The following is a 144179-nucleotide window of genomic DNA, read 5'->3' on the forward strand; positions in this document are numbered from 1 at the left end:
AGACTGCTGCTTTTTTGAATATAGCTTCTACATTTATAGCGAAGCATTCACATCGCTTTCATAAATATATGCAGATGGGTAAATTTATACACATCTTTTCCCCTTTTTAAAAGGGAAAGACGAGATGGAGAATTGGAAGCCTTAATGCATCTTTTTCATTATATAGTGGATGGCATGCTTATTGGGCTTTGGAAAGGAAATTTCTAGCAGTTTAGTTTGGCAAGTCTAGAATAAGCATGCACAAAATCTGGAAATATTTTTTAAGGAAGGAAAAGATTTTATGAAAAGTATTCTCAGTAGAGGCAGTTAGAGAAGCATCACTCATTTTAGAATATATTCTTACTTCCTGACTTAAATCTTTTTAAAATTATGTGTTTTATTTAGTTTTTATATGTAAGTATGTGAAATTCTCCAGAGGATGGGATCAAGAGGTCCTGAAGTCAGATAGGTATTATTTAAAAACATTACTATACAATAAAACACAGGCAGAAAAAATCCTATTAAAACAGTATAAAATAGAGGAAGTGGAAAATCAAACATATAGCAAATCACTAAATTAACATTCAGAGCAAGTTCTAGAACGTTACTGGGTATTCTAGTGCTTGTATCTACCCCCTGTCTCTGAAAATAACTATTATCCTATAACAATAATCCCTACCTTGTATTCCTTAACAATGCCGTAACTTGAGTTTATATCCACAGCAGTGCCTTCTTGTTTCCTTTTGAAAATACGATGTTTTTCTTCTCCCGTAATGTGCTGTTTTTCCGCCCTTCTTATAACCAATCTAGTGAAGATCCTTGGTGAATTGGTTTGGGGAATTTCCCACTGTCTACATTTTCTGATTGTGTACTCATGATACAATTCAACACATTCCTTTGTCCTCTGTAGAGTCTAAATCAGCAGTTGAAACTGGAGACCAACAACCTTTGAGTCATTTGGGGAAGGTCTAACAAAGTGGCATGTATGGGCCCAGCGGCGTGGCTTAGCGGCTGAAGTCCTCACTTTGAACGCCCCAGGATCCCATTTGGGTGCTGGTTCTGGTCCCAGCAGCTCCACTTCCCATCCAGCTCCCTGCTTGTGGCCTGGGAAAGCAGTCGAGGACAACCCAAAGCCTTGGGACCCTGCACCCATGTGGGAGACCCGGTTGAGGTTCCTGGCTCCTAGCTTCGGATTGGCACAGCACCGGCCGTTGCTGTCACTTGGGGAGTGAATCATCGGATGGAAGATCTTCCTCTCTGTCTCTCCTCCTCTCTCTGTATAACTGACTTTGTAATAAAATAAAAAAATAAATCTAAAAACCACCACCACCACCACAACAAAGTGGCATGTTCTTTGTTAGCTGATATTATGTCTCTGATGCCTACAGCCTTTGAGGCTTAGGATCTCTATTCCATCTTTTAATTTTTAGCTGAGATAATATATGAGGAGATACATAGCTACTCAGCTGTATCATATTGAGGTCAGGAATATATACATTTAAGTGAGTTTTAAATTCTACTTAGCAACAATCTCTAGACAACATGACAAATCTAGTTGTAATCAATGCCTGAGCGACCGGCTTGAAATCTCCAAATATCATTTCTTACTATATGAAACTAAGGTTCTTAGAGAAAGGGATAATCTCAAGTCTAGGACCTGTGCAGGATGAACCTAAGTCATCTTACCTTACTGAATAGGAACAGATTCCATCAGCAACCACTGAGGTTAAAGGGGCTCAGCGACCAAGGTTAGGAGTCTGGCCATTTGAGAGAATCTCAAACAGCATTTCCCTTGTATGTTCCTCTTTCTCAGAAGTCATCCTTGTCTATTCCTAAATAGCTGATCCTGAAGTCCTCCCTGCTTGTGGCCTGGGAAAGCAGCTGAAGATAACCCAAGGTCTTGAGACCCTGCTTCCGTGTGGGAGACCCAGAAGAAGCTCCTGGTTCCTGGCTTCGAATTGGCTGAGCTCCAGCCATTGCGGTCACTTGGGGAGTGAATTAACAGATGGAAGATCTTCCTTTCTGTCTCTCCTCCTCTCTGTATATTTGACTTTGCAATAAAAATAAATAAACCTTTTTAAAAAAGACTCATGATGGCACACTGGTGATTGGCTAATACAAAGGCATTCACACCTCTTTCTCTCGCCTCTACTACAGAGCCTGGAACAGGTGAAAAACATTGCAAACAAGGGTGGCCCCTGGCATAGCTCTGGCCATGGGATGGAAGACTGGTGTTTCTGGAAAGTGTTGTTATTTTATTATTATTTTTTTAATTGAGAAAAAAATTGACAGAGGTAACATATGGCTAGCTCTACCTCTTTATTCCTGGCTCTTTCTCTGAATGCAAACTTGATGCCTGGTGCAGGGGGTAGTCTCCTCTGATCACTGGGAAAAGGTCAAAAGAATTACAGACATGTTCACCTGACCCAAGACTTCTCATTTGAAAGGCGAAGAAAACCACCATCAAATGCCACTCTGTATACTTAGCACTCTATGACTTAAAAGCACTTGTATTAACAATCAGAAGGTCTCTCGTCTAGTAATCTCTCCTTTGATAGAAATGAGAGCACCATATTTACAACTTTCCTTATTTCATGCAGTATGAGGTGCTTTAAAACATTACCCTAATGCCACCTGCAGTGGAGTAAAGTTCCTTTTTCCCCATATCTTTCCCAGCAAGTGTTGGTGGTGGTTTTCTGTGTGGGGGCCATTCTTACAGCCTGGTGTAGGCTCTACGGAAATCAGTACAGAGAATACTCAGGCAACTGCAAATCCACCTACCATATGACCCAGCAATACCACTTCTAGGAATATAGCCAAAAGACCTGTTACACAAGCAAGCAACATGCACCCCCTATGTTCATAGCAGCACAATCAATAATCACAAAAACATGGAAGCAACCAAAATGCCCATCAACAGAAGACTGGATAAGGAAACTGTGGTTCATCTACTCTATGGAATACTACTCGGCTATTTGAGAAAAAAAAAATGGAATGCATTTCTTGATAGCCAAATGGGCCCAACTGGAAACCATGATGCTAAGGGAAATGAGCCAATCCCAAAAGGTCAGATATCATATGTTTGTCTTAATATAAGATAATATGCCAAATCTAAAAAATTTTGCCTGTAAATTGTAGCTTATCGCACTTCCTAGCTGTCTGTACCACATGCAACAAGATCTTGTGATGTAACCTATTAATTAATCATTCATGAGACACTGACTGCATGTGCTCACTTATCATTACTACCCATGGGTAACGATGATCTAGTCTGTACTGTACTCCCATTTGAACCACACGGATCACACACCAGTATTCATTTCTGCAGGAAGATATTGGACAATCTCTTGCACCACTCTAGCATCACATTGATACCCCTGCTACAAGTTTGACAACAGCATGGAGATGAATACTATTTTATTTTTATTTTTGCCAGACACCTCAATGGCAGTATAATGGAATTCTACGTGTACCTGAAAGACACCTATTGACAGACTGGAGAGGGAAATAACGGGCAGGGGAGGGGAAACCCCAATGCCTATTAAACTGTGTCATAAAATAAAGAATTAAAAAAAACATTATCCTAATCACAAAATAAAAGTGCTTCAGATCAGCTGGGGCCAGAGCGCCACTGTTTTTGTTTTGTCACTGCTGTAGCACTGAGCTCTATATTGAGCCTCACTGGGGGCAGCCTAGCAGCTACTGTATGTGGGATGTCAGCGTCCATGCGATTTCTGTTTACTAAAGCATCAGCAGAAACATACTGAAATCTATACCACCATATAATAGGTCCCAGATGTGCTTCATATTTTTTTAAAGTGAAAAGAAAAAGACATTTGGAAGAAAAGCACCCAAAGAACATTTTCTGTCAATCTGATTGGGTTTGGTGGTAATTCATCAGAGTGAAACAAGCCAAGCTTGGAGTTTGAATGCACCGGGATTAAGAACTGGTTCACTTTGTTTAAGTTCAGCCAATGATTACGGAGACTTCCCAGGGCCTGATCATCTGTGGTATCTCCTCTCAACTCTCTGTGCCTTTGTGGTTGTCATTTTTTAAAAGTCATTAAAGGAAGGTCCAGGAGACAGGAGTCACTCACACCACTGAGACTGAAAGCGGGGTTCCATCCTGGCCCACCGTACTCTCCAGTCCACAGGTCTACTGATCTTAAAGATCTTAAAGATGCCAAAACAGCTGTGAGGTCCATAAACAGCAGAGAAGTAAAACATTATGTTTAAAAAGTACAGGCAGTTCTGTGTAAGGATGAAATCTTACCTGGAAGGTTCCCGCAGGTGGGTCAGCGACATCTGGTCAGTGGCTATCACCAACACAGGGTTTTTTTCCTTTGCCGTCATCACTCAGGAAAATTCTTACGTCCTGTCAGCTGTGTTTTTGAACATGGTAGATGTGTCTCTAGGTGAAAGAAAATTAAAAAAAAAATCTTTACCTATCCTGAAATGAACAAAAGCTAATATCACTGCAGAAATGGACTATTCGCGTATAAAGTGATCATTGTGGTAGTCACTGGTTTCGGGTCACGTTCTCAATGACTGATGTCTGCTTCTACATAGTTAAGCAGAGAAGTGACCAGATACTCTGTGAAGCCAGCCTCCACCCAGATTCATGAGACATAAGAACATGACAAAGTGGTGGCTACAACATGAAGTTGATGACAAGGCCTGCTGTGCTCTTCCACACACAGTTCTGAAGTAGAAACACACATCTTAACCCTTGGACTGTTTCTTCTCTGGAAGATCCTGTAGGACTCTGCATTTGGAGCAACAGTGCTTTGCTCTGTAGAGACTTTCTTTATGAGTCCTATGAAAGGATTTCTTGAGGAGGAGGAGGAAAAATAGTCTAAGATTTCTACCGGGCCCGGCGGCATGGCCTAGCGGCTAAAGTCCTCGCCTTGAAAGCTCCGGGATCCCATATGGGCGCCGGTTCTAATCCCGGCAGCTCCACTTCCCATCCAGCTCCCTGCTTGTGGCCTGGGAAGGCAGTCGAGGACGGCCCAATGCATTGGGACACTGCACCCGCGTGGGAGACCCGGAAGAGGTTCCAGGTTCCCGGCATCGGATCGGCGCACATCGGCCCGTTGCGGCTCACTTGGGGAGTGAATCATTGGACGGAAGATCTTCCTCTCTGTCTCTCCTCCTCTGTGTATATCTGGCTGTAATAAAATGAATAAATCTTTAAAAAAAAAAAAAGATTTCTACCTATATCTAAAGCAAAAAGAGGTTGCTGGTGAACCCTGCAGGTGCCAGAGCGTGGATACTATTTAAAATGTAACTCAAGTCGGGCCCAGCACAGCTTAGTGGCTAAAGTCCTTGCCTTGGTCATGCTGGGATCCCATATGGGACTGGTTAATATCCTAGCTGCTCCATTTCCCATCCAGCTCCCTGCTTGAGGCCTGGGAAAGCAGCAGAGGATGGCCCAAAACCTTGAGACCCTGCACTTGTGTGGGAGACCTGGAGGAGGCTCCTGGCTCCTGGGTCCTGGCTTCAGATCAGCTCAGCTCTGGCTATTGCGACCACCTGGGGAGTGCACCAGCAGATGAAGATCTTTCTCCCTGTCTCTCCCTCACTCTGTAAATCTCTGTAAATTCAATATAAATAAATATTAATAAAATAAAATGTAACCCAAGTGAATACCCTCCTGCTTGCCATGACTGGGCTAGCTCCATCGCATGGAGCAGGAATCCAGGCAGCTAGAACTTTCCTCATTTTTCTCCCTATGAAACATTTAAACTCTGCCACAGTTCACAGGAGGTTTAGAGACTGTATTTAAAGCAGAAGTAGAGGAGAGCTATAAATTATTTTCACCTGGATGGTCATGGGTCCAAATCATACTAAATTTTCACTAACATAAGTGTGGAGGAACATATGAGAAAAGTCCACTCCACAAACCCAGGGTACAGTGGGGACAGGGAAGGCAACTCAAGCCTTATAGATGTCCAATTTGGTGGTTTTATGCCAATATGGATGGAGGCGTCACCTAGCAGAAGAGTAAGGAACAGTTGGGGCAAATTCCCTTTCTCTATTCAGAAGTAATAGAGATGAAACCCAAGACTTTCAGCCTGAAACTATATACTTAGCAGAGTTCAGGCCATCAGAGCAGAATCCAGTCTCCAGTTCTCAGAAGAGGACAGTGAGACAGCCTTGCAGGGCCCTGTAGAGGCTAACTGGGGTGTCTGCAGCCGGGAAGCTTACTTTTGAACGGGGTGTTTTGTTTACTAAATGGCAGTCCTATGATCTGGACCCACGAAAGGACTGCATGGTGAGATGGACTGAGCAGTCTTGATGGAAGATGTGGACTAAAAAAGGACAAGATTCTAGACTGTAGCCAGGGATAGATGCCCACGAATTTTTACTATCTTCCTGGGGACAGGAGGGGCATCAACAGGGGAGGGGTTGTATTACTGTCCAGAATGTCTCAGTGACTTCCCCAGGGCTCCTGGCACTTTATCCACTCCACGAGTCTTTCTGCTGCATTTCTGGGCTTTAGGGACCAGTTACTGTCAGCCTCTGCTTAGACTAATCTTTTCTACAACTTATTATTCCATCACTGGGTCCTGCCTTCTATCGAAGATTCCCTGGGGTTGACTTTCGGCTCACACAGAAAATCTGGGTGTGTCATTCCATTCTCCCAAACCCTACAGCCTATTCTGCCTTCTAAACCCTGGCCAGAGGATGTGAAGGAAGTCTTCACGTGATCAGAAGAGTTCGGCTAATAGCATTATTCCTACTGGTAGCATTGCCACTTTTTCAACCTGAGACGAAGTGGTGTATTAACATTATTTCATATTATCCCATATTCTTTCACATTATCATAACTATGAAATAAGCAAGGATCTTCAGTTTCATCTGCAGATGAGGGGGAAAAAAGGCTCAAGTTAATGTACCGAAAGTGGTGTAGCACAAATGGGAGATCTAGAATTCAAGCTCACCTTTATATCAGAAGCACAACACCCTATTGCCTTCTAACCTGGAAAGCTGGCAGCATCTACAGGAAAGGCTTTGGGAACTAACTGCTCCTATTAGCAGGACACACCAGATATACTGGTGGGGTTAGAGCTGCAGCTAGGGTCACACTCAAATGGTTATGAAAGCTAAGACTTCCCAGAACCTGCAACTCAGCAGAGTCGAGATCTAGAATAGCTGACAACTCAGTTCCTGTCCTGAGAACCATGAGAGCTGATGATGTCAGCCGGAAGACAGGCAGGCAGAGAGTGATGAAATTTTCAGTCAGCTTTTTTGTCCTGTTGAGGCCTTCAGTGAATTAGACAAGGTGCACTGATATTGCTATACTCATCCACCTGCTAGCCTAACCTGGAAACAGCCAGAATAATGATCACACAACTATCGAGGCAGCCCAAGGCCCTTTCAAGTGGACACTTAGATTGAGCAATCCTATCACTCCAGATGAAGAAAATCCTCTTCTGCACCATGGACATGGATTCTCTGTCTCTGCCAATTATTAAAGAATAGCACTCAGGGGAAAGAACTGCCCCGTCCCCATGCTGCCACCCCTTTCTCTTGTAACTCAGAAAGTTGTAGCCATGTGGGACAGTCACGTACTGGCCTGTGCTTCCTAGGTCAAAGGAAATGAGGGAATCTCCACCAAGTGGTGTTTTAGCGTCCAATACAAGCCATTTTGGCAAAGTTAGGCCAGAGTTGGGACAAAATCTTCCCCGACGAAATAAGCTATCTCCCCCATTTCTCTCTCACACACCACCTTGATGCATTTTCCAACTACAGCTGCACGTGGGAAATGAAAGTTTGCCATGTTGAAGAACATGGACTTCCTCTTTCTACACCTCACATGTGCACCTGCAAGTAGAGTGTGACAGGGCCCTGGCATATTTCACAGCCCGTTTGTCCACTCAGCCCCGGCCCCATCCATGCAGGGGGCAACCAAGGAATATTCTCCCACCAGATGGCTCTGACATGGGAGCTGGCTTCCTGTCCCTGGTGATGGTGGCAACTGTCCAACAAACCCTTACCGTCACCCCTCAGGATACATCCTGTAAGATGCTTAAAGGGAGATGAAAACACACTGCTCCTGATCCATCCCTACAGTCTCTCCAGATCTCCCCATCATTTCTGGAAATCCAAAAGGCAGCCTCAAGGCCCATGTAGCTCAAACTGTGAAAATCACTTAGGCCTACAGCATCTGCTTTCCTGCCTGGGAGCTCTATCAGGGACTTATTTTTATATAGCCTTCTAGTCGGCCTCAGGGACTGAGGCTTGAGACCAGCTTAAAAACTGAGAAGGAACAAAGTTACAAGTAGCAGCTGAAATCTTGGAGCAGGTGATCTAACATCCGGAGTGCTTAACCACTCTGGCAAAGAAGTGCTTTTTCATCCTTTTAAAAATCATGTTGTCAGTGGGAAAGAGGAAGAGGAAACCGACAGAGTTTTGATGCTGCTTACAAGTCCATTTCCTGCCTTCGTTCTCAAGAGTTCCTCTGAATGCTTTGGCTGCTAGATTTAGAAACTGCACTATAAATACAAACAATATACTGACGCAGCATTGGGGCTCACTTTGGAGCTCCTCCTCGGCAACGACTGGCAGGTGCTTTCCAAACTGCCTGGTTTGCCTGATCTGTCCTTAGGTCAGCCCAGACATCCAAAAGACCAATCTTTCTTTTCCCCAGTGGCCTGCTTCCCCCATCTAAGGTCAGTGGCTGCAATCTGCACTTCTGGAAGAGAACTGTTCCTGCACAACCTCTTTCAAGTTCTCCCTTCTCTAAGCTCTTTTTGAACTCTCTGCTCCCCTTCACTCTCTTTCTGCCTCCAATCAGCCACACTCTAAGTAGTAGATAACTAGGTGCAGTAGAAATTGCTGGGTGATATAACAGACTGAATATTTATGTTCTGTCTACATTTGTACATTGAAGTCATAGTTTTCCAATGCAATGGATATTAAGGGGTTAGGGTCTCCAGATAGTGGTGACATCAGGAAGGTGTAACCCTCATGGTTGGGATTTGTAAAAGAGACCCCAGAGAGCTCTGGGTCCTCTTTTTGCTATGTGAGGATGCACAGAAAGTCATGCATCTGTAACCTAGATAAGGGGCTTCACAGGAATCTGACCATGCTGGCACCATGGCCAGCCTTGCAGCCTTCAAAACAGAAATAAATTCCTCTTGTCCAGAAGCCAGCAGCTTGGGCTAAGACAGGGTCTTGGGTGAAGTCTGGATAAAATCAAGAGTCCTTGTGACCATCAGGTCTCCATTGTTTGCCTGAACAATAAGCAAGATACCTGTGAGCATCTCTGAGAGGGCACCCACACCTGATGGTGGTCACCTTACAAACAGCCCGTGACTTGCTTTTACGTCATCAACCTGCAAACCTGTTGTCTTCACTCTGTTTCAAAAAACACTTCCCCCTGCCCAAAAAGCACCTATTTGTGCATCACAAAAAGTCAAAGGGGATCATATTTCTAGCCTGCTTTAGGTTGACAATCTGTGCAGCTGTTTGGGTTGGCACAATGATTGTCATTTGGTGGTGGGAGATCAGGTAGGCTGCAGAGTTTAGGGAGCAGCTTCCCATAGTGCATTCAAAGGTGCTTAAGCAAGCGTTTGTTTACCCAAAGAGTGTGACCATGGCCATGGTTTCCCTTCCTAAGGCCTCAATTCTTAGAGGAGTAACTACTCATCTAAGGCACTTCCTGTGATGCTCACACACACACACACACACATGCACAAAAACACAATTTCCTGACAGAGGAATGACAACCAGGGTACAATCAGTCATTCTTCCATTATAAATGGTAACTAATTCCTCAGAAGCAGAGAGTGATGGTCAATAAGGTGAGCATTAGGTTAATTTCTAGATTTCTTCCTCCTGAACACCAGACAGGAATCCATTGTTCTACTCTCTTCAATGTTAGCCATGATCGGATGACTTGTTGGCTGGTTAAATAGGAGTGGCAGTGATGTGCACCAGTCCTAGGCAGAAGCTTTTCTGCTAGCAGGGAAGGGACCATGTTTCTTTCTTGCCTCTGTGGTGATCATGTGACCTCACAGTCTGGGTAGGGCCTATGTGGTTAGGACGAACAGCTATATCCCTGTTGAGATGTGCTGGGTCTATAGATGTCATGTCCTGCCTCGGCAACTGATAACAGAATGTGGGAAAGGTGTCACTGCTGTTTTGTTAAGCCAGTGAGATTGAGGGTTCTTTGTTGCCACTGTATCACTTTCTTTTGTCTGACACCTACAGTCTGATCTGGAGATGACAAGGGAAAGAAAAAACAAGTCCTGCCAATTTCGTTAACAACTAAAAACCAAGAGGTGAAGGGAAATAAGACGAAAGGACTATTAATTTAGTCTAGACAACACTAGAGCACAGCAATCCTCCCCATGGAATGTGAAGGGACTGGGTGGTGGAAGGACACCTGCTGGCCTAAACCTTACAGCTTTACTTGGGCTTGGCCTATCAACCAATCAGAGTGGGGATGTGAGTAATTTGCTGGCGTTTCCATAACAAATATCATTGAGTGTGTAGTTTCAGTTAACAAAACTACCATCCCTCAACATCTCAAGAGACTTGGGTGCTCAGAGAGTTTGGACTATTTCTGACACTGGGGAACTAGGCAGGAAACTAGGGAGGATACATTGAGCTGCAATCATTTTTTCATGATTTCTGCACAGTTCTGCATTGTAACCCCAATCCCTTAAAAATGGTTTCCCATGACCCACCTGTGTCTAATTAAGCAACCAGGGAAGAGCAGATACCACGATGGCCATGTGGAAGCTAAACACCATGTGGAGACATCATGAAACTCCCAGAAAGCTTCACACACATCAAACCTCACTCCTTTTGCTTCTTCAGTTACAGCAATATCCCCTAATCTTGTAAAAGGGACTGATGCAAATGGTAGCACCCTTTTTGCTTTTTGGGGGTTTCTAGACTAGGGTTATATGCTTTTTGGGTCCTTTTTTGATCTCATCTCATTCTCTCTCTTTCTCTCCTTATACACAGTTCTCCAGCCCGTGCCTGACAGCTGCCTCTCCACGTGGTGTTGTCCACACTCACACATGACTGTGCATTCATTTCTTCTCACATAAATCCTACCCTCATTTCTGTGCTCTATTTATTCGTCTACTTCAAAATTCCTCTACTTTGCAATTATGATACTGTTGCTCTTAATAGTTACATGGGGAGGGACATCAAGAATAGGGAAAATGTGTGCCTGCCCACAGTCCATTCCTAGTCATCCCTACTACGACTCTACTACCTACTGCAGGGCTTGCAGCATGGAGGATTTCACTAAGACAGCATCTCACTGATGCGCGACATCTCATACCAGTTTGTTTACACCACCTCACTCTGTAATGCATCCGTCTACGTTCTGTCCACTATCTCAACATTCCTTGTATCTCAACTACTCCCTCTCCCGTGCTAGGCTCACTGAGCCTGCCTGAGGGGCTAGTGGTGTTTCAAACTCTAGGTTTAGTTTTTGCTTCTGAATTTCTCATGCAGCAAGTGGGCCTGAGCAACAAGTATATGCTAGGGCCACTGCTGTGACTCAATAGGCTAATCCTGCACCTTGAAGTGCTGGCACCCCACAGGGGTGCCAGTTCACGCCTCAGTTGCTTCACTTCTGATTTAGCTCTCTGTCTATTGCCTGGAAAAGCAACAGAGGACAGCCCACATCCTTAGGACCCTGCACCCACATGAGAGACCCAGAGGAAGCTCCTGGCCCCTGGCTACAGAAAGGCTTAGCTGCAGCCATTGTGGTTATTTGAGGAGTAAAATAATGGATGGAAGATATTTCTGTCTCTCCTTCTCTCTGTAAATCTTGCCTTTCTAATAAAAATAAGTATTTAAAAAAACCCAATGTGGTAGGACAGAGCCTGGCTCAGAACGAAGTATGAAACCCCTTCAGAGGCAGAGCTGGCAGCTGGCTCCCAGGTGACACCAAGCTGCCACCATGACAGCCAGGAGTCCTGCAGTTACACTGGCTTGGTGTGCCAAGTTCCACTGCCTTCAGGATGGAAAATGGCCACAAGGGAGCCAAGTCAAACATCCCAGCTCTGCCCAAAGGAGCCAAAGGAGCCTTCTGAAAGATTAATGGAGCACTCAGCCTGAGTTTCTTCCTGAGAGGGATAAGAGCTTTCTGGAAAAAAAAAATAGCAGCAGCTTCTGGAAGGGAGAAGACTGGGGTTTAGGCTGGGATCTTGGTGCTTTTCTCAGTCTTGGCTTTATATTCTCCCATAGGCTCTCACCCTCTGGTTCTTCCTGCTTTGTCTGCCCATTCCTTTTTTAAGGGGTGGGCATTTGGGCCTTCCCAAAATGATTTCTGTCTTCCTGGCCCGCCCCCTCACTCTGATGTGTCATTCAAGCTTTTCCCCACTCAGGGACATGAGAAAGACACTGTATATGGCAGTGAGATTGAAATGCAGCCTGGACTCACAGCTCTGCTTTGTGAATGACTAGCAGGGGTGTGGAAAGCATGGGTGGTGTTTGTCCACTTGGTGACGCTAATGGTGATGTCAGTCCTGCGCAGGGGCCCCTGCTCTACCACCACACTCAACACCTGATCAGAGCCTGCAGATTTGCTTGATGCAGTGATGGGTCCAACACCACCATGCAGGGCCAATCAGTGTCCTTTGACGATCACTCTGGTCTCTAAGCTAGAGACCCCAGGACAATCCATGGCTTCTGGGAAAGTCTGCGCCCCCACATGGGGGAGTCTTCCAGAACAAATCACGGCCAGTGGCAGGGCACAGATGGGAACACCTGGACCTAGGAAAAGAAGTCTAAACAACAACTCCACTCCTGGCTTCCCAGTGGGACACTATGGGGTTTTCTATTTTCAGATTGTTGGAGATTTTGTTAATAAATTACAGTTTCATTTACTTGGGCCATACAAAATAATCACTATTTTGTCTTACAAAGCAAATGATTCAGTCAAGCTAATTAATATGTACTGACTCAATATCTTCTGTAATTAGAATGCTTGAAGTATATGGTTACTACATCACAAATGTATAGTCTTCAGTATGCCACAAGCGGATCTTGAGAAAATAAACAAAAATTCAGACTTAGTCCTTCTGAGGCTAAGTGGCCTTGGAATATCCCCATCCTAATCCCTGCCATCTAGTAGCTGTATTTCTACTGTCTTCTATGAGTGAATTGCACCTGTGTTAATGACAACTGACTGCCTACCATTTCAGTGTTCAAGCCCTGCGTTCCTGGTTGCACTTGGTTAGAAAGGCTGCATAGCTATCAAGGACTCTGACTCTGAGATGTTCTTAAACTTTTCAGTGCAACACCTTCAGTGCAACATCAAATGGACTGAGGCCTCAGATTTTGAAAATAACCTACTCTCGATTGCTATCATAAGCTTTCAGGAGAAACCAAAAGCAGCAGAAAGAATTGTGAAAGCCTTTCTGAATGTTAATTATAGTCAGAATGAAAAAAATAAGGAACAGGACATGCAACAGGATGCAGGGATTCCTGTGGACAGGAGTACAGTAGCAGCCAGCATGAAAGTAGGCTACATTGCAATGACCAACTCCCAGATCTCAGTGACTTGCCAACGAACATCTATTTTGCCCACAACAAATCCCATGACTCCTTCCCAAGCAGTACTCAAGGGCCCACTACGGTCCCAACTTGTGATCCAGGCATCTCCACACAGGGCTTCTGGCATCACTGAGTTGAGGAGAACAGCATCCATAGACTTTTAAAGAAGCTTTTCACTACCTTCACCTGGAGAGGATGTTACCTGTCTGTCATCCTTTGGCCAGAAATAGCCATGTGACTTTCCCAACTTGCTAGAAGGTGGGGAGAGCTCCTGTTTACTGAGCAATCGTTCAGTGTCTCTGCCCTGGGCGTGGAACTTAGATTCATTAGTGACATTTAATTCAGTTATTAGGACAATTCTCTAAAATGCACAAGATGCTCATGCTTATTTTTCTGCATGTCTATCCTGGAGACTGTGGCAGGAGAGAAAGAAAGGGAAAATAGTGACTTGCTATTTGATGTGGCCTTAATTTTCTGGGGAGACAACTTATAATTCATACTTGAATCTTACTTTAGAGAACAATGCTTTTTAAAAAAATACTACTCAAGTTTTTTATTTATAGTTTATTTGAAAACAACAAGTAAGAGAGAACAAAGATTTCCTGTCTGCTGGTTCTCTCCCCAAAATACCTGCAGTAGCCAGACCTGGATCAGGCCAAAAGTAGGAGCTCAGAACTCCATCTGGGTCTCCCCTGTTGGTGGCAAGGGCCAAAGTTCTTGGGCCATCACCTGCTGCCTCCCAGGGTGCACATTAGCAGGAATTTAGAATTGGGAGCAGAACTAGGACTCAAAACTTAAGCACTCCACGTGGAATTTAGGTGTTCCAAGTAGCGTCTTGACTGCTATGGCAAATTTTTCTCCTCCCCTTAATACTTACTTTAAAAAGATATCATAGAATAACAATTAATCAACCTATATACAAATTCCAGTTATTTCACCAACTAATCTGTGACCTTGAGTGTCTAACCTCATTTCTCTGATTCTCAGTTTTCTCACTGGTGCTTTGGGGACAGGGTTAATTCATATTCTTCAACTGAGTTATTGTGATGTCTGAAATATTCGACAGTCCTAGTGCTCACGGCAGGTGCCAAAGAAGGAAGCTGCAGGAGTAAATGAACTACTTCCTATTTAATCTGATATCAACAGCTAGTATCTTGATGCTTAACAGAACAGAGAGTCATTTGGTCAATGAAAATGTCATGGTTGATAAGTTCGTTCTTGCATGGAAATTTTTTTTTCAAAGAAAACAATGCTAATTCTATTCCACTGAGGTGTTATGGAACTCAGACATCTATGAAAAGGTTGTATGAAGTGCCACATGAATATAAGATTATGACCAGGACTGGCTTCCTAGTTATGTGACCTGTACAGTTACCTGAGGCCCTATGCTTCCACAAATCCGAGTTGGGTTTAGCATTTGCTATCGCTAACTTGAATTTCTTGATCATTTTCAACCTAGGAGCTTTTTTATTTTACATTGGGGTCTACTAATTATTTAGCTAGTCCTGATTTTGATTCAAAATGTTATTTCTTTTTATAAAAGAAAGGAGTTTTGGGTGCCTTTTCTGGCCCCCTTCAGACCTAAAATTACATGATTCTAAAAATTATTCCAAATGCCATACCAGTTTTACCTATTTACTTTTATAAAACCCTTCTACTTTGACTACTCCTCTATTATGATTCAGATTTTTGTTTTAAGTATCTGTTATTTCTCACAAGCTCTCACTCTTCAGTTTCCACTCCTGTGAAACTCTGGGAAAAGATTCTATTTTCCCCATTAGAATCAGTTTACTTAGCTAAAATCCTTAGAGACATTTCAACTTTGTGTTTTTTATGAGGTCACTTTCAAAGCCTGCCCTGCACACTTAGTGGCCTGGATTCTAGACTGAAAGCTTGTATGGGTATTGAGTCATGGATTTTGTCTTTGCAAAAACAAACAAAACAAACAAACAAACAAAAAAAACAAAAAAAACCCTTATTTTTAAACTAGCTACATTAAAGAGAGAACCTTGGAGATAGCATACTTTGCTTCTGAACTACAGAAAATGTAGACAGTGTGGCATTAATAAACTTAAAGTCTTGCCTCTTCATTTACTATATGTGCAAGTCAAGCAAAACTGCTGAAACTTCTCTGGACCTTTGTTTTTCTTATCTGTAAAATGGGCTGACAGCACTAAACACCACCTAGCTCATAGAGTTTCAAGAGGAAGAAATAAAATTAATATTTTTATTGGAAAGTCCGGTTTACAGAGAGAAGGAGAATTAGAGAGAAAGATCTTCCATTCACTGGCTCACTCCCCAAGTGGCCATTAGGGCCAGAGCTGAGCCAATCAGAAGACAGGAGCCAGGAGCTTCTTCTGGGTCTCCCACACAGGTGCAGGGCCCTAAGCTTTGGGCCATTCTCCACTGATTTCCCAGACCACACGTAGGGAGCCAGTCAGGAAGTAGAGTAGCTGGGACATGAGTCAATGTCCATATGGAATCTCGATGGATGCAAGATGAAGATTTAGCCACTAGGCTATTGTGTTGAACCTGAAATCAGTATTTTTGAAATTGCTTTCAAGGTGTGACACATGTATGAAAGGAATTAAAATGCCAGAAATAGGGGACATCATTGTGGAATAGTAGGTATGGGTGCTTGTGTCCTAGCTACACCACTTCCATTCCAGCTTGCTAATGTGCTTTGGAAAGCAGTCAAAGATGGCCCAAATGCTTGGGCCTTTAAGACCCATGTGGGAGACCTGGAAGAGGCTCCTGACTTCAGCCTGGCTCACTACCAGTCACTGTGGGCATCTGGGCAGTGGATCAGTGAAAGATCTCCACCCCGACCCTGGGTAATTCTGCCTTTCAAATAAACAAATAATTTTTTAACAAAAAATATGATACATAGCTTTCTTCATTCAACCATGTTAAGCTAAAGAACTACAATGGTCCTATATCCCTGAATTATTTCTCATGATGGTTAGTGAGCTGCACAGATTCTGCCGAGTTAGGTAAATAACAGGTTAAGTTGTTGACAGGCATTTATGAACGCATGGCTTTTGAGCCCCTACTATGGCCTGCACACTTCACTAAGCATATGTCAAGAATCCTGATATTGAGTCCCAAAATAATCCAGAATGTCCCCAACTGTAGATGGCTGGGCTTAACAAGTTTTTGATTTCACAATGGTACAAAAAATTATATGTATTAGGGAGAACACACTTCAGAGGTCAGTGTTGTGGTGTAGCAGGTGAAGCTGTTGCTTGTGGCATTGGCAACCCATGTGGATGCTGGCTCAAGTCCCACCTGCTCCACTTATGATTCAGCTTCCTGCTAGTCTGCTGGGGAAGGCAGTGGAGGATGGCCCAAATCCCTAGTCCACTGTCCCCATGTGGGAGATCCAGATGAAGCCCCTGGCATCTGGCTTTGGACTGGTCCAGCTCCAGCTGTTGTAGCCATATGGGAAATGAGCCTGTCGGTGGAAGATAACTGTCTCTTACTCTCTCTGTGGCTCTGCCTTTCAAATTAATGAATACATTTTTTTCAAAAGCATAATTATACATTGGACTTGATCTTTTCCTGGGCTATGCATATGGGGTAGGATGCTGTCTCCAACACTGGGTGGTAGAAGTGGGTGAAGGTCCCAGTAAACACTGGCAGTGCTCCGCCATGGACTATTACTGAGCAGTGATATTCAATAGGTTAGAAAGATTTAATGCATGTTTCACTCTGGATATTTTTAACTCACAGTGGATTTACTAGAATAGAATCTCAAAAGGGGACTATAATTGTTTAAATTTGCTTTAAACTTTAGAAGCAAGAAGACAAGAGAGAAAGAGAGGGAGATCCCATCTATTGATTCACTTCTCAAACATACTCAGTGTCTAGGACTGAGCCAGGGTTAAACTCAGGAACCAGGAACAAGGAACCCAATTCATGTCTCCTATGTGGGTGGCAGCAATACAATTACTAGAGCCATTACTGTTGCCTCCCAGAGCTTTCCCAGAGCTTTTGATTTTTAACCTCTGTCCTCTAGGTGTAATCTGGTAGGTAAATTCCCAGATAACATTGCCAAGAAACCGGGCAGCCTCTTCCTCCTATCCAGCCTCCCTGTATGACTTGAAGAAAACCCCAAGACACCAAAGAGCCTCAGGTAAGAGCATCTGTCTTGCACCTCCAGACAGTTGCCATGAAAACATAAGACTCTCCTTGGGTGCAAACAGCTTGGGCAAAGACAACCATGCTATGGAAGCGGAGGGAGTTATGGAGGCCAAGGTACGTTGTGCTGTGGGCCGACTGTGTAGGGCCACATTCAGATCTGCAAGGGAGCCCGGGCCTGTTCCACTTTCTCTGCAGGCTCCGCTGAATCTACTGCAGGTGCACTGCTCAGAAGCGGGGAGATGTCCTGGTATTCTACAGCAAAGGGTCTCATTTTACTTGACAGTACAGCTTTCCCCACCCCTCACCGCCCCCCGCCAAAAGAAACTTGTAATCTGGATCCTAAACTGCATGTAGTCATGCCGAGCAATTTTTTCTGAGACTGTCAAACTTTAGTAGCTAATTATCAGTTGGGAGTCAGCGTAACAAAAGCTGCCTCTCTAGGCTGGATTTGATTAAAATGCCTCTGATATCAACCAGGGGCTGCAACAAGTGTGAGTGCATGCAATGGGGGTTTCCTTCTCCTCCGAGGAAAGCCCCGCCAAGCTTTATAAACCCAGGCTATTAACTGGAATGACAAAGCCTTACCGAAAGTCAGCACTATCGCTTCCGCTTTTAAGAAACAATGAACTACTTCCTGGCTTTTCTGTTAGGAAGACTTGGGGGGTTGTAAAGGGAAAACATGCCATGTAGAATAGATTGGCTAAGGATGAAGCAAGGTGAAGTGCTGCTGAGCAAGCTCCCCTGAGAGGAGGGCAGCTCAGGAACTCACACTCACCATCAGTGATACCCCACTGCCACAAGTAGGCCACAGCAAATGCTCAGAGCAAGTCAGCAATCTCAACAACTCACTCTGAAGATTCGACTCCAGACTCCAGTGTTCCTTGAATGGGTAAGGCAGGCGAAAAGGCTGCTAGTGCCCTGGGTGTCTGTGGAGCCTTGGCACTTAAAATGGCTGTGAGGGCAGCGTGGGGTCAGAGTGAGAGCCCTGAGTTGACCTCCCCCACTGCAGATCATGTGTTGGGGAAGGGCATGGGAGGGAGGGTGAGAGGGAGAACAGCTGGTGCCCTAGTATGTCCTTATGACTTCTGGGTATAATCAGTAGAAAACTCTAGAAGGTGTGATCAGACTCTCAGATAGAGCATATCTCCCCAGCCCCATCACTCTCGTCCCTTATCTCTCAGCTCCCTGGCCAGCCCTGGTCGTGCAGCCATCCCTTCTTCAGCTTTTTAAATGCCTGGCTTCCCTCATCTTCTTGTCTGAATTGCATCGAAACACTTCAGCTTTTTGCCTTCATAGATCAGCTCAAGTCCCCTCTAACCTAAAGATAAGAGATATCTCCTTTTTTCCCCCATCACTGCGAATTTCCAAACAAATGAACCACCTTTGCACTCCCTGCCCTCTGTTGACTTTCTCTGCAATCTGGATTCTTCTACCAAGTCTTCCCTGAAATTGCCAAAAATCACAATACCTGACACTAGCCATACCCTAAAAAATCTTTTTCATGATGGTTACGATTTGCCTTTCTGGGGCCTATAGCTATTTTCCCCTGGTGTTTCTGACATCCTTTCTTTACTGGCTCACCACAGGGTTCCCTCTTCACTGTTCTCTGATACCAGTGTTTGTTTGCATAAAAGGAAGATAGAGATACAACTGTGGGAAAACGACATTAGACAGTCTCTTCCATGAAGTCAACAATGGACACTCCGAGAAACCCAGAAATCATGACAACTTACCTCAGCCTAGAATTTGACTGAAGACTTCTGTTCCTTGGTTTGGCTAATGGCTCTTGATGGCTTTTGATCCTTGGCACTGGCAACTGCTTCTGGAAGAGCCTTAAGAAGTTAAACATAGAGTTATCATTTGAGCATTTCACTCTTACCCATATTTCCAAGAGAAATAAAAAACATGTTATAAATGTTTAACACAAAAGCCTGCACATAATGCTTGCAGTAACATTATCACAGACCAAAGGCAATGACAACACAAATCCCATCTCCTGACAAATTGGCAAATAAGATACTATATACCCAAACGAGACATCATATACCCATGCAAAGGGACATTATCCAGTCATAGCAGATGAAGTGTGGTACGTGTGATAGCATGAACCAGGTCAGTCATAAAAGAGTATAAAGAGTGTAGTCCTATTTATACAAAATGTGCAAAACTGGACTCCTGCCTCTCACCTGCACCTTCTATTGTCTCTTCCCCTTTCTTACATGTGACAACCGAGCACTTGTCTCCCAGTTTCAATCTCATTGCTTCATTGCTTCACTCAGAGATCTGTCTATATCTTCATATACCATGAAAGGTGTCAGGAGATACTAACTACATAAACAAAATGTCAAGATATAAGACTGATGTATCTTTAATGTGTTCCTGTGGAAGCTATAGGACAAATTGTTCAGGTTGGGGACAGCATTGAGACCGAACACAGAAAAAATAAAAGGGTCTTTAATAATGGAGGAATTGCTTCAAGCTAAGAAAAATACATGAGAAGTAAGACATAGGGATGGATATGACAGGGCAGCCAGTGCACTTGTTTGTGAATTTAGTTCATAACTCACTGATAGTCGTAAGAAAAGAGGGGATGGAATGATATCTAGTTAAGCAGTAGGTTGCTGTAGCCTTCCTCTGAAGTTCACACATCAGCCATATTGGCCACGTCAAGTCTGACCATAAGTAATGACACTGACATTAGGAAATACTAGATCTCACACATCCAAATAGGCGTTGGGACCTAAGTCACCATGGGCAACTGTCAGCTACTCCAACAGTTCTGCCTTTGTTGAGATTCTTGCTGAACTCTCCAGCTTCAGCATTTGCAGCCAGGATATGAGACACCCAATAGTCTGGTCTCATGACTTGCTGGGGACTTTTTAATTTTCCTCTGGATAGCTTTATCCACCAGGAACATCCACATTGCTCTCCAGACACCAGGACCACACCTTCAACTTTGGAAAATACTTTGGGATGTGAGAACAGAAGATCCTCGGCTGAGGCTCATGGTTGGAAAACAGCCTTAGTAGCAGCAGCAGCAGCAAATGTGACACAAAGGGAAGTTAGAAGTAGTCTAGTCCTGCCTGGCTGTTCATTTCCAACTTCCTGAGAGTACACACATCATCAGAACATAACCCGTGCAAGTTCACCAGGTGTGACACTTCATTCCCAGGGCAGAAGAAGAAAATGTGTCTCAGAGGCTTGGGAAGGATATGGGTGATGGCTGTGGGGAGGCTGGGACAGCTTCCTGAAAACGCTCCACTGCTGGTTTCCAACAGAGTGAGCCTGAAAATCTGTTTTCCGGCAGTAACTTCATTTCCATGGCAGGATCCACTTGAACCAGGGAAAGGAAGGCACTTTGGAAATGCACAAGGTCATGGACAGTCCAAATAAGTTCATAGTTAAAACAAAACAAAACAAAGCAAAACACCCCAACATTGTGTGTTATTGGTGATTAGGTTGGTTATATGCAAGTGAAACTATTATCATGACAATGCCAGATAAATAAAATTTGCTTACTTAATATTAAACAAACATGCCGGATGATCATGTGGATTTGTTTTTGCTTTATGTTTTATTTTGTTTTCTTGAGAGGCATTGAGACAAAAAAAAAAAGGTTCATATCCACTGGTTCATTTCCCAAATGCTTTGCAGTAGAGTCAGGGCAAGGGACCAAAGCTGGGAGCCTGGAACTCCACTCCCGCATGTCAGTGGTGAGCGCCCAATTACTTTAGCTGTTATCAGCTGCTTTCCAAGGTGTGCCTAAGCAGGAAGCTAGAATCAGGAGTACAGCTAGTACTCCTGGGACTCAAACCCATGTACTCTAATTGGGACATGAGCACGCTAACCACTAGGCCAAATGCCCAGCCCCATGTTACTCATGGTGTTATAACAGAAAAAGGTTCATATGCTGACCATAGATGCTACTGCTTCCCCCAAACACTGCTTGATACTTTCAAATGATTGTCCTTCATTTATTTCACAGAGGTAGACAAAACACCTATCATGCCCCAGACACTGCATAAGCACCACACAAATACAAGGATTTTTTTTAAATCTGAAAAAAAAATGAAATGAAAAATAAATTTATTGTGATGCAAAAAAGGTTTGAAATCCATGCCTTTTATGTAATGATTACATGTGTCCATTGGAGATCACTTAGTGATAAGCAAACATTAAGGAGCTTTTTGAGAATATTTGTCATGGTTCTCAGTTTTATTGTGGTTGCTTCTTACAAAGTTGAAAGCATCTTAAAATGTTGAAAGCAATTGGATAAAGTAGTGGAGACCTGGAGCTGGCCCTTTGCCACCACTTACACACCTGAGGTTCTTGCCAATTGTGGTAAGATGTGGGATCTGTAGATGGCAGCTCCACCTGTTGGATTGCAAACAGTTGTGGTTTGCACTCAGCCCATAATCTGGATGAGAAATCCTGGTAGCTTTTGTTGTAGAGTTCGTTTTAATACAGTGCTGCATAGTTTGACATTGACCATCGAGATGTTTGAAACAGCTAAGTTTTGGGATCCTTGCGTCAGCTTTCCAGAATGTTCAGCTCTGATTTTGGAAGAGTTCTAGTTCTGGCCATACTGGCTTATTATTCTAAATAAGCTTTTATTTTTAGGATATGGACTTGGAATAAGTTGTCAGATGTAGTTGGTAGTAATCTCTTCCAGTTGTATATTTTTGTACTGCCAGACTGTTGTCTTCTGATTTTTCATTTTTTAAGGTTTTTATAATTAAAAGTTGCTGAAGAAAAAAAAAATCCACGCATGGATGTTTTTCATAAAATGCCTTTTGTGGGCCCGGTGGCATGGTCTAGTGGCTAAAGCCCTGCCTTGAACACGCCAGAATCCCATATGGGCACCAGTTCTAATCCCGGAAGCGCCACTTCCCATCCAGCTCCCTGCTTGTGGCCTGGGAAAGCAGTTCAGGATGGCCCCATGGTTTGGGATCCTGCACCCGTTGGGAGACCCAGAAGAGAAAGTTCCTGGCTCCTGGCTCCAGATTGGCACAGCACTGGCCGTTTGCGCTCACTTGGGGAGTGAACCATCGGATGGAAGATCTTCATCTCTATCTCTACTCCTGTCTGTATATCTGACTTTGCAATAAATAAATAAATAAATAAAATTTTTAAAAAAATACCTTTTGAATGAACTCCCTAAAAGACTAGATTTCAGAATGTATTGCGCCAAAATACATTTATCTTTTAATTATATTTTTCCACAAACTTCTTTGAAATACCCTCATACTAATTTACTTAATACTAGTATCAATCTTATAAACTAGGTACTTTTATTTTTATGTATATTTGACAAATAAATTGAGACAGAGTTGCATAGCTAAGGTCACTCAGCTAAAACATGGTTGAGAATATACTATTTACCACCAATATTATCTGTCTCTTGAGATTTAACTTTGACAGCCTTTCTGTTCCTGCTGTGTGTGTATGTGTAGTGTGCGTGTGTGTGTGTATGTGTGTGTGTGTAAAAGAGAGACAGAGAGAGAGAAAGAATTTTATTTGAGAGAACAGAGGCAAAGACAGTGAGCTCCCTTTCATTGGTTTACTCCTTAAATGCTGCAACAGCTGATGCTAGAACCAGGAGCTGGGATCCCAATCCAAGTCTCCCATATCGGGGGCAAGGACCCATTCCCTTGGGCCATCACTGCTGCCTCTCAGAGTCTGCACTGCTGGGAAGCTGGAGTAATGAACTGAGCCCAGGCACTGAATCCCTGTGTTCTCATATGCAATGCAGGCATCTGAACATCCACTCCTGACCCATGTCTGTTTCACAGTGGATCAAGACCAAACGAAGCCTCTGAAATCCCTAGACTGAAGTCAAAACAGAACAAAGCGAAACAAAAGCATGGTTTCTCAGAGCTGCAAATGCCTTAATCGATGATCACTAGCAAAGACATTGCCAATTTTTAAATTTCTTTGAGTCAACTTGACATTCAGAACAGTTTCAGAGTTAGAGAAAAATTCGAAAGATAGAGATTTCTCACAGAGTTCGCATCCAGTTCCCACTACCTCTCACACCTTCCATCACACCTTCCATTGGTAGAGTGGTCTTGTTATTACTAATGATCCAATGTTCATAAATTATTGTGAACCAAAGTGGGTGGTTTATTTGGACTTCCTTAGTTTCTATTTAATGTCCTGTTGCTGCTTCAGGATTTCATCCAATGTATCATATTACTCTCATAGTCACATTCACTTAGGTTCCTCCCAACTAAGTGTTTCTTGGAATTTGTTTTTGATGACCTTAATAGTTTTGAAGAGCACTGGTCAATTACTTTGTAAGATGCCCTTCAGTAAAGGTAAAGGTGATATGTTTCTTAACGTAGACCAGAGTGTGGTATTTCCTGATGAAGATTTTCATTAGATGAGATCAAGGGCAACCATGATTCACGTGATGGCTCCTTGCTGCTGTTGGCCTTAATCACCTCACTGACAACTCCAAGACCTGTGCTTTACCTGGGTCTGGTTCTGATTGTAGTTTGGCTATTCATACTGCTTTCCCCTGCTCTTGGCGTGTCGTGTGGTTTTTGGGATAATTCCATAGATAATATCAGGTAACAGAAACTAAGGTATGTGGCCACTAGTGTGAGAGCTTGTATGTTAATTTGATTACAAATTGTGCTGTGTTTAACATTTACTATAACTCAAGGTATTAGAACCTCAAATTTCTGTAGAGTCCTTGTTTTGTGTCCCCTCCCTTTTGACTCTGGGCTCCCTTGAACATATTCCAGATGTCAAGATGGTGGCTTCCCTTACAGCCTGATCTCTGTGACTTGCCTAAGGAAAGTCACTGGTGGTTGGTTTGTTCAGCTTTTTTCTTACTCCAAAGATGGAAGTGACGCCTTGCCAGTACTTTCCACACTTGAGCTAATACTAGAATCCTTCTCCAACACTTTGAAGAACAGAAGCCCTTTTTCAGATGGAATCTAATGGAGCTGGGGTGCCTCTCATTTATGTGCAGCCTAATTTAAGTGTTAAGCATTGGAGAATTTCTCTTCTGCATTTTCTGGTCCCACTGAATGTCAAGAGCGTCCTCTCTTTATCCATGCTTCCTTGGGCAATTTGAAAGGGTTTTGGACCATTAAAAAGTAGCATGTCTTCTGATGGATCAGCAGAATCTTCCAGCATTCCAAGAGACTTTTCAGATGGAAAATACAACAGAAATGGTGGGACAGGTGAGTGAATGTGTCGAAAGCACATTCACTTCCACATATTGTGGAAAGCAATGAAAAGTTCACGTGCTTTCTCTCCGTATGAACTGTACTCATTTCTCATCAAGTGGAGCAGGTGGCTTGCAGGCAATGGCTTGGGCCCTCATGGAGCTCCCGGACACTGGGCTCACCAACCTCTGGTCCTGTCTATGTGCTTTTCTCTTCACCCCTCTCTAATGGGCAAAGTTTGCCATTTGACTAAAACAGCAAAGATGTCTTTCTACATAATGTCCCATCCTTGTCCTTCAGCCTTCCCCAGTCCATTTCCCTGTGGATGATGTAGCAAGAAATCTCAGGACTTCCTCTGTCCTCAGCTCACACTGTAGTGTCTCTGCTCCCTATGTTCTATCAAGGACATTTTTTTTTTCCTTTTGAAAAAAACTTAGCATCACAAAGCAAAGTTTTCAGCTTTTTAAACTAATATTTCTGGTGTGATCTTTAACATCCTAAAGTTAAACTAAACATCAGCAATTACTTTTCTTCTGTAGTATTCTCAGTGTGCCAAAAATCATCCTAATGCTTTTGACCAATTAAGGAGATAGTCATGGGTTCCTACTAAGAAGTGTTGATACAAGAAAACAGTGATAGTCACTTAAGATGTTTCTTCCTTATTCTTCTGGATTCCAGTTGTGTGTGTACATGCATGTGTGTATATATGTGTGTGTGTGTGTGTGTGTGTGTGTGTGTGTGTGTGTGTGTGTACCTCTGTCTGCAACATAAACAAGGAGGATATAAGGTCATTGCTCCCCTCCATACAATCCCACCTACACTCCCACAAGTGCCCACCTCAATTTGTATCGCAGAAAATTACTGTTTCTGTGAAACTTCCACACAGAATCTGCATGGCCTAACATAGTCCAACCTGGTTGCTCACTGTGTCCCTGTCAGACCTATAGGCAAATCCAGGGGTTAGCGGGCCTGGCAGACCCTGGGTTGCCTGGCTCAGGTCCTTGGACCCAACAGTAGAGTGAATAGCCTGATCCATGAGCCCCAGGGCAGGAGGCCTAGTGGGGCCCAGATTCCCTGGCCCGCATCCTTGGGCCTGCTTTCACAGTGGGTACTGGGTCCATGAGTCCCCCAGAAATTGGGGTCCAGTGGGGCCCAAGTCACCTGGCCAGGGACCTTGGGCCCACCTGTGAGAACTGGTCCTTCTCAGTGGAAAAGATGGAGTAGTTGACGGCTGGCCCAGATCCACATAGAGCATATGGCAGCCCATCGGGCCCTTCAGAAGACATCTGTTACCACAGCAGAGCAAAGTGGGCGAAACAGATTGGACAACTATCCCAGCCCAATCATGACAGCAAATATCTGGACAAGTGGAGACTCTCTTGGATCGGCAAGATCAACATTTCAGAACTATGAAAACCACCTGAGTAGAACTCTTGAAACATATGCCGCATCAGCACCCCGGGCCAATTCAGGGTAGCCATTCCCCATCTCCAGACACTGGGGTGGTTGCAAGGTTGGGTGTGGCTTCTCCCCTTGTCTCCTCTTGCCCCCCAGATACAGGAAAAGGAAATTGAAAACTTAGAAACAATAATCACACCTACTTTTTCCTGACCCTCGATCCTTCCCATCCTGATCAACCATGTAAGCACCATCTAAATAAAAATTTTTTAAAAAGACCTATAGGCAGTTGTAACATCATCATAAAAGTATCATAGCTGATACTCCTACTCCTATCTTGTTCCTGATGTCATACTTTTGATACTTTCAAAATAAGGCAAAGAAATGGACAGTATTCTCACTGTACCCCCAAATGTCACTCCCTATGAATATTTCTTTAAATCCCACTTTAGATACCCCCCAATGCCTCAAGATCATGTCAGATCATGTTACCATCTCCAATGCCTCCTGAGCACATCAGATAAAGGAGTGGTCCTGTACCTCACTACGTGCAGATCATTCTTAAGCATGACCTCACTTCCTCTGGATTGTACACTTCCACTTAGCTAACCAGAAATCCTGTCCCTATGCTACCTTTTACCTATACCCTTGAATTATTTCTTCCTTGAGAGACAAGAACCTGGATACAACCCTTGCAAAATGTCTGGAAGGGATCAGGATCCGGAGCTTTGCACATTGAGCCTTCTCCAACAAATCCATGGATTCACTGAAACTACTCAGAAAATGGACCAATGCTGAACCCAGAAGTCACTTCTGACTCCTCTTTCCTGCGGTCCACAGCTAGCTACAGCTCACTACTGCGTCTTCCTTGGACAGTTTCCCCTTAAAGGATGCTACTTGCTCAAACTTCCTCCTAGGTTCTCCCCTTCCATCACCAAACGGTAGTATATTCCATAGCTCTGTTCTTGTCCACATACATCATTCCCTGTTAAGCTCCTCCACCACAACCACTTTCAATACCATTTCTGTGCTGATAACCCAGAATGCTTCTCTGAACTGTGGATTCAGAAGAACCATACTTTCCCTAGCTGTTGACCTTGACACGCCCTAAACCAAAATCCTCCCTCAATCCATGCTCTCCTCAACTCATGAATTCCTCATCCCTCTAAATGGCAATTAATTTTTCTAGCTGTCCAGGCCATAAAGCTTGCTTCCTTTTCCACATTTACACTACCAGCCAATCTCATCAGTGTTACTCCATCTCTGAGTATTCCTCTCACAGCTCTCATCCTCGACAGGGTCACCACCAGTTCAGATCTGGCTTTTGTAAGTTTCCTAATTGATCTCCCGAGTTCCTCTTGACAATCTGCATCCTATTTGCTATACTTTGAAATCGAAGTTGGAGCCTGCCATTTCATTTCTCCACACTCTCCAGTGACATGCAGCAGTCCTATGAAGTTTACATACAGGTCGTGTGCCCTGTTCACTCTTAAACTTGTATCCCTTGCTACTCTACAACTGACTCCATGCCAGTCCTGCTGGCCCCAAGCCCCAGACCTTGGATCACTCTCTTCTTTCTGCCCAGACAACACTGCCCCCGTCTCTGCATGGTCCCTTTCTCATTCTTGCACATTCCTTGTTATCTATCACTCCACTACGAGTCTTTCCATGGGCACCCTACTTGGCACATCAGCGCTGTGTCTCTGTGTAAGCAGAGACAAGTGGTTTGTCTCCCTAGCCATTACCATGACTTGACATAAATGTGCATTTCCTGTCAGTCTGCATCATTAGCAAAGAAAGCCAGTGAGAGCAGGCACTTCGCTTTTCTTTACTGCTCTCCTCCTAATGCTTAGAACAAGGCCTGCCACATTGTAGGAGTTTTGTGTACAATGAATGAACAGATCCTGTGAAAAGGTCCATAAAACACTTTCAGGAAACACACAAGCATCAAATGCCATTCTCCCATCTTACAGACCAGAGTTTAAAGCGCAACAAGAGAAACAATTTGATCAAAGTCACTCAAAGATCAGTATCAGGACAGGTAACCCTAGCTCTAACCCAGAGTCTGGATATTCCATTTTCCCAGCAATCCTTTCCCCGACTGTGTCCCAAAGATAGAGGAAGCAATGGATGTCAGTTTCTGCCTATGAGGTGAAGATCATGCTATATCACAAAAGCTGTTTCTCAACAGCTTATCTTAATAAACTGAGGGCAAAGATGACAGCTGGCAGGCTGCAGCCCCCACTGAAGGCTGAGGTGAAAAGCATGATGAGGGCTTACACATCCCTGTTCCCTGCTTAGTGACTAGGGTGGTGTCAACAGGAAAAATAAGTCTGAGAGAGTCTGTGAAGGAAGATGATTGAATAATTGAATGCGGTGATTAAAGAAACAAAAAGCACAAAAGCGAAAGGGACTTCACGGAAAGGGAGCATGTTTGATTGATGTTGGTAGCTTCCATGCACTTCGCACATCACTGCTGATCACAGCAAGGAGAACGGTCAGTAGGGACACACACAGTGCATGGTGCTTCTAAGCAAGCAGATTCTACATAAGGAGGAACAAGAATTTGGAGTCGGACAAACTAGAGTCAAACTTCATTGCCCTTCCCTGTGAGCCATGTCTGGGACAGCAAAAAAATCATTCTCTCTAAATCTCAGTTTCACCATCCCTAAACTTATGTAGTGATTGTTAATACAAGGAGCAAAATACACATCAGTGTGTAGAAGTGCCTATGAACTCAATGCTTGGCAGTATGTGAGACCCTTAATAAATGCTCACTTTGATATCCTGTACCACTGGCTTGTCTTCTCTTGAAATCAGAGTCCTCCCATTCCTGGCTCTGCACTGCTGAGTTCCTGGTTCCTCTTTCCTTCTCTCTCGTCAGGGAGAACAAAAAAGACAGGAGGTTCTTACTGAAGCTCCTTTCCACCTCCTGGCCTTGAATTCACTGGACGCTGTCCTGGCAGGTTTCTCTGAAGGGCTAGGCTCGGGAGATACACAAATCACCTGAGTTCTGCTAAACAGAGTCACCAGAGTGACTCCTGGGAGCCCAGATGTGAATTATGGGACCGAATGAGCCTGTAGTTAGGGCTTCCATGTAGCGACACTTGCCCCATTTCCCTGATTGCGTTCAATTCCATGTGCAAATGTCACCTTGGGTCATGACACTGATTCCAGAGAAGTAACTGTCTGGACCTCATCTCTGAGGAGGTGGGAAGAGTCAGAGTTTCCTTCCATTGGAGAACAGAAGAAAAGCTGGATTCTGGGCCTCTCAGCAGCAGCCCACATTCACCCTTTACGGAATCCTGCACGATTCCCGTCTAAGGTCTGCCAACTCCAGAGGTTGAGTCTCCTAGACGGAAGGAAAGCGGGGGCTGGAAGAATTTTGGAGGGAGTCCAGGACTGCCTGGGCAAGCCAATCCAAATAATTCAAGTGAGAAAAATATGCTGGGATTTGTGTTGGCTGTCTAGACAGTCATGAGTACACACAGGTTTGTGTGCGTGTGTATGTGTGTGTGTGTGTGTGAGAGAAAGAGAGAGAGAGAGAGAGAGAGAGAGAGAGAGAGAGAATCTTGCACTGCAGTTGGCCCATGTTAAACTTGGTTAGAGGCACGAGTCAATGAGTGTATGAATTTAGGTTCCTCCAGAAATTGACCCACAAAGAAGAGTCTCAGTGCAGTTAACTTAATTAGCAGGTGACCCTGGTGGAGAGAGCTGGGAGAGTGAGACTGAGAGGGAGAACAAGGCAGGAAATGATGCATGTTGTCTGTGGGCAACTGGGATTAGGTCCTGTGGGGTGACGATCAAGTTCATGGTAGAAACATCCAGAATCATACTCTCAGAGGGAAGCTGGAGTGCTCATCTCTCAGCTCTCCTATGTCATTGGTTCAGGCACCACACATTCACACCAAGTTTGCATCCACTGAGCAAGCAATTACAGGATGTACACAATAAAGAGCCCTTAGCATGTGAAGAGGCATTTGCAACATCTGTAGCCAGGAAGTTAAAAGAGGGAGGTCCCTCCATCTTAGGTGGTAACTGTGCAGACTTAGGTTGCTCAGTGATAACCAATGAGACACAGAAGTAGCAACCTCATCAGACACTTTCTTTTCCTGCCAGGAGTCCCTTCTCAGTAACAATGACATCTGCTGAGTGCCCACTGTAGGCCAGGCGGTCAATACCATTGGTGTTCCTTATAAAAGCATTAGGTGGTAACAGTTATTAGCATTATCCTTCATGTTGCATGGATGAAGAAATCAAAGTCCAGGACAGCACAATGAATCAGGAATAAACTAAGGTTTGGACCCAGACCATCCAACTCCAAAGTTCACACCCTAACACTCTGTGCCCACTGGTTGATTGATGTTTACCCCCAGAGAGCCAAGGTTAGAATTCCCGGTGGGGAGGGGGAGAGTGTTTTATTTGTTGTCAGAACTGTTTGTTTAGACGTCCAGTGGCCCTCACCAGAAGTGGTTTACTCAGTTGCATCTCGTTTCCAGCTGGTCTTTTGGAGGGAAGAGGGAAAGAACTTGCCCTTGCCCAACTGCTAGTGAGCATCTCCCTACACCTGTTCTGCTATGCTTGTGGCAGCTCCGTGAGTTTGGGATCAGGATCCCTACTTTACACATTCAAAGAAAGTCGGCACCTTGCCCCCACCCCAGTATGAGAGAGTCCTGGAGGGGTATGAAGGGAACATGGGCTGCAGGGTCAACTTCTTGTCAAGCTGCAGATTAAGTATCCCTACTTCTGACTCCCCTTTTCTGCAAAAGTCAATGTCTTGTTCCCGATTCTGATGTTTTACCCAAATACAACATTTTACTGCACATCACTGGTTTACAAACTTGATAGTCTTCTCACAACCTTTGAAGCACTAATTTAAAAAAATGAAATATAGCAAAAATGATAAGTGAATGAATGAATGGAGTGCTACTTAGGTTCAAATATCAGCACTGCAACTTTTCCATAAAGGGCTTTGGACTCAAAGAAACCTGGGTCGCCTGCTCCAGAATGTGCCTTCCTCCCAGTCTAGAGCAGTCTAGAGCCCTGAACGGTGCTAGCAAACCAAGAGGCCCTACTGGGCTCCTGCTGCACCTTCCAATCAGCTCTGGCTCCTCCCTTCCCCGGCCCTTTGCTTCCAATCCTCAAGGTCTAGCAGTAAAGCACTCTGACAAAGTTTCCCTCCCAAAATGCTGACGGCATTGACATTTGAGTGCTTCTGCACAGGAAGTGATATTTTTAATGAGAAACTGCTCTGTATCCCACTTGTAGCTTATCAGAGTAATATGCACAATGCCTAACAATTATTCAGTTACTATATGCCAAGTGCTCTTCTTTGAAGAGTTTACAAGTATGAACCTCACACTCGTTCTGTGGAGTCAGTGTGGGGATGGACCATGAGACTTCTGTTAAACATTTTCATGACAGCCTATCACTGGTGTCTGACAGCTCAGAATCTATGGTACCTTACACAATTTGTTCCCACTACACTACCTAGTGAACAGCAGGTGCTTGGAATGAAGATGCAAATTGAGGTTATTCACTTGGGAGGTGCAGGAAACACTGGAGCGGGTCAGAGACATGTGCAGGGATGGAGACAACCCATAAAAGTTTGTGTCATAACACAGACAGAGCCTATGGACCGCAGACACCCATAGGTACCCTGGGAAATGGGGTGCAAACATGTTTTGGCATTGTCTCATCCCCAAGGGTAAGGTACTGGGCATTAATAAGGAAGTTTTCTTCAGTCACTGGTGAGGCCTGCTCCCAGAGAGCGGCAGCTCCTCTCCACTTCATCTGTCAGTGAGTGTGAGCATGGTAACTTTTGAGAAAGCCCTCAGCCATGGGGCTCGTGTTGTGGTGCCGGTCTGGATTCCAGCACCCCATATGAAAGCGCTGATTCAAATTCCAGCTACTTCACCCCAATCCAGCTCCCTGACAATGCATTTAGAAAGGGGTAAAAGACTGTACAAGAACTTGGGTTCTCCTGTCACCAGTGTGGGAGACTGGAGTTCCTGGCTCCCAGCTCTTGGCTCTTACAGTCATTGGAGGAGTGAACCAAAGGAGGAAGTTTATCTCCTTCTCTCTCTAGCTCTGCATTTCAAAAAAGTAAATAAATATATCCTTTCTTCAGATCCTTAGGTAGACGGATACAGAGGCTCGCAGAGGTTAGCAGAGTGTGTTCAAGACTCAAGGCACTATGGACTGGCACCTACAATAGCTGAAACAGTGTTTTATCAAGGATTCGAGTCAGATTGAATGCAACAGTGCCAATGAGGGGAGGTGCAGACATTGGTTAAGCCTTAGTGATGCCCCATCCTTCAGGCCAACTCTATCGCAGAACCGCCCGGATCTGACGTCTTTTCAGTAGTCAGAGGAAGATGCTGCACATGATCTCAGAAGCCTGACAGAGCTCTAGTTTCAACTTATTCAATTCTCATTCTAGCATTTCTTCCATTCTTCTAAAGCTTCTGTCACAGAATGCCAAGGCCTCTGCAACAGCTACCAAGGAAACATTGAAAAGATGTCACCATCTTTTTAAGTTATCCCACGAGTGAATCCAACCACAGCCTTGACCTTGGCAACTCAGCCCAACATAAACTGTGTGTGGCACCACGCTGGGATGAAATTCTCTGCTGATTGTCTTGATTTATAGGTTAAAATCCAGCAAGGCAATTTCTGTCTTGAACTAAATGTTTAATATTTTGTCAAACTGTAATTTTTGTTATTTTAAACTCATGAAAATGACTTCTCAAAAAGCCCCTTGTCTGGGATTGAAGGGCAATTTTTCTGCTTTTGTTTCCAGATTTCATATTTATGAATTAATCTAGCTCCGGGTTCTAGAAACATGTGATCTTATTGCTCAACATAGGTTTCACATGCTAGCTTTTTCATGTCATAAGGTTTCAGGTCCACAAACAACACACATGGGGTCAAGGTCAAGAAACCACAATGATATCCCGCTCTCAGAAAAACCTACCACCGCCTCCTCTTTCCTCTTTGATGTCCTTTTCTTTCTTTTTTTCCAAGTGGAACCAGCCTGCCTACCTACCTTTCTTCCTTCCCTCCTTTCTTTCTTTCTCTCCCCAACCCTTCTTTCTTTAGGTGACAGATGTCATGTGGCTTGATTTCCAAGTGAGCAATTGCCCTAAAGGAGAAGACATCTATAGCAGCAGACATCTGCAGTTTTGAAGGAGCATGGAAGGTTTTATTAGGTGCTCTGCACATGGAGTTACCCACTAGGGACCAAAAAAAAAAAAAAAAAAAAAAAAAAACAAACAACAGCTCTTTTTACAGGGCCAGTATTGTGGTGCAGGAGTTAATTTGCCACTTCAGCTGTCAGCATCCCATATTGGAGAATAGTTTAAGTCCTAGATACATCACTTTGGATCCAGTTTCTTTCTAATGTGCCTGAGAAAGCAACAGAATATGGCTCAAGTGCTTGCATTACCATAAGGGAGACAAGGATGGAGTTCTTGGCTTCTGGCTTCAGCTTGGCCCATAGCTGGTTGTTGCAGCTACTTGGGAAATGAACCAGCAGATGGAAGATCTCTCTGTCTCTCCATCCCTCTCTGTGAGTCTGTTTTTAAAATCAACATACAATTTAAAAAAATAGCTCCTATAACTATAAACTAACATTGTTTCCAGCCACCTTGAGGTTCCCATGTCAGTAAAACACAAGCAAAGGTGGGAGTTTCCATATTGCAGGAGTGATCGGCCCTTTTAAAGGGATACTGAGTCATTACTACACAGTGCAGGCAGGGAAGAGTATTCTGGAATGCAATCACTGGTACATTTCTCAGCATCACCTTATCGTGTACCTCAATGAAGACAAAAATACTATGGGTTGATCACTCCACAAGTAAAGGAATTTTGATTGGTTGAGGGGCTTCCAGAGGCAAAGGGATATAGAAGAATATAATAGAATATTGAGGATATAATGGAAGGCACATAGAATAAATGCCAGCTCTGAAAATGCAGCCAATTGCAGAAATGCCTGCAGTAATTTTGACTTTTTCTCTTGGTGCATTTGTGGTTGTATCTATAGTGCATGCACACACACCACACACATATGTAAATACATATATTCTTCAAGAAGTTTGGGGACGATATACACACACACATATATAAGCCTGTTTGAATACAAAAAAATTGAAATTCATACATAGTTTTTATAGAATATTCATTTTGTATGAACTTTAAAAATTTTATTTATTTATTATTGGAAAATCAAATTTACAGAGAGCGACAGAAAGATCTTCGGTCCAATCGATTTGTTCCCCAAGTGGCCGCAATGGCCAGAGCTGAACTGACCCAAAGCCAAGAGCCAGGAGTTTCCTCTAGGTCTCCCATGCAAGTTCAGGGTTCCAAGACTTTGGGCCATCCTCAACTGCTTTCCCAGGGCACAATCAGGGAGCTGGTGGGCAGTGGACCAGCTGGGATGTGAACTGGCACCCATATGGCATCGTGGCACATGTAAGTTTAGGACTTTAGATGCTAGGCTACTGCACCAGGCCCAGACTTCTAAAACTCACGTGCACCCTCATTTGTAAAGATTTCCTTTCTCCCTCACCAGAGCCTGTTTCTACTCGTTTACTGTAATATACAAAGCTATAAAAGTTGGAGGAGAAATGCTCTGAGTATTCAGCATATACATGTATCATAGAGACTTAAATCAGCCTCAAAATCGATATCATCAGACTTGTGGGTAGACATACAGGTCAAAGAGCCGCTGATTAGTATTAGTAACTTTCCTGAAACAGAAGCCTATTGTATAGGAATCCCATGGGTTCTTCTGACCTCTTGGTGTTACACATTCTAAGGACAGAGGCTCTGGACAGTGTCTTAGTCACAAGGGTGGCTTCTGGCACAGGTGGGTGGAAAGACAAGGAACAGCAGACACATTCCAAGTAACCAAGAGAGTGTTTGTGATTTGCCTTGCTCAACTCTGTGGTTCTCTGATTGTTAAGCAACAAACAATTTGCCCAACAGGAAGCAGTGGAATTTTCAGGAAAAAAAGGAAGCAGTTTGCGGAGTAGACACTTGCTCTAGAAGCTAAGCCAATTTGCTAGCGATGCCTGCATGCTATATTGCAGGGCTTGTGTTTAAATTCCAGCTTCACTCCTCATTGCAGCTTCCTGTTAATGCAAACCCTGGGAGGCAACAGTGATGGCTCTGATAACTGCCTTTGTGCCACACTGGCTCCTGCCTTCAGCCTGGTCCAATACTGGCATTTGGAGGTGTTTGGGAAATGAATAAGCCAGCAGGAAATCTGTCTCTTCCTTTCTTTCTCTGATTTTCAAATAAAAGACAAACCCAAAGTGGCAGTTTAGAGAAGGTAAAGCTGAACGAGTAGGACTGAGGGCTCTGGACTCTGGGGCATGATGTGTGCAAACACTGTCTTCATAAAGCTGCCACCTGCGTCACTGGCTTGAGGCCAGTGATGGTCCCGTGAGTAACATGTAGAGAGAAGGAAGTGGCTTCACTCAAAGACCAATTGGGCCAGACCTTGAAGGTTACACCCTGGGAGGGGAGAGGGACAGTGTCTCAAAGAGCCATCAAAATGTTCTTAAAGAGAACATAAGCATGCCATGCCTGAGAAGATGGGCCTTCTACTACCAACCTTCTGATGGATACTTTCTGTTCAAGTAAATGGACCCATATAGTGCAAGGGTTAGCACAGCTCATAGATAAACCCTTCCTTTCAGCATCACTGGCTTTCTCTGGATCATCCAGATGCAGATGCTATTCACATGTTCAAGGGACCCAGCCATTGGAAGTCTGACATATGGCAACTGAAAAAAAAAAAAAAAACTAGGAAAGTGGAGCCAAAGGACAATGGGGACCAAGATTCTTCTATACATCTAGATCCCAGCTTGATGGAGTATGAAGAGTCTCATTATCTAGCCTGAATGTTTGGTCCTGGGAAGCTTTCTGGGGAGATTTAATTTTCTTGCTGCCAAACAGTTGTTCATATTGCAATCGCAAGGCCCTCTGTCCAAGTGTATCAGTTGGCCCAAATCAAGATCCCTACATACATACCCTCCCTGTGGAATAGATACCTAGTCAGGTCAATGACTCAGCTTTCTGAGCATCTTCAAATACCCAGAGATTTGCTTCCAACAACACCCTTGGGATCTGTTCATTGTCTGCCGGGAGCATTCACACGTGGATTCATTTCTCTGCCTTCATCTGTCTCTCTTTGTAGATGAGAAAAGGCTCGCAGAGGAGAATCCTATCGGGATCCTGTCTGTTACCCCTCCTGCCACCACCACCCAGCACAAGGCAGCAGGACACCTAATCAGTGCTGCTAATCCACGCACTTAATAATGTGGTGAAAGGCAACATGCCAGAATACAGAAAGCCACGTTCTAGTCTCAGCTCTGCAATTTGCCAGCCAAGGGAACACAGGGAGACCACCCAATCTCACCAGGAGTCAGTCTCTCATCTTCGTTTCAGTGATCCTATGTGTGTCATGTGCACGTGAGAGTGGATGTGCAAATGAGAGAAACAGCGTGACAGTGGCTTCTTGACTCGGCTACCAACAGGCCACCGTGCGATTAGGTCACCACAGTGTGCCAGAGGCAATCGGGGTGAAACCAGACAAGTTTTGCCAGCCCTGACAATCCGACACCCTGGGTCTCCTTGTGTGGCTTCTCACATTTATGTCCTGGAGATAACAGTTAAAGGCCACAGAGCAGAAGCTGAGCCATTGCTATCCAGCACAGCCATAAGCCATGAAACACCAGGGCTGCTGAGCCGCAGCTGTGACAAGATGCCTTATCAGAGGACATGGAGCAGCCAAGCTGGTCCTCTCTCTAGCGTACTCAGCAGGCTCCTTTGCATCTGTCCTCACTGAACACACACTTGTTCACACTCAGCCTGTTTCCTGTCTGCATGCCTGCCACCTTCTGCTGCCTGCTTCCCTTGCTATCTGTTGTCTCCCAATCTGCCACAGTGCCAGATACCAGGATGCCACTTCTCAGTTCGACTTGGACCAACCTCAGGGTTTCTGCTCCAACTGCCCTTCCACTGTGGGAATAGATTTCCCTTAAAGTTACCTTCTCTAGCACACTTTTATTTCTTTCTATCCATTCTTCTCCTGTGTTGCATTTTGCTCTTTCTCCCTAAGTTGCCTTGCTAAAAGCCAAAATCTAAGTGACTTCTTTATGCCTCCATTTTTTATTTCCTCTTTTCCTTTTTGTTGAGTTTAACATAAATCAATGCTCTTGGTCTACAGAAACAACATTTGTTTTTCCCAAAAGCCACACATGAAGTCTCTTACAAAAAATTCATGGAAATACATATTATAAAAATTCATGTATGAATTTCAAAATGTATTGTACTCCAACAGATTTTTAATTACATTTTTTCTACCAGCCTTAGGAAGTGTCCTCTTATATCCGTGATTCCAGCAACAGTCCAATCACTTTGAAGTTTGATGGAAAGCTCTAGAAAATTAACACTAAAAGGAGTTCCCCGATTCCCAGAGAGCTCTGCCAGGGGCTGGTGGGGGGCAGGCATTCAGTAATGTATCCCTAGTGCCAAGTGCTCTGATCTTTGCTTAAAAACTATGCAGGGGTTCTATCCTCAGCTTTTCTCCTTCTAAACCTGAACCAAAATTCCTTTCTTTCTAACCATCTGGTCTCCTCATTTAGCTTGGCCAGGCACAGCTTGACAAGTCTCCCCCACTGGGCTGGCAAACAGAGAAGAAAAGGGAGGCCTGAAATCAGCCCAGTACAGTGTCAGATCAGTTCCACACTCCTGATGATGAAATCAACCAGCCAACTGACCTATTAAGCCACTATGTGCAGCCAAGCCACGTTCATTCAAAACTAAAGGCAGGGAAGAAATGGATTGAGAATAAGTCATTCTAGTGCTTTTGGGAGAAGTGACCGGAAATTCTGTCCTACTGTGATTTACTCCAGCACCAAACAAGGGGCCACAGTGCTTGTGTCATTCTCTGTCATGGTCCACAGCGAAGATGGAAGGACATCAGAGAAGATCAACACCATAATTATTCATATTTGACTCTCTTTCTAAAGCCCTTTTAGATCAGATGTCTCAATTTCTCCCCTCCCGAATTTTGGAAGATGGACAAAGCAGTGGTCTATTTACTCATTCATCTGTGGGGCTCTGATGTGCTGGATGACCATGGAGTGCCTGGCACTGTCCTAAGTCCTGTGGTTACAAAGCAATGGATGTTTCAGAGAAAGTCTGTGATCTCATTGAGCTTCCTTTCCAAGAGCAGCAAAATGACAATAAGCAAATAAAAATATCAGGGTACTTCCAGAAGTTTGCAGAACCAAGAATGAAGAGTCAAGTTTATTTTGGTGCAAATTTTTAAGAGATTTATTTTTTTATTGGAAAGTCAGATACACAGAGTGGAGGAGAAACAGAGAAAGGTCCTCCACCTGCTGACCCACTCCTCAAGTGGCCGCAACAGCTGGAGCTGCGCCAATCGAAAGCCAGGAGCCCAGAGCCTCTTCTGGGTCTCCCACGTGGGTGCAGGGTCCCGAGGCTTTGGGCAGTCCTCGACTGCTTTCCCAGGTCCAAAGCAGGGAGCTAGATGGGAAGCGGGACTGCTGGGACCAGAACTGGCACCCACATAGAATCCAAGTACATGCAAGCCAAGGACTCTAGCCATTGTTTTAGATCAGATGTCTCAATTTCTCCCCATGCCAGGCTCTGGTACAAATTATATATGGAAAAAACTATGCAAGAATTTCAAAATTTTGCACTAAAATAAACATGTGTTTCAGTTATATTTTTTCTCCTCCCACTTTCTACAGCACCCTTGTACAGAATGTGCCAGGTGGACTAAGGCTGGAATTAGGGTAAAAAAACCTTTGCCAGGGAGCTGCGGGAGAGCCTCCCAAGAGCTTCCTATACTGTTTTCTCCAGAGTGGTACCTGAAGAAGTGATGTGGGAGTAGAGACCTAGGGAACAGAGTGGCTGGAAGCACAGTCTGGCGGAAGCAGCTGAGAAGTCCAGGAAGCGAGGCAGAGGGAGGCAGGAAATGAGGTCAAATAGATAACAGGGACAAGACATGCAAGGCCTCGGCTGACATGGTGGACCCTTGGGCTTCGAGACTGAATGGTTGGACTGACCTTCCCCAACTTTAAGAAGAGTAGCATGACTGCATGTACACTAGGCAAGGGTTACTTTGGCACAAGGTACAGGCAGTCCCCAGGATTCATTCTCTCCTTTTTGCATGACAACAGAAACCCCAATGTTTTAGCTACATGTTGGGCAGCCCTGAAAGAAGGTTGCATTTCCAAGCTTTGCTTACAAGTGGGCAGAGCCACATGACCAAGTCTAGTCAATGAACAATAAATGAGTGCAAATCATGCCTGAAAAACAGTAGCTTGCACTTAAAAAAAAGACCCCTTTCTTCTTTATTTTGTCCCCCATTTTCTGGCTACAGTGCAGATGTGATGGCTGGAGCTCTAGCTACTATACTGGAGTTGAGGAAAAAACTACTACTCTGTATGAGACCGGGCTGAGCTGGAAGAAGTTTAGGTCCCTTAGGACTTGGTGTAGGAGACCTAGGCCAACCCATCCAGGCTGACTCCAGATGAGGATTTTGTGTATCTGTTTCTGGCAGTTGAGGGCCTGGATCTAATGGAAGTACAACTACAAGGATACAAGATACAAGGATAACCTCCAGTTCACAAATGAGAACATTAAAGCAGTCAGATGAAGCATGTTAGGATTGTGATTAAATGCACTGATTTAAAATGTCTTTGACAAGCAGAAACACAAAGACTGCTAGATCTTTTATCCACTTCCGAATGTTGGCAAGGCAGGAGCAGGTCTAAGCTAGGGGTCTGTAACTCTGGATCTCCTATGGGTGCGGCAGAGACCCAAGAAGTTAAGCCATCACCTGCTGCCTCCCTGGGTGCACATTAACAGATTGAGCCAGGATTTGAACCCAGGCACTCCCATAAGGGATGTGGGCATCCTAATCATGTCTTAACCAGTGCACCAAAAGCTTGTCCCCATTTTGACTTCAAAGTAAACTTGCCTGCATTTAAATCCTGCCTCCAATACTTTCCAACCCAATGACCTCAGGAATTTCCTTGAACTCTCCATGCCTTGACTTTTCACCTGCAGAATGGAGATGGTAACAATATCTACCTCTGCCTATCACTGTAAGAAATAGATAAACTCTGGGACAACAGGCCTGGCCCAGGGCAGGGACTCCCCATGTGTGGGTAGCCTCTGCCTCCTTGTCATCTTGTCTGTTCCTTAGCTGATCTCCTTGACCTTTCCAGGTGAGTGGAGACCACACTTCGTTAGGTGGAAATACGTATGTTTGGAGGGAAGGGAGAGAATGGGGGAGAGGGGAAAGACAGCAGCCTTGACACATGGCTGTGTATGAGAGATGCTGAAGTTCGCCGAAGCTACGGGTGGCATACATGGGTGGGTCAGGAGCCTGGGTGTACGGAAAGAGCTAAGAGTGAGCATCAGCAGGCCATCCCTCAATGTACATCAGGGAGTGTTCTCAGGGCTCCAGCCCGTCCCCTTGCCCATCTTGTTTCCTCTCCCCTTCTCCCTTCTCCCTTCTCCATGCCCTGTTCTGTTTCCTCTTTCAGAATAGAAATAGAGCTCTTGACAAGCTTGGTAGATCATCCGGCTTTCAAAAGGCTGTTTCCTTGGTGTGAATGAATTCTTCATTGGCCTGGAAGAGTATTTTGAGTCTTATGTAGAGGCTTTGTGTGTGTGTGTGTGTGTGTGTGCGCGCGCGCACGCGTGTGTGCATGTGTGTCCATCCCCACATGGGTGTGTGGATTCGGAGTTGTTTTGTTTCATCTTGTTTTTCCTCTGAGCACTAGGCTTTGGAATGCAAAGCAGCGCTTTCTGCACAGGCTTCCTTTCTGGTAGCACATTCTCTTCCTAATTATGTTTTGCTCAGGCTTATATTAAAATGAATTGGCTTCCTCCGACAACAAGAAGTGTAATAATAACAGGAAGTGGCCCAGATTCACACAATAATAAAAATAGAGCCCGAGGGAAACCCAGACGACTGGAGCATTCTGTTGATGGACTTTCCTGTCCATCATTCACCCATCCTTTGACTCAGAACCATAGCTGACTCCAAAAATAAGTTTTTTGTTTGTTTGTTTTTTACTGTTGAGCTGAACGGAAAGCCTGGAAAAATCCAGTTTTCATTTCTTTTATCAGAAATTCACAAACACCAAATAGTGAAAATTTAAAAAAAAGGTAAACTTTTTTAAAAAAAGGTTTGTTTTTGTATAAAGATTGACCGTTATTTCACCCAGTTTTGTCAGAAGGATTGAGTCAAAATATTGTGATTTATTGATCACATCACACAGAGGGGATCTGGTCAGTCCTGCAGAAAATCCATCTGGCTGTCACTGGCTAAGCCTGGATTTGACCACAGAACTTCTATTTTCGCTTTGTTCATTAGCTATTTATGAACTTCAGAATTAAGATTACAGAATACCTTTCACAGTCTTAGTCCTAAAAGAAATGCTATCTACATACTCTGATTGCCGATTCTTGGCGTTTTGCCTTGATATCATCATTACCTCCATTCTGATAGCTGATAATTCAGCCCCATAAACAGACTAGTCTCTGTACAGCCGTATTTTTCTGAACAATAGCACAGTTCAACCAGAAATGCGAGAGATAAAGTATGTTGGCCTTGGGAGCTGAGAACCATTACCTGCCTGGCTCCTCCCTGGTGGGATGGGCACTTGGGAGCAGGCAACTGGGTATCAATATCCCAAAGCTCTCTCCTCTCTGCCCTCATTGGGCAGGAAGTCTTGGGTCTCATTTGCAACATAGGCTGGAACCTCAGGTTGGCTCCTAGCACACCTCTCCCTGTTGAAAGATAGAGAGAGAGAGAGAGAGAGAGAGAGAGAGAGAGAGAACGAGCCTGGAATAAGACTTCACTTACAACTGGGGAACAAGGCCACCATGAAAACACACCGGGCCTCACTGGGAAGGTGGCTAGGTACAGAGTGTACATCAAAGTGTTACTTGAGATGGAGACGATGATACCCGTGTGTGTGTGTGTGTGCGTGTGTTGGTTTTTGTGTGTGTAGTAAATGAGGTGATGAAAGACAAGGCCCCACATCACAGGTCAGGCGAAATGGGTCCGAGCATGTTAGCTGGGTCAGGTTTGTGCAGGAGACTGGCACACATGGCATGCAACCATCAGTATGTATGGTTTATATCAACTGCCCAAAGGGGTCACACTTAGAATCTTGGCCCAGGAAAGCCAAGAAGGAAGGGGTCAGGCATGGGCACAGGGGCTCTTTTCATTGGGTGAGGCATCTCTGTTGCCAACTAGACCATTCTGAGGCTTAGTCAATCCTACGGATAGCAGAGACAATGATGAGAGAGGCGACAGCCACACCTTGGCGCCAACTGTGAATCAGGGAATGTTCTGGGTGTCTGAGAGCATCTGAAAAAACCCATCCCCAGAGCTCGTCCAGTTGGGGGCTCTCCTCTGTTCCCCAAATGACACACACTGAGATGCCTGGTCATCTAAACAACCAGGCTGCCTGGTGGGATCCAGGGGAATCATTAGGGCAGAGATCAACAGCTCCGAAGTTTTCCACCAGAACTTTTGTGAGTAGCTCTATGTGGTGAACATTTAGATCAGATGTGAAAGGGAAGAGAATCAGATTATGCTTCATGTCACCATCCTGCTCCACCTGTTAGACTCATTTTTCTCTGCGTTTCTGTCTTGTTTCTACAGACAGGAAGTTGTACTGCTTCTGGATTTTTTCTCACTCCAGGAACACTGGTCTCTTTGCAGTTCTCAGATTTAATCCCCACTTACGACTTTCATACTTCATGTTCTCCTTGGGTAGAATGTTCTTTCTCTGAACCTTCCAATGTCTAACATTCTTGTCTTAGGCCACTACCCAAATGACATCTTCTCTAAGAAGCCTGCCTGAGCACTCAAGGTAAAGAATTGCTTCTCGGGCCTGGCACAGTAGCCTAGTGGCTAACATCCTTGCCTTGCATGCACTGGGATCCCATTTGGGTGCTGGCTCTAGTCCCAGCTGTTCCACTTCCCTTCCAGCTTCCTGCCTGTGGCCTGGGAAAGCAGTAGGGGATGGCCCAAAGCGTTAGGACCCTGCATCCACATGAGAGAGCCGGAAGAAGCTCCAGGTTCCCGGCTTCAGACCAGCTTAGCCCTGTTTTATTGTGGCCACTTGGAGAGTGAACCAGCAGACAACAGATATTTCTCTCCGTTTCTCCTAATTCTGACTTTCTAATAAAAATAAATAAATCTTTTTTAAAAAATTGCTTTTCTTTGCCATTCTTCTCTTTTTATTTGCTTTATTTTCTTTCAGTGCACTACCTTACCAGACATTATGGTATATTCTTGCTAGTTTGTTATCAGCTTTTTCCACTGCAATTGAAGCACCAACAAAATCATTTTGCTTTGTTCTCTATAGAATCCACACAATCCAAGAGTGCCAGGTGCTCAAATATTTATTAAAAATGTGTATTCATTTTGTTTTGTAACTTGCTTTCCCCCCAACACCGTTTTAAAAACATATATATTTATTTATTATTCGAAAGTTAGAGTTAGGCCAAGAGAGAGAGGAGGGAGAATGAAAAAATGAAAGAGTGTGCGAGCGAGCAACCATCTATCTGCTGGACCATCCCCCAGATGGCCACACCAATTGCAGCTGGGCCAGTTCAAAGCAAGGAGCCAGGAGCTTCTTCTAGGTCTCCAAGTGGGTAGCAATGGTGTGAACACTTGGACCATCTTTTGCTGCTTTCCCTGGGCCAGTAGCAGGGAGCTGGATCAGAAGTGGAACAGCTGAAACACAAGCCAACACCCAAGCAGGATGCCAGCTCTGCAAGCCAAAGCTTTACCCACCATGCCACAACACCGGCTCCATCCCTTTAATATGCTTACATAGATCCTCTGGGATCACCAAACATACTACAGCAAACTTTTCTTAAAGATGACATCACACTTTCTCACTATAGGAATACTGTAACAAACTCAGTCAATCCTCTAGGGTTGAACAGTTAGCTTGAGGAGATTTCTCATCTTTCTTCCATTTTAAATTATTTGTAGGACATTAAAAGTACTTAAATGATTTATATATACCAGACAAATCTTGAACTTGAAAAGTTATTTGGAGGTTTAACTGGAGAAAACATTCACTAGTAAGCCCATGACTGATAAACCTGAAATTCTTTGACGGCAAATGTGGGGAAGAGGGCATATTCACTGTCCACCTTTGTAATCTATACATAATTAAGGTGACTAGTGTTCTGTAAGCACTGGCTCCATGGCAGTTCCTGGGGATACAAGAACGAGTGAGACCAATGTCTCCCCATCACCATGGGACTTAAAGCTATTGAGGAAAAGGGAGAGAAGAAAGGCAATTACAATACGGTAACTCCTACTGGCAGCAGAATACCTCCTAGGTCCAGAGCTGGCACACCTCTTTCTGGCAAGGATAAGACCTAAAATATTTTCAGCTCTGTGTGTCACACAGTCTCTGTCTTAACATTCAAGTCTGCCACTGTATAGCAAAACAGCCATAGACAAAACACAGCTGTGTTCCAATAAAACTTTAGTTGCAAAACAGATGCAGGCTGGGTTCTACCCAGGGTGTGTAGTTTGCTGACACCTCCTTTAAGTCCTACATTGGAAGACTGTTTGCCCCTGCCCCACTTGTGTTTTTTTAGACTAACAGAACATGTTCACAAAAGGGCCCAGTCAATTGATGTGTATCCATTGCCGTGAGGATAGGTTCTTGGTCTCTAAGCTCATGCAAGGGAGCAAAGGATGCTGCAGGATCTGAGACCCCCTAAATACACAAACCAAGATGCCAAGATGCTATTTCAGATGGCTGTATGACGAACACAAGGGAGGTTCACCTGAGTTAATGGCACAGTCCCTCTCCTATCCTGATCCTTCAGAACATGGAACACCACCCTTTCATACCATCCAAGCCGCAAGGCCTGGCAGGCAGCCGTGCCCAGGACTTGGAGCTGGACTGGTGACTTCTGAGCACTACAGCCCTTGAGGAGAGATTATGCATGCTTTCAGTCCAAGTTTCCAGAGCCTGCACTCTCAACACAGCGCTTCTCAGAAACCATGGTCTGTGGCTTCCAGTGCATGTACCACACCCTGAAAGTAAAGCTCCTGGCCACTTGAAAGCATGGGCGGATGCAAGTTCTAAAAATTTCTATGGAGAATTGATCCACCTGGGTAGAGAAGGGGCACAAAGTCTTCATTTTTTTTTCCATTTCTGGCTCTCTGTAGCTCTCCTACCACAGCTTAGAAGGGAATAATCAAGGCCATGAGTTCCCGGGAGACAGACCCTATTTATGCCTGAAATTCAGAGCATCATTCCACACGGAAAAGCCTGCCAAGGGAAGCAAGGACAGATGTAAAGCACAGAGGACCAAGGTGTCCTTGTGTCTGAGGAGCTTATGCGTGTGTTCAGCAGTCTTCACCTGCTCTAAGGCAGGTAATGTTTTAGGTATTGAGTAGGAGAAAAAGTACTGCGCCTAGAAGATTACAGTCAACATCCAGAGAAGCTTCCTGTGCTGGCTGGGATCTTGCTCTTATGATCCTCCAGGTATGCCGTTCGCATTGCAGACTATCGGAATAGCATCCCTTGAATCATGACCAGCACAGCCTGGGGGATTTCACAGAGTGACTGTAAGAGGTGCCCTTTAAAAGGACTAGAATTTTAGTGGGTCAAGAAGCAAAAGGCAGGTAGTCAAGGGAGAAAGAAATACTATGTGCAAAAGTATCAATAATTGTTTATATAATGCCTTTGTTACACGACTTCCAGCAACTAAAGGGTAAATTCTTTTTTTTTTTTTTCAAAGATTTATTATTATTGGAAAGCCGGATATACAGAGGAGGAGAGACAGAGAGGAAGATCTTCCATCCAATGTTTCACTCCCCAAGTGAGCTGCAACGGGCCGGTGCACACCGATCCAAAGCCGGGAACCAGCAACCTATTCCAGGTCTCCCACATGGGTGCAGCATCCCAAAGCCTTGGGCCGTCCTCGACTGCTTTCCCAGGCCACAAGCAGGGAGCTGGATGGGAAGTGGAGCTGCCGAGATTAGAACTGGCGCCCATATGGGATCCCGGGGCGTTCAAGGCAAGGACTTTAGCCGCTAGGCCACGCCACTGGGCCCTAAGGGGTAAATTCTTATGACTTAGTTGCATGGTGACATGGCATCCCTCCAAGGCCTCAGTTTAAAAAGTCACTATTAAGAACCCACCATGTCCCAGGCTGTGCCATACAACCCAACGATGCAGCAGTGAGCAAGTAAAAAAGGGCCACAAGACTCATAAAATTCACAATCCAGCGGGAAAATCTGAGTAGTTATAAGAATGATGAGTAATTCAGAAATAAGGGATGAAAACTTAGGAGAGCTGAAAGCTGGGAAGTTACGAGATTTTTCTGATGGGTGAAAAATGAGAGAAGGAAAATATGAAAGAGAGGAATGGATCTGGATTATTTAAGAAACTAAATGTCCAGAGAGCAAAAATAAATCAGGAACCCTGTTGAGGCAAGTGGGGAGCTGGGCTGAAGAGATGTCATGGATCATCTGACTGCTGATCCTGGATGTTGAGCTTCTGAGAGGAGGAGAGAGAGAAGCTTCTCCAAGCAATGTCATGGGCATTGGTATGGAGCTGCTAACATTAAGAGAACAGCTTTGGGAAGAGTACGGTCCGTGCCTCACCCCACCTCCAAACACAGCCCACCCTGAGAACATGGCCTTTTTCTCTAGGAAATATGGAGACTCAAGAACCCCACAGACAACTACTGTGAGGAGGGGAAGGGTGGCTCACTAACAAGCTGAGGGGCTGGAGGGAAGATGCGAGGTGCTAGGGCAGATGTCATAGACTGGGCTGGATTTCTGAGGTCAGATGACATCTCCGAAGTTGTTCAACAACTAATCCAGATGCCGGAAGGCACCATGTTTTATTTTTCTGAGCAAATTGATCTCAAAAGTACAGTGCCCCTAAAGAGACTTGGAGAAGGTGTTCTACAACAAACATCTTCTGTGGCTTGGGTAGAACAGGAAAAGCTCTAAACCCAGTTCTGCAGATCCACCTGCATCAGAGCTGAACCAGTCGATCAGTAACTATTGATACTGAGTGGATCCCGGTCACCTGCATTACAAACCCCCAGGTGATGCTGATATTGCTGCACTGCAACTGGATAGCCACTGCTCCTGCATGTAACTGGATTCCTTTCTATATCTGACCCTGAATCAGTTATGTATCTTTACCACACTTTTGCTGCTCATGATGAACTTAAGCATCCCAGAAGTCTGAGAATTCTTTTTACATAACTTTTGTCTTTTTACATAAGACATGCCATAACTGAGGCTTCTCCTATACAGTATCTGTCCCCTCTGTTTCCTTAGCCCTTCATTCCTCACCTTTATCTCATGGAATTCTCCATCTGTTCACTGATCTCCTGTGATTATTTTCTTCTGAAAGGTAGATGTTTTATCATTCAAGCATTCGTACAACAAATCAGTGTGAGGTACCAGTGGACTGGGTATTTCTGGACCCAGTTTGGACAGGGAGGTTTTCACAAGAAAAGAAAACCTTTACATCTTCCAGAACTTTATTTCGTGGGAGAAAGAAGTAAACTGGCAACTCTAAGACAGATGGATAGGCACTAGAAGTTGGTGACACTCAACCTAAGACTGGCAGTTCAGGAAAGATTGTTCAGAAGAGCTAGTTATTTTCTAATATATGAAGGATAGGAGAGAGTCCATGACAAAAAAAATAGAGAGAATGAGGAAATTAAGGGAGAGACCAGGAGAGAGAGAGACAAGATAGGACTGAGAATAAAGAATGAGAGGCAGAGAGCAGGGGAAAGCTTGGGCCAGTTTGTGATGACCCCTACATACTACGTTTAGCAGTTTTGGTCCTATCAGGTGAAGGAAACCACAGAGTATGGTGAGTAGGGGTATTAGAACCAGTAAGTTGGTAACTAATAGACTAAGTGAAAAAAAATGTAGATTATATTCTTAACCATTTTGAAAAGTGCTCCATGGATTTGAACAGAACTGTCACTTCCTCTTCTCCATACATGCTCAGGACAGAATAACAGGTCTTTGCACAAGCTGAGTTATCTATTGTAGAGACTAAAACACACAGACACCACCACTTGAGTTTAGAACATCATTTTAACTTAGCAATGTGGAGGACTAGACTCAGGACTGGGCAAAGGACAAGTAGAAATTCCACAAGCCAAGCCTCAAAGAAATTCATCCAACGTTTCCAGTTGCAATAAAACCCCAAATCTAAAACAGGCAAGCTGTGCCATGCCTATTATGGCTTTATTATGGACGTTTCTGCACAGCTGTGGTCAGGGTCCTCCCAAGGCTGATGAAGTGATGAGTCACAGAAAATGAGTGAGCATACACTATTCCATAAGACTGACCACACAATGTTTAGGACGAGACCCTTAACAGCCTTCGTTGTAAACATACTAAATTTAGACATCTCTGTCTACATATAGAAAAGGTTTTGTGGTGGAATATGGGATAACCACTCCTTGTGTCTGTGTTCAAGGCTTAAAAGAAGGTTGAAATTAGCTCCGTTCCTGCCCTTTTATAATATTTGTTTTGGTTATAAGAGGAATGAAGTGGTAAGAAAGAGAGTTTAACAGATAGTTCCCTTATTGCCTAACAAGGAAAGCGGAAGGTCAAGAGTGCAGGGGAGACCATGAACTGCCTATGGCGAGGCCCATCTTATAGGACCCTTGGCTATTTCTAACATGCCTTCTGACAGTATTCTCTTTTGCACTTTAGAGTCCAACTCTTGGACTGTTCTTTTCACTCCCTTATCCTGCCCCTTCCTGAATGTGACAGAGTCTAAAGTCCCTGTGTTGGTCTTATCATTCAACACCCCCATGCAGTGTGTCCTCAAGAGAATCTACGGCTTCTGCTGTCAGATATGAATTCTCCACTTGGGAACTCTAGCTCTGGATTCCCAATGGCCTATTTGTGGAACAGTGAGTTATCGCTTTGTCTCATTTCAAGAATGATGCACCCTTTCTCTCCTTTAAAGAAGGAAGCATTAAATACTGATCATTTCAACAATGATGTCCTGCTTTGATAGGTGAAGCTCGTTTTCCACCACTGAGACATTGGGCTTTGCTATGTGACTTGTTTTGGCCAGTGGGATACTTTTGGTCACAAAACAAGAAGTTGTCAATGAGTTTCCATGACTTGGCCTAGCCTCTTGTGCTTTCGATATCACTAGGAGAACATCTTCTGGTCCAGGTTGAGACACCTAGAGCCAACCAGTTACTCTTAATCATGGCCGAATGACAGCAGCTTGGCTGCAAATGACCCACAGGCCAATACTTGAGAGAAATATTATGGTTTGAATCTACCATTCTTCAGTAGTCTTTAGGCTGTAAAAGAAAATGAATACTTACTGGTTTTCTCAATCTGAAGCTAACATGTTTACTTCAAATTCAACATCAAATTCATTTCTTTCTAATCCTTCGTCATCTTTATTTCTCCGTATATTTCATTCCTTTCCTACTCTTACTTCATTTGTTAGTATTTATAATGGCTAGTAAGCTACAGGTTTAGGTGAAGGAGAGTTAGAAAAATAACTTTACTATTAGAATCAGTCTCTATTCAAGCCCTCAAATAATACAAAAAACAATCCGGATCTTTTGAAAACCTTCACATGCTTTTATATGTATAATGGGAAAATGCCTATTGTTTTTCTTTTTTATGGAAGTCAGGTTTGGGAAGTTGGAGAATCTAGTTTGTTCATCTCCCCAATACAAATATCTTCCACATATTGAAGATACTAGTAAGAATTTAGTGAGAAAGACTGAAGACTGATGCCAGGCAAGAGGAGCCAAGGTGTGTTGCCTAAAGATAAGGGAAGGGCTGGGTGTCTGGTCCTGCTGTTAGCCTACCAGTTAGGATGCTCATTTGCCACATCAAAGTGAGTACGTTTGAATCTTAGTTCCCATTCCTGACTCTAGCTTCCTGCTAACAAAGTCTGGCTCAAGTTGTTAGGTTCCTGCCACTCATGCAGAAGATCTGAACTGAGACCATATGGTATTTGTCCTTTTGGGATTGACTTATTTCACTGAGTATAAAGGTTTCTAGTTGGGACCATTTAGTCGCAAATGGTAGAATTTCATTATTTTTAACGGTTGAGTAGTATTCCATGTAGTAGATATGCTACCATTTCTTTATCCACTCCTCTTTTGTTGGGCATCTGGATTGTTTCCATGTCTTTGTTATTGTAGATTGTGCTGCTATTAATATAGGATTACAGATCCCTTTCTCATTTGCAGATCTCACTTCCTTTGGATATATTCCCAGCAGTAGGATAGCTGGGTCATACGGCAGGTATATTTTCAGTTCTCTTAGCACTCTCCATACTGGCTTCCATAGTGGTTCTACTAGCCTAACTTCCAACAACAATTAAGGAGGGCACCTTTCCTCCCACATCTACACCAGCAGGTGTTGTTATTAGAGTGCTGAATCTAGGCCAATCTCTCTGGAGTTAGAATCTCAATGTGGTTTTCATTTGTATTTCCCTGAGAGCTAGGCAGTCTGAGCACTTTCTCACATGTTTGAATTTGTTCTTTTGAAAAGTTACCTTTTAAAATATAAAATCATGGTTCTCTCCATTTCTTACCCTTCCAAGAGTATATTCTCCCTTGAAGGAGAACCAAAGGACAGAATCAACATATCAACCCCTCCCTTAGCATGCTCAGAACGGGAGGAGATGGCCACCAGTCCCACCCTTCTGATGTCCTTTGGTTCTGGACAAGTTGCCACATTGCTGCCCATTGCGAATGAGTGTTTGGCTCTTTTTATGCTCTTTGAGTAACTCCCCAGAGATTATGTATAGCAGATACCATTTCCACCAATTCACAGGTTTTTCCTTACATTCCCCCTCCTGTCCCTATAGCAGGAGATCTCTTTCTTTAATTTCTTCAGGTTTTCTCTTCCCTTGGAGTTCTCTTCTGTCACTATGGCAGGAGCCCTCTTTCTCTCTGAAATAAATCTTGCCTTGCACACTAGAACTATCCGCATGGAAATTCTTCTTTCATGTGAGACAAAAGGCTGCTGTCATCTTTTGTGTCAAATTCCCCACAACACTATGAACAGTGCTGCTCCAGATAACCGCCACCATTACTATGCAAAAACATCCCTGCTTAGATAAGGCATTTTCCAAACAGAATTTCCTTCTGTCCTCTCCTTTTTGATCATTGGCCAACAGATTACTACTGCAAATGTTTACAGAAGTTACCATAACCTTGCAATTTCATTCTTTCATGTACCCAACAAGATTTATTAAATACCTGTGCTATGCCAAGCACTCTACTGAACCCTGAGGACACAATGGTGACCAAAAATAGACAAAAGTTCTATTCCCAGCTCAGATGAGATAGATACTGTATTTAACATATGATTGTGAAATCATAATTAAAATCATGATCAGTTATAAAGACTGGAGTTTGCCTCCTTTTATAATATTCATGCTTTTCAAAAGCCCAGCAGTTGAGTCATTTTCAGATGTCTGTACACATTCCTCAGAAATGCAACTCTGCCTGTTGCCGCATCCAGGGTGTTTTGAAAATTAATTCCTGTTGTTAGGAATGTATTTTTTGGTATGAGAGTTGTATCTCCTGCAACTGGGAATTAATATAAGATGTTGGCTGCTCCAGATGGAACAATGGGCCGTATGAAACCACTCTGTGGTCTGATACTTCATTATGAAAAGAGAGAGTCCACATCCCCGGCCCTGTCCGTCCCCCAGTCTCCTGACACTGCAAACAGCAATTAGTTGAAGTAGAGAAGATTACAGCCAGGTGCACTGTTACAAGTGGGTTCTTTTTCCCCCCTTTTAGTTGTAGTGAGGTGGGGAGAGCGGGTGTCAAGGAGGAGAAACCCCTTTTGTTAAGTGTTTTCAGTCCAAGGCCATCTTGGTAATTCAACAGGCATCTGTGGAATCTTGGGGGCATGGGGGACCTTTTGTGTTTAACCATCAAGCTCTAACCTCAAGAGCTTTTGCTATGAGTCGTGGTGGAAAACGGGAGGATTATTCACTGATGTGCAAACTGACATGATCCTCTTAAGGAGTAGAATGAGTTTCATTAGATGAAAGGCAAGGATACCAGTTAAGCTTAATATCTTATAAAAGAATCTAAGATATTGCAGACTAGGAATTGCATTATCTCACTACAAATGCGTAAGATGTGGGAGATGAAGGCCAGATTAGGTATGTTTGCATGGTGGCTCTTTCATGTTCCAGAAGCAGAGGAGAAAACACTTTTCTGGGTTTTAATAGTTCTTTAAAAATCTTGGTGTGAATAGGTATATGCACATGGGCATACACCGTTCTTTTTATAACATGCATTTTCTATGAACTTTTTTCGTACTCCTCCTGTGCATGAATTTCAAGATTTTTTGCACCCAAAGAGGCTTTTAATCCCATTTTCCACAAGCTTCCTGAAGTCCCCATCATATTGACAGTGACATGAGAGAGGTTCCCCAGAATTCTAAAGTTCTGCCTAGCTGCTTTGGACTTCATGGGTCTCCCAATCTCTCCAGGCAGGACCCAACAGCCTCAACTCCTGGATCCTGAGTACTAAATGAGAAGGGACTGGTGGCCTCCGACAGACTCTGTAAAGGATTCACTCTGGAAGCCTCCATTATTTTGGTCATGTGCTAACAGAAAACCTCAGCCATCCTGCCTGGCTCTCAGAGTACCATGAGAATGGAACAAGACAAAGGAAGTGCAACATCTCTCTAAAGCAAAGTTCCCACATCAAGACATTAACAGAACTTGCCCTCTGGCTGAGCCACATAGTACTGGGCCTCTTTGGGCTAAAGGCTTGAGAAACAAATTCCTCCAGGCATCTGTCCAATCATCCATCATGATTATATGAACATTCTTGGATGAAGGAAGAAGGAAGAAGGATCTAAATAAATGTACTGGAAGATATAAAAGTGAACTTTTTTCGATTTCGATTACCTTTAAATTCCATTTCCTACAAACTAATTCTAGGTACCCTGATACACACCAGTATCATTACTCCTACAAAATAGGAGTTCTTTTAGGAAGGAAGAAGAATGGGTATTACTAGGCAACTGGCAATGTCTGCTACAGCACGTGTCCAAAACCAGGCAAGATTAGTGGCTGCTAGTCCTGTTGCTTTTAGAGACAGATTCTTCAAAATAGGTCATCATCATGTATTCCTGCTTATGGTCACACCATCCTGAACACGCCCAATATCATCTAACATGTTTTCAAGTTCTTCTGTCTGACCTGTAAAATAATATAGCTAGTTACATACATTCCCATGTTGCAGTTCATCGGTACCTCTAAATGAAGATTGACCAAAGTTGTTACAAGAGAGTGGAGATGTCAATTGTTCTGATGCTGATTTTTAAAAGTTGTTTCAACTCATCAAAAGTTAGACATCATTCAGTGATTAAGCAAATATCTTACTTTTTTTTTTTTTAATCAAGGCCCTACGTGAAGTAATGGGGATACAGAAACATCCATTCCAATTCTCCAAGAGAACAGAAATCACTGAGAAGTGGGGCTTGTGTAAGAAATCCACAGCAGCCTTAAGGATAACTCTCCTGGGGCTGGTGCAGTACTGGCACCCCACATGCTGCCAGTTCATGACCCAGACGCTCTACTTCCCAATCAGCTGCTATGGCCTGGGAAAGCGCTAAGAGGATGGTCCAAGACCTTGGACCCCTGCGCCCATGTGGGAGACTGCAAGAAGCTCTTGGCAACCGGCTTCTGATCAGCTCAGCTTGGGACACTGCAGCCATGTGGGGATCTCTCTGTCTCTGTGTGTCTCTATTTCTTTCTGTAAATCTGCCTTTCAGATAAACATGAATATATAAATCTCTTAAAAGTAACTTTACCCCAAAAGGTGGAAAAGCTTGCAACAAAGGTGGGCAGGACCATCACTGAAAGACTGTGACCTTCCAAGGTGGCTCTTTGGGAGAGTCAACAGGAGAGGAAGGTGGCCTGTTAAAGTGTCACGTGATGGGACAGTGGTGTATATCTATGGCAGACGGAGCTACAAAGCATTACTCCTGTTCCATTTCCTGGTATGAATTAGAATTCTGGACCCAATATAAAGAAATACTTTTAACTCCTCTTCAAATTTCTATTTTCTTGTGGAAATCTATTATTCTGTTTATTAATTTACATACTCTGACCCTTTAAAAGACGTGTTTATGTGATTATTATATATTAGTGGAAAAGAAAAAAAAATGTAGAATTGTATTCCTTTTAGAAGAGTCTAAGGGTGATCATTTTATCCTTCCTCGTCTCTCATATCTTACAAGCCACTGGTATTTAATGAGTCTTCCCATTCCCCATAAAGTTTTCAGCTGTATTCTCTCGTTTACGCCTCTTCTTTTGACATTTTCAGTGTGTTTATTTTATTTGGATAAGAGACAGACAGAGACGGATTGCACATCTTTGGTTTCACTTCTGTAATGCCAGCAACAGCCAATACTGAATCGAATCAAAGCCAGAAGCCAACAACTCCATCTGGATCTCCCATCTGTGGTACAAACTCAGTTGACCCAGCACATTCTACCTCCTAAGGTGTGCACTGGAGGAAGTGGGAATGGGCAGTGGAGCTGGCACGCAGACGGGCATTCTGGTACGGGACACCACAAGTGCTGTACCACATGCTGGTCCCTTCTGCCACTGTCTAGATCCAGAGCGTTACAGTTCCTCACCTAATGTAGCAATTCACTTTCCATCTGTCTTCCCTGGCTCTCCTCATCCCCTTTCACTAGTTGATCCCAACTCTGCCACCACAGTGATTTTCCTTTGGGATTTCTCCTTTTTCTTAATTTCCCAAAAACATGCTCTAAGGGATCCTCAAGGGACCTCAAATCTCTCAAAGCATCCACAATTCCTTCACATAAAGAGAATCCTAAAACTCTATCTTGCCTGCCTCTACAACCTCATCACACTACCCCATCCTGACATTTGTGGCTCTACTAACAGCAGGAGCTGTAGATGCTGCTCCATCTCCCAATGCCAGGATCAAATCTCCCAGCACATTCTTCCACCTGGCTTCTGGGTCCCCCAGATTCTGCATCTTCAATCAACTGTGGACAAAAAGTATTTGGAAAAGAACAAATCATGTCTGAGCTGAACACAGGTGTACGTTTCCCTTATCATTGTTCCTTAAAGGATGCAGTGTAACCACCTGCTTACATTTTGTTGAGGAAAGTGATCCAGAGATGACTGTCGCACACAGGGGATGCATGTGGGTTGTGTGAAAACACAACACTATTATCCATGAGTCTGGAGCCTTTGGGATACCTGCACCAGTTTTCCACACACCCTGATGGGCGGTAGTACATTCTCACTCCAACTGCTTCTCCCGGTCTCCATTGTTACTGCTCTTGTCCAATGCCATCACTGTAAGCCTGGGAGACTATGGCAGCCTCTGCACCAGTCATTCCGCATCCTCTCTTGCTCCTTACAGTCCAGTGTTCACACACTGGTAAACAATAACATGTCATTTACTGACTTCTCAACCCACTCGTGCTTCAAAATCCTGATGAGGGCACAGTAGGACCCAAAGTGCTCTAGTTCTGGCTATCAGCCCAATCACCCCTGTCCTTGATCAGGGTCAAGAAAGCTTCCTGTCACAACCTTGACATGTGCCATACCCTGCACAGTTTGGGTTCTAGCTGTGTTCCCCTAGCATGTGGAGCAAGATCCGTCACAGTGTGGGCATGCAATCAATATCTGAAGAACTAGTGAATCAGTTTTGTTTGATGCCTTTATCCTAAGAAATATGGTAAGAGTCAAATGCGGTGTGTTCATAAATAATTTTTAAAGACTTATTATTACTATTATTGAAAGTCAGATATACAGAGAGGAGGAAAAACAGAGAAAGATCTTCCATCCGATGATTCACTCCCCAAGTGACTGCAACAGCCAGAGCTGAGCAGATCCAAAACCAGGAGCCAGAAGCTTCCTCAGTGTCTCCCACATAGGTGTAGGGTCCCAAGGCTTTGGGCTGTCCTCAACTACTTTCCCAGGCCACAAACAGGGAGCTGGATGGGAAGTGGGGCCGCTGGGATTAGAATCAGTGCCCATCTCCCCTGCTAGACAACTACTTTCATTGGAAAGCGTGAGTCGGGATGGGGGCAGATCAGAATAGGCAGGGCTGTTACACCTGTGGGCCTCATGTGAGCTAGATAAGGGAAGGGCCACGGTGGGCTGACTGTTCCGACTGGTGCAAGCAAAAACTAGAGTGGGTGAGGGTTGGTTGGGCTAGCCGCAGTACTAGCTGGCAGAGGCTGGCACTTGGAGCTAATTCTGTCAAGTCAAATGCCAGAACTACCTGGAGAGTGCATAATCTGGGAGTGAGTGTAGCCTAGAAGGGAAATAGTGGGCACCTCCCTTCAGGGCTACCACTCTCATTGGACAGCACGAACACCAGGACAGGGGCAGGGGTGGCTGTACAGAAAGGCACCTGCCAGTAGGTGTGTGGGCTGGATAGTAGGTTGGTTGGGTTGAGCTGGGCTTCAATGCCCATCGACACGTGCGAGAGCTAAACAGGATGTGGGACAGTATGGACAAGCCTGTGGTGCATACTGGCATGCATGGGAACCAGGGTAGGGGGCAGAACTGGTGGGGTGTATGGGGAGTCGCCCCAACTAGGCTGCAGCTCCAACCGGTTTGCGTGAGGACCGAGTATGAAGTGGGCAGGATTGAACTGGACTACAACACCCGTTGGTTCACAAGGAAGACAGGGCTGGAAACAGAACCAACCCAGCAATCCCAACGACCAGCATGAGCATAAGCTGATTGGTGTGACGGACGGTGTCGGACTCTGTAATAGCAAACTCGCGCAAGAATCAGGCCTGGGATCATCTCAGATTAAGTTTCTTTGGAGATCCCTCCAACTGAACTGCTGATCTTAGAACCCCAACCATGAAGAGACTGTCAGCCAGTGGATTCTGAATAGGGTTCATTGCGATTGGAACTGAGAGACTGGCAGCAATCCAGAACTGATGAACTATCAAAACTGTATGAGCAGGACCCTCAGAGCGCGCCTCCTGTTGGGGATCTGGGATGGGTGGGAGGTTGGGTGGGGCTTTTCCCTCTGTTTTTTTTTTTTTCCCTGACCCCAGATACAGAGTAAAATGATATTGGTGTGGAAAAAAAAAAAAGGAATCAGTGCCCATATGAGATCCCAGGTGTGCAAGGCAAGGACTTTAGCCACTAGGTTACCATGCTGGGCCCAAGACTTATTTTTACTTCAACGGCAGATTTATAGATAAAAAGAGAGAGAGAGAGAGATCTTCCAGTCACTGCCTCACTCCTTAAATGGCCACAATGGCTGAAGCTGAGCTGATTTGAAGCCAGGAACCAAGAATTTTCTTCACATCTGCCATTTGGGTACGGAGGCCTAAATATTTGGGCCATCCTCTGCTGCCTTCCCAGGCCATTAGCAGGAAGCTGGATTGGAAATGCAGCATCTAGGACTTGAACTGGTGCCCATATGGGATGCCAGTGCCACAGGTGGGAGACTAGCCTGCGATAGCATCATTCATACATAATGGGATAATTCTGAACAAGTTATCTTGGAGCCTCTATTTCTGTATCTGTAGAACTGGCAATCCATAAGACACCTGACATTTTCACTAGGTTGGATAACATGGTCAGTATCCATTTCTTCCTCAAGAGATCCAAACTGACACAAAACCAGCACCATGAGCCTTGAGGGCCACTGCGCAATGACCTCAGCATAGAAATGGGGCTCCTGTTTGGGGTCAGATGGAAAAGTTTTATTGTTAAAGCTATAGAACTTGTTTCAAAACTATATGATTAAGGTTTCTAATTCTTTGTATTCTTTTCCAGGAATATAAAAATTCATCTCAAGTGATTTTGCTCCTCCCATTTCATTCCTACTTTGAAACAGAAACTAAATGATGAGCAAGAACTTGGTAGAATTATGCAGTTTTTAATGCCTATCTAATCTACATCCTGTGTATTTTGGTCCTCCAAGGGGCGGCAGACAATGTTCACAGACCTGGCTCTTCTGTCAAATATGTTTTCTTGAGACTAACGGAGATAAAGAGAAGCAAAGACTCCCTTCCACTGGCTTTCACACCAAAAGCCTGCAATGACTGGAACTGAGCTGGGACTGAAGCCAGGAGCCAGAGGCACAATCTATACCTGCCCCCACATGGCTGGCAGATCATCAGAAACATCACCTGCATCTGTAAACAGCTGGAATCTGGATCAAGAGCTGAGAATCAAGCCTGGGCACTCCAAGGTGGGGCATGGGCATCTTAATCTCTAGGCTAAATGCCCACCCCCATTCATTAGCTGCTGATGCTTGGGTTCTTACCAGTTGCTGCAAGGGGGAGGATCACGACTGGGGAGACCAGCTGTCCCAGATTATTAACTCTTGTCCTATACAGTGCCCCTTTCACTCTCAAGCATGTCCTGGTTTGGGCCATCAAGTATGCTGTCACCCTAATTATAGTCCATGTGTATTCTGATAAGAATAAAATCCCAGGAAGTTTATTTATTTATCTCCTTTAGTTTTCCCTCCATGTTCTCTTGCTTCAATCTGCAGTCTTCAACTGTTCATAATTGCTACTTAAGCACACTTGTACTCATGTATGTGTAATCCCCCCATCCATACACATACACACCTGCTTCCAAATCCTCTCCTCCAAATGGGGAGCTTGTATGAGTCCCTTATTGTGATGTACCTGTAGTAACATGAGATGGATACAGTCCCCAGTGTTTGCAGAGTGGAGGGCTTTCCTCATCTGAGCACACAGCCTGCCTCCATCCCACACTCCAGCATGGTCTTCCTGGGTCACCACTTAACAGTACACAGAGGTTCTTTCATTCTGGCCTTTGAAGAACTGAGAAAAGATGGTACCCTGTCTGGAAGGCATAATGTTGTATATTCGTCTTTCATTTTAATATCTTTTACCCAAGAATAATTTATACAGTCAATTACAGAATGATAGGTATGCCAAGAAGAAGACCTGCTATCGCAAAGAAATGTTGAGAATCTATGAGTCCCACCCTCTTACCTAAAAGAGAGAGGAGCATGGGTACTTCAACCCAAGAAAGGGTGTACTGACAGGAGAAAGGAAAAAAGCAGAGTAAGTGTAGAGTAGGGATGACAAATGATGTCCTACTTGAGTCAATTTCATTTTGCCGGTGTTGGCTTTTTAGAGTGATGTGTTAAGAGGGATATAAGAATAAGTTGGCTCAGAAAAGGGATAGGATTGATTACTTATGTCTGCCTTGTGCATAAGGAGGGAAAGTGGCTGTCTCGAGGTCTATGCACTAGTTAACTTTGCTCTTAGGTGTAGGGTGCAGGAGAGAAACTAGTAACTAACGGATTCTAATTAACGGATTCAATGTTTTGTTTCCTTAATGATACAGATACGACTACAAAAGCAGAAGTAACTGTCCTTAAGTTCTCCAGCTCAGCTTGACCATTAGTAACCAAGATCTCATCCACTGGCTATTGGTACAGTGTAAAGCTAAAGAAAGATTCAGATAACAGCAGCCGGTTGTGTATATACTAAAATTGAGATGTCAAGGAAGTAGTTACAGGATGTGGTTAAGAATTTGTATTGTCTAATATATTGGTCACTCAATACCATGTCAATTAACATAAAAAATAATAAAAACCAGCACAGTGGTGTAACAGGCAAAAAAAAAAGAAAGAAAGAAAGAAAGAAAGAAAAAAAGGTACAGATAGAATGGTGATGGCACCCCGCCTCTACCTCCTGATTTTGCTGCAGGATATCCAAGCAAAAGCAAAACAAAGCTGAACCATGAGCAAACAAGCAAAAGATAAATGAGACTTATTTCCAATGAGACCTACAGATAAGGTCAAAACTTGCACACAACAGTTAGTGCCCTTTCTCTTTACAAGGGAAATTTAATTGAAAATCAGCTGGGTGCTAGCTTTATCACGAATGCAAACATGTTTTCTCCCCCAAGGGATTAACGTCAGAACCACATAGGTCAGGCTGTATCTGGGGCATCTGTCCTTCGCTTGGAATTTTCTGGGAGGGGCTGGAATGAACAATGACAGCTGTGAGTGGCTTCAGAGAGCTCTCTGTTCCGGCTGCTGAACTCAGCGGTAGGACCTGTGTAACTAAATTTATGCTGAAAAACAGTTTGGTGCTAACTCTGCCATTGAAAGCAATTAGCCTCACTCATGAAGTTATTTTTGCTGTGAAGCAACTCAGCTTTGGTACAAACTATGGGGCGAGGGGAGGAAGAGGCATGAATACGCTCACTGTCATCTCAGCCCACCTCCAAGTCTGGCATTCTCCAGATCAAACCATGATCCGCAGAACGCAGCTGAGGAAGGAAAGGCCTCCTGGGACCCCACACTGTATTCGCCACCTGAGTCACAGTAAGGAACTGGACCAACTCAGGACCCATTCGAGGGCCATGCTTATCTGAAAGCTTATCCTCCACCAGACTAAAATACAAGTGCCATGTTTCCTCAGGACACAAGATTCTAGAGCTTTTATGTTTGGACCCTAAAATGCCACTCGTATCCTCAAATCCTCTCGCTAGCTGCCATTTCTCTGAGATTTCCATCCTAGGCCATGACGGTGTTATTCCTCAGGAACAGGCATTCTGCAATAGAAGGTTTTCATCATCAATGAGATTTGTCTGCAAATGCTTATCCTGCCTTCATCTAGGGACTGTTCTTATTTATGAAGACTAGGAAAACTGCCCTCACGTCCAACATTAGGCCACAATCAGAAATGGCTTTCTAAATTGGGTTTCATGGGGGTATAGACCTACAAATATATAGGGCACTGGAAGTTCACCAAAATCTATGACTGGGCAGGGTACTCACACAATGAGGATTAGCGGAGTCAGAGAAACTGAATAGCCTGTGTGCTTTTAAAGTTGTTTAAATTTATGTTTAAGACACTGATGATAAAGCGAAACAGCCCAGGTTGCAGTCTTTTAACTTCATGGATCACTTCATAACTGTCAGAAACTCTGATACTTTTATGATGCTAAGGGGGAGTCAAAAGTCATCACCCCCCTCAAAAAAAAAAAAACCCTAAGACAACCAGTTACCTGTTTTATGGAAAATGAAACTGAGGCACAGAAATGAAATTAATCATATAACCAGCTCTCTGACTCCAGAGCCCATGTGCTAACCAAGAGCAACAACTAAAGGTGGTATCCTCATGTTTTGCTGGGAAATAATTTATAACCCCGATGCTATGACAAGGATGAAGCTCTCAATGAGTGATTATATCACAAAAGAATCTAGGCGAGAAGGCTCCCACCCTTTTCAGAGCAAACCTTAAGACCCTGAATGGCTTTCCTACGTGAAAATGATACAACTGGATGTAATGAGCCTTTGTGGTGTCCCTCGCTTCCCAACATGCTAATATCGAGTGCCTGCCCAGCATCCACCTGTTGAGAACTGATGCCCAGTGCAAGCTCCATCTGCGTACTGGAGGTGCCCTCTCAATTATTCAGACAGCAGATGATGAATCTCCCTCATTAAGCTATTGTCTGAGTGGTACGTTGCCTTGGTGCCGTTGTACCTGGCTCCAGGCATGGTGACAGATGGTGTTTATTGTCTTATCAAAGACACACGGGAGTGATGCAATCCTGCAGGTCACCACCAATGTCAGAGAAGAAGTCAGAGAATTGGTTGTAAGAGCCTCCTGGTGCTGGGCTGGGTTGTCCAGTCCTTTCCTGAACGTTTCCATCCAGGTGCTTCCTGGGCACTGGAAAACCACTGCTGCCAATGCTGGGCTATTCATCTCTTCCTTCATGTCCCAGCCTCTTCTTCATTGCGTACATACTATGCTGGTTAACAGTTCCTCCAACTCACTTGTCTACCTTACACAACTCTCTTGCTTCCAAATCACACATCCAATTGATCACCAGTCTTGTTGGTTTTCCTCCTGAAATATCCCTCAACTTTAACCCTCCTCCTTCCTTGCTCTCACTACCTTTGAGCAAAGCCATACACATATTTTTTTTCTCCTCTGAATGCTGAAGTTGCTGCTTCATTGTTCTAACTTCACTCTCTTTCTCTCCATCATTTATCACTCTAATCTGAGGTCCTTTCCTCACATACAAGCAACCCAAATTTACCTTATTTATACTTCTTGTGTCTGTTTCCTATGATCCAACATGCTTAGCAAGACCTTTCACTGCCAACTGCTACCATCCCTCCTTCATGCTCCCTCACTCCAACCCAACGCCATACTAGAACTTCACATTTCTGCCACCCAGCTATTGCACCATTTCAGGTACTTGCATGTACTTTCCATGTTTTGGATTTCAAGACATGACTCCCCCAGGAAGTTTTCATAGATTCCTTTGGGTCTATTTAGTTACTCGCCCCTTTGGAACCCAAGTTTTATTGTCATGCCTCTGACTTCTTGAAATAAAGAATTTCTAAGTGTGATGTCACCATTCAAAGATGTGATTCTGAGTAGAAAAGGGCAATGCAGAATGTGGAGTCTCATCCCCATAGCACACTACATTTAGTCGGGTAGAATATCTCCATCCACAATTCAGCCAGCATTTATCAAGGAGGATGTTTGGCCCACCAGTCAGGATGCCTCTCGGGACCCTTCTATCCCCCTTGAAGTGCCTGGGTTCACATCCTGGTCCTCCTGTGATTCCAGCTTTCTGCTCATTTTCACCCTGGGAAGCAGCAAGTGATGTCCCAAGTAGCTGAGCTCCTACCACTCACCCAGGAGACTTGGATCAAATTCCTGTTTCCCAAGTTCAGTCTGGCTGAGTCCTGGCTACGCAGGCACTCAAGGAGTGATACAGTGGGTGTGAGATCTCTCTCTCTGTCTCCTATCTCCCTTCCCCCCTCTCTCTTTCTCTGCCTGTCAAGTAAATAAAAGAAAAATATTTTAAATTTAGCAAGCGTTACCTTTAGTTAAGTTTTGGACAAGATACTTAGAACACAGCGATAAGTAAGACTAGGTAAGACCCCGGGCTTATGAATTTCGCAGTCAATTGCAGAAACAGTATTAGTCAAGCCAGCACAAAGATACTTGTACAATTAAAACTGCACTCTACTGCCTTAAGCATTCTGAAGAATCCATGCTATTATAGGAACGAGCCTTGGCCTTCTCTCTAAACAACAGTTACCCTCTCTCAGAGCGTGAGGCTGGAGGTAAGAGGTCAGAGGGCACAGCTAGTTTACATGGTTGTGGCACCATCAGCTCTGCGAGGCGCATGGACATACATCTGGAAAGTCCACTGTGATTGCAGGCACTGAACCTAAGTCCTGGGATCAAACAACTATGGCCTCTACCAATGAGATGCTACACAATGACACTCAACCATTACACAGACAAGATGGTTAAGCCTCTGAATACATAAAACTATCAAAAGAAAAACTCAGACATTCCAATCGGGCAAAACTGAATCATGAAATCAGTGTTTCCTAATGTGCCATCTCCCTGGGCTAGCATGTTAAAATATAGATGTTTGCGCCCAATGCAACCTACAGAGCCAAACACTGTCAGGTGGAAGGCCTGGGAATCAGAGCTTCAAACAATGTTGGGAGACAAGCCAGCAAAATTTGGACCAGCAAATGAAAGATCTTTCCTTATCTTTGTGACTCTATTTCTTTGCCTTAAAAAAATTATTTCTTTTCATTAGGAAGGCAGATTTACAGAGAGAAGGAGAGACAGAGAAAGATCTTCCATCTGCTGGTTCATGCTGCACAGCTGGAGAGGAGCTGATCCGAAGCCAGGAGCCAGGAGCTTCTTTCAGGTCTCCCATGTGAGTGCAGGGTCCCAAGACTTTGGACCACCCTTGACTGTTTTCCCAGGCCACAGCAGGGAGCTGGAAGGGAAGTGGAGCAGCTGGGACATGAACAAGTATCCATATGGGATGCTGATGTTTAGAGGTGGAGGATTAGCCAGTTGAGCCACTGTGATTCACCCCTGCTTTTGGAAATAGATTTTAAAAATGTTCAAAAAGCAAATACAGAAAATAAATTAGTCTCATTAAGGAAGAGCTCATATTTTACATAAGAAAAGACCAAGCTTGACCTAGCTGAGAAATCATTGTGCAATGTACCTATACGCAGCAAGCAAAGGAAGAAAGCCAGCGTAGGGCTGTATGTGGCTAGGCAAGCAGTCCAAAGGAAGGCTCATTTCTAGGAAGTAGGAGAAACTTCACCTTGCCTGAAAACTTCATCTCATGGAGGACAAGCAAAATTCCCAACAACTCCTAGAGCAACACACAAGACCAGAGGCCTCATAAAAAGGCCACACTCAGAGGTTGGAGATTCAGAGAGGCAAGGACTCCAGGAGCCTCACAACTCAACAAGTACAGAGAGAGAGAGGGCGAAAGAGCACCATGAGCCCCAGAGGCACACAGTGCCCCATCCGGGCACTCGCAACGAGGGGGCAGAATCAGCCTAGAAATGGCACGTTGGACTCCCAGGTGCCACACTGCGTCTGTGCCCCAGTTTTAAATCATTGTTGCACTAGGCAGTCCCAATGGAATCCTTTATGTGCGATGCCCAGAGACGTAGACGTGACTCTCTCATCCTGCTCTTCCCCTCAAAAAAACCAAACCTGGTAACTTTGCTGCAGAGGGAACAACTTCATTACAGTCGTCATTTTAAAACTGTCAAACCAGTGAGCCTCTCAAGATAGCAACACGCACCCGCCAGTCTCGGTTCTTGGGCTGGTTTTGTGTGAATAGGCCATGTGCACTTGTATGTTTGCCATGTGTGTGTCCCAGGGCACTGGAGGAGAACGCCATCACATAGCTTTGATCTGCAGCGTCCATGCCGTTTAAAACAGCGCGGAGCCTCCAGAGGGCCTGAGCACTACTGCCTGTGGAGCCCTGACACCCGATCCGGCAGCCACGGCCCCTTGTCTGGGATGTCTGAATGCCTTCTCCATGAGACCACCACACTTGCCCTGCAGGGGAGGTCCCTCATCACTCACCTGCTGCCATAGTTTTGGGGGTTCCAGCATAGTCCAAGAGGCATTAAGTTCAGGCTCACATCGCATCTTTCAACCTTCCAATTAGAGTGTACTAGATGAAAAAGGGGGAAATTCATGTTTCTTAGCCTAGGCCTACAGGGAGGGACTACAAAGACCCAACAGCCCATTAAAAACGTGGAGTGTGGGACGAGATGGCGGAGGGGAGGAAGTACAGGGGAGGAGAGCCACAGAAATATTCCTCTATATCATACTCAACTATTTCATAACGAGTTAAAATCAGGCTCCTTCCAGATCTCAATGGTTTCCTGGCCTCATAATTAAATTGGGAAAATGAAGCTTTCCATGCCTTTCGCTGCCTTTGATCCTTGTTATTCTTGTGACTAATGTGTAACTGGAGCTGCTTCTCCTGGGGCAGCCTGAGCAAGTGCTGGAAGGAGGCGGCCTGGTCTCCTGTGGGCTGCCTGTGAGGGTCTAACGGTGCCCGGGGGCTCCTCCAGGTCAAGCCGGAGCCAGCAAAAGCAGATGGAGAGAGGGGTACCAACTCGTTGTTTTGCACACGCTCTGGCACACTTTGTCACTGGAGAACACTCAGTGGGAACTAATGGGCCATTTTCCTTTAAAGGAATCAGACAGTGGACATTTCAATGGCAGTGCACAACATTCTCTCCTAAACTGTAGGGAAGGTGACTCCCACAGGTTTGTTGTTTAATTTTCTCTTTGGTCCTTCATCAACTTCTCTTCTTCTCTTTCTCTCAACACATACATACATAAACACACACACACACACACACACACACACGATGAGCGGATATGCATGCCCAGCTGGAAGCCCTGTTGGTGCTTCTAGAATAATGAAGCTCAATTAAAAAGTCCAAGTTTTGCATGAAGCGAACCCTCTTCTCCCCATTTCATATGGAATTTGCTTTTGTTGGCTCGCTAGAGCGCCCTCATGTGGCGCTCTGGTGTAATGCCATTTGAGATTGTTGAATTGGGATCACCACCACGCAGAGCCATCCCTTTTTTCTGAGACCCTTTCCATCTAGAGTGAGCCCATGAGGCGAGGCAGCATTGTGTGGGGTCTTGAGAGAACACAGGGCCATCATCACCCCTGAGCTGTGTGCTAGGGCAAAACCCCCCAAGTCCACAGGCAGCTCCTGTGAGTTCCTGAGCAAGTCAGGGAAAGCAGCTAGGAGCGGAACCTCCCTGCCTCATACGACAGAAGGTCTCACCAATGAATTAGCGCCCAAGACTTCGTGTAAACACAGCAGTTCTCAAAATGCTTTTCAGGAAACACTAGCATCAGAACAGCATGCAGGTTCATGGGGACAGCGAGAGCAGCCGCTTGGACCACAGGTAGGACCACCCACCTCTCACATCAGTGCCTGGGGTGCTCTTAACCCCAGCTTCCTGTTAATGCAGACTGTGGGAGACCCACGTGCGGGGGCCCCTGCCTCCCCTGTGAAAGACCTGGATTGAGATCCTGGCTGCCAGCTTCACCCCTACACCAAGTCCCAGCTGGAAGAATGTCAGCTATTTGAACCCCAGCTTGTACCTGCTGAAACAAAATCTATGGTACTAGGCCCCAAGAATCTACATTTTTAGGATGTTGAGTTTCAAGTGCAGTCGCATTGGGGGTCAGCTCCCATCTCCTCTTCACAGCAGCTCGGTTAGAGATCTATATTTTCACAAGACCTTTCAATTGTGAACCAATGAGGTGACTCCAGACACTGCAGTGGGACAGCAAGGAACATATCTTTAAGCTGAGGAGGAAAGGGGGCTTCTAGCACCTCTTGATTTTCCCACAGCAGCAGCTGTACAAGCAAGTCAGCAACAGCCAGGGCACGATGACCTCCTCTGTTCTACCTTTAGGGGTACGGCCCAGAGCTACAGCATGCAATGCTGGGGAGACCAGGGGTCAGGGATTGTTTCTGGGGTAAAAGATACAATATCTGTACAAAAGTTCGCACATCTGTCCAGCTGGGAATGGAGACAGGAACAGTCAGAACCACCTCTAGAGGGCGCCAGCCCAGACCGGAACATGCACTTTCCTGTCTCCTGCCTCAGCCTTTTCTCCACTGGGAAATCTTGTTCAAACTGCGCTTCAGTTACTCGTGGAGATTCATACGTGTGCCTACCTCAATAAACATCTGAGTCTCCATTCCAAAGGGTCCTGAGTTTGGCGTGGAAGACCCTGTTCGCAGAGGAAAGAGTTGTATGCGATTCCTATGGAGGTATACAAAAGTCCCCTGATGGTTGCCTCTGCAGCAAGGCAAGGGGGAATTCTGAGTCCACCCGCGTTCCCATCCCTTCCTCCTCCTCCACCAAGGCTGCAGGTACTCATGAGGAAACTGAGGCTGGTCTAGGATAAGCCCAGGACAGGAAGTTCTTAAGGGGTCTGGCTTCTGCCTTAAGCGCAGAGCATTGCATGTTTATGTTTGTTCCAATGCTTTGCCAGGGGTGGGATGAAGCACTTGTTGGCTGCCCTGGAGCAGAGAAATTAATCAACGATAACATCTATCTCATAATTGTTCTAAGGATTAAGAGAGATAAGGCATGCATGTCAGTACATTATATTGTGTATGGTTTACCTACAGCTCTGTTCACACTTGCTACAATGATATTTGGAAACCACACTCAGTTTATAGCTTATAGTTCTGAGCGGGACCTTCCTCTTATCTTATTTGATACGTTCCTATTTGTTTCCCATGTTCAACGCTATTCCCCTGCCCTCTCCTCCTTTCTTAGAATTCACATAATGCTTAGATTTTTGTGTGTGTGTCTGAAAAATACAGAACTATGTTTTCCATGCAGGCTATTGCATTTAGTACTTCACTGGCAGTGTGCTCTGAGTTGCTTATCACCTTCGGCATTCAACACTGGGATTTGCAAAAGTGTTCACACTACTGTTTCCTGGTGGTTTTCAACTTGATCCTGTAACAGTTCCACTTGGGGAACATTGAAAAACTACTAATACCTAGGCCTCAAGTCCAATGGTTCTGATGTGCTTGTCTAGGGTAGAAGCTAAGCTGCCTGTTATTGGAAAGTACAGCCAGGAATGGGACTCCCTGCAGGCTCTTAATACAGCTCACGGGCTGGGACTCCCCAAGCAAAGAGAAGACCATGACTCAGATTTTTCTGGCCCGAGTTGGACCTTGCAGCAAAACCGGGTGATGATGTTCTCAGAAGCAGAAGGAAGAGGAGAAGTTAACTTGCCACCTGAGGGCTATGTAAGGAAGGACAAGATCAGGCTACCCTTGTTGTAATGTGCCAGCTGTGCACTCAATTGACCCGGTATCTACACAGCAACTGCAGGTGCCAGGCATAGTGAAGGAGTGGAAAGTAACTGCAGTGGTCTCAGCACACAGTAGCTTTCAATCCTATTCAAACACATCATCTCAGCCTCTTCCCAGAGCTCTGACTTGGTCTTGCAGGGGTTGCCTGGGGAATCTGCAACAGGGGATCCTGATACCTGCGATCCTGGATACCCATCAAATAAAGCCGGTCCAGTAAGCCTATGGGAATTAGGTTATGGTAAAGCATGTTTGGTACCCTTCCCTCATTTTCCACCTCTGGGGTTTTCCGAGATAGCAGAGTGAATTCCCATTTACAGGTGTCTTCAGCAACAGTTTCACCCTGGATCCTCCATCGTCCACCTAGACATCCCTGCAGGTGACACTACCCATGATGTATCCATTTGTCATGCACCTTCCTTACACCCTTACTCTGGAGACACTGTGTCTCTGTAATAGGTGGATCTCACCTTTTTACATGAGCAAACTGAGACTGGGGGGAGAGGGTAGTAATTTTTTCGAGATTTACCGCTAGAATTTATCCCCATTTCTTTGCTTCAGAAGCTCAACTGGGAGCCGGAATTTTAGGAAAGCAGTTAAGAAGTCTGCCTTTCTCACTTGAGTACCCAAATACAATGCCTAGAACCAGCTTGTGACTTGTTACCTACCACAGAATATGCTGGAAGGCTTCAGGGTTGGCTCCTGATGGTTGCATGAGACAGGAATTGAATTTCGAGCTTCAAACTCCAGCCCTGGCCACATCCCAGTTGTTGCAACCATATGCAGAGTGAACAGGTGGATAAGATTCTCTTTCTCTCATAAATAATTTTTTAAAACACACGCTGTAGTCTATCACCCTGTGGCATGTAGCTGCTAGGAGTCCAGCAGAGTCTTCATCCTCCACTCATTCTACACACACTTTCACATTCTCTACATAAGTTCAAATTTCAACCATTTCTCCAAGAAACACTGTTATTAGCCCCAGCGTGGTAGTCTAGTGGCTAAAGTCCTTGCCTTGCACACTCTGGGATCCCATATGGGGACCAGTTCATGTCCCCGTGGCCTCGCTTCCCAGTCAGCTCCATGCTTGTGACCGGGGAAAGCAGTCAAGGATGGCCAAAGCTTTGGGACTCTGAATACAAATAAATAAATCTTTAAAAAAGAAAGACTGTTACTGAAAAATGATGCGCACCACATCCAGACCTGGTCCAAAGCAGCCTTATCTGTACTACATTCTGTGGCACGTATGTGTTTGTTACTTCCTCCTGCTGTCTGAAATGGTGGTAACAGGGCCAACAGACAAAAACATTCTGAGTTCCCAAGTCATACCTTAAAGAACAACCTGTTGATCAGAAATATCCGCATTGGATTATTATGTGAGTAAGTAAAATTCTCTGCTACAGGGCACTGGGATATGGGGATTATGTATTACCTAAAACTAGAACACATACATAAATGAATGAGGGCTTGGCAAACTCCTACAATATCATGGGCATAATTTATATTCCTGTTATCACCAATAACAGCCTAGCTTGGCCTGCCACCGCCCCCAGCTCTGGAGCCACTGACAGAGGATACTGCAGTCCCACAGGGTGAACCTGCATATCTCCCACAGGCGCTGCCACCAGGTCCACTTCTCCCATGTGCTAATTAGCGCCATGACCCAGCCTAATGTGACCCATCCCCTGTTCTGACGCTCACCATCAGGCACTGTGGTCCCTCTGCCCCCTTCACCCAGCCCTAGCTTTCATGTGTACTGGTGGGTAGTGGTCAGTGGTGGGCGATGCTAACTAGCCCAGCTCAGGCCTCCCATTTGGGCAGGTACTGTGGTCTGACCCAAAAAAGTCCTCCAGTTTCCCTCCTCAAAACTGCTCGGTCTGTCAGCCTCCTTGCTCACCTGCGAGTTAACAGTGGCCTTGTTGGTGAAAGTCTCCCAGAAGTCATTCCTCCCCTGCAACATATTCTCTCAGTGGTCTCTCTCTCTCATATCCCATACCCCCCTTTGCTAAGCAATCCACTGCCCCAGAGCCTAGGAGCACTTGGTTTTCCCAGCCCAGTCTTCTAACTGGGTGGAGTGCTGGTCTAAAGCTTTGTCTACCCACTCAACACCCAAGTACATGCCCAGCTCCCTAGATCTAGTCCTTTGGCACACATGCCAGCCTAGAACGCTGCCCCTCCATTCACCCAAGACCCAAGCATGTACATAATTCCCCAAGCCTGGTCTACCAGCATACCACACCAGCGTGCCAGCCTAGGGCCCTCCCTCCTCCCCACCTCACCCACCAACCTGCCTGAGAGTATGCACATGTGCAAATCCCCCGCCTACTGCACCAGCCTGGGTGTGAGCCCCGAGGTCCCACATGCCCTTGTTAACAAGACAATTTCTTAAATTTTTAGCTATTCTTCTAAAAAGAGATAATTTGGTTTTTAAGTTTTCCAAAGTGTATAATTATATTTTTTAAAGATCACCTCAGGCACCAGTATGATGGTGTAGTGGGTTAAGCACTGCCTGCTACTCTGGCATCCCATGTGGATGCCAGTTCAAGTACCAGTCATTCCACTTCAAATCCAGAGAAGGAGAAGAATGAACCATTTCCCTCAAACTAGAAAAGAAAACTAATACTCATATGTCTTGATAAGATGTAAATGTGCATATACAATACTTAGTATTTATAATACTTAGCATCTAGGACAATCACCATGAAGCTATACAAAGCTACATACTCAAATCATCATAAACCATTAAATAATCCTCAGGAAGGGGGTGGACATAGAAAAAGAGAAAACAAAAATAAAATTGCAATCAATAACTATAATTAAACACAAATGGTTTAGATGCATACATTTTTAAAGATTTATTTAATAACTTGAAAAGTAGGCTCATAAAGAGATAGTGAGAGATAAATTTTAAAAAGAGATTAAAAGGAGTAAAACCAAGACCTAACCATATACTGTATACAAGAAAGCTACTTCAAATACAATCATATAAATCATTTAAAAATAAATAGAGAGGGGAAGATATACTATGCAAATATTAATCAAAACAAAGCAAGGATGGTGCCATTACTACTGAATAAACCAGACTTTGGAGCAAAGGCAACTGCCAGGAATATAAAGGCATTACTTAATGCTAAAAGGGCCAATCCATCAAGAAGATGGAGCTATCCCAAATGCAAAGAGTTTCAACTAGTTCAGTGGAGAAATGATGGGCTACAACAAAGAATGCTGGAGCAACAGTATATCCACAGACAGCAGTGAATTGTGACTTTGGCCTGGCACCTTTGAGTCACAGATGTAGACATGAAACACAAGATCATAAACCTCTTAAAAGAAAAGCACCAGAAAATATCTTCAGGAATGAGTTTGGTAAAGCGTTCTTATATGTGACACCAAAAGCACTGGCTATTAAAGAAAAAAGTGACCATTTGGATTTTATCAGAATCTAAACTTTTTGCTCTGTGGAAGACCCTAGGAGGATGCTGAACTGGATTATCTTGGATGTGAACTAGTGATGCATCCTAAGGAAACCAGAAAAGCCAGGAAAAATGGCAAGGACCAACGGAGAGGATCCAGACAATCTCGATTCCATGTATCGCTTCAGCTGTGACAACTAGGAAGTCAGTGACTGTTGGGTACAGATTGCTATTAAGAAAGAAAGAACGGAATTACTTTGGAATAGCACCACTGAATATGTTCCCATTTTAGGAAGCCCAAATGAGTGTTAAGGTTTCAGGACCAGGCAAAGGGTAGGGTGGGGAAAGAGGTACAAAATCCCATTTGGCTTCTGAAATAGTCAGACATGCACAGTGCTTCCTGCCCCTAAATCTCTGCCTGGAAAGCAGACTCCTGGGGGGACCTAGGTGCTCAGAGGAGACCTTAGGTGAATCATTGAAAAAGCTCAGAAGTGGGCTTTGTTAATACCAAGTCAGAAGGTTGTGGGGAGAAAGCAAACATACCCTACAGTTAACCTTTCTGTAGTAACTCACTCACTCTCTCCTCCATAAACATCAGTTGCCGTATTTACCATTTGTAATTAAATTACAGTTTCCTCTTAAATTTAGTGTACAGGACCTACGTAACTAGACTGCTTCTTCATCCCAAACAAGTGCTTCACTGATGGCATAAATGGATTCTGGGGGTGTGGAGGGCGGGTGGGTTAGGAAACAGAGAAAGGATTGTGGCAGGTGCTACTGGAGCTCCAGCCACTCCTCCCTCCCTCCCTCCCTCCCTCCTTCCTACCTATCTAACTGAAAAATCAATTATTCAGCATCTAATTTGTGGCCATAAGTAGAGGTATAAAATTTATATTGGCTAACATTTCTTAGCAAAACAAGTGAGACCTTTTCCATTAACCATTACCTATTCTAAACAAAGAAGAAAGTAAACTTACGGCCAAGACTAATACTTATCAGTTGTTTGACTCATGTTCTATGCCAGGCAAAGGCCTAGGCCTTGTCATTCAATTATTCGGTATTATGTGAATGCGATTATTCTTTCCATTAAACACACAAGGAGACAAATCAGGAGGACAAAGTAGCCAACCCAGATTTTTCTCTTTTTTTCTCATTCTGAATACATTATTTAGGGAGTTTAGTACACACCTAATTTCCCAGTAAACTGACAGTGAAAAACTCATTTCAAAGCTGTCCTAAGGTTTAAGCCAACTCTGTTTCCACAAGAAAAATTGGAATTGGAAATTGCCTGAGTACAAAGCCCTTGGGTGGGGTATCTTACCTGGAATTTTCTACATAGCCCATAGCATTTAGCAAGGTATATTCCCTATAACTATAAAGCCTATTATAGTGAAATCTTGCAAATCCCAGGAATGGCTGTGCTTTTGACGTCGGCTCTGACCTGAATGGCAAAGTGTAAAGAACAGAAAATTGCAGGAAGGAATCCCAGTGAGATAAACTGTCCAGTGGCCACCTCCAAGCAAAGCCTCAGGAATCACAGTGGCTCCTCCAGCCCAGCCTGTGTCAGCTCACCCCACCTTCCCAGCAGCCCTTGCAGTGGGTGTGGCTCTTTCCATTTTGTACATAAGGAAACTGAGGTACAGAAACCTCAACACATGTGCTAATGTCCCTGAAAGAGTAAATAACACAGTCTGGACTTAAACAGTCTTTAAGCTTTTGTCCTCCATGTTAACATATATTTCACATTTAACTGTGTACCCAGGACATGGATACAGAGGCAGCAAAGGTGCCTTGGGATGCCCACTCCCCATAACAGAGTAGCTGGGCTTGAGTCACAGCTCCACTCCCAATTCCAACCCCTGATATTAGGGACTCTGAAAAACAACAGTAATGATCCAAGGTGCTGGGTGTCCGCCACCCATGTGAGAGACCTGGATTGGCCACCGTGGAGAATTGGCCACCGTCATGTGGAGGATGAATCAATGGATGGGAGCTCTATCAGTCTGCCTGCCTTCAAAATAAATGGGATTTAAAACAAATACACAAACATCAGTGTACCCAACTACTGAGTATATCTCTTCATAATCATGTTCTTGAATCCTGACCACAACCCTAAAAAAGATGGAACTGTTTCACTCATTAGTCAGCAGAAACCTAAGGTCCCAAGACAGCAAGTGCCAAAATTAAGGTTTGAAGTCAGGGTTTGTCACCAAAACTTGGTCCTTAAAACACTTCAATATCCTACCTTACCATGTGCCACAATCAACCCAGGACTGCAGTATCGCCTAAGTGCTTGAGGCTGAAATCCAAGGTCATGATATTCTTGACATGTTGATTGGGTTGATCCTGGAGTGGGGAGGTATTCCCTGATTCTGCCCAAGCACTTAGGGATAGGACTCTCTTTTGAGCTCAGCTCATCCTATGCTACAGGATCACTCCGGCTGAGTGAGAAATGCACAGAACTTGGCATTGATCACTTAACATTAAGAACAACTTTTCTTGTCCTCACTGCTGCACAGCAAGGTGGATGAGCTCAGTCTGCCAGGGTTCAAATCCCACTCACAACCTACATCCGTGTTGACTGTCTCTCTGTGACTCAGTTTCCTTATCTTGGAAACAAGATGATGATAATCATGTTTCTCATGATGGAGAAAGGGTACCAAAAGTGTGAAAGCAAAGCCCTGGGGTCAGCCCTGGCCCAGGCTAAGTGTTCCCTGCAATTCCACCTGCTGCCTTTGGATGATGCCTGGACAGTGGTGCTGGCTCTGTGGGTATTTCTGAAGTGCAGGAACCCACTTCCTCCTCTGTATAAGGGCGGCTACTTCTACCCACACCCTGCATCTGGCTTTTGCAGATTGCCTCAAAGGACAGAAAAGCACTAAGGACCTTCCCTGGCTCACTGTTGGTGCTCAACAAGTTTTAGTTTGCCCTGATTTGAGCCCTGGCTTGTTTTTCAGTCTTCCTGGTATGTTAACAGGTCAAAATGCTACATAAGCAATACTGTACAAGTGCAAGTTAGCTGGCATTTGTTCCCCTTGCAGCCTGCACTAGCACCACACCCCTACAATCACTCCCTCCCTTTCCGATGGGAAGCTGCCCTATTTCCCTTGGCCTCCTGGCTTCTCCAACCCTATGGTATTTCCCAGCTGCCCAGGACCCTTACTCCCTTCCATAGGTACATCTTCCCAGCCCAAGGAGCCATCCTGCTTCTCTCCCCTTACCCACTGGGCTGCTGGCAGGAAGCCCTTCCCTTCCCCCTTCTCCCTCCCCACCCTGTTCCCACTAGTAACACCCTGTACACATGGGGATTATTTCTCTTGGCAACAGGTGCCCATCTGTCAAGTAGATGGATGGGTATTGGCTAAGATGAGGTGGGAAGGAAGGTAAGGAAATGAGACCCAAATGGAAAAGGCCTTCTGGATGAAGAGCATGTGGATAGAAGCAAATGGCCTGGAAGGAGGCAAGAAAATCAATCCTAAGTCTGTATCTGAGAACAGAAGATACAGAAGAGAAGCCCCTACATCACTCCCAGATAAGTGCAAGCAGGTGGCAAGGTGAGTGCTGGAGAGTAAGGGCAGAAACCAAAGGCAAAAGGTCTTTTCTTTAATCACCTTTGTATCCATTACCTTCAGAGTGTGAATAATGTAGACCTGTAGCCAACATTCAATTAGTTAACACCTTTAGGCACTAGAACAGTGCCTGGTACATTGTAAGCATTAGGCTGGTATGAATTAGCTGCCCTGTTTTAGCTGTGGTCATGACAACAATGCATCGAATGTTTTGAGAACAGAGATCATGGACTTGAGTCAAACCTCATCTCCAATTCAAACTCAGCCACTTCCTGGCTATGAAAATTTGATCCAACGACAACTTTTCTTGAACCTCAGCTCCCTAATCTGTGACAATGCAGGAAAAAAAAATGACCTTCTTCACCTTGCCTGGCCTCGACTGGCATGTCAGAGGTATTTCCTCTCTCCATTAAGTTGGACATAAGGGGTGTCCCCTTTTCCAGTGACATTCCTGCCCATTATCCAGAGTCTGTGAGCATCAGGGGGCAGCTCCCAGGATATCAACTGTCAGGCCACTAGAGATACCAGCTAAGAAAGGGCCGCAGGCATGAAGTGCCACCTCGGTGCCTAGAAGGATTCTTGAAGTCACAGTCTGAACACACAGTTCAACTGTATCTGCCATTGCCAGTTGGGTGACTTAGAACACCTGTCCCAACCTCCTTGAGCACTGGCACTTGAGAATAATCATGTGAGAAAGTAGGCATGAATAGAGAACTACTCAGAGAGAAAAAGGAACTCAGAGCAGGTTAAATAACAGACAGGACCTGTATATAAACTAAAATTGAAATGTCAATGAGCTAATCATAGGATGTGGTTAAGAACTTGCATTTTTTTTAACATACTGGTTACTCAAAACCATGTCAATTCCATAATGTTGTAAATTGCTGTTGATGTTATATTGGGACTCTTAATTGATTGGGATGATATTCTACCAGCTCTAACTTCAGACCAGAAATAGTCTCCCCAAGAAACTGTTCAATCCATCTGGACAATAAGTAGCAGGACTCTATGCTTGGTATATGTTTGCAAAGAAAGAATCTTGATTGAATTTGAACTGTAATGCTGCAACAAGGTGGAGGAATCCACTAGGGGGGAAGGGCGTGGGGAGGGGTGGGGGGATTCCCAGAGTCTATGAAACTGTCACATAATGCAAAATAATTAATAAAAAAAGTAACAGGACCATGCAGGCACAAGCCAGAGAGTTTGAGGCCAGGGTCCAAATCATAGGTCTTTTCCTGTTCCAGTCTTTCCTCTCTTATTTTTCCCGGCCACCCTGGATTCACTCCCTTCTATCTTTTTCCAATTTAGTCCTCAGTTGTTGCTTTCACAGGATTTATGCGGTTTCTTTTCACCTAGCATCTGTTTAATTCTGAAAATGCATGTTTTCACTGCACTCCCCGCCACCCCCCCCCCCACACACACACACACACTGCTGTAACTTGATTCCATGGAAAGGACAAATCATGGAAATAGAAACCCCATCAGCTCCCTTTGGCCAGATTGGTTTTAAGTTTTGGAATCTTAACCATTGGTCACTTTGAAAGTTGATTCTTTCAGGAGGTCAAACTACAAACAGTGGGTGTATATTTTGAGTCCAAATTCCTGAGGATGACTTCCGGTGACTAACATTTAAACACCAGATTCATTTGGAAGTTTCTGTAAGGACAGATCCTGGCTAAGAACTCTGACCTTCCACTTGTGACCCCAGATTCTACCCTGTCAACATGGCCTCAATCTTAGCCTTTTCCATTTTTACTTCCTCTTCCTGGGCCTGATCCACTCCCATTCCCAAACATACCCTCTTAAAGATAAACTATTTCCAACCAGATTCCCCAAAACAAATCGTTACACACTCTCACTCCCTACCCCTCAATGGAAAACATGTATCCCCCCAAGTTCTGGTACAAACATATCCTCCCAAAAGTGTCCCTCTTCTCTGGCCTCATGACACTTTGGATAAACGGATTATACGGTGACCACTGGTTTGTCTACTTTTCTTTTGGATGACAATTCAAGTGCAGAGACCATCACAGTCACCTACTTCCCCCAACACCTAGTCTAGTACCTGGTACAGAACTGGGTCTCCAGGAATGTGTTAAGTTGAGATAGTGGGATGGCTGAGATGTCACTGCATGTAAAAAAAAAAGCCTCACACCTCACTGACAAGCTGCTGGGAGGGCCACTGTAGTTTCCTTGCCTACTGTTCTGTAAGAAAACTCCCTAAAATACAGTAGCTTGGAACAACAATCACTTGTGATCCCTCCCAGTTAGGAATTCAGGACAGTCTTGGCTCAGCAGTTCCGGCTCAGGCTCTTTCTGGGCTGCAGAGTGAGCGTGAGCGGAGCTGGGGCAGTGCCAGTCTATCTTTGCGGAGTCTTGAGGTCGCTCCATGTGTTCTCCCTGCACGGTCTATGTGGTGGTCTCGGGGCAGCAGCACAGCTCATCAGGAGAGTAACAGCTTCAGTGGGAAGCGCTTCAAGTGAGTGAGGCCAAAGCAGAGTCACTATTTATAGTCTAGACTTAGAAGTCAACAAGTGTCCCATCTGCTAACATCTACTGGCTCCAAACACTCGCCAAACCCTGTCAGAAGACCTCTCCCCCCTTGGTAGGAGTGTTCATGAAAATACAAATGCATTTTAAAACCGAAACAGTTAAAGGTAATTTTGACGGCAAAAGTTTGTGAGTGGAAAACCCAAAGGAATTCCATAAAGCCTAGGATATATTTATAGTAGTAGACCAATGCGGATTCCCAGTGTGAGATATTAGAGGAAGCTGGCGACAGGTAGATGGCAACTCTGTATTGTCCCTGCAACTTCTCTGCAAGTGTAAAAACATTCAGAAATAGTTTCAAATAGAAGAAAGACATTCCATGACTCTAATCTTGGGTACTGGTGGAGAGAAAATGGTCTTTCAAAGAAGCTTGTATATGTGGGGAACTACGAACTGGCTCTGGTGACTTTGCTCTTCTGCTCAGGCCAGAATTCTGCCCTTTTTATTCACAATGCACTGCAATGAATCCAAGAGTCCTGCCACCATCCATCTCCAGCCCCTGTCTCTACTGCATGTGATGCTCTTTGAAAAACCTGATCTTCACTCTGCTTTTTATTCCCCATGCCTCAGGCAGTGTTCAAATAACAAAGGAGGTCAAGCTCTGTGAAAATGCCAATTTTGTAGCTAAGAAACAGTGGAACAGTAGTCATGACTCAACAAACAAAACTGAATGGAATGGACTTCTATTAGGCCATGTTTCTGCTCAAAAGGAGTAACAGTGCCCAGCATTTCAAAAAGAAGCACTCATTCAGACAAACATTGGCCCGCACTTCCAGGCAGGAGCTTCACAAAGACTTCGGGGCTCCTTGTCCCCTGGCTGATGGAATAGGTCTCTCTAAGCTCTTGTGTCCAAGAGCCAGTGCCTCTGCTGGACTGAGAAAATTTGCCTTGCTCTAGTAGGCCAAGAGCCAGAGGCTGCAGGGCCTCCAGACGCAGACATGAACATGCAAGGTGGAGTCGGTGATAGTGCAGGGTCCAGGCCCAACTGGAAGGCAGCCATGGGCGCTGCCTGAGCAGCCGACTACAGGAAGCAGAGGAAGGAAGAAGTCCTCTTGGGGGCAAGCTCCACCCCTCTCTCATTTCCCAGGAGGTCAGGCAAATGTCATCAGATAATTTCTCCAGACCATGAATGGGGGCTCTAACTTCTAGCAGGAGACAGACCATTATTGCCACGTTCTGCCTTTCTTCCTTTTAATCTGTTCAGGAACCCCAGCAGAGGCAGAGAGAGAGAGAAGAGGGAGAGAGAGCGCGAGCAAGCCTGTTTATCACTGTCCAAGGCCCCTGTGAAAACCATCTCACCTGCCACCTGCCTTCTCCAGGATTGGATTGAGACATGGCCCTGGGCACATAAGCAAGGAGAAAGCAGGACCGTGGGCTAAGCACGGCCAGAGGAGTTCTGCCAGCATGTTAGGTTCCAACTCATAGCTGAGCCAGACACAAAAATGTGTTGCCTTATTACTGTGTGTGTGAATTATCCTTCCCTAAGCAGAGCAGCTGGGTCATGTTGTTGTCCATTCTTGTTGGATCATGGCTGGGTTTTCCAATTTCGTATTCTCTGTAGTTTAATGCACACACAGCAATAAAACATAGAGCCATTTTCTGTGGAATTTAGTTCATGATGCAGTATCTGGCAGTCTCTCCTCCTTCACCAACCTTGGGAAAAGTTATCACTCAAACCCTCTAGAAGTTGTTTTTAGCTGGCGAGTCCCAAGACAGAGACATTTTCAGGCAATCTGGTTCTTATTTTAACTGAAACGAGTTTATTCACCTCAGAACAAAAGAATGCCAACAATTCATTGGCCCCTTCACACAGCAGCGATGTCAGCAGCCAGGATCTTCCTGAGCCCTGAGAAACAGCATGGTGTAGTTTTTGGTGATTAGTAATAGAGAAAACGTCCTGATGTTGGTTTAAGGCATCTTTTTTCAGTAGGTCTCTTTATGCCATGTGATGCTACGGTCAGGAGTAAGCAGAGCCCCAGTGAACATCCCTTCTGAGACTGGTTGGGGCCAGAGAGCTCAGAGTTGTGAGCATTCAATGAAAGCCTGGACTTAGTCAATACAGGCCCAATAGGGAAGAAGCTTTCTTGCTAAACACCAGAGATGCAATATTAGATCAAGGACCCAAATTGAAAAAAAACGTTCTTGAAGAGCAGTCTGATATAGATGCTCTTCTCAAGAGACCACAGGCGTCAGCTCTAACACTCCCTTTGGGGATACCCCTGGTGACTGTCTAGAAAGAATGGAATGCCCGCTATCCCTGGGATCAGATCCCAATCCAAAACAGTAATGCCCTTTATCATGACATCTATATCTTCTGAAGGTTTGGAAAGCTTCAATTGCAGATGGAAGAATCTTGCTGCCATAAGCCACCAGCTCAGAGAAGATGGGTCCCAGTGAGACTTTAGTTGGCCTCATTCTAACTATGAGCATTTCCCTTCCTGCTTCCCACACTTCTTTACTTTTTTCCCTCATCCAATCAGAAAGAAGGAACACTATACAGCCTAACTCTTCAGGGGAACTAGGGACCCAGCAATGCATCAGTCACAATGTGCTAAGTCATGCAGCAGTGACAGCAGTCCCCAGAACATCATGCCCTAAAACAACAAAGATTTTCTCTCCTCACGTTTCCTCTCTATGGTGGACCTGAGAACTGACAGTCTTTGGTCAGGAATCCAGGCTCATGGACCATCCAAAATCTGCTTTGCTGGTGGCTGCTATGCAGAAGAGGAAAAATTGAGAGTCGTAAGTGGCAGTCACTGACTGCTGAGCTGAAACATCGAGTGTGAGAAGGAGACAGGGTTTGGAAGACCTAGTGGCTAAGAACTCCCAGGGAAGCCAGTGGGGTCAACACCTTGTGTCAACAACAGATTTGGCACATCCAAAGAATTAGAAAAAGGCCAATGTAGCTGGAACATGGTGAGAGGGAGAGAGAGAGGAGAGGAGGGAGGAGAGGAGAGAAAAGAGAATAGGACTGAGTTAGGAAGACCCCAAGAACAGACAGAAACCCCATCCTCCACCCCTGCATAGAAAGCCTTGGTCCCCTCGACAGATCCTAATGAACCCCATGGGCTTTATGCGAAAATACATGCACACAAAGTGTATACACACCTTCATATCTGCAAATACAGAACATAGACCCACTGGTGGATTCCAGAGTTACATATAATGACAACCATAGAATGTTAACTCTGTGCCAGACTCGAGTTTCATCATTTCCCACAAATTATTGTATTTCATCCTGAGAGCAACTTTAAGAGAATCTAGATAACTTGCTGAAGGTCACAGAGAAGTGAAGCATCCATGGTAGAGCCAGGCTTGCAACCTACCTGCTCCAGAGGAAGTACCCACCTGCTCACCTACCACCCCACTGCCTCTCAAGCTCTCGGCCCTGGAGGGAAATGGCAATGCTCTCTCTTGCAGGCAGAGGTGGTTTTGATCAGAAGACTCTGACCCATCCAAGCAGAGCATGAGCCACCTGCTCACCTGACACTGACCAGCCAGGGATCTTCCCCACAGAACCATGAGGGTAAAATATCGTTGAATCCAAAGCCATGGCTTGAAAGCCATAAACCCTTTGAAAAAAATGAGCTCTCTCATTCAATCACCAGCTTCCCCTCCAACAGTCTTTCCGACCCATCTCCTGTAAGAATGTGCAAAAAATTCCTTTCCCACCTCAGTTTCAGCTGTGTGGCTTCCTAAGCTCTCACTCCCACTCCATCTTTGGGTATGCCATCAATCGTTCTCCTCCAAGCCCAGCAGTGAACCAAGGTAATGCAGAGGTGAGGCCAAGACCAGCTGAAGGCTTTGCAAGTAGCAGAGACAGGTAGCACGCCCACAATTAATTAGACACATTTATGGGAGCACTGCTAAGCAAATCAATGTCATCAATGATTTATTCTCTAATTTGCCTTGAGTGTGCACCCCATAAATCAATAAAAGAAAATGGCATTAAAACCCAGGTGTGAACTGTCAGCAAAAGGCAATGTTACCAATTCTCTTAATTAAAAGAATGTGTGTGGTAAATGTGTCTGCGTGTTATATTAGATATGGTATATTTTTAAATTGCTTTTTCACATCAAAAGTAATGCTAAGAGTTGGGAAGTGAACACAAGACTGTAAATTCACAGAGGCCCAGTGTTCCTGGGTAATGTATGGTGATCTTGCATACAGTTTCCTCCAAGAGCATTCTAGGAAAGCAAATAATGTCCTTTGGTCCCAGGCCAGCCTAAAAGAATCCAGAGTAGCTGCCGCTACTGACACTCAGTCCATCAACAATACAGAGAACACAATGACATATCATCATACCCTGTGGTACACAGAGAAAATTGATCCCATCCTTCCCTAGGAAGTGCTGTGTGTGTATAGCATGGAAATTAAGCAGCTAACCAAGATAAAGACAGAATCAGCAATGTTTCTCCTCTCTCAAAGTTCAACAGAGCAATTAATTTGTTAAATGATTGAGGGCCTGGCATGATGGCTCAGTGACTAAATCCTCACCTTGCAAGCGTCAGGATCCTAGACGGGCGCCTGTTCATGCCCTGGCTACTCCACTTCCCATCCAACTCCCTGCTTGTGACCTTGAAAAGCAGTAGAGGATGGCCCAAAACCTTGGGATCCTGCACCCATGTGGGCAATTCAGCAGAAGCTCCTGGCTACAGATCGGCTCAGCTTCATTCACTGCAGCCACTTGGAGAGTGAAGCAGTGGATGAAAGATCTTACCGTCGCTTCTTCTCTGTAAAATCTGCCTTTCCAATAAAAAGCAGTAATCCTTAATAATACTGATTAATTCCTTTCTTGTCTCCTCTAGCTGCTCCTAGGTTTTAGAAATAGGAGATCTTAATGAGTATGTGACACTAGCTGTGGCTCTGTGCTCTACTTACACATGCCCCACAGGGGCATCTGTGTGCTGTGCCGAGTGGGGAGAAGAATGAGAGGGAGTGGGCAACTTTCTGTGAAGTAGCTGTCATTTGCATTTACTCCTTGTTGTAATCTCTCTGCCAAGAATGGTCTCTCATCCTTGCTCTCTCTCTCCTGGTGAAATCCTTGTCATTTTCCTTTCAGGGTCTAAGGGACACAGAACCCTTCTCATGGTGACCTTTGTGTTTCCTTCAGATAGACATAGCACTCATTGCCTTCCAGTTTGTTACAACCTGCCAAGACATCATCCCAATTTGTCTGCCTGCTCTGTGGCAAGCTTGGGGCTTGGTGATGAACAGGGAAGAATGATTAAGAGTTCTAGAGACAATGTGACTTCATCATGCCAGCTTCATCATGATCCACCATCGCTGACTTTGGGCAAGTTCTTCACTCTCTTCTGCCTCTGCTTTCTTGTTGGTAAAATGAAAATGATAGTACTACCAATTTTGACCAGGCCATCCATGCTATGACCATATGCTATGGCATATATCACAAATGTAATTAAGGTACTAGTTAGGTGGTTGATGCTTTAGCAACTGTCTTTACTGCTACAGGGTGAGCTAAATTGAGACAGAGATTACATTTGTTTTGCATTGTAAGTCTTTAGGACTAGGTTAAATGAATTAGCATAAGGATGGATGGATGGATGGACGAACAGATGAATTAATCATGTGCTTGGCACCTTCTATTAGGTAATGATCTTGAAGAAAAAATTCTCATTTTCTTATCAGTCACAACCCCTCAACATGGAATAGGTACTGAACACCAAATAGAACTGAGCTGCAGGCGCAACTGTATGAGGGAACAGGACTGTCCATAAGTTCTCCGGAATCCTTCAGAGGTAGACTAGTTGTCTTCTTGTTTTTTGTTTGTTTGTTTGGTCCTTCTCCACCTTTTAAAGCAGAGTAATTGGCCTGTGACAAGCCAGTACTACCTCACCAGACCTCTGAGTGTGAATCCAGAACCCAGAGCAAACCTAGTCCAGTTCCCATAGCCTCATCAAATGTGTTCATGGGGCAGGTGGACCTCACCCTCGCTTCAGCTGAGTAGTGCAAACACAGGGCAGACAGGGAGCAGTGCTCCCACTGTTCTTACTCATTCAGTGGAGCTATGGTATCAGACGCACCCAGGATTCTAGGAAAGATATTTGTGTCTACTTCCAACAAAGGTTACTGCTTTAAGTAAGCCCAGCAACACTGGGTCAGAGAATCGGTACATGGACCTTTCAATTTGAGGTCTTAAAATTTTGGATCAGTCAGATCCAAGAATTTGGAGTTGAATTGTTATTTACTATTCTCTTTTCTAATAGTATCAAGTACTGACCCCAAAGTGTCAAAAAAAAAAGCCTAAAAAAATCATCCACAAAGGTAGCAATTTATGCTTATAGACAAATTTTAATGAAATACACATTCATCACCTATAAAGTATAAAATATGTGACCATGTGCACCATGGATATGAAGATAATCACAAATGAAACACCAAATCAACTCACCGTAACTTTGCCGATAAATGGAGGAGATGGTATTGGAAAAAAAACTCCTAATTAAAATGTCAGAGTACGATGAATAAAAGACACTCTTTCCACTAATTTCAATAATCTGGAAATGTAGTAGCAAATCTAAAGTCAGGGCAGATGTTTAGATTGGGTGGATTTGTGACTAGTAATATCCTACAGAATCCAGGTGCTTCCCACTTCTGCATGCTGCCTCTTCAGAACAAGGTGACTCCTTCCCCGGGTTAGGAAGTGACTTAAATCTTCTGTGATGATTTCAGACATAGCATTTGCATGCAACAAATCCACAGGCAAAACTGACGCTCTCCTCCTTTCATTTCCTTTCCAGAAGAAAGTGGGCACATCTCCTCTCCCATTCCACTGCTAGACCTGGGTCACATTCTCATCTCCATACCAGTCACTAACCAAATGGTCACAGAGTTGCCCTGATGAGGGTGGTCTCCCAGGGCAACAGACATGGTCAACAATCCTAGAAGCATGAGCAGCAGGCACCAAAGCCCTACTCAAGTCAGCAAACATGCCAGAAGTCAGGAAAAGAAGAGCACAGCCAATGGGAGGGCAAGCAACATCATTTCCTGTAATCTTTCATGCTATCTCAGCACCTGCTGGTATTTAATTCCATCACATATCCATTCTCAACAAAACAAACTCCATGAACTCAGAGATCTTTGTATACTTTATCCTAGAATATAGATAGAAAACGCTTGACGCATGGTAGTTAAGAAACAGAAAGTGCCTGGTGCATGGTAGTCAAAATTTGTTACATGAGTGGAAACTTAACCATATTACTGTACTCTCATTTGATAGATGTTGAAAACAGAAGTTGAGAAGTTGCTACATGAACCACTTAGTCATCCAGCTGTCAAACACTCGAGAAGGATCTGACCTTGTATTCACCAGACTCCAAATGTTTATTTGAGTCACTTTGACCTAGTTGCCTTATTTATTAAAGTAGTACAGATGAAGCTCTCCTGAACTTAGGAACGTATAGGTATTAATTCTTACTAGAAAAGTTGGAATTCATGAAAAAGCATGGATAATTTCTACCTGAAGTTCTAAATGCATACACTTGACAGATAACAGTTAACTTTTTTTTTTCTATAGTTAGGCTCAAGTACAAAATTCTAACTTTCATATAATGATTACAACCACAGAATCTGTATATGAGTAAAATGAAAGAAAATATTTGTTCTTATATTCCTCCTAAAATCTTTGTGTTGATTTTGGCTACTATATTGAATAGTTACCACTGGGTTTTATCAGCTCTATCCCGACATGTCAACATTTGCCTTAAGTTATAATGTGAGATTGGTTTCAGAATCTGAAGGGCTGAGCCTGGACCATTTCATCCGCCAATACAGTCATTCAACAACTATTTACTGAGCATGTCATGGGCCATGACCCATTCTAAACACAGCAGGAACCAACCCTGATTAGCATCTGTCAGGTGGAAGGGATCTGACTACAAGTCAAGCAGTAGATGGGTACCGTGTCTTAGGGCTGGTGAAGTGGGAGGGACAAAGTGAGGCACAAACAGTCTCTTGGTTAAGTTGATAATTGGCAAATTGCCATGAAGTGAGACTGTGAGTCCAGCCAGTCAGTGGGATAAAGAATATGCTGGAATGGGAGAAAAGGAAGTTCAAGACTCTGGGAAAGGGAAATGTTGAATGTGATCGAGAAACGGCAAGGAGATCAATGAGGCCAGAACAGAGGAGTGAGCGGGAAAACAGATGGCAGAAGGTGGGGTCAGCAGTCAGAGGTCCCCAGAACCCATCGAGGAAGATTGTAGGCCTTGCAGGATGGTTTTGTGGCCAGGATGGGAGAAGCGTACATATCCTTATTCAACTCTGCCTCCCTGAATTCTGTGTAGGGGATGAGATGCAGGGGCAAGGGCCATCACAGCATGGCTATATCCATAAATAAAATGGTCCCTAACATGAGAGAGAAGCCATATAACAACAGGGCCAGGAAGCTGGCTGTGAGGGTCAGCCTGGCCTGAGGTAGCAACCAGGCCCCATCATTTTCTTGCTTCATGTACCACTGTATCTGAACGCATATCTCAGATTCAGCGTGTTGGAAATTTAGTCCCTAATGCAGCAGTTTTGAGAGGTGTTTGGCTCAGCAGGGTCTCTCCCTCCTGAATGCTTTGATGCTTATATAGAATGGGCTCATGGGAGTGGGTTCTCTCTCTTCTGCTATGTGAGGACCCAGAACTCACCTTCTTATCACTTCCACCCTCTACCATGTGAGGACACAGGAAAAAAGGCAGAAGCCTTGATCTTGGACACTCCTACCTCCAGAATCATGACAGAAATCATGTCTGTTCTTTTAAATTTCCCAGTCTGCTGGTTTTATTACAGTTAGTTCTTGCAAGAGTGGGTTGTTATAAAAGCAAGGGCATCGCATGCTCTTGGCACCCTCTGCATGCTGCCAGATCCTTTTGTGCTTCTCTATTACGTTGTAACACAGGTGCCATCCTTGCAGCTGCCGGAACTATGAGCTAAGAAGCCTCCTTCTTTCAGAAGAAGCCACTCTCAGGTATTTTTTCATAACAGCAGAAACCTGGTGAATGCACTATTCCATGTTGCGGTGAGTAGTAAGCAAAATTACGCAATCAAAAGTACCTGGCACATAGTAACCGATCAACTACAACTTACCACTGCTACAACCATCAGTACTGCTTTCATTAACCAATAACTTACTCATCATAGCAGACATATTCACCAGGTTAGGTTCTTGTAAGTCAGGCTAGATATTTCACAATGAAAAAAGGCATCATAGATCAGCATCCATCTGCACCTGTAGAAATGAGAATGCCAGGCTCCAGAGCAGCTGGCATTCCTTAGTGTCAAAGAGCAGAGAACAGTCTGCCCAAGGCTGGGATTTTTGGGAAGAAGAACAAAGCATCCTCTTCCACAGCCCTAAGATGAGGTCTGGTTTCCACACCTCATAAGCTCATTTAAGGCACTCCTGGCATCTGAGAGTAGACGACTTTCCCTGCCTGGTCTTCAAGAAGCCAAAAATGACTCATCCAGATAAAACACCTGGGCCAGTGGTTTGGATCATGGTAGAAGGCAAAGGAGGGGAGAGGTGTGGAGAGACCTAGGAGGGACATGGAAAACTTGCTCAGAGCCAAGAGCTCCTGTTTCATATCTAACATGAAAGTATCAAGGACTTCATGGTATGGGAGCAAAAGGACCAGGAACAGCAAGGGGACCTGACGGGAGGGAAAGGAACATGGCAATAAAGATATGCAGGGCTGGGCTCTGAAGGTTGCCTTGTGGCACATGTTGGAGCCATATGGAAGCAGAGTAAGGCCTCTGTTCTATTTTCTGGTCCCAGACCTTTCCTTTCCAGGTGATTAAAATAAAATGAAAGCAAACATTTATACGTATTGCACTGTACAGTCTAAAAACACACTTCTCAGGCAGAAGAAATGTGAATCATTAGAATCTTACTATGCCTGCTCCCCACAAGGAACTCCTACAAGTACTCTCTACCAGGACTACTATTTCCATACATAAAGGCACAGTTCACTGGTACCAAGCCAATCCTGACTTCTAGCAACTTTTGGCAACTTCTTTTTAATCCATATTAACAGATACCTGAGACTTCCTGTGGTAGGTAGGTAGGAGGGGAGCAAGGCTTGGCAGCAATGTTCAAAGGAACAAAAGACAGGAGCCTCTGTCTTCAAGTCTCTCCGTCTAGCTTCATTCCTCAGAGCTATCCTACACTGGTCCCTCTGGAGCTTGCACCTGCCCATTCACTGGCTTCTTCCTAAGCCTCAATTCTATTTGCCAGTTGTGTGATTTAGGGTAGGGATTATATTCTCCTGACAATTATTCTCACCTGCAAAATGGGAATAGTCTCTCTTGCCCCACTTTGAGTTGCCACAGAAAAATGGGAATAGTCTCTCTTGCCCCGCTTTGAGTTGCCACAGAAAATCACAGAACACTTTGCAGAAATTAAACATAATATAAAATCCAGACACAGAAAAGGGCATAACATTTTTGTTGGGTATAAATAGAGATTGTGTGGAGGCTTTAGGCACCAATGGGTGACCCCTCGCAGAAGAGGTCAATTTTAAGGTCATTGTTAAGGTTCTAGAAACCCAAGATCCACCTCAGCTTTGTTGTTAAGTGTTGATTAAACTCTTTAGCCACACTTAAGGGACACAAAGACCATCCACAATCAAAGCAAAAAGTCTCAAACACCCACACAGCTTCCCTCCTGTGTCATTTCAAGTGACTTGTTTTTACTGGAACCCAGTTTCTTTTTCCTGTCTGGAAAACTCTGTTCACAAGAACTAGCTCTTCAAGAACAGCAAAAACTGAACTGCTTTGCACCAACCAGCCTTGGAATCTCACCAGGTTACAATTCTAATATAATTCAAAGAGCCCATGACTCATCATTTGTTCTTGAGGTAGGGGAGGCTCCATTTTCATTTAACTCCCCAGGAAATCAAACCCTGCACATGAGTATCTGTAAGAAATAAGCTGCAGGAATGCTTCCATGGGAAAAAATCTAGGGAACAAGTTATTTGGGAAATTCCATCTTGACAGCACGAGCTTCAACCACCTCAGCTTCTTCTTGGGCCACTGCCCGTCAGCGAACCCACATGCAGACCCAACATTCTTATCCTTCACTCTGCTGATCTAAATTAAGTTTTCTTTTGGTGATTATCCCTTCACTTCAAGTTGGGGCTCACCAGATAAAGGAAAGGGAAATATCAAATGAGTAACACTAATGGCTACCCTACAGGTCCATCTGCATCATTATTACTGATAAAACTCAACTAAGGATACTTTACGGACCACTTGTGACAGGTGTTGTAATGTGACTGGTTATGGCCAATGTTCTGAAAGTAGAAGTGGTATGTGTCAGTCATGGGGTAAGATTTTTTTGTTGTTAAAGATTTATTTATTTTTATTTGAAAGGCAGACATACAGAGAGAAGGAAAGAAAGAATTTTCCCATCTATTGGTTCACTCCCTAAATGGCTGCAACAGCAAGAGCTGAGCCAATCCAAAGCCAGGAGCCAGGAGCTTCTTCCAGGGTGGGTCCAGGGGTCCAAGGACCTGAGTCAGCCTCAAGTGCTTTCTCAGTTCCTAAACAGGGAGCTGGATCAGATGTGAAGTAGCTGGACAAGCATTAGAGTTCTTACCCGCAGAGGACCAGCCTCTTGCACAGCCAGGCTAGCCCCAAGGTAAGATTTTAAAAGTCACTATAGAGGGACTGATACTGTGGTGTAACTACTGTGAAGGGATTTCAGCAGCTCGGATCCCTGCCTCTACCCACTGCTGCCATCTTGGTGGGATGAGCCCAAGTGAGTTCGACTTCCAGGCTTGGGTGGACAGACCTCCCAGCAGCATGGCAGCTGCTGGGGGACCTGAGCCAGGGAGGACTCAATGCTTGAAGCCCTAGCTCCAGACACTGCTGCCAAGCAGTAGGCAAAACCTGGGCTTATTGACTTGCCAGCTTGCCTGCTGGTCACCCAGCAGCGAGTTCTGGGGTCTTGGGGGTGTGGAATTACTGCCTGGGGACATCCATGGATAAGACCAATGTACATATAACTGAGGAATGAACCCTAAGGGACTCTCAACAACAGGAACACTGTACTTACAAGTAAATGAAAAGACTAAGACCTGGTGGTTTGGAGGCGAGAACCCAAAAGACCCATATTGGTCACTCATGTACCAGCCCACATGGGAGTCCTGAGTAGGGCTTGTTAGCATGGAACACTGCTGACCAAGACATGCCAATCCATGTGAAAGCTAGGGCTGGGGACCTGTCTAGTAGGGCTAGATCCTAGTACCTGACAATGTTGGAACAGGGTAACAGGTGACATTAGGCAGGGCTAAGACATTAATCAGCACACAAAAGAACCAGATCCAGAGGTAGATTTTGTGGGGGATATGTGGGCAAAACCCTATCCCGCTGGTTAGCTCAAGAGTTGGGGTGGTGATTGGCTGAGCTAGGTGTGACCAGGAAACCTGCCAACACTCACAGGTACAGGGACCAAGAATAATGTGAGCAGGTCCAGGCTGCAACACCTGCATGTGCATCCTAAAACAGAGTGTGGGGTGAGCTAGGCCATAACATTCACCAGCTCATACAAGGCCAAATTGAAGGGGTAGGCTATGCCAGCCAAGGGCCTAGCACTCCCTGGCATGCATGAGATCTGGGTCTGGATGTGGACCAAGTGGGGGAATGTGGGAAATTCCCCCAGTGGGTCATAGCTCCCGCTGCTGAGCACAAGCGCCAGACCTGGAGATCAGGCAAGCTGGGCAAGGTAGATCCAACTGTTGGCAAATGTGTGGGCTGGTTTTATAAGGGGGTGGACCAGGCAGGGCCGAGCAAACCTCAGCTCACCGGCAAGTGCAGAAACCAGGCTGGAGTGTAGGTCTTGCTGGGCTACGCTGTCACACCTACTAGTTTGCATGAGCCAGGGATGGGAGCAGACTGAGCAGGGCCAGGTTCCAGCACCTGCCAGAGAGTTGGCACTGGGGGCAGGCCAGGTCAGGCCAGGCTACAGCATCCAAAAGCAAAGGTCATGACAGGTGAGGGACTATGCCAAGCTGGGTCAGAGTAACCACTGGTATGTCCAAGATCTATGGCTGGGAACAGGCCTGGTTGGGGAGCTAAGGGGCCACCCTGGCTGGACTGTGGTTCCCACTGGGTGGGTGAGTGCAATGGCCAGAGTGGGAGCTGCCTTCCCGTCTGGATATGGCTGTGGTGTCCCTTGGCACAAGTGTGGACTGGGGCTGGGCGCACCAAGCCGGGCTAGAGTTCAACACCATCTGGTGCTCTGGAGGACCAGACTGGGTGTAGGACGGGCTAGGCTAAGTTATGCTTTTCTTATTCTCTATTGATCTGACAGTTAACTATGCATTCAAAATAATCACAGTGGGGAACGAGTGTTTGGCCTAGTCATTTAGAGTGACTGGATTCAGGTCCTTACACCAGCTCCAATAACAGCTTTCTGTTAATGTGCACCTTGGAAGGCAGCAGGTGATGGCTTGAGTAATTGGACCCCTGGCACCCACACATTATACCTGGACTGAGTTCCCAACTGCTGGCTTTTGCCTGGCCCAGCCCCAGCACCAGCTGCAGCTGTTGCATGAATTTGGGCAGTAAACTAGAAACGGGAGCATTCTCTCTTTCTCCCTTCCATCTCTCTTAAATAAATAGTAACAAGGTATTCATTTCAAATGCATACACACACACAAACACATTCACATAAAACCCTAAATGGGATTGCCCCAGCAGCTATACTCATGATGGTCAAACTTATAAAGAACCAAAATATCCCTCAATAGGTGAGTGAATAAACTGTGGCATATATACAGCCAAGGGAATATTAGTCAACACTAAAAAGAAAGGTGTTATGAGGCCACTTAGAAGATAGGAGGGAAACAGTACCTCTACCCTGAGAACAGAGACACCAACAGGTTAGGAAGCCTTCGGTCACCATCACAGTATCACAACTCAAAGAGGTGTGATAATGATGTGGGCAATCTGGAAAGCGAAGGAAGAGGGAGAGACTGCCTCAGGCATAGCAGGGCTAGAAGCCCAAGTTACTCAAAGGTCTGTGCTAATTCAACGTTTCCTATTCTGTCATGTATTTCTCATCCAGCCCCCAAGTTTCACCGAGGCATGACCCTGACACAACAAACCGTACCCGTCTTACTAAGCAGTGCCACATGTATACACCCATGAGATGGTCATTACAAAGAAACGCAATGTCCCATAGGCCCTCTAAGTTTCCATGTACCTCCTCACAGCTTCCCCCTCATCCATTCTCTCTCCCGCAAGTGACCATCAATTTGATTTTTGTCACTTTGTATTAGCTTACATTTTTACTTAATAAAATTATTGTTATTACTAGAGAGGCAGAGAGAGGTAGACTGATTTCTAAATCTAATCCCACTGTATATTCTTCATGTCTGCCTTCTTTCACTCAGCAGAATTTATTCATGTTGGCTCATGTATCAATTTTTTTTTTTTTGCTCAGTAGTGTTTCATTGTATGGCTAGACTAAGATAGTAACATTTGTTTACTCATAACCCATTGAAGGATACTTTGGGTTATTTCCAGTTTTTGCAAATTGCAAACAAAGCACAAGCATATTCAGGTCTTTGCATGAATCTGTGCTTTTGTTTCTCTTATATAAATACATACGAGTGAAAGGACTGGATCATATAGTAACTATGTATTTAACATTTAAGAAAATGTATAATTCTTGCCAACACAACTTAAAACACCCATATGTAGGATAGAATATGTGGTAGAGCAGGTTAAGCTCCCACTGGGGATACCCAGTCTCATAACAGAATACTGGTTGGAGTCTCGGCTGCTCAGCTTCTGATCTAGCTTCCTGCTAATGTTCCTGGGAGGCAGCAGAAGGTAGCCCAGTAGGTGTGCTTCTGCCACCCATGTGGGAGATCAAGATGGAGTTCCTGGCTCCTGGCTCCTGGCTCCTGCCTGACCCAGCAGTTGTGGTATCTAGGGAGTGAACCAAGAGATGGAAGAACACTTTTCTGTCACTCAGTTTTTCAAATACATGAAAATACACACCTGTAAAAAAGAACCTCAAGCATCATTTATTTGCTCATGTAGATGTTTACCACAGCTTGAAGAGGCATGTCCCTATCATGAAGACCAGCAACACAATTTGAAGGACCCAGTAGAAAACTCAAAATGGATCTCTGTCTTAGTCTGTTGGGTGGCCTATAAAAGCATAAATTTGTTGTTCACAGTCAGGAGACTGGGAAGCCCAAAATCAAGGTGTCAGCTGACTCAGCGTCTGGCAAGGGCCAGTCTCCTGCTTCATAAATGGCTGTCTTCTTACTGTACCCTGATATGGAGGAAGGTGCAAGGGGCCTGTGTCAGGTCTGTTTCCTAAGACCACTAATTCCACCCATCCCTCAGGACTCTATCATGACCTAATCACCTTCCAAAGCCCACCTTCTCATACTTTCACCTCGAGGAGTTAGGGTGTCAACATATGTTACGGGGAAACATTTATGCCACAGCTAGGTCCTTAGTTTAAACAATTAAATAATTAAAAAAAACTAAGAATTTCAAGAAGGTTACAACCTTATTAGGGCCTTAACCTTGTTAAGTCATGTTAAGATGATATCCAGCTTCTATGAAAAGAAATCAGTGGCCTAACCATAATGGAGGGGATGGTGATGTGTCTGTCTCAAGGAACAGTAAATTCCACATTAGGAAGTTGCATGTGTGTCTGCTGCTGACAGACTGAACAATCAGTGAGAGAAGCAACTAGATTGACCTTGATTGATCTAAGCCTATGACATGGGGCCCACACACGGCCCTAAGTGGGCCACCAGGACCACTTCATTTGTGCACCCATATTGCTAACACTGGGGTAGCTGTTTGCAGAGGCTGCCTGATTTGATTAGTTATACCTATTCCATGTTGATGTTTTCTGGTGGCATTAGCATGTGATATAAAGACCTTCATACTTCATTTCTACCTTTACTTGTTCATTCATAAGCCTCTGGACTACGTGTCCTTGTCCCCAGTCTTCCAATATTTTCCGCTCCAGGCTCTTGAGCCAGCATTTAGGCAATTTTTCACTGCCCATGATTTCTTGTATTTTATAACTTCTGGCCATCTCCCTCTCTCTCTCTCTCTCTCTCTCTCACTTTATAGGGCAGAGCTACACAGAGAGATGGGGCAGAGATGGAGAACTCTGATCTGCTGGTTCACTTCAGAAATATCCACAATAGTCAGGTTGGCTTTTGGCAAATCAAGGAGCTGGGAATCCAATCCAAGTCTTCCATGCACATATCAGAAACCCAATTCCTTGCGCCACCACTGCTTCCTCCCACAGTCTGCAGTAGCAGGAGACTAGAGTCAGAAGTTGGAGGAGGTCATCTAACCCAGGTACTCTAATACGGGGTGGGGGGGCACTGGCATCCTAACCTCCATGCTGAACACCCACTCCCTGCCATTTCTCTTCATACAAAGTGACTGGCCACTCTCTTCAGTAGAATTTTCTCTCCATAGCCCTTCAAGACCTTCCCCAAGTGGAACTGCAGTGCAGCGGCTATGCAGGTTTGCTCGTATCCATGAACTGAGCCAGCCAGGCTACAAACCAACCTTAGAATTTCCCCTCCTCCTCTAGCTGATTGAAACCAGCCTGCACCCAAAACCTTATGCCAAATCCTAGAGGGAACCCAGAAAAACTGTTATGTTCAAGACAGTTGAAGTTTCTATCATTCACAGCCCAACTAAGGAGAAGGGGACCAGGATTTGTCCAAAACCTACAAAGTTCCTCCAGCCTTCAGAGGATCTTAATTATCCTAACAAACTTACAAAATACCCTTGAGTGTTCTTCATTTTACAAATAAGAAACTGAGACCCATGAAAGTTAATAAACTATGAACACACACTAGGAAGTAGCTGAACTTGGATTCAATTCTGTATCTTACAGTCCTTAAAACCACTGAATACAGCAAAGGCAAATTTCTGTGACATTACCCTTTCCAATGAGGTACAGGGAAAAACCCATTAACAAGACATGCAGTTTCCTGGCTTTTTAGGGGGTTGAGGGAGAATAATTTTCATATCTTTCAGTACAGTCTTGAGCACTGTTCCTTTCTGAATATCAAGGTTTTGCTTGTTCATTTTTCAGTGTCTGAAACCATAGGATTTGGTCTAGATGGCCTACATTCCAAGTCCTTTCCAGCCCTGAAAATGTAGAATGTCAATTCTTGACAGTTTTCTTGAAAATTCCCAAGTTAGGTACTAGAAGAACCAGACGTTGAAGTGAGCCAATAGGCAAAGCTTCCCTAAGCAACCCTTCCCTCCTAATTTGGTCAAATGGATGAGGTATGTGTAATTAACACAGCAAGAATAACAAGCTTCCGGCCAAACACTGCCCTCACTTAACCATACTCTTGGGACTTGATTTCAGGAGGGGCAGCGGATGTCAAACCCAGGGTGGAATTTGGCCTAGTCTGTGGATTCTTATAACTTCCAAATGATGTCAGTGCATTCATTTGAGAGAAGGAGAAAGTGCTGAGTTTGGTGTATTGACCTTCATAAAGAAAAACCGGGAAACCGCTGGGCTAGGGCCAGAGTCTACCAATGTTTTGGCAGGACAAAGCCATCTGGGGACAGTTGTACCCAATTCATGTTCATTTATGGCATGACCTTTCTTTCTGGTCGTTTGTTCCAAGAGAGTAAATATCAGTCCCATTCTTGCACATGGCCGAGAGGAGATGGATCTGCTAAAAAGTTTCATCTGCTGACCCCAGAGTCACTGAAGTTCGAGTATGTGCAGCAGCAGCAATAGTGTTCAATGAGTTAATTTCTTATTCTTAAAAGCAGCAGCAAAAATTTTTTTAAAGATTTATTCATTTTATTACAGCCAGATATACACAGAGGAGGAGAGACAGAGAGGAAGATCTTCCGTCTGATGATTCACTCCCCAAGTGAGCCTCAACGGGCCGATGCGCGCCGATCCGATGCCGGGAACCTGGAATCTCTTCCGGGTCTCCCACGCGGGTGCAGGGTCCCAGTGCATTGGGCCGTCCTCAACTGCTTTCCCAGGCCACAAGCAGGGAGCTGGATGGGAAGTGGAGCTGCCAGGATTAGAACCGGCGCCCATATGGGATCCCGGAGCTTTCAAGGTGAGGACTTTAGCCCCTAGGCTATGCCGCCGGGCCCACAGCAGCAAATTTTTGAAGAAACATTATCTACATAATGCTAACAAAATAGTTTTGGTCTTAGTTAGACAACAGCTTTTCTCTCCTGTGTCTGTTCACCTGAGAGTTGACCTCTGTTCCAAGTGCTAGGCACAGTGTTCTTTTTCGCTTATTTTGGATTATTCTACTCTTTTCCATATAGCAATTGTGCATGGTTGCGGGGTTCAGGGTGATAATTTAGTTCGTGCCTACAGTGTGTGGTTATCAAATCAGGACAGGTAGCTTTTCCTTCTCCTTTTTCATGATACTTTTTTCATGTTTGGAGTCCTTAAAACTCTTATCTTCCAGTTCTTCATAGAATATAGTTGGCTGGAAAGTATAATCACTACTCTAATGTGCTATACAATACTGAAAGTCTATGTTATCCATTATCCACCTCCCCTGTGTCTTCTCCCATGCTCCCTAGGCTGTTGTAATTACTATCCTCGTCTCTTCTTTGAGATGAGCATTTTCAGGCTACACATATGCATGAGCACATATTGTGTCTGCCTGCCTGTGTCTGGCTTACATCATTTCAATCATGTCCTCTATCTCCATCCCTTTTGCCATAAATGACACAATTTTATTATATAACTGAATAATATTCCATTGGGTATAAACATCAGATGTTCATATCCATTCATCTACTGACAGACACTTTAGTTGATTATCTTAGAAAAGTGTGAAGAATGCCCAGGAAGAGTTCTGGTGAAATCAAGAGAGTGTATGTCAAGGGAATCCAAAGTGCCAACATTCTACTTTGGTCCAGACATCCTGTCCCACAGAGAGTTCATAAGGTAATAAAGAGAAATGGGTAATGTAGAGTGAGCTCTAGAGTTAAAAGGTCTGGTTTCAAGTCCTTATTTTATCATTAACTACACCAAGGGAAAAAAACCTCAACATAATAATAATGCTACTTTCTCACAGAGTTCTTAGGATGATAGCAATTCCTGGAAAAGGTTCACTTTTTGACAGATAACATTCACTCAACAAATGCTACATATTAATCCAAAAAGTCGTATGCACATCAAAAGCAAGATCAAATGTAAACAAGGAATAACTTCGTTTTCCTCAGGACCAATGCCTGGTACATAAGCAACTTGAAACTCTGGGAACAGCTGGCAACCTTGTCCTAGTGTGAGAGTCTTTTTCGAGAGAGAAAATCGTGGCTCCTATAACCTTCTGGCTGGACCACAGGATCCAGGGAACTGGAGTTTTCATGACTGCATTTAGAAACACATACAAAGGAAAGACAAGACAAAGAATATGCAGTGGGATATTAGTTCAGCTTGGTGATGTAAGAAGCAGAAAAGAGACCTACAACTTACTGACATTTCACAGCATAATGACAGTACCCATTGAGACACACAGCCTTGTCTATGTCTAGAATCTAGTCAGATAAGCAATTCCTCCCTGTCAGGAAACAGGGGGAAAGAGCAGAAAAGCAAACAAAGAAATTCAGACATCCTCCTCGTTCCTCCAACTTCCTTACTTCAGCAGTTCTCAAAATGTGGCTGGGTAACCATCCACACCAGACTCACTGGGGACAGGCACCTGGGCTCCCCACACACAGTGAAGTGGGTTCTTTAGAGATGGCTCAAGAAGCTGCAGCTGACACAAGAACAGATTGTCCAGTTCACACTGAAGTCTGCAAAGAGCAAAGGTGCTATTGTAAAATGCTGGGAAGAATGGTTGGGCACCAAGACATACTCTCCTATGTGGGAGGAGACACAGGCCCAGAACCCACGCCCACATGCAGATGGTACTTGCTCTGGAACAGCTGGGGTGAGTTCTGGCTCCAGCACCAGTAAGGCCATCCGAGAGCAGATGCACCCCGGAGCCTGCTTGCACCATTTGTGCCTCCTCCTTTGCTTTCTTCCTGGCCTTTTGTGACTATCAACTGAGCTGAAGTGTGAAAAGGCCTTGCAAATTTACATAATCCTAGGACTTCTTTAGTCCATGAACTCAGAAGTAACCACCCTTTCCCACTTCCCTCACAGCTATGTGGAATCAGAGGTTTATGTCCCTACCCCTGCTCAACCACAGGCCCTCCGCAAAGATTAGGTTCACCAGATAATCACAGACTTCATTTCTTAAACTTGTGCAGACCTATGTGGATGCCATAACAAATTGGAAGATGCCACATCATGTCAGGCAAAAATTATTTTCAATTTTATTATTTACTTAACTGTATTTGTTTCAAAGATGGAGAGACAGGACAGATAGAGATCTTCCATCTGCTGCTTCTCTCCCCAAATGCCCACAATAGCCAGAGCTGGACCGCTCTGAAGCCAGGAGTCTGGAATTCAATCTGTGTCTTTTATATGTGTACTTCTGCAAGAATCTGAATCAGAATCGGAGCTAAGACTCAAATCCCGGCACTGGAAAGTGAGATAATGGGGCCCAACTGGTGTCTTAACAGCTGTATCAAACACCCACTCCCAAAAACATTTTTTAAAAAATACATCTTCTCTTATTAATGCCAGTATTTGGTCATTTACCTTGGCTCTAGGTCTGGATGGCTCCACCTACATGGTTATACCTCAGGTTCAGCCTCAGAATCCCTGTTTCTCACACGGAACCTCTCATTTTCCATCTCAAATGGATGGAATGCTCTTGACTTTCTAATGTTGAGCACTGGCCTCTCCATCCTCCCACAATCTCCAGCTCACGATCTGCAGTCCACTGGGACCCTGACACACCTAGTCTACCTTGACACCATCTCTCTAATCCTACCATCACTGCCCTCATCCTGGCCCCAGCGCATCACTACTTTGGCTCAGATACATGGAAGTGCAGTAGTAAAAATTATCATTTCAGGGATCTGCTCACAGCTGAATCGCTCTTAAGCAAGAGTGTATAAAACAAGACAAAGGCATCATGGATGTTGATGTGTGTGCTTGCCAGTTGACAAGACCCAGCACAAGAAATATAAAGCCTCCCCTGTGAAGCCTCTGCTTCAGAACACACTTAGGGCAGTTTCCAGCTGCCGCTGAGAGCAGCATCTCTCCTGGGAACTCTGAGATGCAGAATGATTTGGCTTGTTTATTTCACCATCAGTGCATCCTTTCCTGAAAATAAACTACATTCCACAGAAATCTTTGTGGTTAGATTTTTGTCCCATAACAACCCCCTTAGGATTCAAGGCAGGAAGCTAGAAGGAGCGGGTGCACAGGAAAATCCTTGAGCCACTCTGCTGGCCCTGGCCTGCCTCCCTCTGGACTTCTGGTTGTATATAATAAATAACACCCTTACATGAAGCCATTACTGCTTAACCTTTTTGTTGCTTGCAATTAAATGCAACCTTGACTGAGAATGAAAAGGTACAACAGGAACTTGAACCTGAATTCATGACTTCATCTATTTTTACTGCTGACTCTATACCAGGGCTAACTGGGGACACTATGCAAACATCGAAGAAATGAGCTATTCTGACATGACCAAAGAAGGTTCATCTAACAGCCCCTGCTTTGCATTTTCCAATGTGGAGCGTCAACCTGAAGAACACTGTGCAGAGTCAGACAATTCCAATTTCTGTGCATTTCCAAACATACAAGGAGCTAACTCAACCATTGTCCCCAGGATGGGTATGTGACTAGAGTAAGACATTGGCTTGATTTTCAAATCTTACTGTTCTTTTTCTTTGGCTCCTGGGCCTTCAAAACTCCACCTCTGTTTTGGGATCTAATAAAAGCAGAGCCTTGGTAAGTGAAGGCCTGGCAAGCTATTCACACTTGAGCCAGTTGGTTCATCCACTCCAGGTGACAGAAAGGCATCCTCTTTTCCTCACACCATGGAAATGAGTGGCCTTTGTTGAAATTGGCCAGTGTGTGTCCTGAGGCCTGGCACTAAAATACAGACAACAATATGGTGCAGCTTTGTACTAATTAGACCCTCACTTTATCACCTAAAATGTTATAATGAAAAAAAAACACATAACAAAAGCAGGAGGAACTGGAGTTTTTAGGGGAGGGCAGCCAAATGGTGTTGAAATGCAACATAGCCTTAACCAGGTCTGACTTGGCATTTGTCTTCTGCAGAAATTCTTTTCTCTGTTATTTATATCTGTCACATGTCTTTTCCTCACAAATAAAAGATGTTACAGACAACAGTACAGTCTCAGCACAGTGTCAAAGGAGGTGGAGAATGGTGAGCCAGGAGCTGGGGCTATGGAGACCATGTTGGAAATCTGACATAAGAACCCAGACCTGGAACTTGCTGCGGGGAGTGGTACAAGTGGCTGCAAACAAACAGCCATATACCAACTGTAATAAGTAAAATCAAACTGTAGACCTATGGGTGACACAGCTTAAAAACCTGCCCCAAGGAGATTCTGCTAACCAGAAGTACAATGACCAAGAGCAAAAGAAAGACAAAGGCAAAATGAGTAGTACTGAAGACTCCTCTACAAAGGAACAAAACCCTGTGCCAACTCCAGAGTTAACTGAGGAAGACATCGAGAAAATGGGGGATGCATATTTTTTATTTTTGTTATTAAACTTCTTATCAACAATAAGCACGTAAAGCAGGCATTCAAGAAATTTAAGGAATATGTCACACTGGAAATGAATCTAATGAAAGCTGATATATCAGAAATGAAGAATACAGTGGATCAAATTAAAAGTACAGTGGAGAGTCTCCAAAATAGAATGAAGCAAGCAGAAGAAAGAATTTCAGAATTGGAAGATATTTCCTGTAACCAGGAGAAACAAACAAAAAGATGGAAGCAGAGATGGATCAGGCCAAAAAAAGTATTCAAGAATTGAAAGACACTATTAAAAGGCCTAATATAAGAGTTATGGGAGTCCTAGAAGGTGCAGGAAGAAAAACTGGGATTAAAGATGTATTCAATGAACAATTAAGGGAAAATTTCCCTAATCTGGAGAAATAATTGAGAAACAACATCCAGGAGTACAAAACTCCCAACAGGCTTGATCAAAAGCAATCTTCACCAAGACACATGATTATCAAGCTCTCCTCAATTGAACATAAGGGAAAGATCCTTAAATGTGCACGTGAAAAAAAATCAATTGACATGTAGAGGAATGCCAATTAAGCTCACGGGAGATCTCTCACAGGAAACTCTACAGGCAAGAAGAGAATGGAGTGACATATTCCAGATTCTAAAAGAAAAAAATTGTTGGCCTAGGATAACATATCCAGCAAAGCATTCTTTTGTCTTTGAAAATGAAATAAAATTCTTCCACAGTAAAGAAAAGTTAAAAGAATATGCCTCTTCCAAACCTGCCCAACAAATGATACTTCAAGATGTTCTCTTGACAGAGAAGAGGAATAGCACTCACCAAAACCAAAGGCAAATGTGAAGAACATCCCAGTAATATGACAACAAAAGACCAAGTCAATGAACAACTCTGAATGTAAATGGCTTAAGCTCAATCAAACGTCACAGATTAGTACAGTGGATTAAAAAACAAAAGCCATTTGTTGCCTACAGGAGACACATTTCACCAACAAAATCATTGGAAACTATATCGCATGGATTTTGATTTACTTGTTGTTAGTTGCATCTCTTCAATATACTTTCTTCTGATTAAATTCTTCAGTGACTCATAGATCATACAGTAGCATCATTTTCTTCGAGAAGGTTCTTGATTTTCTTTTTCATTTCTTCAGTGACACATTAGTCACTCAGTAGCATGTTATTGAACCTCATGGTGTTGTTAATTTCTTTTTTCCTTCCGTTGCTGATTTTGTTTTGTGGCTTTTCATTTAAGGGGATGTATAGTAGCTGTGTAATGGAGACTCATATCCAGATGTGAGGATACAATGCAACATGCATCTCTACTTCCAGACTAAAGATGAACTCCCAGTGAAACCATTTACTATATGACAATAGGATGCTGGACTCTCTGCCATTGTCCATGCCCACAATAAAGGACATGACTGTGTATGAAGAACTATACTTTAGTAGTGATACATGGGAACTTGGTTGGGGGGTTAATTGGGGAGGGGATAAGGTAAATCCCAGGGGCCTATGGAACTGTACCATAAAATAATAATAATAATAATAATAATAATAATAATAATAATAAATGATTTTTAGAGAAAGATGCTTCAGAGTCTAAGTGGGTCATTTGTAAGGTGTTAGGCTCCCTCATGTATCCCTGCAACAGACACTTGCAAACAGGCAGAGGGCAAGCAAAGAGCAGTGGCTGCATTTGCAGGGAGGGAGACAGTTGGTTCCACGGCACTCCTGAAACATGCTCAGTGCAAAAATAAAAAGGTGAGTCACTGTCTTCTCCGTGGGAAATGAAACGAATGGCTCTGTCACCCGCCGCAGAGGCCAGCATGTAGCAGCCTGCAGCAGCGCTAAAGCCTGGGGTCCGAACCCATCTGCAGGAGAATTCAGTATTTTTGACTTTCAGCCTAGACTAATAAACTTCTTTGTGTTTGCAAAATTTTCATTGCAGTTTCAGTTGTCTTGGCGTCAGCTATTGCATGAAAAATCAGGCGGCCTTGCTCCTTTCAGGTGCGTAAGGCAGTTATGGACCAGCCTGTTTTCTGTCCTAGAGCAAAGAGGGAGTTTGTATGAATGAGCACATACACGCACATGCACACATACACCTGTGTGTAGAGCGCTGACTGTAAGAGAGCAAAGGGCATGAGACTCCGCTAAGCTATGTCCTTGATTAGCATTTTGGCTACAGTGTCTGGGTCTAATCCAGGTTATTTCAGTTTTACACATCACTCCAAACTGTTGATCAGCTACTTTATTGGTTTTAATCAGACCCACTAAAGAAACACGAAACCTCGTTAGGCTAGCTAATAAACAATGCATTGGATGCTCAGCAGTTATGGTTCTGAGAAAACACAGACATGACCAAAACAAGACTGTGACCTTTAGGAAATGACAGTAGAGTGAATGACAAAGAGAATAACGTGGGGAGAATAATACTGGGCCTTCCCTGACTATAGGGTAGTGAGAAGACGACTGTGGTCTATGAGCTCCTGCATTTGAATACATCTTTATGTATAAACACATGTGCAAATTTCTTTTCTTGGAAATGATTCTGTAACTTACACCAGACTAACAAAGGGATCTTGGAGGATATATATTATAGAGACAGACAGAAAATTGTTCAATAGACTTCACGATAGCTGGGATGTTTGGGCAAGGCATTGAATCTCAATGACCTTGGTTTCCTCATTTGTGAAATGGGATGACAACACGGACTTATTATAAGAACTAAATTTAAAAATATAGGAAGGTTATAGTCTGGTGCATATCACATGATAAACATTAACACATGTATGTTATCATGACACAGATATAGAAGAAAAAAGCTGAAAACAAGGCACTGGCCTAGAGCATTCGCTAAAAGTCTTATGCTTCTTGAGTCTCAAATACTCTTGGCCTGAGTATATCAAGGGAGGCTACTTGGAGGAATCAAGGCAGGATTTTAGCCTTGGAGAATTAGGAGAATTCAGATCAAAAGAATTGGTGAGTTGTCAGGGCAAGAGTGAGGGTCGGGTGAAGGGAGGGCTTGGAAGAGGATTTAACGTTAATTAAGGTTTAGTCTTCAGGTTAGAGCATAATGGTAAATCCACAGCAACAGTGTTACAAGAAGAATTAGTACAGTTCAGCCTGCTTACATGAAGGGAAAGGACGCTATGAAGGCACTTGGCCTGCCACAGCTCAAAGTTGAGTGGCGAGTTAGAGAATCATGACCCAGAAAACAGGTCCTCCAGAATCCTAGAAAGCAGAGGCTCTCCCAGCCCCTCTGCCTTCTGGCTGCACCAGACAATGCAGATGAATAGAGCTCCCCCGGGGGAACTGCCCTGCACCTGATTCTTCTCTGCCTCCTCAGCTCCCAGCAAAAGGCACCCAACAAATAGGAGGGAGCTTCAAAATGTCCGTGCAAAATTAGAAGTCTAGCCTAGTGGTTAAGACACTATGTCCCCACAGCAGACTGGGTCCAGCTACAGGACACCTTGGGAGGCAATGGTGACGGCTCAGGGATTTGGATCCCTGTCACCCTCAGAGAGACTGGGACTGTGTTCCTGACCCCCAGCTTCAGCCTGGTCCCATCTCCGGTCAATGTGGGCATTTGGAGAGTTCACCAGTGGATGGGATCTCCCATCATCTCTGGACTGCATTACTGACTTGCTCGCCCAGTCCCTAAGATGAAGCATACCAGAGAGAGAACTGACTGAAAGAAAAAACATGTTTGAGACTTGGGAAAGACCAAAATGTTCACTGGATACGGCAAGATGTATGTCACCAAGGAATTCAGTGGAAACTGACTTCATAGCATGGTAGGGGCAAACGTGATAAATACAACACACATTCTCTTTAGGCAGATAAATACAACACATGTTCTCTTTAGGCAGATACAGCAAGGATGCACTCATTATCTGCAGGACTGACAGTGGGAATAAGGTGGAAGGGAAAAATGCCCAGTTAATTGAGGGAGGTGTTCTTGATTTATAATCTAAAGACCTAATATCAGTTTAAACACTACAGGGAACTAGCCAGCCGGGATGGAAACTGAAGTTACTGGAGAGAGGGCAAGAGTGAGTGGACAGAAGTCTTACAGCATCCCATTGGTGTGTAGAGGACAAAGGAGTTAAGATTTATTCAATGGCAACTGTGTTCTGTTATTATTGCTCTTCTTTCCATAATGGCCAGTCCACAATGGTTCCTCAGGCACAAAGGCACATATATCCCAGTCTCAGGAAGCGGCACATGTTCATCTTTGTCCTGAATCTCTTTCCTCCCAATATCTCCATGACAGCTCCCTCTCTCTCTCTCTCACTTCCTTGGATCTCTGCTCAAATACCATCTTCTGAGGTTTTCCCTGACCACCTATGTGAAGTAGCTACCATGCCTCCACCTCCTTCTTTTGGCTCCATTCTAATTTTCTCCAAACCACAGAGTAATGCTAGTCCATTTATTTATTCTGTGTTCGTCTGCACCATCTGTCTACCACCTTGTCTCTGGCCCAGAAAGGTCCAGCAGGAAAGCAATTTGGCTTGTTAGCTTCATCGCTGCCCCAAGTACCTGAGACGATCCTGGCTCTGTGTTATGGGGCTCAAAGGGTTGCATTTTAAAAATCACACAGCAATTGAGCAGTGCTAGTCAGAATTCAGAATCAGTTCTCTTTGATTCCAAGATCTCAACTGTGTCTCTACCTTGCACATAGGAAAATCAGTCTCAAATGATTTGTTCTCAAATTGGTTGATGTGACTTATCAACAAACAATATTTGAGTATGAAAACCTAGGCCATTTTTCACCCTTCACCTGCTTATGTGGGATAATATCTGGTTTTACAGTACTTAATTTGCATTGAATTAATAGCAGGATTAAAATGAGACAAGCTATCTCAATGCAAAATACCATGTTCTGTAAAAAAAAAATCTAGACTGAGAGAAAGTCTATAGAACTTCAGGATTTTTTCTTCTATTTCTATGAAAATGACATTGGAATTTAGGAAATTCATTGTAGATCGCTTTGGGTAGTAGGAATATTCAGGTAATATTCTATTTATGACTGTAGGTTATTATTCTGTTTAGTTGTATGTTTTTCAATTTTTCACTGGGCTTCATAATTTTCAGTGTACAAATCTTTCATTTCTCATCATTAAATTTAATCCCAAGCACTTTCCAGGTCTACTATAAATGCAATTATTTCCTTCATGTTTTGTTTGAATGGCTTACTGTGAATTTACATTGATGTTTCCATGTTATTTTTATAACCTCCTTTATCAAATTTGTTTACGAGTTCTAAGAATTTTTTGTTGAAATCTTGGTTTTCTACATGTCAGGTCATGTTGTATATAAACAAGGACAATTATGTTATATGTATATGACTTTCATATATATATATATTTTTATATATATGACTTTCATTTCTTGCCATTGTCCAATTGCTCTAAACATGACTTCCAGGACTGCATTAAACACTAGCTGCAAAAGTGGTCATCTCTGTATGATGTTAGAAGCATCTCATATGTGGCCTTATTTTGCTTCAGCACTTTCTGTTCATATTTGAGTTTTTTAATCATGGACACATGTGATTTGTCAAATGTTTTCCCTGCATCTATTCAGACGTTTATACTTTTTGTGCTACATTTTGTTAATGTGGTGTATCACATTAATTGACATATATAGAAGTATTTTTGCATCCCTAGGATAAATCCCACTTGATCGCTGTGAATAATTTTAAACGTACTGTTGGGTTCATTTACCTAGTATTCTGCTGAGGATTTTTGTTTATCAGGGATCTTAGCTTGCAGATTTCTTTTTTATTAAACATTTAGTGCCAGGAGCTTCTTCCAGGTTTCCCACATGGGTACAGATACCCAAAGCTTTGGTTCATCCTCTACTGCTTTCCCAGGCCACAGGGAGCTGAATGGGAAGTAGAGCTGCTGGGATTAGAACCGGCACCCATATAGGATCCCGGCGTGTTCAAGGCGAGGACGTTAGCCACTAGACTACTGCTCTGGGCCCTGTATTTTTCTTGTTGTGCCCTGGTCTGGAAGTTTACTCTGAGAACTATGGAGCAAAATGTTTGAAAGCGTACTAAAAATTTATTTCTTTGTTTACCAAGAGGAAATTCATGTGTATGGAATTATGTCTGTGTCAGAATTTACCTAATATGCACCAGTTTATATATAATGATTTTGTAGATAAAACAAACATCTTGTCTATACCAGTAGCAAAGAGGTAAACAGAGGGTGGATAGCTGAATTATTCCACGGAGTAACACATTTTTAATTCTCCAAAGTATTTCTAGTAGACTCATACACAATCTTTTTTGATCTTATCCAGTACACATCTATCTTTATTAATAATCTCATTAAGTCCATTTTTAAGATAAAATCTTGGAGAAGTTTTTAACAGTAAGTTAAAAGGTAAGATTTTGGATCTTTTAAATCTAAATCCTCTTTCTTTAGGGTTGCCAGGTTACTGAAAACAATTGGACTTACAGATACTGTAAAATATGTACTGTAAGACTAGCATGAGTAATTGAGTATCAGATGGGGGTAGGTAGGCCATGCTATGGAATCTTTACATAAGGTAACATTGGATTGATGATGAATGCAATGAACGCAATGCAGTGTGCACTTCACTGCAAATACACATAAATGTATCATACTTGGGGGGAAATCAACACATGTGTGTTTGGAAAAATCTTAATCATAAAGGAGCCACACAAATTAAATAAAGGGAGGGTCTGGGGAGAAGAATCAGACCAGAAAACAAAAGTTGTAAGTAAGAAATCAGAGCGAGCCCTGCTGCCAACCAGTGTATTCAGCACAGATGTGAAGAGTACAGCACACAAGCAAGTCTGGTTTCCATACTCATGAAACCCTCATTCATGGATCATGGCGCTCCCCAGTAGCCCAGACTGTGCCCAAGCAGTCAGTGGCAGACCAGAGACAGCCACAGAAAAAGCCTTCCGCACATGGCCTTAGAATTAACATACCCAACAACTTTTTATTAGTATTTCCAACTGAACTCAGTGGCCTACAAGGAACTCCAATTTAGTAGACTATCCTGGTTCCCTGCGGGGAAAGTGGTGGACGATGGCCCAAGTATCTGGGCCCTTGTCACCAGTGTGGGACAACAGAATGGAACTCCTATTCCTTGGCTTCAGCCACCTGGGGAATGACCCAGCAGGTAAAAGATTTTCTCTCTCTTTCCCACTCCCACTCACTCTCCTCTCTCTCCCTCTCTTTCTTCCCCTCCTTCCCTCTTTCCTTCTCTCTCCTATTTCTGTCCTCTGATTTTCAAATGAATAAGTAAATGAATAATTCTTTGAAAAATTCAACAGACTGAGGCATTGACATAGCCTGCTTGTGAGTGTAGCAAAGCTGCAGACCTCAGGTACTGAGGACAGAGCAGCAACCATGAGGAGCTTACTGAGGTGCAGGAGCTGTACCCTGAAGGACCACCGGCTGCCTGCTTCTTCTACCCTCTCCTGCAAGCCCCCAGCTTTCTCCCTTCAGACTATCTGGCCAGAAATCCTATTCATTTTCACGATGAACTTGCTGCTCTTGGGTAGACAGTCTAAGCCCAGAAATGGACTAAGATTATCTGTGTTTATTTTAGTCTCACTTGAAGGCTCTTATCACTAGCAACCCCCCATTACAGTTCACCAAAGTGAAACACACTAGGAAGAGCCACTTTCTATAAAAAAAAAAAAAAAGAGGGCAGAGGATTATTTTGTCCAACCCCATTAAACTGTCATGAAGTTATTCTTTATTTACAAATGTACATTTCTTGCTTACAATTCGCAGGCCCCACGAGGGAGAGCAGCGACAAAATCCTGAATTGCATGATCAGTTTGGTGTCTGGACTTTGGGGGAAAATTTTTCAAGGGTTTATAAAGAATTAGCTTTCATACTAAACTTTATTAAATTCTATCACTGAATTCTTTCCCCCTTTGGAAAGAGCCTTCCAACCATTAAGGCTGGAGAACAGCCCACGTCGGATTAATTCCAAATGAAACGTAGTGGAGGCGCTGGAACACTCACATTACAGACGCATCTGTCTCATTAAATGTACGGAGACACACAGAACAAAACCTAGCCCAATTATAACTCCAAGAACAGCATGTGGGGAGACCGACAGGGCTGAGGGCTAATACCGGGTCCCCTGGGCACACTCAAAGAAGGATTCCCGGAGCCAGCCAGCACCATTTTCCATCGAGATCTTTTCTTTGGCCAAATGTAGAAAATCACTTGGAAATGCCCAATTAGCTTCCTTGCTCTTGTCAATTTTTAATTTCTTTCTCTTTATCACATCAAGATCTGTGATGTCTCCTCCCAGACTCCAACTTGGCATTAAACATTCAGAGGCTGAAAACTGATGAAGAGAAGCTCTCAAGGGAAACCCTAGCCAGGGATCCAGGCTGAGGTCTGCTTTACTTTGGTGAAATAATTGGCACTGGCATTACCTTGAAAGGATAAAAATAACTTTTCTTGCATCAAAAGAGTTGATCGCTGGCAGGAATCATCCACCACTGCCATCGATACAGAGCAAACACTGAAGGCCTCTGTGTGTGCAGGGGGTGCAGGAGAGTGATTTGTTCGTCTCTGATTTCTACTCCAAATAGCAGATTTCCTTAAAACGCATCAAATCTTACACAACTACTAAGTACAATCACCTATTCTCTTCAGACACCCAACAAACTTGGATGAAATCTATTGCAAAAAGTCATGTCAACAAGGATAGCACTGCAGCATTGGGATTCCTACAGGGGAGGGGGTAGAATGAAGCAAGGAAGGATGCTCCAGCTAAATCATTAGTGAGCCTCTTGCTGACATTTAACAAATGGTACCTATTAGCAGTCGTCTTTAACAGCCAGGCCTAGGGTTTCGCCACATTTTAATGCTTCTGGAGTGACAGGGTAGCTTCTAATTACAGTTTTCATATACTTAGGGTAGTCATGGTCATATTTTTTTCTTCCTAAAAAGCTATTATTCAATTGAGAGTGAATCTTCTAACAAATGACACTTCATTATGTTAAAATTCATGATTATGATGAGTTAAAGTGAAAAAAAAAATTACCCTGGGAGACATCCCATGGGAAGGAGTTTTGACAGGTTACTTGTACACAAGCAATTAAGTGACCATACCTGGAGGACCCCTGGGTGCAATGTTTTAGAATTTGGTCATTTGTGGTCTGCAAAGTTTGAAATCGACCGAGCAAGAGAGTGGCATACTTAGAGACATTTATAATGGTGATGTGGAGAGCAAAAGAGACCAGTCCGATGTTACAGGAAAGACAACTATTGAAAATGTCCTCATGAATATAAACAGCTCTTAAAGCTAGAACACTGTCAATGCCCAGGAGAAAAGGCAAGACTTAAGGAATTTGAGAGGTAGCATGGTCACAATGAGATGACCACCCCCACACACACACATGTTGATAACCTACTTTGACTTCCCATTTAACCTAAATTCAACAGAAAATGGAACCGATTGTCTTTCAGAGCCAGATAACAGGATACAGAAAGCCACTGGCACTGGAAATCGTAAAGGACAATCCAGAAGGAGGGAATGATAAAGCGAGAGCCGTACATGCTGTGTACAAATTCTGCTCAAGTCTCTGCCTGAACCTGAAGCATGAAGATGGGCTACTCCAAGCAGCCCAACAGTGGTGAAAGAACTCAACAGAAATTGGGGCTGACACTCACTAAAAGATTTATTTTTATTGCAAAGTCAGATACACAAAGTGAGACAGAGAGGAAGATGCTTCATCTGATGATTCACTCCCCAAGTGACTGCAACGGCCGGGGTTGAGGCGATCCGGAACCAGGAGCCAGGAACCTCCTGTCTCTAGGTCTCCCATGTGGATACAAGATCCCAAGGCTTTGGGCCGTCCTTGACTGCTTTCCCAGGCCACAGGCAAGTAGCTGGATGGGAAGTGGGGCTGTCAGGGTTAGAACCAGTGCCCATATAGGATCCTGGTGCTTACAAGACCAAGACTTTAGCCGCTAGGCCACTGCGCCCGGCCCAAGTGTTCAACTTTTTTTTCAAAATACATTAGGAAAACTTTCCAAAATAACCGCTGCCCCCTCCCCCACAAAGATTTTAAATCTAATACTCAGTCTCTCAAACATTAATTCACAAGCAAGAAATTAAGTATAAACTGAGATACTCTTCTGTCGCTGTGAACCCGGTACCTCCCACCTCCATATGTTTCTTCATATGCAAAATCACTGTTCACACAAAGTCTTGGTGGCAACTTTCATATGCAAACTCAACAGCAAAAGACTCCATTATCTGCCCTCCAGAGATGCCCTTATTTCCACTGTGCACAAATCCTAGGACTTCTGTAGACCAGAAAGAAGGTTACCAGTTTGGGCTCCCCTCCACATGGACAGACAGACATAGCCATTGTCATTCTCATGCTATGGCTCCTTCTTGCTGCACTTTAATGATGCCCAGGCCAAGCAGGTGTGGCCTCTGGCTGCTGGGGTCACTGTGGCCCATCAGAGCAAAATGATTCCAGTTACTCAGGACTCACCTCTGATACACTTGAGTTTGTGAGACGGGAGCTCTTATCCCTAGCTCTTGATGCGCAACATTAGAAACATTAGAGCAGGGTGACATGTGATGTCTACTAGATTTTAGGCTCAAAACTGCTCTCTTTGTCCTCAAAAGTAAGATAGCTTTCATTTACACTCATAGAACACAGAGAACATAATTATGTTCTTTTTCCCACATTGTGAGAGCTATATCCTTTAGGTGAGTTATAATAATATTTATGACACAAAAGTGATTTCTTCTTGCAAAAGAAACTGAATTATAAGATTCCTAAACCCATCCAAGAAATGAAACCTGGAAAGAGAACGCAAAATAGAATTGTGAAGGGAGGACCACCTTTAAGATTCCAAAAGCAATATATCATTTTTTGTTCACTGAAGGAAGTATTAAAGTGCATGCACACACACACACATTTTAGTCTCTGATGGAGTGTTCTCCAGTTATATGACTATTTTCAATGTATGCTGATGTCACAGATTAAATAAAACATAGTAAAGTTTGCTAAATCACAGTGATCTCTTGCCATTTCTTGATAAGTGAGGATCAAACTCCAGCAACCGTGACACTTGTGCATGATATATGTAATTGCTATAGTCTGCATGTGGCTTGTGCCCTAAGGGGATATGACCTTCAGAATGTCAATGTTATGAGACAGCGGGGCCTTGCAAAGGGAAGGCCTCCTCAGGTCACTGGGGGTGCTGCTCCTGGGTGAGCCTAGGACAGTTCCCATGGGTTCCTGAGTTAGTTCTCACCAGGAAGTTGCAATAGAGGAACAAGCCTGACCAGTTCCAGACTCCTTGTCATCCAATCTCATCATGTGATCTCTGCCTTTCACACATGGTTCCACCATGATGCTGTTTGCGTGATGTCACCAGAAGACCCTCTCCAGAGCTGACTGGTATCACGTAGTCTGGACTTTTAACCTTCAAAGGTGTGAGCTAAGTAAATTTCTTCAGAAGTTCCCCAGCCTCAGGCATTTCATTGTAGTAATGGAACATAGATTTCTAGAGTAATAATGCAAGAAAGCAATGCATATTTTAGGATATTCAGAACAATTGCTCAAAAAGTTGGTGCTATTTATCTAATACAATTCCCTTTGTTTCATGTCATATCATCAGGCACATTTAGTGATGAGAAAGATAACCCTTTCCTGACTTTTAAGAAGCTCAGAGTTCAGTTAGGAAAGTCACAAATTTAGCTACCAAAGTAGGAGTGGCACACACCACTGTAGGAAAATACAGATATAACAGGAGGGGTGAGCACAGATATTTCACACAAGAGATTCTAGGCCAGCCTGGCAAAGAGCAGCACACTTGACTGTGCCCTTAGAGAAAGCATACATAGGCTCTGTGTACATGGGTCAAAAACACTTGGAAAAGAATCACATCTTTACCACACACACATTATATATTATACAATAAACAAATATACATGGCATATATATAGTGTGTATTTATATGATAATATATATATATATATAAGACTTTTTCTTGTCTTATTCCCCAAGCAACGCAATAGCAGTTTTAGCAGTTTACACAGCACTTGAATAATATTAGGTGTCATAAACCATTTGGAGATGATCTTAAATATGTAGGAGGATATTTGTAGGTTAAATGCAAACACCATATTATTTTGTGCAAGGGACTGGAATACCCACAGATTTGGGTATTTGTGTGTTTTGAGGGAAAGGGTTGTTCTGGAACTGATGCTCTACCATCACCTGAAAGGTGGCTATATTTAAATTCAAGAACGAAAGCTATGCAGGAATTAGCCAAGTAAAGAGCAAAGAAAAAGTATATTCTTGAGTAGACCAGGGAAAGGCCTGGGCAAGGGGGTGAAGGTTGTAATTGCTGGAGGGAGCTCCATAAGGCTAGGGCACGGGATGGAGGGAGAAGGGAGAGCTGCAGGTGGAAAAGGAGACAGCAGATCAGTCAACAGGGGCCTTGGAGCCACAGCAAGTTTGAAAAACCTTGAGAAACTTGTTCAAGGTCACAGAGCCAGTGAAGCACAGAACTGGCCTGCACTCTTAGCTAAGGTTTAAAACAAAATCTGTCCATTGATGTGCCAAAGATAGGACTGAGGGTGGCTGTTCCCACAGAATGGAAATGACAGACAGAGGACCCAAGCCCCAGCCTATGTTATTGACTAAGCACAAACAGCAGGCAAAAAGGCTGGGCCTTGTTACTCACCTGGGGCTGTCAGAGCTAATTCATCATAGTGACAGCTCCCTGGATACAGGTCAGGATTTTTTCCCCCTGAATGCTGCTCGTTTAACCTGCTTGAGGCAAGACTTCAGTTCAGGACACCAGGACAGAGCCTGGTAGAATATGATGAATGCCTTTTGGAAAAGAATAACATTTTGATAAAGACCCTTCCAGTCAACCTCTGGGTTGGAAGAAAGTGGTTTTCTTTGTGTGTTTTCATAGTCATCTTACAAACTCGCCAGCTCCATCTTTGGGCTCCAAGTCAGCTAACCCGGAGAGGCCCTTCATGGCTACAAATCAAATAAACCACCTGGGCTGTCTCAGCCTTTCATGGGAATCTGGGAATCATGGTTGCGGCTGCTGCTTCACAAAGTCAACTTTCTCCCCAAACCCTGTGTGTATCTCATTGTTTCAAAACTTATGTGTACCTCATTGTTTCAGTTTTGTTTTGGTGCCCTGTGTGGTGAAGTTCAAAGGTGGTGGAATCATTCACAAGTGGGACCTGGTGGAAGGTGGCTGGGTCCTTGGAAACACCATCCTAAGAAGGGATTAATGGAACTCCTATGGGAGCTTGTTAGTTCCCACAAGAGCAAATAGTCATTAAAAGGGCAAGGCCAGCCCCTGAATCTCTGGCTTCCTGTATTGCTGTGTGATCTCTCCTGGCATGCCCTATCAATGTTATCCTATCCACCAGCAGACTGAACAGATGCAGCTACAGTGTCTTAGACATTCACTTTCTAAAACAAAATTAATACATCAAGTATTACATTAAAGCAACAGGAAATGGATGAATAAGGTTGTCCTTGCCACTCCTGTTTACAAATAATTTGTCTCTATTACAGAATCTCACTTTTAGTTACTATGGTCAACACGGTGTATTTTTAAAAATATTTTGAAATCAAGAAAGGAAACAAGATCCTGTAAAAAAAAAAAAAAGGTACGTTTTCTTTATCCCGACAATTCTATTATAAAAAAATTTATGCTAAGGATGGAACCAAGTGTACCCAAAGATGTACCTACAAGGGTGCTAATTACAAAGTAATTTACATATCTAAAATATCCAACAAGACAGAAAAAATTCAAGAGTTGGGCTACAAGACATTTCTACAGATCATCCATTGAGTGATCAAGAAACATTAATTTGGTGTTAATGATGTGTTAAATATCAAACAGAATAGAAAAAAGTAATTTATAAAATGGTTGTCATGACATGCTTGCATCCTTAAAAACTAAGTATATATTAACATATCAACACCAAAATATTATGCAGTATTATGTTGTTGGGGTGATAGATCCTTCTTAATATTTTAATTTATATTTATACTTTACAACAAATATAAACTATATGACATGTGAAAAGTAACATAATAATTTTGTAATGCAAAATCAGTATTTTGTTTACCAATAACAGACTGAGTCTGGTTTTGACGTTTGATAATATTAACAATAACTTTTAGCTGAATATTAGATGAATGAGTTTGGAGGTTTTCATTAACCCCAAGGAAAAGCCAGCCACTAATATTCCCACCAAATTTTTCTAGATATCATGTAACCAATAAACCTTCACCAGACCCAATATCATGCTCCAGATGGATCAAATACAAGTGTAAAGAGTTCTTCTTTCTCTGAAGGCAGTACCCCAACATTTGGCAGGGAAGGCTGCCATTTGTTGCCACTCACTTCCTAAAAAGTCCAGCCTTGGGTGATTATGGTCAATAGGATCTCTGCCAGGCATGAATTGCAACCAGGTAAGAGCTTAGCTATTCCTTGAAATGTTTCACTTCCTCTACAGCAGGGGTCACATCTCAGTGTCTCAGGGAAAGTTCACAGAGCTCATCCTGCATATCCCATCACCTTTTTTCTTAATCAAGCTCTCTAAGAGGTAGCATGAATTATCCCATGTAAGGGAAGAGAATAGAAAGCTTGATAACACTAGATAGTCCTAATGTATAAAGGTATTAGGCATGAAAGCTACGAGGCCCTGGTTGATGTGAAGTGTGAGCTGGGTTGAGATTCTTGCCTTCCTTACAGGAAGGAATTTAAGGATAAAATCTAGGCAAGGATCAGCAGAAACAAAATTCATCTGCATACAAATCAAGAGACATGCTCAGGAGGGTAGATGAGTGTACTTGAGAGAGCTAGGGGCTGGCATTGTGGCATGGTGATTTAAGCTGCCAACTTTGACTCTGGCATCCCATCCGGACATCAGTTCAAGTCCCAACTGTTACACTTCCAATCAGTTCTCTGATAATGGCCTGAGAAAAGCAACAGAAGAGGGCCCAAGTCTTGGGCTCTCGTCTCCCTCAGCCTGGCCCAGTACTGGGCATTGCAATCATTTGAGGAATGAACCAATGAGTGGAAGATCTCTCCCTCTCCCTCTCTCTCCCTCCCTCTCTCTCTCTCTCTCTCTCTCTCTCTCTCTCTCTCTCTCTCTCTAACTCTTCCAATATAACTAAGTAGATCTTAAAAAAAAAAAAAACTACATTCAACAAAGTTCAAGGGTATTCCTTTAATATGATCTGGAGGCAAACAAGGGTTGTGCAGGTGGGATTTAACCAGATGTTCATAAGGAATGGGACTGAGGGAAGACTGGAGCACTGGGTCATGACTTCAGCAGCACGATGGGGGTGGGAATGTTAGCTATGGTGATTTTATTATAACGGTTTTCTAATATGCCATCACGTAGACATAGACAGCAAGTCTGTCATTTTGGGCTCGAACAGGCTCTAAACTGTGATTCACAGAAGCTGTGGTTTTCCACTGCACAGAAAGGGGGAGGGGCTTGGGAGATGCAGGTAGGGCTGTGACACAGCTAGAGCTGCAGAGAGAGCTGGCAACCTCACCTCTGCCTTGCCAGCTACCTCCTTACCCATGTCATAATCATTCCTTTGATGTCACATATATTCTCCATCCATCCTGGCCACACTGAATTACCTGGTCCCAAGGAATAGGTTGCATTTGTGTGCTAACCAGCCAACCCGGAGCACAGCCTCGCTGAACGGCAACCCACCAATCAGAAACCCTGAATTACCAGGCTTGCGTGCAATTCTCCAGGCAGAGCTGGGAACACCTTACTCTGCCAAGGACCATTTGGATATTTATAACGTCATTCGCAGCCCATACAAAAATCATCAACTTAAAAATTAGCCAGCCATAGATTTACTGAATGTCAACTCCCACCTGTGGTTGTTTTGGCAGAGCCAGACCCCAATGATTTCATGAGCCAAACGTTCCCAGCTCTAGGTGAAGTAGAAAAGGCAAATCCCGTAAGAAATAATAATCAATTTTAAGGATTTCACAAAGACAACAGTCACCTAAAGGGTACCACAGAAGTCCAAGAGGGTTAAGCTAGAAGACACTTTCAAAGTTGTCCTTGCCAAACTCCACTGTTTTAGAGGCAAAGTGCTGTAGCATTTGGAAAGGAGGTGTCCTGGTCAAAGCACCTGGCTTCTTACTGGCCCAAATGACTTATAGTTCCATGTTCCAGATACACTCTGTATATACTATTCCTCTGTAAATATGTTTGACCCACAGTTCTAAAAACTTTTGTAAGTTATTTTTGAGCAGTCTCTAACACACAAAATATTCTCAACATTAATTTTGCAAATTCTCCTAAGAGGTAGAGGGGCCAACAGAACAAGACTGTGTCCTCACTATGTCTTGATTGTGAGCTTGACCCCAATGGATGTTGACTGAGTTACATATACCAGCCCCCCTTGTCCCAAGAGGACTCTGTGCCCAGCTCTAGAGCCAGAGGGTGGCAAGTGCTTTTTTCGCATGACTCCTCCCTCTCTATTTTGGAGGTAGGCTGCAAAGAGTGAAACCAAGACTTAGAAACCTTCTGAGATGTGTGAGAGAGTTGTGCCTACAAATGCCAGGATTTAAGCTCACAAGTTGGACTGCGGAGTCTATTTAATGCAATTTTGGCATCCCCACTCCAAAAATTCAAAGTCCAGAATGTGCCAAAATCTGAACCTTTTTTAACACTGCTATGATAGGAAGTTAAAAATCCCACATGTGATATCATGTGATGAGTTGTCAAAACGCAAGTGTAGGGCCCAGCGCATTAGCCTAGTGACTAAATCCTCACCTTGCAACCGTCAGGATCCCATATGGGCACCAGTTCATGTCCTAGCTGCTCTACTTCCCATCCAGCTCTGGCCAGAGCTGAGCCAATCCAAACAAAGCCATGAGCCAGGAGTTTTCTCTGGCTCTCTCTTGCAGGTGCAGGGTCCCAAGGCTTTGGACCATCCTCCCCTGCTTTCCCAGGCCACAAGCAGGAAGCTGGATGGGAAGTGGAGCAGCCAGGTTTAGAACCGGCACCCATATGGAATCCCAGTGCATGCAAGGCGAGGATTTAGCCACTGGACAATTGCATCAAACCCTGAGATGTGCAATTTTCTATGTTTGTTACTTAACCAGTGAAATAGGGATAGCCTGATGTCTCTCAAACAACACTGGTACAATTTATCATTGGCGGGTAGTGGTTTTTAGGGTAGCGAATACCTGCCCTGCTCCCACACGCTGTCCCATTCAGCAGTCAGTATATACTGTGCTATCTCTAAGCAGTCATGGAATGTAGTGTTCATCGCATGCTATTGTACTCCTATCTGTTAGCTGTCAGCTACACACCAGTCATACATATGCAAGCTTTAATTTATACACACACGGCGTTTCACATCATTAGTTTTATACCCAGGGAAGGAAAGAAGTGCTGGCTGGAAGTGAAGAGCAAAATGTAGCAAAGCTTGAAATTTCCCTTTACATCTCCATGTCCATTTGTCTGGTTAGGGGCAGGGGGGCACCCAAAGGCAGAGAAAATAATGGGTACACACATGGGGACTTAAGAGGTCAGGCACAGCAGAGCGGCTCTGGGTGTTCAGGGCAAAGTGGGGTATAGAGCTGGCAGGAGTGTCCTCTCTCTGAACTCCTGCTGGAAATCACTGGAAGCAGGCCTGATGCAAGCAGTTTTAACAGGAGCCAGAAGACTGTTTTTAATAGCTGATTGGGCCCTAGCCAGGACATAGTGGCATTGCTGAGTCAGGAGACAGGTAATACAGCAATGCCATCTGTCTTCACCCAGCAATGACGTCAGACTCAAGCATCCGCCAGGCTGCTAGGCAGAGGGAAGATGCAGAGATGATGAGAGACATTTGGGCCACAGGGTGGATGCTGAGACGGTCCACTGATCATCAGCAGGGCTGTCGTCGCACACATGTCCCATAAATCATAGGAAGGCCAGGAAGGTTTGCCACAAGCAGGACTGAAAGTATTTTGGTTTGATCCTGAATTGAGGTGGGGACAGAGAGAGCAAGCTCACGGATGCTGGGTAACTGGGATTGGGCCATATAAAAAAAAGAGAGCAGTGCCCTTTCAGGTATGGAAGCTAAGAAGCCATAAAATTCTGCTTCCATGTATCTCAAGTCAAGACACCAAATATTTTCAGACATGAGAAAAGCTGAAATTCAGCAAGGGCATTTTGACAGCGTTGAAATTTATGTCTGGCTAGGAGGAGACAGTACCCCACATTTTTAAACAGCTTTGGTCAGAGGAGAAAAATGTTGAATTGGTCCCTGGCTGATCACGCCCTGGTCCTCCTTTTTATGGTACTCTCCTATGCAATTAAGCTTGGCTTCATGTAAACCGCCAGCACACTCAGACTTTTATCAGCCTTATGCATGTCAGGAGGGAAAATAAATAGTGCCCTGTTTGTGCCTTATACCAGGAAATTATTGAGATAAACAGCTCAGGCCTGGCAGGTGTGACTTCTTTCAGCTTAACATGATACATTTGTCAATGGCAGTCAGAACTGATAGCACCAAACTGTTGATAGAAGAAAACCATGGTCAAGATTTTGACATTTTACAAATGTCAGGGCCAGGCAGGGTCTGAGTTTTCGTGGTGAGGCCCTCAGACCCTCAATGTTTGGAGGGATAGAAGGTAGAGACTAGGGAGGCTCATCTTGCAGATCAGGTACAATCTGTAAGATCCAAAAATGTGAGACACCAAAACCAATTCAGAGCTCAGGCCTCCAGGCCTGATGCTACTTCCAATTGCCTAAACTGCTTCTATGCCTCCCATGGAGTGAGCCCTGCTTTAGCTCACTTCTGGACCTTGCTTAGTTGGTTGTGCCTTATCCCTCTCCTGGCTTGGCTAACAACTGAATCTCGAGCACTGAGGCTTGATGTCCCACAGGGCAGAGGGACGGCTGACATCTGGTTGCCAAGCTGGCAGTCCCATCACAAGCCTTTTGCACCTTGATGGGACCACGTGACTAGACACCCCTTACAGAGTGTGAATATTACATCTGGGCTTTAGCAGCTACGTAGAAGGCGTGTCTTGTCCTCTCTGCTCATCTGTAAAGGATTCCAAGTTCTGAGGAGAGACTAGAACTGCCTGCTCAATCATCTCTGCCACTGGCCAATCACATGTCAGTTACATGATTGAGAACTAAACTTGGTTCACATCACTGAATGTGAGGAGTTTGTCACAGCAGCCTGTACTACCTTAGTCCATGCAGGCATTCATTCTTGGGTCTTAGCTCCTATATCATGCCTTAGAGAGGATTCCCAAATTGGATGAGTATCCCTCTTCCTGCTTCCAAGACCCCCACTCTTACTCCTTCAGTAACACCTACCACGCTGTTATAATTGATTCTGCTTCTCCAGCTCTCTCTCCTGCTATACAGCATGTCTCTTGGAGGTTGCGACTAAGACAATCCTGGCCACAGATCTACAACGGGTATCCCTGTGGAACAAATAGATAAGGAAATGGACCCAAAGATTTGAACTTAGCTTTAAAATGGGAGGAAGGCAAGTGATCTCTATGGTCTGTTCCAGATTTGTAAAGCAGGAATGAATGGGAATAAGAGGAACTGTCATAGAAACCTGTGGTTTTGGTCTTCCCATATTCCATTTTCCTTAAAGAATTACACTCTATTCCACATGGTTCTGATGGGCTGGGAATCATCAGAATTCATACCATCAACTACTCCTCAGCCCCAACCTTTCACCACTACAGAAGTGGGCAGGTGGCCCTGACTGGGTTATAGGGTTTTAACCCTTTCACAATAGGGATTGGTCAGGGATAGAAACAAGAGAAATCCAACTTTTTTTCTAAACTTTTTTTTACATCTATAGATGATATATAAGATAGGGAAACAATCAATTTTGTCCACTGAGGTTTCTGTGATAGAATGATGTGTATATGTGTCTGAGTAACTATCCTGCCATTATTAGAAAGTGTATGTCTACAAAACAAAGGTAACACACAAAGTCAGATCCAGGAGACAAAAAGGAAATTCCTAATAATATTTTCTGAGTTTCTATACCTAGCTGTGCCTAAAGCAGCTACTATGGATTTCTCAGTTATGTGAATCAATAAACCTTAATTGGGACTTAGGCCAAATCTTGTGTCCTCTCGTTTATATGGAGTAACTTTTAGGAAGGCTAAAGTAAAGTATATCCAGAGCTCTACACTGGTTTGCATGTATTCATTGCAAGTAGAAAATGGGCTCTGGGAGGCTGGCACAGTGGCGTAACACACTACTCCTCTACCTGCAAGTATCAGCATCCCATATGATATCGGTTCATGCTCCAGCTACTCTACTCCTGATACAGCTCCCTGCTTACAGTCTGGAAAAGCAGCACAGGATGATTCAAGTCCTTGGGCCTCTTCCTCCATGTGGGATACCCAGAAGAAGCTCCTGGATCCTGGCTTTAGATTGCCTCAGCTCCAGCCTTTGCTTTCGTTTAGGGAGTGAATTAGCAGATGGGAGACTGTCTCTGCTTCGCTCTAAAAATCTGCCTTTCAAATAAAATAAATTGTAGAGGAAAAAAAAAACAGATTTTGCTGAACTGATGATTGAGATAAATATAGATAAAACGAGTGTCTGAGGTTTTAACAGAAAACAAATATATGCCTGCCTCATTGCTTAAAGCAAATGGACTTAGAAGTGTGTTTAACCCTTGGTTGTCATTGTGAGAACAAACCTAGAAACGAAGAGATAAAACTGAAGATGTGGAGCGTTGCAGTCAGTAGGCACCACCCTTTGAACTCACGCAATACAGAGCGAGGGAGTTAAAGCACACTTTCACCGCTGACTTGCTGTTGAGCTATGAAGTTAGGGCAGTGGCCAGGCAGCGGCCCCAACAGCCTGACCCGTGAGACCAACAGCAGGGGAGCACCATGGCGACCCAATCTGTCCTTCCAGAATTTGAGACTTAGAGAATGCAAATCAGGGACCACTTTAAGAGCATGTCCTAGAGAGAGGACAGCAAGCTCCACCAAGCCAGTGCCTGTGCGTGCTTCTTTCTGATGTTTGATGGTCCACTTATTCCTCCAATCCTACTTAGTCTCCTACACTGTTTTTCTTCTGATAGTCAGTACTGGCTTTTGTTGCTGACGAGTAAAGAAACTTTGAAAATTCACATGGGCTGAGAAAAGCACTTTACATAGTAAATATCCAGTCTCATCACCCCTAAGGTCCATCAGCCTCCCTATCTTTCCCCAGCCCACCTCCCGCCCCTGGTAACCCCTTATAGCCAAATCAACTCCCCCTACACTACAGTACTTTCCAGGGTTGCAACTATGTGCATGGTTATGGAGACAAACCCACGGACTCTCTGGAGCCCTTTCAGCCCCCAACTTCTCTCGGCTTCAGAACAGGCCTTTTCACTTGGCCTTTGCATTTGCCAGTATTTTGTTTCTCCCGAAAATAAAAGCCATGATTTACTCCAGGGATGAATTCTGCTGCTATCCCAACAAGAAAACTGACTTGACGCCTCTCAAATGTCTGTCTGCTCCTGAGTCTAGTCCTGAGACTGCAGACATATGGAAGTTGGACTCATAGCATCCCCAGGTCAAGATCTTGTTTGTGGTACTTTTTGGGAATCCCTTCCTGCACCAGGAGAGGCACTTCCAGACTTCTGACTTCTGGGTTCTCTTGTAACATCATTTTCCTCCCTTAAGAATTTGGTATTGCTGCCCCACCTGCCATGTGGCTATAGCTGGCAGGCCCTGGGTCAGGCAGCCCAGGCACCAAATGTGCCAGGTGAAGCCCACAGGTGACATGCTCTGGGGATATGGAGGTGTGGGCTTATATATATATAAATATATATATAAAGTCAGAGATTAGAGTCAGTGGTTGAGAAAGAATCTTCCATTGCTGGTTCACTCCAAAATAGTTAAAACCTATGCACCTGGGCTCTTCCACTGCTCTCCCACGGACATCAGCAAAGAACCAGATTGGAAGAGGAGCAGCCAGGACTTGAACCAGTGCTCACAGTGGATGCTGGCATCACAGATAGGAATTCAACCAACTATGCTACATCACTGACCCCAGAATTCATCATGTTTTAAGAACCACTGAGTAGGAAAATAATAAAAACATCAAAATCCATGACATAGTTTCCACTGATTTTTGTTAGTGAGTTGGGTCTCCTGCAGGCAACAGATAGATGAGTTTTGGTTTTTTGATGATTTTTATTTTATTTTAATTTCTTCAAAACAAATTTTTTCTCATATTAAATTCTTCACTGACTATGGTCATACTATAGCATCATTTTCTTCAAGAAGGTTTTTAATTTTCTTTTTCAATTCTTCAGCAACGACTTAGTCATTCAGTAACATGTTATATAACTTCATGGTATTGTAAATTTCTGTTTTTCTGCCTGTTGTTGATTTTGCTTTGTGGCTTTTCATTTAAGGGGATGTATATAGTAACTGTGTAAATGGAGACTATCAAATTCAGATATGAGGATACAATGCAGTATGCATCTCTACTTCCAGACTAAAGATGGACTCCCAATAAAACTGTTAAATATATCTTGACAATAGGACGCTGGACTCTCTGCCATTGTCTATGCCCGCAATGATGGACGACTGTTTATGAAGAACTGTATTATTGTAATAATATAGGGCAAATCAGTTAGGGGAGGAGAGTTTGGAAAGGGGTAAGGGAAATCCCAGAGTATATGGAACAGTATCATAAAATAATAATAATAAATGGGAAAAATAATCATTCAAATAACAAAGAATCACTGCTTAGGGCCTGGCGCAATGGTTCAGTGGCTAAATCCTCACCTTGAACTTGCAGGGATCCCATGTGGGTACCAGTTCACGTCCCAACTGCTCCACTTCCCTTCCAGCTTGTGGCCTGGGAAAGCAGTAGTGGATGGCCCAAAGCCTTGGGACCCTGTACCCATGTGGGAGACCTGGAAGCAGCTCCTGTCTCCTGGCTTTGGATCTACTTAGCTCCAGCCATTGTGGCTACTTGAAGAGTAAACCAAGAGACAGGAAAATTTTCTCTCTCTTCTCTCTATAAATCTGCCTTTCCAATAAAAATAAGTTTTAAAAAAATCATTGGATAATATGTACATGAGGCTTATTATACTTTTTATGCTAGAATATATTGAATTTTAGGTAAAACATACACACAGAGATCTTAAGAATCTAGCTTGCGGGCCCGGTGGCATGGCCTAGCGGCTTAAGTCCTCGGCTTGAAGGCACCGGGATCCCATATGGGCGCCGGTTCCAATCCCGGCAGCTCCACTTCCCATCTAGCTCCCTGCTTGTGGCCTGGGAAAGCAGTCGAGGACGACCCAAAGCTTTGGGACACTGCACCCTTGTGGGAGACCCGGAAGAGGTTCCTGGTTCCCGGCATCGGATTGGCACGCACCGGCCCGTTGCAGCTCACTTGGGGAGTGAAACATCGGATGGAAGATCTTCCTCTCTGTCTCTCCTCCTCTCTGTATATCCGGCTTTCCAATAATAATTAAATCTTTAAAAAAAAAAGAATCTAGCTTGCTAAATTTTGACAAAAGCATATACTACATGACCCACACCTTCTATTAAGATAGATCAGTGGAAACATCTCCAAAAAGCTTCCTCCAGGGGTAGGTATTGAGTTCCATTCTCCTGGCTTTGATCTGATCCAGTCTTGGAAGTTGTGGTATTTGGGGAGTGAGCAAGAGGCTAGAAAATATCTTACTATCTCTCTTTGTGTTTTTCAAATAATATTTGTATATGATTTTATTATAATATATTTATTATTACTTTCAAACAATATATGCTATTTTATTATATTTATATTGCTTTCAATATAATTATATTACTTTTAAATAATATTTAATTTTATAATATATTTATTAGATTACATACTTTCTAAGTATAAGCTTAACCCTCCACTAAAGAAGAAATTCCAAAAAATAGCTAAGTAGAAAAACCACTATTCCTTAAGAGTGTAGACAGGGGCTGGAAATATAGTCAATCTCAAAATGTCAAGTTTACTCATTACATTCTTGTGTGTAAATTTTAAAAATTCTCTGTAAACTAAGATGTTTCTGTCATTTTAATGAACAAAATAAATTTAAAGTGTTGCTTATTTAAAAATACATATTCCCTCTATCCCTTACCCAGCCACTTCCATAGAGTTGTTGAGTAAGGACATTAGGAATATAAAAGGTTGTGGTCATGGCTGAAACGTTAACCTTCCATTATACAAGATTCATGTAACAAGTAGTTCAAGAATGTGAATGAGAGATGACAGAATGGCAGAAGATTGTAGGGAAACTTTCGGTCAAGGGCTTGCAGGATGCTCAATCTAAAACCAAGATTCTCATTGACGAAGACTATTTGAAACTATTTCTCCCCTAAGTGATTCCAAGCAATTGATTTCAACAATATTGGGTCACATGGGTTTTATCACCATCAGCCACACTTCAAATTCTTTTTGATAATAAAGCAATTGTTTCAATTTTCACAATTCAAGAAATGTTTAAGAATACATCAAGGTGTCTCATTAAATACGTAAGAAAATGTTGAACAAAGTAACAAAAATATGGCAAAGATAGTAATAAGCAATTCAGAAAGAACAAATGGCAGATAAACAAAAATATTCAACCTCAATGATACAAATAATGTTTAAAAGTCATAAATAACTATACAAAGTATAAAAGATTAGCAATGCTGACAAAATTGAATTTGACAAATTCCTGAAATTCCAGGTAATAGGATTTGTGATTTCTTCTTTATAATTTTCCAAGACTTCTTTCTTTTTAAATCATGAGCAAGGATATAATCACATGATTAAGTAATTTTATCTTGGAGTGTTGTGCACACCAGTGAACAGGAGGAATGACCCATGCAGGTGGCATACCTGGAATGTGATTCTCACTCAGAATAGACCTGTGGGGTCAGGCTTGTGGGCTTTGTTATGTACGGTCATGAGAGACTGGCTAGACCTTGAAATTCCCTACTCTTTACCTCTGCCTCAGTTCAGCATGTAGCTTCTCATTAGGATTTGAGTAGCTGATCACCTAAGCAATTTTGACTCTGCCCAGCAAAGCCAAGCAACACTCCTTGATTTCTTTGGCACAACTTCTTCAGCCCTGAACACTTTCCTGCAGTCCTTCCAGCTGATCGGTCATTTCAGACCTGTCCAGTATAGTAGAAGCCATTAATCACAAATGGCTCTTTGAACATTCTATTTCATTACAGCTGATTTCAACGTAAAGTGTTATTACTAGCCACTACACGAGCACTCAACAGTCACAAGTAATTAGCAACTTCTGGATGAGACAGCACAGAGAATATTTCAATCATCACAGAAAGTTTGGAGCTGTGATTGGCCAAGAATGGTGCTCAGCTCACAATCAAGCTCTTAGTGGGTGGGGTATCTGAAACCCAACAGGATCTCATGGAGGGAGTGAAGAATTAGTTATCTAATCCATTAAATTCAAACACATTGATGCTAGGTGGGAAAAGCATTTAACAGAAGCTAAGCTTTCAGCCAAGTCCCAGACAGTAATTATATACACGGGTGGGTCAAGAGGCGGTGTAGAACATTCCGGATGGGGAAAGACATTGATTTAGTGACCCATGTGAAGGGAGTTGGCACCATGAAACTATTGTTCTCAAGCTCTTTACTTGCTGCCAATTAGAAATCATCCCAGGAGTGTTTTCTTATCAGGCTTCCTCCAGTATGCACACAACCTGATTTGGTCTTGAGAGATCTGCTCTGACTAATTGGGTCCTTGGCAGTTCAACAGTCCGGCAATTTTCATATTTATTTTTTAATTTTGTCTCATTACTAATTTTTGATTGGAGCTGTAAGTTTATATCCAAGTAGGTTTTTCAAAAGACTTTTAATCCAAATGCCCTCTAATTCAAATGTTCATATAGGCATTATAAAAATGAGTGTGTCCTAAATATTTCTGAAATATGGGGGAAATGGCTGAATTCTGAACAGGAGTTTTGTTCAATTCCAGGCAAGAGATTCCCAGCCTGTTTTGGATGGAGGGCTGAAAACTGGTTGCTCATATGCCAATTTTACCCACTATCCTTTTCTGTTCTTCCTAGTTCGATACTGACCCAGACTATGTGGGATTGAAATCCAGCTACTAGCTATGCGGTATCTGAGATTTGTTTTTCACTAAAGTGAGATAAAATATTAGGAGCTAAGCTAATATATGTAGAATGCTATAGTCTTGAATTTCATGTCTACTTGCCTGGATGTCGGGGTGCCCAGATATTTGGTTAAACCTTATTCTGCATGTCCTAGTGTGAGAATTTCTGAATGAGATTAACATGTGAATTGAAAGATTGAGTAGAGCAGAGTTGCTCTATCCAGTGCAAGTGGATCTCACGCCATCCATTAGAGGTCTGGATAGAACCAAAAGGCTGAGTAACAGCAGGTTACTGTTAGAAAGAGAAGTCACCTTCTTTGCCTGACTGTCTTGGAGCTAAGACATTATTCTTCTGCCTCTGCACTCAGCCTCAAGCCAGGATTCATACCATTCTCTCCCCTAGTTCTCGGACCCTCAACCTCAACCCAGAATGTACCATTGACCCTTCTGAGGCCTTAGTAGGCTGGCTGCAGGTCTTGGGATGTGACCTCCATTATCATTTAGGCTGATTTGGATGAGTTCATTCATTATGCATGGAATCAGGGAGGAATTTTGCTTCCAAGATCCCCAGACACCAAAACCTGACAATGCTCAAGTCTCTTACATAAAATGATCTCACCTTCACCCAGACCCTGTGTATAACCCTTGGTTTTGCACTGTAAATGACTGAATCCAAATGTGGGACCCACAAATATGAAGAGCCAAGCACATATGCATGCAACCATGATGAAGAAGTTTGGGAAATACATAAATATGTAAGAAAAGCATATATGTGTTGGTCAGGTTTCCCTAATACCTTTTTATAAATCACACTCACGATGATAATCACTAGAATAGTTATTTTTTTTAACTCCCACTAAAGGCCAAAAGATTATTTATTAGGGGGCCAACATGATGGCTCAACTGACTAATCTTCCATCTGCAAGCATCGGCTTCCCATATGGGTATCAATTCATATCCCAGCTGTTTTACTTGCAATCTAGCAACCTGCTTATGGCCTGGGAAAGCAATGGAGGATGGCCCAAAGTCTTGGGACCCTGCACCTGTGCTAGAGACCTGGAAGAAGCTCCTGGCTTAAGATCAGCGCAGCTGTGGTCATCACAGCCATTTGGGGAGTGAACCAACAGATGGAAGATACTTCTGTCTCTCCTCTCTGTAAACCAGTCTTTCCAATAAAATAAAGCTTTTTGGAAAATATTACTTATTTCAATGGCAGAATTATAGGGACAGAGGAAGAGAGAGAAAAAAATTTCCATCCAATGGTTCATACCTTTGAATGGTCACAATGGTCAGAGTTGGATGAGGCTGAAATTGGGAACCAGAAGCTTCCTCTGGGTCAGCCACATGGGTGCAGGGGTTCATACCCTTGGGCCATCCTCTGCAGTTTTCTCAGACACATTACCAGGGAGCTATATTAGAGGTGGAACAGCTAGGACTTGAAATGGCACCTATGTGGTTCCCTATTACCCACTCTGACCCATCATGGAGCATCAGGGATATATTTCAAATAGAAGGTAAGATGCCATTGCCAACACAGCTCAAACCAGTCAGTGGCTTCCTATCCAACGTAGTGCAGAGCTGGACTCAAGTCTTTCACCAACAAGAAATTTCAAATGTCACTCTATTCAGAGATCCTGTGTCATCCACTATCTGTCCTTCCAGCAGCAGGAGAAAGCTGGCCTTCCAAGAGCAGAAGAAACTTACCAAAGGTTGTCCAGCAAGCCAAGGGTAGAACTGGAGTTTGAATTCTGGCTAAGTCACAGCTCTTGTTATTAATCACAGTGTTGCATTACAACCTGTAATTGCTACTTTATAGAGTTCAAGGCCCTCACAATCAGGTGCCCCCCAGCCCCTACCCAGCCAGCGAGACTTGGGAAGCATTCATGCTAATCTCCTGTGAAAAGACTTTCACAGACCAGAGGAGGGGATATGGGATATTCTCTCCAGTCATGATCTCTTTTTCATTGAGGCAGCAATGAGATTTAATCCATGTAGGGCTCTCCTGCAGGCTTCTCAATTTACTTCCTATAGACTCCATGCCCCTGCCTCTGTGCTCCTCCCCCAGAATGTCTTGACATGAAGGGAATGCTTATGCCATAGCTAACACCTGCCTGAGAGATCTAACAGTGGAGTAGGTCCAGGACACTGCAGGGGTGTTGGATACACGGGAATGCTGCCATTATTTCTGTAGAAAATGTCCCTGAAGATAGAACAAACTGGAAATCAAACTATTCTGAGTTCCAGCACATACTTACTGCCATTTGGTATGTTAACTGAACAGTAATCACTAATATATGATGTCATATATTCTTCATTCCTGAATATCATCAGTAACTTAGTCTTACATGCATGGTGATGCAAACATGTAGTTTTTTATCTAAATATTTTCAGATTCCTACAATATTTTATGTACTGCACAGATCATATGTTCAAATGCCTCTGCCTGTAACTTCAGTTACTAGCTAAATACTGACAACTCCAAAATTTATATCTCTGTTCCAGACATTGCTCCTAAGTCCAGACCCATATATCCAGCAGCCCACTCAACATCCCCACCTCCAGACTCACAGACTCACAAACTCAGCAAATCCAGTGGGAAACACATGCTCTTCCTCCCAGAGAACACTGGTCTTCCCACGCTTGGAAAACAACAGCCATTTTCCAACCAGGTGTGTAAGCAAAAAATCTAGAGGTCATCCTTGACACGACTGCTCTCATCTTACCGACCAGAGCTATCCGTCTCCAAGTCCTAACAATTTTGTCTCTTATTTTTGCAGCACTGTAGTAAAAGTGGCTGGCATGAAGTTAACAGGATGGGTCAGGTCCTTGCCTCTCTGAGCCCCTAGCCATAAACCACAGCAGCACATTTGTTTGAATGAATAAATGATAAGCATAAATGAAAACAGTGCTTCACAAGTTACAGACTTTATATAATTTCATTAATGTGTACTTACTACATAGTATGTGCTAGATTTTGTCAAGAAGGGAAAAGGGAAAAGGAAAAGAAAAAAAGGAAAAGGAAAAAGGGGGCAGCACAGGAGAATTATTTAATTCTCATTTCACAGGAGAAGAATCTGAGGGTCAGAATAATTGAGTCTAAGCTAGGACTTTTCTGCTATAGCCAAGTATGAAGGGTAAGTAGGCATTTCAACATCTCCTGTCTGTTGGACTAAGAGTCATATTTAAAAGGCAGTAAATCAAACATGCTAGCTCTCTGCCATGCAAGACATTGATATTTTGACCATTTTCCTACTTTTGGAGGAACTCTCTACTACATAACTTTACCAAGAAAACCAAAAAGGATTCTCCCTGCAATCTGGTACCTACATCCCAGGGATATGACCCAAGAAGAATGGGATCTTCCAGCTAGACCTATGTTGATGGAGCAAGCAAACCAATGAGATAGAGATGAGTGAGGCTAGGTGTCCAGTGGCTACAGGGATGATGCGCTTACAGCATGCTGGCAGGCACTTGCTCCTGGTGAGCATCACCTGTAGCCTAACTCTGGAGTACATGCATTCCCTTAGTTTAATTCTTCAGTTTGTCAGTTTTGAGAGCTACTCAATCTGCTGTTAATATATGAATTCTTGGGTTAAAAATCTGTTGTTTGCATCTAATAACTTCAAGTGGTACCCTCAGAAAACACTCATCTGACAGACTGAGGTGTTTCCCAATACACTTGACCTCTAAGTCAGATGAATAGGTAGGTTGGTCTAGCTTGGGCTCCAACTTACCTCCAAAGTCTGGAAGGACAAGGTGTTCTGGGTGACCAGCAGAATAAACCCGTAAGAGAGATCATCAGAACCAAAGCCCCACCAGCCTCTAGTCTCCTGTTGACTTCGGTCCATACTGTAAACACTGCTGTGATAGAGCCCCAACCTCAATACACAAACAATTCACTACAAGCCAGGACCAGCCTAGAGAGCAAATGCCCAACAGGGCACCCTGAGAGAGTATTTTGAAATGGTCTTGAATGAGTCACTGCCATAGAGAAGGGAAGGGGCAGAGGCTCCAGGCTGAAGAAAGGCGAAATCATGAGTCTGTTTACTGCATAAACTCTGCTTCATGTTGACTTCCCTGTGTTGAGCAAACACTTCAGGATTTCTGTAACTTCAGAGTCTTCAGATGAAACTCAAAACTAGGATGGAATCTTGCCAAACGATTCAAGCTCACTCCCGTAGGTCTCAAGCACCGCACTGGCTGGCTTTCTGTGCCCAGGGGTTCCCTGAGGTGGCTGGGATCATATCTTGGTGTTGTTTATTTTGCAGATGAGGAAATTGAAACTCTAAGAGGTTAAGTGACTTGCCCAGGGTCACACAGAAGTGGGAGTTGAGCTCGGGGGTTCTGTCTGGCTCCAGCAGCCACATTCTTTCCATGAACCCATGGTGCAATTCTCTCCTGAGGCAATTGTCAAGACCCTTTGCCAACAATTGCTGACAATGAATGTCTCTGCCAGTGGCATGAACAGGAAGTCGCTCGGTGGCCTAGGTGACATGTGGGGGTGGCTGCCAGTGAGATATGGGTGTGTGGGGATGGGCTGGGCTGTCACAGAGGCGAGGTGATTTCTGACTCGGTTGTTTGTCTCAGGAAGTCCTGGTGGAGTCATTAATCCAGGAAGGGCAAGGAAAAGAGAAAATGAATAGGGGTTGGAAAGTGCAGGAGAGGGAGAGAAGTCAGGGTAAGAGAAGTGAGGCTTCTGAATGGCTTTCTCAAACCTCAGATCCACAAGGACAGCTCTTGTCTGCACCAGGCACGCCTCTCCAGCAGTCCCCTCCATGCACTAGCCTGGCAGGTTCCCTGATCCACACCTGTTCCTCCCTTGAACAAGAACCATTCCAGGATGTATTCACACCATCACTTGACATCATTCAAGACAGGAAGCAGGACACAGAATACTTTCCCACTCTGGGCATGATCAGCATAAGATTGCTTCATGGCAGAGCCTTCTGAGGGCAGAGTGCACCCTGCCTACACTGCCGCCTCAGAAGAGCACACAGAAAAGCAGAGGTTGTCCAGGAGGAGCACCTCCTAGTGGGGAGCAGAGCTATCCAGCCAAAAGTCTGATCTCCCCAAAGAGACAGCTGTACCCCACATGGACTGTGGGTTGGTTATGACAAAAATGTGAGCCACATTCAAGCAACACAAGCTTGCCCATCCTAGCTGTTCCCTGCAGGAAAGGCGATATGCCATGAAGCCACCTGACTTCTTACTCTACTTCCTGGAACTTTTAGAGAGTGTGAGAGAGAGCAAGATGGAAGGAGGGAGGGAGAGAGGGACCTGGCTGGGAAGCAAGAGCCAGCTGCCATGTGTCTAAAAAGTGAATACCCATTCCTGAGAGGGCCCAAGGAGGGTGTTGACTCTACCTTGTCCACCCTTCTCCCCTGGGGATGTATGTGACTTTGCAGGTTCCAATTTGCTCTCAGCTTGCTAGGTCCAGCCCAGGGGTTAAGTCAACAAGTCCCACACCAACTACTTGCTCCAGTCTTCAAGATGATAATTGGGCTCCATTTGCTTCCTTCCTCTGCCTCACTTCAGAATCACAACAGAAAGAGAAGGCATTGATGGTGCTCCCACCCCACTCCAGAACCTCAGCTCTCAAAAATGAGAGCTGTGGTTACCAACACACTGCTGTCACACTCCTGGAGCAAATCTACTAATTGTGGAACCTTAGAATCTCTGTTCCCATCAGCTTAGAGAAGTTTCGCTTTATCTTACTAAAACCCCTCTACCTTGCCACATCCACATGCCTTCCTGACCTCTTGGCCTACAAACCCTCCCTTAAGTAGAGGTCAAAGGCACTCACAATAGCCAACACAAATGGAGGTGGTTGTAAATAATGTTGAAGTCTTCAATGTCCCCCTGTCTTGGGTCAGAGCCTTGTTAGTTCAGCCTTGCCAAAGCCAGCCAAGCATCCAGCAGAAGGAAGGGGCTTACCCTGGGTTTGCTTAATCCCTGGGGTATTTACAGACATTCTTATCCATTGATGTAAGAGAACTGAACAACACAGTGTCACAGGGTATGTGTAACTATGTGTGTGTGTAAAGTGTGTGCTGTGTTAGTACATGCATCTGCATGTTTGTGGACAAGTCTCTGAAAATTCCAGCATGGCTCAGTTTTCAATTAAAGATCCACTGTTGGGCTTGTATGAATTAGCCAGGAACAAGCATCTCTCACTAAATGTCACCACCAATAGGCTTAAGGGGAGATGGGAGGCACTTGAGGCATGTTTGCACAATGCAAAGAATCAAGAGAGAGATGGCTGTACAATGAACACGCAGTGGGGACAACTCAAATGTCCCAATGCCATCCTGACCTTGGCACTCCCCAGAAATTACCTACTGTTACTCACAACATGCACTGTGTGTGACCTCCCCACTTGTTCCCTTGAACACTTGTTCCTGGGAGAGAGAAGGAATCACCTCAAAATTCAGTATTGTCTATCTATGCTCTCCCCTTCTCTCAACTTCTAACCTATCATTCATGTCATCCCTGTAGAACTTAGGGTGGGTAGGAAGTTCAAGGACAGGATCATTTAAATGACCTCTGCACCCTAAGGCTTGCACAGCTGAGCACAAGGTAAGTGCTTGGGAAATGCTGGTGGCCACAGGGGAGCATTTTGCCATCTAGAATATGCAGACCCTCCCCCAACTTAATGACACGTCACTTCAGACTCCCCCCAGGGCCTCCACGGTGAATCAGCTGATAGACTGAAAGCCTGGCTCAACTATTGATGTGCCAGAGAGGCGGAAAAAATTTACTAAGGTTTTTCCAACATTCCCAGACTAATTAAAAGGAGAGGGGATGAAAATGCGTCCCACTCATGAGCTTCCAGACATAGCCCAAAAGCAGTGCTTACCCCATCGAAATCAGTACTAACAAAGCTGACATCTCTTTTCACTCTTTGCCTTGCTGACGGCCAGTAAAAACACCCATAATAAATGCATGGAATGTCTGTGTGATTCAAAACAATTAGTGCTATTGTAGATACTACCCATTATGGTGCTCACTGTCCCCTTCCTTTCACTTTAGGCAAACTCAGAAAGAGATGAAGTGAATCCACATGGCTGGAAAGAGAAAGAACAGTTACAAGCTTCACCTCAAAAAAAATCACTCTAAGCCTGGGGGTGATCGAGGTCACTGTAGGAACCAAGAAGAATAACAAGGAAACGGGCAACAATGAGACACCATCCAGGCCATTGCAGACAACTCTAAGAGAACCACCGATCCCAACAAGTAATGCTTCCTTCAGAAAGTGACAGCTGGGTTGCATGGAGTCAGTCCCCCAAAGAGGAAATTGCATGGAGAAAGGCAACAAAGAGCATGGTTAGCCTGGAACAAAGGAAAACCATTTGCTATGTCTGAACTGTTGGCTGGATTGGAGGCCATGAAAGACAAGAAATATTTTTAGAAAATTTTTGCTCCAGGGCAAAGGGACGCCAATAATTGGTTTCAACAGGGAAACACTCCACCAGAGAGGCATTTCAACAATTTTTCCTAGCACTAAGGGGGGGGTGGAAAGAAGACTAGATTTGCAGAGACCTAGTAAGATGTAGCAGCTGTCTTGGAGGTGAGGTTGCAAAATGAGTTGGAACCAGGAATTCCATCTGGGTCTCCCACATAGATAGCAAGGACTCAGATCCCTGAGCGCTCATGTACTGTCTCCCAGGGTGTGCATTAGCAGGAAGCTATGCTGCCCACTCCCAAAAGGCAATATTGGCAAGGTTTAGCCAACAATTGGGATTGAAATTGAAAGTGGGGAAGAAGTCAAGGCCAACTTGGGATACTGGATACAAATTACTCTCCCGGGTCCAGCTTTACTGTGGGCTAGGCCCCTGTGCAAGTTCAAGAGCAGAGCTGATGCTAGCTATCTTCCCAAAAGTAGACTGAGCTTAATCCATTTCAGCTCTGTTGCACCTGCAACATAACTGCTACTGGGTGGATAAATGCATGCATTGTTTATCAAATATATCTAAGCTTGAGGTGGGGGTGAAGGGATAGGAAATAAGCTTCCGGATCTTTCCTGTGCCCCTACACAGTCTCCAGATAGTTCTGCCATAGTGACAGGGATGGGAGCAAGATGAAGCGGCCCAAGAGTGTAGGATACTTTCCTAATTATCATTACAGTAGTTTTTATTTCTTTTCAGTGCTTGTTCCTGAGGACTTGCAATCTCTCTGGAAAGAATGCAGGGGGCATCATCATTTATCTTTGTGACCTTAACATTGGCACATGGTCAACCGTAACACTAGCGCAATCACTAAAAGAAGCAATGAAGGCATAAAGACATCATTGAGTCATAAGAGCAAGGCCTCCTTCGATTCCCCATTCAATTCCAAGGAGGCTCCTACCCAGGGTGGCTTTGAGCCCAGTCCCTCCTCCTGCAGGTGTAACAGAGGAATCTCTGGCGACCAGGCTCCCCAGCCTCCATCTCCATGGCAGAATTCCTGATGAAGCCCTGGCAGTACATTCCTTGGATCTAGTCCCAGCACTTTAAACCAGGAAGAGAGGGAAGGGGATTATCAACAAGGAGTGCTGCACAACCCACACTGTCTCCACTCTCGCTACAGCAGAGCCATTTGGAGTGGTGCAGTCCTGGCAGCCCAGCTTGGGAGCCAAGAAACTTAGTCATTTTCTGGAATAGTGCACCTGTCCACAACCTTCCCTAGCTCTCCCCGCCCCCTTCCCAAAATACAACACAAAAGCCTAAGCCTTGGATCCGCGAGTCCAGATCATTGGACTTCTCTCACATGTGCCCCTATACCATCGCTGTCCCACACCTGAAACACAGCAGTGTTTCACAAGCCTTGAATTTACAGCAGTTACTGGTAACAAGAAGAAAGAGCCAAAAGGAAAAACAAAAATAAACAAGTGTCAGAACTAGAAAGCCCAGGCACGACAAAGCAGCCAGAGAAGGCTCAGAGGATGGTTTGCTGAGACACACCTGCTCAGCCTCCCTACCCTGAAGTGATCAACTCCGCCAGACCCAGGCTTAGATGGTTCACCCCACCCCTTCCATGGCTTAACGGCTGTGCTCAACTGAGCCTGCCAGCACCACCACCATCCCCATCCAGCTCCCTGACTCTTCCCATCACTCGAGCTTCTTAATGTCAGGCCCAAGCATCCCGGGCCCCTTTCCAGCCAAGGGTTGCTTTGTTGCCATTTATCTTTACGCCATTTGATGACATGATTATAGGAGAAACAAAAGAAGGATATTTGTAATAAATCTGGAGCCAAAAAGAGACAACATTAAAAGTTGGGTTTCTCCCCAGTGGCCTTGGCAGAAAGAAGCAAAGAGAAAGAACTGTTTATTGGCTTTAACATCTTTCCTTTGCTCCCTTCCTGCTCTGCTTCACTGCCACAGAGTGAGAGGTTTCTCCCTGCCAACCCTGCCAGACCTTGAAAAACGAAGCTTATATGTTGTAGCCCCAACCTCTAATGTGACAGTAATTGCAGGTGGGGCCTGTAGCAGGTAATAAGGCTAGCTTGCCTCCTTAGCACAGTAGGCAGCGCGTCAGTCTCATAATTTGAAGGTTAGCAAGGCAGAGCTCCATGGATGAGATGTGTGTCCTTACAGTAAGAACTGTGAGAGAGGTGGTTTCTCTCCCAACTAGAAGACTGGCCGGAAGACAACATCGATCATCTAGGAAGAGGGTTCAGTCATCAGGTCTTCCAGCACTTGACCTTGGCCTTCTCAGCCTCAGAACTAAAGGTCCATTGTTTCAAATTCTGGTCTATGAAAGGCTATGCCAACAGTGTGAACTAACTGGGATACTTCCCAAATTGTCCTGTTAGCCCATGGAGACAGTCTGCCTTGATCCCTGAGGCTCCCAGGAACTGCCACTTGTCAGCCTCCCCCTGAAGAACTCTAAGAAAACAGAATCTTGAGATGAGTTTTAAGGAAACTGAGTAATGAAGACAATTCAGGAAGCAAAGCTGGACCAAAGATCTTCTGCAGCTTCCAGACAGCAAGGCTGAGCACCAGCAGACATTAACATCTTAGGGCCGTGCCCAGAATGGAGTTAACTGTTTCTCGAAGTAGTGAATGAACCTGTTTCAGTCTGATGGCAACCTGCTGGGAGATCAGCTCACAGATCTACCTCACGAGGAAACGGAGACTCAAGAGGTCCAAAATGCTGCCCCAGGCAGAAGGTTGTAGATGCTGAACAAAGATCTCATTCCACAGACACACAAAGATGCAGAAAGCATTCCATGTACAGACTGGAGTGATTAAACAGATCTTTCTCAAAAAAAAAAAAATGCTCAGAAGGACACGTAGGGCTTATTTTGTCTACTCCATTACATTTGTAGTAATGTAGATCTATTACTTCTTCACTGTTCCACCTTTACATCTGAGGTGTGTGCTAGTTCATTGCAATTATTTCAGAGTATCCCATTAGACCATGCATTCTTTTGAGGCATCTCACCATCTCTTACACCTAGTGACATCTTCACAAATGTTCACTTCATGACTGAAGGGCTAGATTAATTTGTACCCTACCTTGAACTTCAAAATGACTTTGTTATACATCATCTCTTGTCATCTTCATGTGACCTGACTTATTAGGTATTAAAAAAAAATCCTCTAAGAGGGGTTAGGCGCAGTAGCCTAGCAGCTAAAGTCCTCATCTTGTACACACTAGATTCTATATGGGCACCGGTTCTAATCCCAGAAGCCCCACTTCCCATCCAGCTCCCTGCTTGTGGCCTGGGAAAGCAGTTGATGACGGCCCAAAGCCTTGGGACCCTGCACCCATGTCGGAGACCTGGAAGAGACTTCAGGCTCCTGACTTCAGATTGGCGCAGCTCTGGCCACTTAGGGAGTGATTCATCAGATGGAGGATCTTCCTCTCTGTCTCTCCTCCTCTTTGTATTTCTAACTTTAAGAAAAATAAATATCTTTTTTTTTAAATCCACTAATAGTGATAGCATTCCCCTGTGGGAGAATTCTTGAGATGCTTGGGATGGACGAGCAGGGAGTGGCGGGCAGGGACACTGGCACAGAGATGACATTGCTCTACCTCGCACAAGAGGCAAAGGGATGCCTTTTCTGAGACCAAGTGAAGCAAAGAGAGAACAAAGAGGAAAAGACCCACAGGAAAGGACTTGAATTAGGGAAGGTCAGGAAGGGGGGAGCCCTGCCAGGATCTGCTGTAAATGGTTTACCCCTATTACCCTGCTGATGTCGAACAAATGAGAATCAAGGCTCTTTCACCTACCAATGCCAACACCAACATGACAAACCAAGACTCTTCAGCCAATTTCACCCATATTACCTTGCTACTTTGTCCATGGGCTCCTTTGGAAGCCTCAAAAGGGACCATGCATCCATCATGTTGGGCTGGCACAGACACTTCCAGAGGGAGGAAGCTGGGGCCCAAAATCAGGCATCTGGGAGATTTTCAGGGCTGTGGAAACGGGAGAAAATTTAATCCCCCTTTTCCTCTGTTATCCCTGATAGGGGTGTCCTATCTGTGCTGTGCTTTATGATGACAATAACCCCAGAATGGTTTTGTGCACCTTGCCCAAGGTCACAGGATTAGCAATAGCAAGAAACAGAATCCAAGTAGGGTTGTTATGGCATAGTGACTTAAGCTGCTGTCTGCAATGCCAAATCCCATACTGATATGCTGATTTGAGTTCCAACTATTATTCTTCTGATTCAACTTCCTGCATTGTGACCCAGGAGAAAATGATCCAGCTACTGGGCCATTTGGGAAGTGAATCCATGGATGAAAGCTCTCTTCCTCTTCCTCTCTCAAATCAATCAAGCTTAAAAAATACATATTAAAAAAAAGAATCAAGAAATAGAGCCCAACTTATTCCAAGGTACTTGACCTTAAACCCCTTGCCCTTCTCAAATTGGTGCCACTTTGCACACTTCCTGTCGCCATCAAGAGGTTTGATGAAGCTACAGCTCTCTGGGGGAGCTTATGTTTCAGCTGCCATGAGCCAGGACCCAGCATCAGCTCCTAGCTCTCCTAGCACAATCATAGCTTACCAGGCTGTTCTTATCATTTGACTCTGGAGAACAACAATTCCAAATCCATGGTCCTGTGAGTCTAGGGTTGCGTGTGTATCCCTGCCTCTCCAGCTCTAACCTCAGGCTACAGGGTTGGTCCTGTGGTTTTGCCAATGGCTCATGCCATGGGCCCAGAGCACAACCAGATGAGTGGATTTGGCTAGCAGAGGCCCCTGACATCTGTCAGAAGACCTCACACACATGGACTTCATAAGGAACAGGCCTGGGCAAGAGCTGTTCAGAACAATGTGGTGGGGTGTTTCCTCACCCATCTGCCTGATCTCACAACACTCTGGGCTCACAGCAGGCAGGGCACAAAGTGGTTGGCCACAGCATGTGATCTACCTGCATTCAGGCTGGCCCAGCACTGCCATGGTAACAGCCAGGCTGACGAGGCTGTGAGCTGTCCAAGTTCCACCTGGATTTCAGCAAGGCCTTCCCCCAGAGTCCTCGGTTCCAACAGCGCAGAGTAGGTGAAGTGCTTGGATATTGTTTCTTTGAAAGACTTAACTGAATGAATCCAGTTGCAATGTGGGGTGATTTGAGGAATTCTCACTCCCCCATCTAATCCCATTTCCACAGCAAATATCAGAACTGCTAGGACTCCTTCTACAGGGCCTGGTGGCATAGAGAACAGGCGAAACTGCCTCTTCTGATACCTGAATCACATATCTAACAACTGGCTCAGGTCTTGCCTGCGCCACTTCTGAGCCAGCTCCCTTGGAAAGCAACAGTACTTGGGTCCCTACAACACATACGGAAGACTCAGTTGGGGAGGATGTCCCAAGTGCTTCGGCCCTGCACCCACATGGGAGCTGCAGAAGCAGCTCCTGGCGCCAGGCTTCATACCGTTCCAGCTCTGGCCATTTGGGCCATTTAGGTTGTAAGCCAGTTGATGGAAAATCTGTCTCCTTTTCTCTTTCTATAAACATGCCTTTCAAATAAATAAGTCTTAAGAAAAAAAAATCTCAACTGGAGAAATTCTAAAGAACAAGTTTAAGCAGTAGCTTCTAACTTGGAAATACATGACATACCTCCAATGCCAAGAAGCCACTCTGGACAGATCCAATGTGGGCTGAAAGGAAGCAGGAACATCTCAGTTCCTGTGGGTTTGTAGGGTGACAGGTGTTTGACCAGGCAAAGTCGCAACGCTGGACTTCTGAGGTTCTTAAGGCTACTGATTCAGGCACAGCCCAGAAGACCGTGAACTCAGCGAGGAATTTCACTTCATTTCAGGTCATTCTAACTAAAATGTATTCAGTTAGAAATATGGAATACAAACACACTAGATCAAGTAGTTCCTATAACAAATGAATGGAAATCAGATTATTTTAAGTGCTTTATAATTGTCATACTTCAGTGAAATATGATTTAGACTCACCATCATTTTGAAAGTGTGAGGATTATCAGACCCTGTGCTACTTCCTGTTATGTATTAGGTTAGTAAAGAACCATTCATACTACTGTACTAACGAGGTAAAGGAGCTTCATAGTTTTGTTGATGCATTTTTGTGTGCTGGATCTTCTCTGTAATCCTGTGCGTTATGGGAGCTGTACTGTATTCTTAAGTCTATGACAGGCAACACATCACCAGATCATAATTGATAGTTTAGAATCTCCCCAGTTTAGAAAGCCAAAAAATGATTTGTTTCCATTAGAATTCTACTTGCCTCACCCCCAGCCAATGAATGCTTCTACTGAATGAACATTCGGCTGTCACCTAGGAGGTTTGTTAAGGTGTGGATTTCAGGACTCACATCCAGATTATAAATGGAATATTCACTTCAACCAGCTTCCAATTCTTGGTGTCACTGGGTGGCTGTGGTCCATGAAACACAAAATGGCAAAGAGATAACTAGGGACTTGAGAGCACATGGCTAGGACACATGGGCGGTGAGAACCCTTGGAAATCTCAGGGAGAAGGAATCCCTGGGGCCTCCAGCCCTCTGTGCCAGCCTTCATGAACTCTCAAATACAGGACAAGGCGTCATGGCCTTTCACAACCACTATTAAGAAGCCTTCCTGCTCAGGGCCACATTCCTGTGGACCCCTTCCTTGGCTCCGGCACATCAATATAGGCTCTTGGCTATTTTACCTTTTGTTTCCTTGATGTGAGGTTAAGAAACTCTAGCTCCAAGCCTACAGATTCATTTGTCTTCCCTTCTGGATTTTAAAGAAGTGAGAACATTTCTGAGAGCCCTTATGAGTGTGCTGGTCCCTTGGTATTTAGCCTGTTCACTTAACAAAGAAGTCGGTCCAGCACTCAGAGATGAAGTGAAGCTATCAGGGGAAGCCAGTCAGCGGTGGGAGTTTAGCCTAAGGTATAAGCGGCTCCTCTCCCATGTCAAAGTACTGGGGTTTGCTTCCTGACTCAGATTCCCAGGCCCAGCTTCTTGCTAATGCAGACCCTGAGAGGCAGCCAATGATGGCTCAGATAGGAACTGAGCACCTGCCACTCACGGGACAGACTGGGGTTGAGTTCCCAGTTCCTTGCTTCAATCTTGGCTCAAACCGGTTTCCTTTGGCATTTGGGGAATTAATCAGTAGATGGGAGTATTTCCCCTCTCTTTCTCAAATAAACTAAGAAGATAATTTACAAAGAAGAAATTTTTAACAAACACAAAGTCCAGCTGGAACCTTCCTGGGATTTCAGCAGCTAGTCTGGTATCTGGATGGAACTTCTCTTAGTAGTCCGAGTTAACCGTGAGTGGTGCCACAGCACAGGCAGGAGTCATCGTGAGGTCAGCCCAGACTTGATGGGGCCCGGGGAGCCTTGGGCATGCAGGCTTCATCCAGCTCTGACACCTCCTGCCATCTGCATCTGCAATGCCCTTGTTTGACTTCCCTCCCCTCATGTGTTCACTGAGCCTCTGCTCAATCATTTGTTTAGTTTCAGGATATATGAGCACATCCCTTTAGAGACTTGCTTTGCATAGAATGAGCCGTGTGGAGTTGTCTTTTTTGTGGGGCATAAGCGGTTAGTGATCATTACCTCTGATTCTACCTAATCCTTGTGAGTTAACTAGTCTTAGGTGCTAAGCTCGTGACTGGAGTGTAAGCTCCCAGTGGGTAGGGATTGTGACTCAAGCAAGCAGCTAGCACCCTGTCCTCTGATACCAGGGCTGTATACCTATCACCAAAACAGGGACTGGGCCACTAGAGGGTTTAACTAACTTGCCAAATATGACATCACTGGATCCTAGATCTGGCTACTGCAGCCTTGTGGGGAGCGCCCTCTATTTCTTTTCTGTAACTCTGCCTTTCAAATTCATTCATACATTAAATCTTTAAAAGAAAAAAACTTACACAGCCAGAGGGATGATACACAGAACTCACAGAAAACAGGTTCAATCCTGATCTTGCTAGAAGTGGCCTAAAGAATTGCCTTTTTCTCCTTTTGTAAATAAATATCCAAGGGGAATTTTTTGCTTTTAAAATAAAAGTGTAACAGACTCATACGAATTGTAAACAGTTTTAAGGAGCCACACGTGTTTAATGTCCGATCAAGATGAACTTATCTATCTCCCCAAACAATGAACATTTCTCTAGAGTAGCTACGGTTTTTAAATAGAGATCCACGGGACATTCCCACTCTGTTTCCCTACTGTGCAATAGAAGCCCAGAACATCTTACTCCCATCTAACCCTAACTTAGTACCTGTTAACCATCGTGTTCCCCAACCTCCAGAGCCCATCGTTATGCTTCCCACTTCTTGGTCTTCACCCAATTCTAGACTCCACCTATGAGTGAGATCATATGATTTTTATCTTTCTGTGCCTGGCTAATCTTGTTTAACACAAAGACCTTGAGTCCTGCCCAGCATGTCGTAAACGACAAACTTGCGCCTTTTTGTGGCTGACTAGTATTCTGGTGTGTATACAGACCACATTTTCTTCATCCATTCATCCGGGGATGAACGTTGCAGTCATTCCTGCTTCTTGACTACTGTGACTAGCGCTGCCATAGACGAGGGAGCCTAGATGCCTCTACAGTAACCTGACTCCGTTTGCACTGGAGATCCGCCAGCAGTGCTTTCTGAGGAAGCACCATCCTGGTTCCCACAGAGAGGTGCTCTTTCACACCCCCACCCCACTGTGCAGCCCCTTTTCTCCACATCCTGGCCAGCATTGTAATCTTCTTTTGATAACTGCCAACATGATGTGTATGTCTTCCTTTGAGAAATGTCTATTTAGATCTATTTCCCATGTTGTAAATTGGTTTAATTGTTTTTTGCTATGGATTGGTTTGGGTTCTCTGTATATGTTGGTTATCAATCCCTTGTCTGTTCCATAAATTGCAACTATTCTCCCCATTCTTCAGGTTGTCTCTTCAATCTGTTAGTAATTCTGTTATTGAGTAGACTCTAGCTTGTAAGGGAAAAAGTTTGATGTAGCTTGTTTTTGATTTGGTCTCTTCCTCTCTCCTTAAACAAGGCTAAGGAGATTAGACAGTAACACTGTCTGACAGGACACCCATCACCCACTCTATGGGCAGGAAGACTGAGGACAGGTGACCCAAACTGAGACATCATAGGCTTTCCTCGAGATGAGGGTAAAGCAGAGTCCTGCAGCACTGGATGGGGGACAACTGAATGGCAGGACACTGGAGACTAGTAAGCCACCTGCCTTGGCAGCCTCCACCGGGCTCTTTGAATAGCCCTGGGGTGGAGGAAGAGCAGAAACTCCCTTCAAAATGATACTAGCGGAGCCTGAGCAGGTGGATAAGACCAGGAGCTTGCCTTGGATTGTACCAAAATTCCCAGAGCCTCTTTATGTTCCCAAAGAAGAATGATAGAGTACTTCCACCCACAGCCCATCAAAAAAGACATAACTAAGAGAGGGTTTCCTGCCAGCCCTGGCAGGTGGAGAACAAAGCCAGATTTATTTGCTTTAGAAAAAGAAACAAAATGTGATGCTGCTCACACCCAAGTGTCTCAGAGTAAATCTGCACAGGTTCCAGCTGGTGCCCCAGCCTCTCGTAGAAGAACCTGCAGCTACCAGGCCCCTGCCCCATTGAAGAACCCTTTTCCACTCACACCATCCCTTTGCCTCACAGCTGAGGACAGCACCATACAACTGGCAAAACTGCAATAATTAACTCGTGTGCCTGACAGAGGATCACAGTCATTTATATTTCTCTGCTACTCTCCATCCCCCTTCGAGCTTTGCAGATTTTACTATCATGACTCACCTCCGCTACTGCTGTGGGATAGCTCCGAGGGAGTGAGCGAGACCAAGACAGGGTAGTTTAGGCAGAACAGTAAAAAAAAGGACACTCAGCTAATTACAAGTGAAATACTCCCTGTCACCGCAGGCCAGCTGACA

The 144179-nt window shown here is 44.2% G+C and overlaps 1 long non-coding RNA gene across 1 annotated transcript; it reads right to left on the reverse strand.

Annotated features, from left to right (window-relative positions):
- Positions 1 to 19385: 19385 nt before the first annotated feature.
- Positions 19386 to 112037, reverse strand: LOC131482056 (uncharacterized). Its single transcript, XR_009246740.1, has 3 exons — positions 111981 to 112037; positions 65239 to 65329; positions 19386 to 19484 (listed from the first exon to the last, which is right to left on the reverse strand). It is a non-coding gene; the product is annotated as an uncharacterized LOC131482056 (long non-coding RNA).
- Positions 112038 to 144179: the final 32142 nt, after the last annotated feature.

The sequence above is a fragment of the Ochotona princeps genome, chromosome 15 (genome assembly GCF_030435755.1).
Source record: "Ochotona princeps isolate mOchPri1 chromosome 15, mOchPri1.hap1, whole genome shotgun sequence".
Lineage (NCBI taxonomy): Eukaryota > Metazoa > Chordata > Mammalia > Lagomorpha > Ochotonidae > Ochotona > Ochotona princeps.